The sequence below is a fragment of the Callithrix jacchus genome, chromosome 21, assembly GCF_049354715.1.
Source record: "Callithrix jacchus isolate 240 chromosome 21, calJac240_pri, whole genome shotgun sequence".
Lineage (NCBI taxonomy): Eukaryota > Metazoa > Chordata > Mammalia > Primates > Cebidae > Callithrix > Callithrix jacchus.
In genome coordinates, this window is record NC_133522.1 from 35,160,872 (window position 1) to 35,305,050 (window position 144,179).

The 144,179-nt window shown below is 40.4% G+C and overlaps 1 protein-coding gene and 1 pseudogene across 4 annotated transcripts; one reads left to right on the top strand and one right to left on the bottom strand.

The window, feature by feature from the left end:
* Nucleotides 1–35,656: 35,656 nt before the first annotated feature.
* On the top strand, nt 35,657–82,411 carry MAP3K7CL (MAP3K7 C-terminal like). 4 transcript variants are annotated; one of them, XM_078358432.1, is made up of 5 exons: nt 35,657–35,931; nt 38,316–38,424; nt 54,296–54,357; nt 65,833–65,948; nt 81,242–82,411. In XM_078358432.1, the coding sequence occupies exons 2-5, from the start codon at nt 38,355–38,357 to the stop codon at nt 81,420–81,422; spliced, it is 429 nt and encodes a 142-aa protein (XP_078214558.1). In that variant the 5' UTR covers nt 35,657–35,931; nt 38,316–38,354; the 3' UTR covers nt 81,423–82,411. The 4 variants fall into 4 exon arrangements, with proteins under 4 accessions (XP_078214558.1, XP_008984793.1, XP_017822716.1 ...); XM_008986545.5 differs by lacking the exon at nt 35,657–35,931 and adding an exon at nt 35,984–36,058; XM_017967227.5 differs by lacking the exons at nt 35,657–35,931; nt 38,316–38,424 and adding an exon at nt 65,347–65,434.
* Nucleotides 82,412–86,708: 4,297 nt separating this feature from the next.
* Nucleotides 86,709–86,967, bottom strand: LOC118150031 (small nucleolar RNA U3; annotated as a pseudogene).
* Nucleotides 86,968–144,179: the final 57,212 nt, after the last annotated feature.

Below are 144,179 nucleotides of genomic sequence, written 5' to 3' on the forward strand. Positions count from 1 at the left end.
TCCAACTAATAATAAGTAGGGAGAGGTTGATGATAGGGAAAGCACAAAGTGCACAAAGAGTTTATAGCAGGTGAATGACCTACATCTAAGAGTCAGGCAGGACCTCCTTAAGACAGTGATGTTTGAGCTGAGATCTGAAGGCAATGGCTCCAGGCCCAGTGATGAAAGACCATAGTGACCAGAGAGTGTTGGCTGAGCATGGAGAGTGAGGGAAAGCATGGCTGTGAGTTTGGAGAGGCCCTATATTCAACAGGACACATTTGGTTACGAATGGCAGAAGCCAACTCACAGAAGCTTATGTATAAAAGGGAAATTGTTGGTTTACTGAACTGGGCAGTCCATTGGGTGGAGCTGGCCTCAGGCAGAGAAATGAAATCACTGGATCTGTCCCTTTGTTTTCTTCCTCTCTTCTACTTCCCTCCATGTGCTGCTCTGATTCTTCCCCATTTCAGGAGAGCTTCCTTCATGTGGTTAGGAGATGACAGAGTATGATTACTGATAGCTCAAGGTTTACAGCATCTCAGTTTAGCAACTGAAAAGGTAAAGGAGGTCACCTTTCTTTCCGAATGTGTATAAAATCTCAGATAAGAACTCTGCTGGGAACTGGAAGAGTACCATGTTTAATCCCAGGCTAACGATTGTGGCTGGGGGATGAGAGGAGTATTATGATTGGCTGTCCCACCAAAATCACAACTAGGGGTAAGGAATACTACCTTAGGGGGAAAGGAATTGCAGTTATGAGGAAAAAGGGGACATGTGGGCAGGCAGAACCAAAAAAATACTCACTCAGAGTATCTAGTAGGAATTTGGAGGAAGTATGCATACTATGGTAAGCACGGTTTTTTCCTAAGTGCAGCACAGAGGGGAAGTTTAGTGTTGAAGACATTTTTGAAGTATCTCTAAACTATATGGGAGCAGATAGATATTAGAACTTATTGTCCAAAGGAAAATAAGAAGAGAGAGGGAAAAAAGGGAAAAGGGCTTTTATAAATGAAAAGTATTACTAATGTGCATAAAACGTAAGGAGGTAGAACAAATTAAAATTTATTTTCAATTTTATTATTGCCACTGCAATTCCCCTTATGTCAACCTTGATACGCCTTCTCAATATCTAAGGTGTAATGACTACTTCAGTTCTTAGGCTGCTAGAGAGTCAGATTTACAACATAATCTTCCTTATACTTTTTTTTTTAATTAGTTATTTCTGCTGTAGACATTATGGCCAAATAACACAATATGTAGTTACCATAGCAATTGATTTCACACAAATTAGGCTGAGGAGCAACATAATTAAAACATGCAAAGATATAATTTATATAATGTTTTCATTGGTTAAATGGCTTACTGATTAATATTATCATATTGGGATTTATAGAAGTAGAAAGAATGTTGATTTCTCCCCCCCAGATTTTAGCTCAATTAACATAAACTGGTTGAACAGTTAAGGTTGGACAACATCATAAAAATGTATGTGGGAGCAAACTGTATATTCTCTAAATTGTTGTGTCTGTCAAATTTGAAGGAATTACAGGGAAAAAAATCTAGGTTGTATATTACCTGGATTTGCATTGTCTAATAAGCTAGTTGAAAGCTTAGGATTTGGCTGTTTAATCATTCATTTATTTCTTCAAAGGGTTTGCCACTTACTAGCCAGGTGAACACAGGCAAGTTATTTGCTCTCTCTGAGTCTTAATTTCCACCTTTGTATAAAGGAATTATAATACCTCCCTTTTCCTTATCATTGTAAAGATTAAAGAAGATCACTTCTTTGAAAGAATGGTGCACAGTGGTGCAAATAATGGAAATTCAGAAAATACTGTGTCCTTCTTTCACATATATATAGCTATATAACTTTGAATTAATTACAATTAAATAAAATTAAAAATTTGGTTTCTTGGTCATACTAGCCATACTTCAAGTGCCAAGAGACACATGAGGCTCACGTCTACCAAACTGGACAACAGCTATGTAGGACATTTGTATTATCACAAAAAGTTCTGTTGGAGAAGACCAATCTACACAGCACCAATGAGTCAGTCCCCTTTCTTTGGAATGAAATAAGCTAAATAAAATTTTTAAGAGGGATTTTTTTTTCTCCATGTGCGCCACAGCAAGCACTGTCAACTCTATCTTTAAGATACATCCCAAATCTACCCACTTCTCTTTTTTGCTACTGTTACTCTCTGAGCTCTCTGAGCCTGAGGCATTTTTATCTCCCATCTGGACAACTTTAATAGTCTCCTGACTCACCTCTCTATTTCCATTCTTTCAATTTATATATGGTCTCCATGGAGCAGCTGGAATGATTTTTTAAAAACGTATACTTGTTTTACATTTCTTGAGAAAAAAAAGGAATGTGAAAGAAGGACACAGTATTTTCTGAATTTTCATTATTTACACCACTGTGCACCATTCTTTCAAAAGTGATCTTCTTTAATCTACAATGATAAGGAAAAAGGAGGTATTATAATTCCTTTATACAAAGGTGGAAATTAAGACTCAGAGAGAGCAAATAACTTGCCTGTGTTCACCTGGCTAGTAAGTGGCAAACCCTTTGAAGAAATGAATGAATGATTAAACAGCCAAGTCCTAAGCTTTCAACTAGACTACCTTGCCAAACATTATTAAGCACTGAAGGAGATTTGTTATTGGGTGTCTTTCTTTTGAGGAAGAGAGAAATTCTTTGCATCTTTCTCTACCTTACCTGCTCATTTATCTGGACTTCACATCTTCAGTTATGAGTATAGCAGTCCCCTCAGGGTGAAGTTGAAGGTCTCTGTTCTCAAAGATGCCAAAGTGGCAGGTAGAGTTTTGAGCCCACATGCAAAGGGTCTCCTCCTAACCAAGCTGGGCTTGCTATTCTGCAATTTATGGCAGTGATTCACTTATTTTTAGATCTGAGGCATAGTTTAAAATGCTTCTTTTCTTCTTTCTTTCTCTCTCTCTCTTTCCCTCCCTCCCTTTCTCTCTCTTTTTTCTTTCTTTTTTCTCTTGTTCTCTCTCTCTTTCTTCTTTCCTTCTTTTCTTTCTTTTCTCTCTTTCTTTCTTGACAGGGTCTCACTCTTTTGCCCAGGCTGGAGTACAGTGGTGTAATCATGGCTCACTGTGGCCTCAACTTTCTGGGCTCAAGCAGTCCTCCCACCTCAGCTTCCCAACTAGCTGGGACACTATATGTGTGCACCACTGTACCCAGTTCATTTACAAAAAATTTTTTTGGTCTGGCGCGGTGGCTCATGCCTGTAATCCCAGCACTTTGGGAAGCCGAGGCAGGCAGATCACCTGAGGTCGGGAGTTTGAGACCAGCCTGACCAACATGGCAAAACCCCATCTCTACTAAAAATACATAATTAGCTGGGCATGGTGGTACATGCCTGTAATCCCAGCTAATAGGGAGGCTGAGGCAGGAGAACCGCTCGAACCCAAGAGGCGGAGGTTGTGGTGAGCCGAGATCACACCATTGCACTCCAGCCTGGGCAACAAGAGCAAAACTTCATCATCTTGCCATGTTGCCCAGGTTGGTCCTGAACTTCTGGGTGCAAGCCATTTTCCTACCTTTGTCTCCCAAAGTGCTGAGATTATAGGCATGAGCTACTGTGCTCAGCTAAAATACTAGCTTTTGAAGGCATTTAAAGGAGTTAAAAGATTCAAAATGGCTCGCACACAAAAAGCCAGTAACAATAAAAACAACAAATCATAATAAAATAAAACATCTGAATATATATGAGTACAACCACAGTTATCATGGTTGTTATTAAGCCCTTTCCCTGCTTTGCTCCAGCATTCCATCTGCCTGGCCTCACTATTTCAGAGTCCGTGTACTGAGTTGCAGCCAAAGTAAGTTTTATTACTTTTATTACATTTATTGCAGCTGGAAGGATCTCTGTGAAGACATTTCAACATAACAGTTGGTCAGAGTAGATTAGAAGCCTCTTCTTCTTTTTCTTTTAAGAAACAAATCTCCATCTTCCTGTGACAGACTAATTCAACAAAAAGAAAGAAATGGATCTCCTCCTCCCACCTTTATGCTCTGAGTGGCAGCCCCAGGATGAATAGGAAGTTGTCAGCATCAGCCATGTATGCACTGGAGAGTCACGAGCCTCAGTGATTTTCCCCATGGCTGCATTTCTTCAGCTCAATTGAGTAATCTTCAAATCCTTGTTTCCCCCTCCATATTTCTTAGTGTAAATATCATTTCAATTTGCTTCTTGGGCTGTGGATAATGCAAAGGAGGGGTATGAAATTTTAGAAAAATAGAGATGTATACTTTGTTTCAGTCCCTAATTTTACTGATGAAGAAACTGACTACTAAAAGTTTACAGTAACTTGCCCAAGGTCATACAGCTAGTCAGAGTGTGGACTTCAGAGCCACACTGGATTTAACTTCCAGTGCTGTCATTTACTAGCTGTTTTGAATTTGGGAAAGTCATTTAAATACTCTGAGTTTCTGTTTTATCTGTAAAATGAAGATGATAATAGTTAGACCACAGAGTTGCTGGTTATTGCAATCTATTACGCATCACCTAGAAGAGTGTAGTAGTCATCTATTATGGAGATAACCCCAAAATTAGCCGCTTAAAACAGCAAACATTTTTTATCTCACGATTTCTGTGGGTCACGAATCTGGGTGTGGCTTAGCTGGATACCTCAGGCTCAGGATCTACTACAAAGCTGCCTGCAAAATGCCATTTACATGGGTGTGAAAAACAGGAGGCAGAATCACTGGGGACCATTTTCCAGGCTGCCTAGCACAGATTATCTGCTCCATAATGATTGATTTGGCATTAGATGCTGAGACAAGTGGTAATGTCACCCACACAGATTACTGGATCAGTGTTCACCTGAAGGGTCTGTTCTCAGCCTGGTCTCATTTAACATTTTTATCAGTGACTTAAATGATGATATAAAACAATAGTCTCTCATCGTTCTTGATTATGTGTCAGTAAAAACTTCTAAGTGTTCACTTCAAATATATATATATTTATTTATAAGTTAACACACAAGCCAGTGTTAATGTATTAGCTAATAGCAAGGCTTACTTTCATTCATGCTTTAGATTTAAACAGTTACAAATAGAAGTTCCATTATTTTTTAATCTAAATACTAAAGGATTATTATGTACTCTCTGGATGTGCAAAACCCACCAACAGAGAAGGTGACTGAGAGATGGAGAATGTGATGGATGTCACAGTCAGGATCTAAAGAATATACTGAGACTGGGGCTAAGTCATGTAAACAATCAACATCCCAGGGGCATTGCTGGCACATGCCATTGTGGAAATCCTTGCAGAGGTGCCCTCTCTGGGCAGAAGAAAGACAAAGATTATCTCCTTCTTTTGGTAACAAAGTGTGGTGAACTGAGTGCAGGCTGAATTTCAGCCACTTCTCTCCTCATCTGTGCTTCTTCTTGTACACGGCACAAAAAGTATAATACATAGCAGAGCTGTGACTTCCCATTAACAAGAGGCTGTTTTTGGAATTTCAAGTCAGTTGACTTAACTGAAGCTCAAGAAATCGAAAATTAATATATGGTGAAAACGAGCCTCAAAAATAAGGCTAAATCTTGGTTTTTTAAGAAATAGAAATATACATTTGGCCAAGACAACAAGGTTGACTTGATTCTCTCTCTCTCTCTCTCTCTCTCTCTCTCTCTCTCTCTCTCTCTCTAAGAGACAGGTTTTCGCTATGTTGCCCAGGCTGGTCTGGAACTCCTAGCTCAAGAGGTCTCCTATCCTCAGCCTCTCAAAGTACTGGGATTACAGGCATGAGCTACCACACCTGCTGAAATTGACTTGATTCTATTACCTTCTTGTTTTTATCTTTTTACCCCCCAATGCGGGGAACCTAGTCCCCTTTTTAAAAGTATGGACTGGATAAATGACTCAATTCTGAAGAATAGAATATGGCAGAATATGTATGAATAGGTTACAAAATGTCTCATGGATTCTTTCTTATTCTCTCTTGGATTATGCACTCTTGGGGAAGCTGCCATGTGGTGAGGGCACTCAAGCAGCCCTATGGAGGGGTCCGTGTGATGAGGAACTGAGGTCTCTTGCTAACAGCCATATAAGTGAGTCATTTTGGAAGCAGGTCCTCCAGCCTTGATCAAGCCTTCAGACGACTCCTGCCCCAGCTAACAGACTGATTGCAACTGCAGCACAGACTCTGAGCCAGAACCACCTAGCTAAGCTGCTCCCAGATTCTTGACCCACAGAAACTGAGAGGTAATAGTTATTTGTTATTTTAAGCAGGGGTTGGCAAAATACTGCTCCAAGACCAAATCCAGACTGCACCCTGTCTTTGTAAATAACATTTTATTGGAACAAAGCCATATCTGCTGGTTTATATATTGTCTATGGCTCCTTTCCCATTACAACAGCACAGTTGAGTAATTGTGATAGCAGCCACATGACCCACAAAGCTGAAGATGTTTACCATTTGGCCGTATGTTACAGAAGGAAAGTTCGTGACTAGGCATGGGGGGGCTCATGTCTGTAATCCCAGCACTTTGGGAGGCTGAGGCAGGTGGATCACTGGAGCCCAGAAGTTCCAGACCAGCCTGGGTAACATGTTAAGACCCATCTCTACAAAAAAATTAAAAATTACGGTCAGGTGCATTGGCTCATCCCTGTAATCCCAGCACTCTGGGAGGTCAAAGCGAGTGGATCACTTGAGGTCAGGAGTTTGAGACAAGCCTGGCCAACATAGTGAAACACCTCATTTCTACTAAAAGTACAAGAAAATTAGCTGGGCATGGTGGCATTCGCCTGTAGTTCCAGCTAGTTGGGAGGCTGAAGCAGGAGAGTTGCTTGAACCTGGGAAGTGGAGGTGGCAGTGAGCTGGATCGTGCCACTGCACTCCAGCCTGGGCAACAGAGTGAGACTTTGTCTCAAAAAAAAAAAAAAAAATTAAAAATTAGCCAGGGATGGAGGTATGTACCTGTAGTCCCTGCTACTCAGGGAGGCTGAGGTGGGAGAATCACTTGAGCCTAGTGATTGGCTGAGGCTGCAGTGAGCCGAGCTGTGATTGCTCCCCTGTACTCCAGCCTGGGTGACAGAGTGAGACTCTGTCTCAGAAGTAAACTAAGACAAAAGTTTGGCAATTCCTGTTTTAAGCTTTTGGAGTAATTTTTTTTTCTTGAACAGCAGTAGATATCTCATGGAGAAACCTGACAATAGTTTCATTTGTGTTGAGAGCACCCATCAACACAAACTCTTGCCAGAATGTTGTTTACATTTTTCCCCTACTTGATACACATTTGTTTTGTTGTTGTTTGTGTGTTTATTGTTTGTTTATTTTTTTGCCAAATAGTCTCAGGCCTTGTGTCCTCTGAGCCCCTGATGCTCAAAGGGTGGTCCTTGGACCCGACAGCACCAGCACCAGCACAGACAACACTTTAAAAACACCAGATGGCCGGGCGCGGTGGCTCACGCCTGTAATCCCAGCACTTTGGGAGGCCGAGACGGGTGGATCACAAGGTCAAGAGATCAAGACCATCCTGGTCAACGTGGTGAAACCCCGTCTCTACTAAAAATACAAAAAATTAGCTGGGCATGGTGGCGCGTGCCTGTAATCCCAGCTACCCGGGAGGCTGAGGCAGGAGAATTGCCTGAGCCCAGGAGGCGGAGGTTGCGGTGAGCCGAGATTGCGCCATTGCACTCCAGCCTGGGTAACAAGAGCAAAACTCCGTCTCAAAAAAAAAAAAAAAAAAAAAAAAAAAAAAAAAAAAAAACACCAGATGGCCAGGCACAGTGGTGCACACCTGTAATCCTAGCATTTTGGGATGCCAAGGCAGGCATATCACAAGGTCAGGAGTTCGAGACCAGTCTGACCAACACGCCCAAACCCCATCTCTACTAAAAATACCCGGCTCTGACGACTTGTAATACAGTCGGCACTGGCAATTTTTGACAGTCTCTACAGAGACTGATTAAAAAAAAAAAACTAGCCAGGCGTAGTGGTGGGCACCTGTAATCCCAGCTACTCAGGAAGCTGAGGCAGGAGAATCACTTGAACCCAGGAGGCTGAGGTTGCTGTGAGCCGGGATTGTGCCACTGCACTCACCCTGGGCCACAAGAGAGAAACTCCATTTCAGAAAAAATAAAAATAAAAAACAGACTTTTTTTCTTGGGGTTCTTTCTGTTCTCATTTCAAAACTATTCTCCATTTCTCCTCTTAGCAAGAGCTGTGGTTTACATGTGGACTCCTGCTGTCTCTGCGGAAGAAAGCCACTTTCCCTGCCTTTAAATGAGTTGACTTCTCATCCCATTGTGCATGGCCTGCATAGGTGATGCCTGCAGAATTCATTTCATTCGCAGTTGCATGGTGGACAGAACAATAAGCAAATCCTCCACGTGGAGGCAAGCTTTTCTATTCTGCACTAACCAGCCTTGAGCACATGCCGTGAATTTGAGAACCTCCTTTGCTGAAGCCGGGAAAGCTTGTCTGGATTAAAAAAGTCCTCCATAGAAACCTGACACTGTCCTGAGCTGGAGTATTTGGAATCACCCACAGGAAAGGCTGGGTATTTGTTGACCTGCCTGAATGGCAGAATGTGTGTGGTTGTCTCCAGTTACAGCACTCCAGGAAGCATCACCCCAAAAGTGCGCTTGCTATGAACCACAGTATGTCCTCTGGCTAATCCTCATTAGCTGAAGTGAAGATTCTCTTTCTACATGTACCCTCTTTTCGAAATGGTATCCTTCCTGCAGTCTTTTCATGCCTTGGCCTAAGACTCTGGGTACACAGGCCTAGCTTTGCCACCACCAGATCAATTCGATGGTTTTTCATGAATCACCAGCTCTCCTGGACAAACTCAGGGTTCTATCTATTGAAGAGCCATGCATAAGGGACTGGAGATAAGCCATGGGTAAGACTTCCTCACGTATTTCTAAGAAGGTGAGAAGGTCTCATTGGAAGCCCTATAAAGTTCAAATGGCAGGAGCGATCTGATTTCCACCCAAGAATCCAGCTCTGGGTCGGTGGTGGGACCTATCACCCATCAGTCTCTGGGCAATTCCTCATCTTTTGCTTTCCATCTACAATGACCCCATCACTGGAAGTGGAGCTTGCCCTAGGGAATTTTATATTTAAGAAAGGCCTTGCTCTCTGATCTTTCTCAGTCCTCTTGCAAGTGATCATTCATTCTCTTCCTCCCCTCTCCTGTGCCATGCTGATGATTAACCTTCAACAGATCTGATTCTGCCCTGCCTTCCTCCTGTTGCTCCTTCCACTGAGCCTCTTGAGCTCTGAGCTGAAAACCAAGATAATAAGGATGAGGTCTTTGACCTTGAGGAGGAGCTTCCTGCTTAATTATCTGGTTATATCTATAAATAAATAATCCCAGTACCGTGTGATTTATGATCTAAAGGACATTCAAGAGCTATGGGATCCTTGAGGAAGGAGGTGTAATTATTTATCTGGAGAAGTGCGATGCGGCAGGAGATTCCAGGCAGTGAGAAAAAACATACCGGATAGAGGCACAGGGCCATGAAACCACATGGAGAAGAGCTTATAAGCAGTTCCTTCAGAGAAATAGTCTTTGCATAGATCTCATCCTAGAAGCTCTGCGTGGAAGGGCCAGTGGGGTAATAGGGGCAGTGACATTCAAGAGTGTGTTAAATCACCTACCCACATTGTGGGCCGGGCGCGGTGGCTCACGCCTGTAATCCCAGCACTTTGGGAGGCTGAGGCAGGTGGATCAAGAGGTCAAGAGATCGAGACCATCCTGGTCAACATGGTGAAACCCCATCTCTACTAAAAGTAAAATAAATTAGCTGGGCATGGTGGTGCATGCCTGTAATCCCAGCTACTCAGGAGGCTGAGGCAGGAGAATTGCCTGAACCCAGGAGGCGGAGGTTGCAGTGAGCCGAGATCGCGCCATTGCCCTCCAGCCTGGATAACAAGAGCGAAACTCCATCTCAAAAAAAATAAAAAAATAAAATAAAATAAAAAATCACCTCCCCACGTTGCATGTGTCTAAGGTGAGTCTTGTCTGGAGTTGCTGCTTGGATAGAAAAAACGCATATGGCTCTGTACTCTGACTGCTGAAAGAGGGCTACATAGAGGGAGACAGAAAAAAAATTCTTCTTATGAATTATTTTTCTTAAAATGTTGCTGAAGGTAGCTCTGCAAAATTGGGCCCTGGCCAGGTCTTACATGGTTCCAGGCCTTCTCTTTGCAAACTGAGACCCCATGAACCTCCCTATCTTCTCATCTATAGGCTCACACTAGTCCCCTAAGATCAAGCCAGACTGGGGTATAGATAATCCATATGAAATTTTCACACAAATCAGGAAAAGGTATCTTCTTCTGTGTGGTTCAGGGAGTGGCAAGGATAAGGCTCCTTTGAGTGTACTAATTTTTTTCTTTTGTGCTGTCGCCCAGGCTGGAGTACCATGGCACGATTTCAGCTCACCACAACCTCCACCTTCTGGGTTCAAGCTATTCTCCTGCCTCAGCCTCCCAAGTAGCTGGGCCTACAGGAGTGCAACCACCACACCCAGCTAATTTTATATTCTTAGTAGAGATGGGATTTCACGTGTTGGCCGGGCTGGTCTCAAACTCCTGACCTCAGGTTATCCATCTGAAAAATGCATTACTTCTGAAGAAAAAGGCACCTACTTCTTTAGGAAGATGGAATCCAATAATGGGGTTAGGGCTTGGAGAGCATTGCTAACCTGGGTTTTATCCTCACCCGCTTCTCTCATTCTGGGGCCCTTGCACTGATCACAATCTGTACGGCCACGTGTGGCAGCCTGGGAACATGACCTCTGGCCAGACAGTTTTAAGGATCAGGCATGACTTTAGTATTGTAAGGCTTAGAATCGAGTAACTGCTGCCATTTGTCCCTCTCTGGCCTGATGTCCCAGCTCTGAGCAGTGGGTTTTGTCTCTGTGTCTCAGACTAGTTCTTGCCTTGTGGTTCTGAGCACAGAGCCTCACGTGGCCAAGCTGTTGAGCAGGCCTCTGCCTTACTCTTGGCCCCTGAGCCCAGTCATGAAAACTAGTCTATTCTGACAGTCCTTTAAGCACAGGATCTTGCTCTTTCTAATAGCTTTATCCAATTCTGCCCAAGCTGTGACTTGTTGGGGAAGAAAGAGGGCAGGCCTATGTAGGGCTTCAGCACTGACTGCTAAGACAAGGAAGATGGCTGGCATTCAAAGTCTGGGGTGTATTAAAGTCTGACTTATAAAGAGAATTGGTCTGAGATGGAAGATGAAATCTCAGGAGCAGAAAGTAACAGTGTAGAGACTGCCGGCAGCCCACCCAAGAGTGATTTCCCTTTTGTGTTCCTGCTTTGTTTCGTTAGGAAAAGTGGTGTAAGTAAATCATGATAATCCTGTTTCTTTCTGCAGTGATTTAGGGTAGGCCTGTGCCCTAGTTTTGGGAAAGTCTAATGAGAGCTTCTGGAAAAGATTTTCTTCCCTTGCCACCCCTATCTGCCTTGGGGACTTGTCACATGGGGATGCAGTATCTTGAGCTGCAGCAGCCATCTTGAGACCATGAGCAAATAAAGTTATGAAAAGAATAGGGACACTAAAATCGAGTGTTGACTTTATTGAACTGCTAAATTAACCAGTCCTGTGTCTGGACTTCCTGTTATGTGAGAGGATACATGTCCATTGATTAAACTATTTTTGTTGGGTATTCTATTAATGGTTAGTGAAAATAACTGATATGGAAATTATTGTTTGCTAGGCATTGTGCTCCAACTTCATTATATATGTAACAACTCTATGCAATATATATTGCTGTTATCTCTCTTTTTGTATATGAGTAAACTGAAGTTCAGAAATGTATTTTTCCCAACATTTTGAGGAACATACTTATTTACATATATTTTGAGAAATGGGATTATTTTCTTGAGTAAATTTCTTTTTTTTTTTTTTTTTTTTTTTTTTTTAATTTTTTATTGGATTATAGGTTTTGGGGTACATGAGCAGAGCATGCAAGACAGTTGCGTAGGTACACACATGGCAGTGTGCTTTGCTTTTCTTCTCCCCTTCATCTTGAGTAAATTTCTTAGGAGAGAAACTATGAGCTTAAAGAATATACATATTGCTATTTATTTATTTATTTATTTTGAGACAAAGTTTCACTCTGTTGCCTAAGCTGCAGTGCAATGGCAAGATCTCAGCTCACTGCAGCCTCTGCCCCCGGGGTTCAGGCGATTCTCCTGCCTCAGCCTCCTGAGTAGCTGGGATTACAGGTGCCTGCTACTGTGCCTGGCCAATTTTTGCATTTTTAGTAGAGACAAGGTTTCACCATTTTGGCCAGGCTGGTCTTGAACTTCTGACCTTGTGATCCACCCGCCTCGGCCTCTCAAACTGCTAGGATTACAAGAGTGAGTCACTGCACCCCGCCACATATTGTTACTGATTAAATGTCTGTGTCTCGCCAGAATTCATATGTTGAAGCTCTTACCCCCATTGTGACTGTATTTGGAGACAGGGTCTTTAGGGCCTAATTAAATGAGGTCACAAGAGTGGGGCCCTGATCAGATAGGATTAGTGTCCTTATAAGAAGAGATACCAGATAGTCCCCTCTCTCCATGCACACACAAAAAGAGGTCATGTGAGGATACAGCAAGAAGGTGGTTGTCGGCAAGCTATGAAGAGAGCCCTCACCAGGAATGGAATCGGCTAGTATCTCGATCTTTGACTTCCCTGCTTAGAACTGTGAGAAATAAGTTCCTGTGAAGCCCTCTAATCTATAATATTTTCTCGTGACAGCCCAAGCTGATTAAAAGGCTTTTGACACCTACTGCCAAATTGTCCTCTGGAAACATTATACCAGTAGGCACTCCCACCAGTGCATATAAAAAACACATATGCCCCTGTACTTATAACAGGGGGAATGTAACCCGAGAAGAACTGAATTTAAATTGCAGTATACCTTACAGCACCTGGGTATGACTGGACAAACCACTCCCCTCTCTGAGTCCTAGCATCCTCATTTGTCAAATTAACATCATCGTCATCCCTGTCTTGTTGGCGCCATCTCACAGCACTGTTGGGAGTTCCAATGAGACATATGAGAGGATGTTTTGCAAACTGAGGAGGAAAACATGTGTTGTTGGCGACATTATTCATCTTACTGCCTCAGTAGAACAAACTAGAACGTTTAGGAGGTCGCATGAAACAGCCAGAAATAATTTTGCAGTGTTCAGTCAACTCCAATTGTGTGAAAATTAGTCAAAATGAGAAATGCATGAATGCTTTGGTTACAGTCTTGAAGGTCAACTTGAATCTGAATTCGGTGTAAGCTGGGCCCAAATAATTTTCTGATTCTAGAAAGGTAGCTCCGAAGAGTCTATGCATTTCCCTTTCCTTATTGCAGAATCATATTCCTTTGTTGCTACTTTGTATCTTCCTACTAGGTTGACATTCTTAACCTTCCTGGATCCTATCAGAGAAACCACATTCATCATCTCATTTCCAAGTGATGAAGAGCATCGGGGCTTGAGTGATGATGCTTGTTTCTTCCTCTTCCCTAACACCCTTTCCACCAGTGTGGACTGCAGGTATGGACAGAGGGAAGGGCGGGTAAGTATTAAGTGCTGTGAGCTGCAAGGGAGAAGAAATTCCATATGTACAACCAGATAGTGCATTTGTGTAATGCTTATTTTATGCCCACTTAATTAGTGCCATGATCACTATTGCTTTTAGTAATTTAATTAGTAATAGAAAAATAGACCAACTCCTTGAAATCAGAGAGAGCTTTAAAAAATGCTTAGCCAGAAGGTGTTCAGTATTTCATCCAGTGTGAGACGTCTGGCAAACCCCCCATCTCAGCATTCAGTTGTTCTCTTTGTTAAAAGTTGTTGACATAGATACAAGAATAGATTTTGACCAGCAGTTCTATAAGTATTTTACTCTACTGAAATCCATTTCTTGATTTATAAACTGCATATTTAATGTAAATAGCACCCTATTCCCCCATCACAGAGTTGGTATAGTAATGATGAATGTCTATAAGTGATAATCACTCTGCATTTAGGGATATACTGTAATTTATACAAATAGTTATATCTTGAGCTGGCCCTAGTCAAAACTGTAAAATGGTCTAATAAATTATCTTTGACATATACCTTATGTTCTACTGCTTTTATTTTTTTTATAGTGTAGACTCCCAGGAGTGGGATTTCTAGGTCAAAAGTTATGTCAATTTGTCTTCTGTTATTGTCAGATTGCTCTCCAAGAAGATGTTAATCTAGCAATGTGTAGTACGTTTCTCCCAAGAACCTTCCGACAAGAGATGCTATCTATTCTTAGAAGGTTGTGAGTACAGTGTTGTATAAAGTGATATGATACTGTGTACTTACTTGCATTTCTTTGACTATTACTAAACTTGAGCATATTTTTACTTGTCTTCAAGCGTTGTATAGCTTTTTTTTTTTTTTTAGACAGAGTTTTGCTCTTGTTACCCAGGCTGGAGTGCAATGGTGCGATCTCAGCTCACCACAACCTCTGCCTCCTGGGTTCAGGCAATTCTCCTGCCTCAGCCTCCCAAGTAGCTGGGATTACAGGCACGCACCACCATGCCCAGATAATTTTTTGTATTTTTAGTAGAGATGGGGTTTCACCATGTTGACCAGGATAGTCTCGATCTCTTGACCTCGTGATCCACCCGCCTCGGCCTCCCAAAGTGCTGGGATTACAAGCATGAGCCACTGCGCCCAGCCAAGCCTTGTATAGCTTTTAACCATTCAAGTTTTTCTGTTACTATCTTCCATTACATCTTTTTTTAAAATTTTATTTATTTTTTTAAATTGCATTTTAGGTTTTGGGGTACATGTGCAGAACATGCAAGATAGTTGCATAGGTACACACGTGGCAGTGTGTTTTGCTGCTTTCCTCCCCTTCACCCACATTTGGCATGTCTCCCCATGCTATCCCTCCCCAGCTCCCCCCCCACTGTCCTTCCCCTAATCCCCCCAATAGACCCCAGTGTGTAGTGCTCCATTCCCTGTGTCCATGTGTTCTCATTGTTCAGCACCCGCCTATGAGTGAGAATATGCAGTATTTCATTTTCTGTTCTTGTGTCAGTTTGCTGAAAATGATGTTCTCCAGATTCATCCATGTCCCTACAAATGACACGAACTCATCATTTTTGATTGCTGCATAATATTCCATGGTGTATATCTGCCACATTTTCCCAGTCCAGTCTATCATCGATGGGCATTTGGGTTGGTTCCAGGTCTTTGCTATTGTAAACAGTGCTGCAATGAACATTCGTGTGCATGTGTCCTTATAGTAGAAAGATTTATAGTCCTTTGGATATATACCCAGTAATGGGATTGCTGGGTCAAATGGAATTTCTATTTCTAGGTCCTTGAGGAATCGCCACACTGTCTTCCACAATGGTTGAACTAATTTACACTCCCACCAGCAGTGTAAAAGTGTTCCTCTTTCTCCACATCCTCTCCAGCATCTGTTGTCTCCAGATTTTTTAATGATTGCCATTCTAACTGGCATGAGATGGTATCTCAATGTAGTTTTGATTTGCATCTCTCTGATGACCAGTGACGATGAGCATTTTTTCATATGTTTGTTGGCCTCATATATGTCCTCTTTTGTAAAGTGTCTGTTCATATCCTTTGCCCATTTTTGAATGGGCTTGTTTGTTTTTTTTCTTGTAAATCTGTTTGAGTTCTTTGTAAATTCTGGATATCAGCCCTTTGTCAGATGGGTAAACAGCAAACATTTTTTCCCATTCTGTTGGTTGCTGATTCACTCTAGTGACTATTTCTTTTGCTGTGCAGAAGCTGTGGAGTTTGATTAGGTCCCATTTGTCTATTTTGGCTTTTGTTGCCAATGCTTTTGGTGTTTTAGTCATGAAGTCCTTGCCTACTCCTATGTGCTGAATGGTTTTGCCTAGATTTTCTTCTAGGGTTTTTATCGTGCCAGGTCTTATGTTTAAGTCTTTAATCCATCTGGAGTTAATTTTAGTGTAAGGTGTCAGGAAGGGGTCCAGTTTCTGCTTTCTGCACATGGCTAGCCAGTTTTCCCAATACCATTTGTTAAACAGGGAGTCCTTTCCCCATTGCTTGTTTTTTTCAGGTTTATCAAAGCTTGTATGGTTGTAGATATGTTGTGTTGCCTCCAATGCCTCTGTTTTGTGCCATTGTTCTATATCTCTGTTTTGGTATCAGTACCATGTTGTTTTGATTACTGTAGCCTTGTAGCATAGTTTGAAGTCCAGTAGTGTGATGCCTCCTGCTGTGTTCTTTTTGCTTAGAATTGACTTGGGTATGCGGGCTCTCTTTTGGTTCCATATGAAGTTCAAGGTGGTTTTTTCCAGTTCTGTGAAGAAAGTCAATGGTAGCTTGATGGGGATAGCGTTGAGTCTGTAAATTACTTTGGGCAGTATGGCCATTTTCATGATATTGATTCTTCCTAACCCTATTACATCTTAGAGAACCAGCCGTTTTACTTTAAACACAGAATTCATCTATTTTCCATAAATAAAAAAACACATCCACTATCAGAACATATATTCATATTTCTTTTCTACTATATTCCTCCATCAAGCACATCAATTACAATTTTGACTAAAGTCATTAATTTTAAGGTACATCTACTTTTTCACTTTCTGGAATTTCTGTATTCAGTTGCCTGGGGGGGCTAATGCCTAACGTTCTTATCGTCCTAAGAGACTGCATTAAAGAAACTTCCTGGGGTAGGCTGGGGGCTTTGTTTCAAGCTCAGAACTTCTCCAGTTTTCTTGCCTCTGGCCCTCCAGGGTCCTTTGTTTCCACTTTCCCACCTCTGGTAGGCTAGGTAAGGGCTTTGTCTCTAATTTCCCGCCTCCGGCTCTTAAAGGTGGAGGCTCTGTGACTCAGGGTTGTAAAACAGCCAATCTGGTAAAGAATTCAAAAATCAATTAATCCAAAAAAAGTTTAAAAATAACCCTTCACATTAAATAAAAGCATAAATAAAAGGGAATAACTCAGGGGTAAAAGCTCTAGCTGCCCCAGCGTAGGGTGGCACCCTCTCTGGGTCCCCTTCCACAGCCGCGTGGAAGCTGTCCTTTCGCTCTGCCTAATAAATTGCACTATCGCACACTCCTTGGGTCCACAAGTTCTATTTAAGCTGTAACACTGACCGCAACACCAAGGCCCCTTTCCCCACTCCTCAGAGTTAAAAGACTGAAAGGCTAAGCTCCAGCAGCAGCTGCTTGCTTCTGTGGTGGCCTAATGGTTAAAATTCCTGGTTTTCATCCAGGCAGCCCGGGTTCAACTCCTGGTGTAGAAACCAATAAATTTGGCTGCAGCTACTTCAGTTACAATCCTGTTGCTCCATTTTTTTATCTCTTTTTTTTTTTTCTGAGACAGGGTTTCTCTCTGTTGCCCAGGCTGTAGTACAGTGGCATGATCTTGGCTCACTGCAACCTCCACCTCCCTGTTTCAAGCATCTTCTTGCTTCAGTCTTCCAAGTAGCTGGGATTACAGGTGCATGCCACCAGGTCCAGCTAATTCTTGTATTTTTAGTACAGGTGGGATTTCACCATGTTGGCCAGACTGCTCTCAAACTCCTAACCTCAAATGCTCTGCTCTCTTCATCTTCCCAAAGTGCTGGGGATTACAGGTGTGAGCCACCAGGCTCAGCCATCTCTCTGCCTTTTTGTTCAATTTGCTGGTAGCTCCTAAACTTCATGTCCCACCCCTTCTATTGAATTTTTCATTTTTGCTTTCGTGTTCTTAATTTTGAAGAACTTCTTTTTGTTCTCTGAATGATTCTTTTAAAAATGCTATTTTATTAAACATTCCTTGGATGTCTCATCATCCTTAGTTGTCTACTCTTATTTAAGAGTGGGGAGCTAAGAGGCTGGCTGGTAGTTCTGGGTATGTCAGAGGAGCTTGTGGAATGTAAAGTGGCCCCACTGTTCGGATTCGTGAGGAGCTCCATTCCCTACCCCTCCACTGTCCCCCTTCCCACCACACCACATCAACATATTTAAATCGATCTTCTTGTCCAAGTCTCCTGAGAAGAATCTTCAGTCTCTTGCCTGGAGGGTAAGAGCTTGACTGTTAGCATTGTGGATGTTGAGAAAAACTGGAAGTCTTCGTGCTTTGACTTAATCCCCCTTCAGTCCAGGTTGGTATAAGGAGGCAGCCTTTCTTCCCCATTCTGCAGAGAATAAAGCCTGACTCTGAGGTAAGGAAAGGAGTGTGGAGTAAAAAAGGGATTGAAGAGTCTGACTGTGTCTTAAACAGATTTCAACCCATCCTCGTTTCAGTTTCTCACTTTGCCCCCACTTCCAGAAGTACCTAGTGCCTCCCATTACCGAGCCTTTGGAAAATACTGTGTTGTAAATCAAGTTGATTCTTCACCTTTCCCAAAGACGACTTAAACCCTCTGATGTGCTCAGCCCTCCCGTTCTTATGTCTCCTTTCCAAACCCAGACTTCATGTCGCCTCCTCTCCAATTCTCCATGTCCTTAAGGCTCTGTCTTCTTTCATTACAAAGCCTTTTTTTATAGTTTTTGAAAGGATTAAAATTAGATGCACTCTTCAATCCATATAGCAGCAAATTTTTCTTTATCACTTTGTTTTTTGTGTCTTCCTTGTAATTAGTATTAATCTAGGATTTTTCAAAAACCCAGTCTCTGCTTTGTAGTTTAGTGATTGATGTATTAGATTTTATCTCATAAATCTGACTTTATATTTGTTACTTATTTTATACATATTTTATAGGTTATTTTCTTTTTTCCTTTCTTTGGTAGGTTTGATCAAGTTGCAATTTGTTTCCTTTCCCTTGATAATGACTATATTTTTCCCTTCTGTGTTCCCTTCTTGTCTCTCATAATTACATAGACATTTCTTTATGATTTTTGAAAACAAGGTACCAATTATTTCCCTAACCCAGGTGTCCTTTAAACTTCACGCCTTCTTCCACCATCAGATACCTTTCCTCATTTTTCTGCCTTTCCTCCCAGCAAATGAGACCTCTGTATGCTACATCTTTCTTATCCCCTACGTTTGACTCTCATGTCCAACACCTCAACAAAAATAGTTGAAAACATATGATTCTGTGCTACCATTAGAAGTTCTTTTTCTGGCATGCTACTTCTTTCAGGGTTCCTATTTGAAAATAATCCTTGGATAGAGTGTTTAGAAACCCTGTTTCTGGAGCCACCCTGCTTGGATTTGAATCATGGCTCAGCCATTTCCTGATTTTGTGACTATGGATCATTTTTTAATCACGTCATGCCTCAGTTTCCACCTCGGTGAAATGGAGTTAACAGTAGTACCAGCCTCATAATTTTTTGTTGTGGTTGTTACAGGGTCTCACTTTGTCACCCAGGCTGGGAGTGCAGGCTGGAGTGCAGTGGTACAGGTCTCACTCTGTCAGCCAGGCTGGACTGCAGAGGTCACTGCAGCCTCAATCTCCCAGGCTCAGGTAATCGTCCCACTTCAGCCTCCGGAGTAGCTGGGACTACAGGTACACACCCACACCCAGATAATTTTTATAGAGACAGGGTTTTATTTACCATGTTTCCCAGGCTTATCTCAAACTCCTGTGCTCAAGTAATCTGCCTGCCTTGGCCTCCCAAAGTGCTGGCATTACAGGTGTAAGCCACTGCACCTGGCTCTTGACAGGAATTTTGTGAGAGTTAAATTAGTTACTTCATGAAAAGTACTTAATACAGTACTTGATTCACAGTTCAAAAAATGTTAACTTATTAACATTTTAAGACATTCATAAATTTATATCATTATTCTATAATCTATTATATTTATGTATCTGTGTGTGTGAATATATATTATCTATCGATGTATCTATTTATATCTTATTTCCTTTTCCTCTTCTTCTGTGCCTGGGAATTTCATTTTGATTTAGACTGGCAGGTGGTTTAGATACAGGATTTTTGGATTGTGACCATTTTCTCTCAAAATTCTTTTCCTTCATAATTACCATCTGTGTATATTTTTGTTTCGTGCTTTAAGAGATTTATTCTATGAAATATTTTATGCCACTATTTGGACCTCAACGTGGCCTTCCTTTCTTCCCACTCATGGAATATAAGTTGGGCAATTGTAATTTTTAGCTTAGACTATTTTCAAACTTGAATTTGGACTTCCTTCATTGTTCCCCATAGGCCTTCTCCCCCATCTCTACTTCTCTTGGCATGTGTAAATCTGAACAATCTACCTGGTTACTTGCTCTCTGCTCACTACTGAGTCTCCTTATATGTGTGTCTCTTTTTCCACTCACTATGGTATAGTTCTTGATTTGTTTGTTTTTGAGACGGAGTCTTGCTCTGTCACCCGGGTTGGAGTACAGTGGGTCAATCTTGGTTTACTGCAACCTCCACCTTCCGGGTTCAAACAATTTTTCTGCCTTAGCCTCCTGAGTAGCTGGGACTACAGGTACATACCACCATGCCCAACTGATTTTTGTAGTTTTAGTAGAGACAGGGTTTCACTATATTGGCTAGGCTGGTCTCAAACTCCTGTCCTCGTGTTCTGCTTGCCTTGGCCTCCCAAAGTGGTGGGATTACAAGCATGAGCCCCCATGCCTGGTCAAGTTTTTTTTTTTTTTTTTGAGATGGAGTCTTGCTCTGTCACCCAGGCTGAAGTGCAGTGGCATGATCTCAGCTCACTGCAACCTCTGCCTCCCGGGCTCAAGCAATTCTCATTCCTCAGCCACCTGAGTAGCTGGGATTATAGGCAAGTGCCACCACACTTGGCTAATTTTTATATTTTTAGTATAGACAGGGTTTCATTATGTTGACCAGGCTGGTCTCGAACTCCTGGCTTCAAGTGATCCACCTGCCTCGACCTCCCAAAGTACTGGGATTACGTGAGCCACTGCGCCTGGCTGTTTTTCTGATTATGGGGATCTCCAAATGGTGGCATCTAAATCTCATGGGAAGGCAGAAGAGACACAGGCAGGCTACCAATGCATTGCTGAAACTGGAAAAAAGTTCCTGTTCTTTTCTCTTAGGCTTTCCCAGCCTCAAGGTCAGGGAGGGCTTGGTTCACCTCTCCCAACAGGCAGGGAAACCATTTCCCTGGGGGTCTATACATCACTGCAGGCCAAGTTGAGTTCTTCAGTGCTGCTCCTCAGGTCCTCTCTCAACTCAGGAGAAAGTCTTGCACCAGTCCTCCGCAGCTTTCACAGAGCCCAAGGCTTTCTTTGGATCTAGTTGCTTTTTGCTTTGCATTTCTGTGATCAAAGGAGAAAAATGGGCTAGAGTTAATAGAGGTGAAGGAAGTACTGATTGCTGATTCCCTGAGAAGACGCCCCACATTTCAAAAACATTGTTAAAGCAAAGCAATCTTGGTAGCTTCTTGAGGGCAGCAGGGCAAAGGTGGCATGTTTATGGCGTCTGGTTTAAGGAAGGTCTTTCAATGTTGATTGGAGTTGGGCAAAGCCTGTTACAGGATTGGCGGATAGTGAGAGCTGTGAAACCAGTCTTGAAGCATAAACAATCATTGAATGAGCCTAGATAGAGATCGATTGTCCTGAGAAGGGAGTATTTACTCTAATGAGGACTAACGAGTCTAGTGTTTGGATAGATAAATCTGGGAATAATTTCCTGCAAGGGCATCTCCCTGATCAAGAGTTTCCTGGAATAGTAACATGATGCTAATACAAACAGTAGCTTTGTGGTTTCAATGTTCAGAAGTCAAGGTGAGACCAAATCCTTCCATGCTCCCTGGGGCCGACCATGGCCTTCATAAGGCATCTTCTACTTTGTTTTTTTTTTTTTTTTTGAGACAGAGTCTCGCTCTGTCACCCAGACTGGTGTGCAGTGGTGTGATCTCGACTCACCGCAACCTCCGCCTCCTGGGTTCAAGCAATTCTCCTGCTTCAGCCTCCCCATTAGCTGGGATTACAGGCACCTGCCATCATGTCCAGCTAATTTTTGTATTTTTAGTAGAGACGGCGTTTCACCTTGTTGACATTTATTTTCATATAATGCCTACTTAAGCGTCCATTGCTGGTCTGTTCGGTTCTGGTCTGCCCTGGGCAAGGGTGTTTGGCAATGAGGAAGGAGTGTGCTTGGTTTAGAACAGCAGCTTCTGTGGTTCTTTTTGGAGGCATCAGTTCTGCCCAAATCTGGGGCGCCTTTTCATTGATCTATATTTGGGAGTTAAATAAAAGGAGAGTTTTATTCTAATTAATTTAATTTATTTATTTAGTTTTGAGACAGAGTCGTGCTCTGTTGCCCAGGCTGGAGTGCAGTGGCATGATCTCAGTTCGCTGCAACCTCTGCCTCCTGGGTTCAAGAGATTCTTATCTCAGCCTCCCAAGTAGCTGGGACTACATGCATGCACCATCATGCCTGTTTAAATTTTGTATTTTTTGTAGAGATGGGGTTTTGCCATGTTGGCCAGGCTGGTCTCAAACTCTTGGTTAAAATTGATCAGCCCACCTCATCCTCCCATAGTGCTGGGTTTACAGGTGTGAGCCACCACGCCAGGCTTTATTTGTTTTTATATTTATTTATTTATTTATTTATTTTTTGAGACATGGTCTTGTTCTGCCACCCAGGCTGGAGGGCAGAGGTGCAATCACAGCTCATTGCAACCTCAACCTCCCAAGCTCAATTGATCCTCCCACCTCAGCCTCTCAGGTAGCTGGATCTACAGGTGTGAGCCACCACACCTGGCTGGCTAAGCTTTGTATTTTTTGTAGAGACAAGTTCTTCCTATGTTGCCTAGGCTGGTCTCAAACTCCTGGGCTCATAAAGATCCATGTGCCTTGGCTTCCCAAAATGCTGGGATTACAGGCATGAGCCACTGCACTCGGCTATGATTTTTAAAAATCAAAAGCAGAGAGTAGATGGAAACTTAAATGACAGCAAATAATAATAATAATAATAAACTCCCAGAGACTGTATGGTATAGACCAGGCCCTGGATTAATGGGAATGTTTGCATTCCATCCCCTTGAGCTCAAATATTCTAGTTAAAGTGAATCACCCAAGGTTACCTTCAATAGAAGGTGGGTGTGGAAAGACTTGGACTGGAAATTTAGGAGCCACAGGAGGCCAGCTGCTTTTCTCCACAGGAGACTTGACCTTTGACACAGAGCCCTGAGGAAATCTTGACTGTTTTCATTAGTATTTGATCCTCAGCTGATGCAAACCATTTATTTATGTTTGCCCATTGGACAGCAGGGGGATTGGGCTGTTTTCACGTCTATAAAAGGCAGTGAAGAGTGCTTCCTTTGATGTGTCCCGCCTCTGCTGTGGCCTCACCATGCCAGGCTAACTTGGTCTTCCCATGTAGGGCTCTGGATCCCACTCCTAAAAACTCTAATTTGAGGATCAGAGTCTGAAATAGCCCAAAAGGTATCCTGTTTAGCTTGTCATTTAAATAGCTAAGCCCCTGCCATGACCATTTAAAACCGGCTCACCTTTCATTTAGCTAAGCAGTTCTTTTTCAAATTTGGCTTGTTTGTGTTTTTCTTTATTCACTGCAATTCTGCATCTATAAAAAGCATTGATGGAAGGAGGAAAGAGTGAAATCAACATTCTTTTTAGTAGAGGGCCTTGGAATTGCAGAAATATCAGGGAACTTGGCAATAAAGGCCTCCAGTGTTATCCCTGAGTGCAGGGGACCATAGTGGTCACAGTCATGGCCTGGATGTGAAACTTGACTTCAAAGATGACTAGCTTTCTGCTGGCACAGTGGCTCACCCCTGTAATCCCTGCACTTTGGGAGGCCAAGGTAGGTGGATCACAAGGTCAGGAGTTCGAGACCATCCTAGCCAATATGGTGAAACCCTGTGTCCACCCAAAAAAATTACATAAATTATCTGGGCCTGGTGGCACATGCCAGTAGTCACAGCTAGTTGGGAGGCTGAGGCAGGAGAATTGCTTGAACTGGGAGACTGAGGTTGCAATGAGCAGAGATTGCACCACTGCACTCCAGCCTGGCGACAGAGTGAGACTCCATCTCAAAACAAAACAAAACTAAACTTAGCTGGGATGGTGGCATTTGCCTGTAGTACCAGCTACTCAGGAGGCTGAGGTAGGAGAATTGTTTTAACCCAGGAGGCAGAGGTTGCAGTCAGCTGAGATGGCCCCACTGCACTCCAGCCTGGTGACAGAGCGAGGCTTTGTCTCAAAAAAAAAAAGACTAGCTTTTTGACCTTAGGCAGGTTATTTGACCTCGCTTTACCTCCATTTCCCCATCTGAAAAACTAGGGTGATAATAGTTCTTACCTCCTAGGTAGGACTGGTTGCCTGGCTTGCAAGAGCCTCTTGTTCAAATTTTGATGAAATCAAAATGCTGGACCCCTTGTTCACCTTGCCAGCTGGTAGCAGCATAACATGAAACTAAGTGTGGGACCCCATCTGAGCATGGGCCCTGTGACACTTGCCAGGAAGCTGGCCCTGCTCACAGGATCATTGTGAGAACGAAATTAATCATTGTATTTAAAGCCCTTAATGTAGTGCCTGGCACATATGCAATCTATGTAAACATTAATTAAATCTAAAAAATGACAGAGGAGTAGTCTGGGAACCAGAGAGATTGTAACTAGCTCAGAGTAACACCATGAACTGGTGATAAAGTGAGCCTTGGATTCTATCTGTTCTGTGGCTTTCTGGGTGGTTTATTTATATATACTGTAGTGGTTTCTTCAGTGAAGCTCTTTCATTCAATCAGCATTTTTGAATGCTTTTCTATATCCTGTGTGCAGCAGTAAACAAGTGGCAACATGCAGTTCATGAGTTTTGTTTTTCTTTCTTTCTATTTCCAGTGCTATAGCAGGCTAGAATAAATCTTAAGCTATACTAACTCTGTCACTAAACAGGCCATGAGATTCTTACCTTATTAAGTCACATGAATTTAGACGAGTCAAGTAAATAATGATATCCGGGATCTTGGTATCAACACATGAAGAAAACTTGTAAGTACAGATGTTTAAAAAATATAAATGTGAATATAAATGATGGATGAGTTTTCTCATGCGTAAAATCAGAGGATGATTTAGATGATCCGAAAGAAATCTTCCAGCTCTAACATTAGTAACAGAATCACATGGGCCTCAATTCTTTCCTACTGCCCCTGTAGCCACAAATGGAAAGATCTTGCTAAAATGAGTACTTTTTTTGTTGTTGTTCCTAGCGTGCCCTTAAAGAAAATTATTAAAAATATCTGAGGTCAATGGCAGATAAAATTTTCCTAGTCTTTCTTTACAAAATCCAAAGGGAGGACAAAATAGTATTCAGTCTGTATTCCGATTCACCTTCATTTGCTGTTTCTTGGTAAACAGGGAATGTCATTCTTGTTCATTGTGAATTTCAGAATCTAAATTTGGAAAAAGAATCCTAAAAGCATGCTAATGAGGCTCTTCAAAGAGTTCTTTAAAAATTTGAATACATAAATAATTTTATCATTCAGGGTGTGAATCAGCTATAGTTAGTCCAAACGGCTTTTTAAAGCAATAGACTTTTTCATGTTCAGGAACGATTTCCTGATATATAAATAACTTCCATTTTCATGGTACTCAGGCCATAAAGGGCCCTGAAGAACACACTCGTCTAATTTGAATTGTTTAGATTAATTCGGCAACCTGTGTAACCTCACTTTGATTCTAATTATTGTCATAGCCCGCCTGAGTAAGGCGTTTTGTGGTTTAATAATGCATCCTCTAATTTCAAACACAAAAGTGTCTGTAAAGTCTGTCTTAATTGTCAATATGTTTCTTCTATTTGACATAATTTAATTTAATATAATTAATATAAATTGTAAGATCCTAAAATCCCAAAAGAAGATAATCTCCTGTTCTTCACTAGAATTTTTCTGTTCCAGGAAAATGTCATTTTCTATTTGTGGACTCTTCTAGGAAATCTTCATTCCCATTTAGCTGGAGTGGTGATGGAAAGCTATTCCTTCTCTGATGGACTTAACAATGCTATTTCTGTATCTCATTTGTGAGGCTGGGCAGCCATTCATTCGTGGTTAATACTGTAATTCTTAAAATGTATTTTCAAGAACTGGACAGAAATATCTGATCCTCCATTTTAGTTTGAATGCTATCACTGCTGAAGCCCACACAAAACTGTCAGCAAAATGCTGTTTGTATTGGGCAACTCTTGTGAATTGAAAGTAGCTAAGCTAAAAAAAGGAAAATTGACAGGTGTCTTATTAGGCGTCAGCGATTAGTCATTTTTGTATCTGCACAGTAATTGACACTTACTTCTAAACAAGGATTGTGCATTTGCATGCTTTCAGGAAGAAGTCCTGCTGGGTGATTGTAATCTACTATTTTAGGATGTGATGGCTTAATTTGAAAAATGGTTTTATGAACAAAACACGATCTCTTTCTTGTCACTTTTCTGAACGTCCTCAGGTTTCACAGTGTAATCAGGGACTGAATGGATTTTACTTCAGTACAAAATATCTGATGACTAAATGGGTTTGGCAGTAAAATTGAGGTTTGTGTTGGTAACTACCTTCCACAGGAAGCAGAGATTATCTTTATTCTGTTCTTTTCCTGATGACTGCTGTAAAATGTATTTTTGGTTTGTTACAAACCAGTTGTACCTTTCAGAATCAAAACCAGAGAAGAAATTCTGTGGATAATTCTTCTTTTATTCAGGGGCTGGTTCCATGTCCTAAAATTAAGGAATTTAGAATTGTAAGAAACTTTAGAGAATATTAATTTAATTTTAAATTATAATTTTTTCTTTTGAGACGTAGTCTTGTTCTGTTGCCCACACTGGAGTGCAGTGGTGTGATCTCAGCTCACTGCAACCTCCACCTCCTGGTTCAAGCAATTCTCCTGCCTCAGCCTCCTGAGTAGCCGGGACTACAGGCGTGTGCCACCATGCCTGGCTAATTTTTGTATTTTTAGTAGAGACCAAGTTTCTCCATATTTTTGTGAATCCCTCAAATTTGAGACAGGTCTCAGTTAATTTAGCAAGTTTATTTTGCCAAGGTTGAGGATGAACCAGTGACACAGCCTCAGGAAGTCCTAATAACAGGTTCCCAAGGTGGTTGGGGCACAGCTTAGTTTTATACATTTTAGGGAGACATGAGACATCAGTCAATATATGTAAGAAGTATGTTGGTTCGGTCTGGAAATGCGGGACAACTTGAAACAAAGGCAGGAAAACTGGAAGCAGGGAGGAGGCTTCCATGTCACAGATGAGTGAGAGACTAGGCTTGTATTCCTTTGAGTTCCTGATTATCCTTCCAAGGGAGGCAATCAGATATGCATCTATCTGAGTGAGCAGAGGGGTGACTTTGAATAGAATGGGAGGCAGGTTTGCCCTAAGCAGTTCCCAGCTTGACTTTTCCCTTTAGCTCAGTGATTTAGGGAACCTAAGAATTATTTTCCTTTCACTTGGTAAGCAGGTCTTGAACTCCTGACCTCAGGTGATCCACCAGCCTCTCAAAGGGCTGGGATTACAGGCGTGAGCCACCAGGCCCAGCCAGAGAGTATTAATTTTAAATCTCTTCCTTCCAGATGAGGAAATTAAGGCTCAGAGACATTATGTGACAATTTCATTGTGGCCAGAGGAGTTGAGACAAAACAAGATGAAAGGATTTGAAAACTTAGATCGTTTTTTTGGATTTGTCCCTGTGACAATTAATGTTTGATGCCATTCATGAAGCTAGAGTCCTCTTTCTTATGTTTGTGTGTTAATGACTTTTTCCACTACAAGGCAAATTGCTTAAGTGTTCCCCACCCTCACCCCACCTCTATGTCATTTTACTTTTGACCCAACCTCTGAAAACATTGATATATCTAAATAGATAATCAAAAGGAAAAGTTTTACTTGGTGATTTTATTAAGAAAATACTGCCAGCTGGGCACAGTGGCTCACACCTGTAATTCCAGCACTTGGGGAGGCTGAGATGGGCAGATCACCCGAGGTGAGGCGTTTGAGACCAGCCTGACCAACATGGAGAAACCCTGTCTCTATGAAAAATACAAAATTATTCGGGTGTAGTGGCGCATGCCTGTAATCCCAGCAACTGGGGAGGCTGAGGCAGGAGAATTGCTTGAACCTGGGAGGCAGAGGTTGCGGTGAGCCGAGATTGCGCCATTGCACTCAAGCCTGGGCAGTAAGAGCAAAACGCCGTTTCAAAAAAAAAAAAAAAAAAAAAAAAACTGCCACCATGAACAGCAAAATGTTTCCATAACAGCAGCCTCTCATTTTGATGATTGCTGCAACTCCCCATGTCTTTGGAGCTTTGTGTTTGAAAAAAGGGTATGCATTATTAAACAACAAAAAGCCTTATTCAAGGTGAGCATGACCACAGTAAGGTTGGAGTGACATCTTTGTGACACTGTGCAGGGACAGTCATACCCCAGATGGACTGCACCCTTTGGATAGCCTATGTTGTCACCCGGAACCAACTTTGAGTTCAGCCTCACTGCCTCTTTACGTCTCCAGAATACAGAACTCCAGAAGCATGGGGAATAATGTGGATTTTACTGGATGTTTCACAGAACTATAGGAAGGATGATTTCATCACAGGGAAGCTGCGATTTTTTTTTTTGGACCTCTTCCTGTGACAATTAATGTTTTTCTATTCTTCCATCCCTGTCCCTTTTCTCTCCTTTTTTCCCCTCACACTGCTTTTAAAAGCCCCTTTATTTTTTGTAGCCACTCACCTCTGGCCTGAAGTATATATGTCCTCTCACCTCTCACCAGCAAAACAACAGTCTGTGGTAAACTATGAACATGTTTGTTCTTACATGCCTTTTGAGGGGCTTCAGTTCACTTGGCCATACCTGTGGGTGTTGGGATATTGATTCTTCACAAAAACAGATCTAAAGTTAAAAGGTTAACTTGGACCTGAGTCTGGCAGTAGACAAAACTAGATATATTGGCAACCGAGATCTTTTTAACTTTTATTTGAGATGGAGTCTTGCTCTGTTGCCAGGCTGGAGTGTAGTGGTGTGATCTCAGCTCACTGCAACCTCCACCTCCCAGATTCAAGCACTTCTCCTGCCTCATTCTCCTGAGTAGCTGGGATTACAGGTTTGTGCCACCACACCTGGCTAATCTTTTGTATTTTTAGTAGAGATGGGGTTTCACCATGTTGGCTAGACTGGTCTCAAACTCCTGACCTCAGGTGATCTGCCCATCTCGGCCTCACAAAGAGTCTTAACTTTTCTTCATGTGTTCCTGACTTTTATGGGTACCTTTCCTGTTAGGCACTTGCATCCTAGGTTCAATTTAGTTCCAGAAATATTTGTTGAGCCCCTGCTAAGGGCAAGGCACTGACCATGTGTCTTTGGTTGAATTGGGGGTGACAGTGGGGTGGTAAACCTGCAAAAAATGGAAGTAATGTGGTGTGTAAATTTTCAGTGCTGCAAAAGAAGTAGCACTGGAATATAAATTTCCTCAGCAAGGCAATTTACTTCTGTAGAAGGGTGTGGCTCACAGATGGAACAATGGTGAGCACACACATGGACAAGGGAGGGGAAGGGATTCTTATTCCTGATGGAGGTCACCCCTACTGCTGTGTCATTCCCCTACTGGACAGGGTTAGACCACACAGTCTAAGCTAATTTCAATTGGCTATTTTAAAGAGAGCAGAGGTACGAGCCTGAGTGGAGGGGTGGGTAGTTTGGTGAGAAGGACAGTTATAGGATAGGTCAGAGGAGGTAACCAGGGGTGACTCAGGTCAAAGCAGGTGACCAGATCAGGTGACTGGGATGAGTCAGGACAGAGCAGGGGACTGGGGGAACAGATGTAAACTACTGATTAGAACTGGTGGAAAAGGTTGTTTACTGAAACTATAAGGAAGATAAACTTAAAAATGGAGAGTTAAAGAATAAGAGAGCTGAACACACTGACACACTGATTCTTTGAAGAGAAACTTAGAATTTATTATATCTAACAGCAACACAATGTGCTGCTCAGTGCATTACCAGGAGAATAAACAAAGGGTTTTGGGAGGACCAGGATTGAAATGGCAACACAGAGAAGGTGACAAGAGTGAGGGACTTGGTCTGTGAAGGCACACAGTTGACAATAAGGCCATAGTATCTGAAAACATTGAGAGAAGTTCAGTGTGACCCCATTGTAGGGAGAGGTGAGGGGGGTCTGAGATGGGTATGGAGGAAAGGAGAACAATTATGAGGGCTTTGGATGCCAAACTAAAGACATGATCCTTTATGCAAGAGGGAGCCAACAAGAGTGAGTTAATGGATCTTTAAACATTTTAATTTTTGTTTAAGTTTTGCATGCACATATGTTAAACAGTCAAATAGTTCTGAAAGATTTATTACAAAAAGCCCAAGAGGGCTCAGCCCTCCTCTTTCCCATTTTCCCCATTCCAGAGGTAACCACTGTCGAGATAATGGTGCTGGTCTTTACCTCCCACTTCTGTGAGATGTGTTTGCATGTCTATTTCTTGCTTTTACCAGTCTGGGCTGTTATCTATTGGCTTCCCCCATGGAGGATGAGGATTTGGCTCTCTCCCTGCATCCCCACATGGTCCCACACACAAACACCCTTTCTCTGCCACCTCCTTTACACGGTGTAATTTTTGTTAGATCAACATTCACTATTTACAATATTAGTCTCATGTAAATGTATTCACAGCTGAGGCAAATAGTCAACTATGGTCATTTTTACTTTACAGTAGAGTTTGAGCCCTGTCCCTGGAGGGCAGGCTAAATTTTTTGTGTTTGCATGCTTTTTTATTCCATGTACTCATTACTGATTCAACCCTAATGGTCTTTGCCTTTCTGCCAATTGTCTAAATGTCTTCTCAATATGGCATCAATCAAATAGTCTAACCATTCCTAATGGAGCCATTCCTGTGGCTTTCAGACCTGCTTCTGTGGGGTCTGGCACACAGGGTCACTTTGTGACTTCCTTTTATCATCATCCTGAAGGACCATTTTACCCTGTGTGGCTTTGGGCCTTTCTGTTTCCTGTGTTCCAGGCTTCCTCTTTCCTGGAAAGAGGAAGCTTTTTCCAGTAGCTTTTTGACAAAAGCACATGAGATACAAAAATGTTGTTGAAGACCTTAATCCTAAACTTTTTTTTTTTTTGAGATGGAATTTTTTTTTTGAGATGGAGTTTTGCTCTTGTTGCCCAGACTGGAGTGTAGTGACGTGATCTTGGCTCACTGCAACCTCTGCCTCCTAGGTTCAAGTTTTTCTCCTGCCTCAGCATCCTAAGTAGCTGGGATTACAGGCACCTGCAACCATGCCTGGCTAATTTTTTTGTATTTTTATTAGAGATGGGGTTTCATCATGTTGGCCATGCTGGTCTTGAACTTCTGACCTTAAGTGATCCACTTGTCTCAGCCTCCCAGAGTGCTGGGATTACCGGCATGAGCCACCATGCCTGGCCTTTAATCCTAAAACTTGATTGATAGTTTGGTCAGATATGGAACTCTAGGTTGGAAACCTTTTTATTTTCTTTAGAATATTGAAGGTTAGTTTCATTTCCTACTGGTTTCCAGCATTGTTACTGAGAAATGTGAAAACATTTCTGGTTACTGATTGTTTTTATGAGATCTTATTTTTTTCCTCCCTGGAAGGCTGATCTTTTGTTTCCAGTTTGGGGAATTTTTAATGCTGCGCTTTGATGTTGTGGAGGCCAAAACAATGCCCAGGATGAAGGTTTCAGATGCAAACGTTTTTCTCTGCCTTTCTCCTGTCCTTCTGTCTCTCAGTCCCATTCCCCCATGAGGCTAGCCATTGGAAACTAGAATCTTTCTTCCCCAAGGCAAGTAGAAACGAGGAGCCTTTTCCCACAAAGCTAGCCATAACACCTAAAAATATTACCCTAACTTTCTCTTCTCTTTTCTGTGTAAAAACTGTCCATAAAGAAATTATCTGACCTACCTTGTTTGACTGTAGGTCATAAAACACCCATTCCAAAGAAAGCCTTGCCTCACACCTTGAAGGAAGAAATGCATGTTCAGAGAGGCCAGGAAGAATTTAGACAGATATACTGTGCTGGGTTAGTGTTAGATCACACCCTTTTTGTACAATCATATTTCTACATGGCTGTCCATACTTTGTTGAACCTATGCTTTGTGAAAGGAAAATAAATCTTGGGGCCCCAAAGTCACTAAGCTAAAGGGAAAAGTCAGGCTGGGAGCTGCTTAGGCCAAACCTGCCTCCCATTCTATTCAAAGTTGCCCCTCTTTGAATACATGGAGATAAATGTATATCTGATTGCCTCATTTGGAGAGGCAGAAACTCAAAAGAATGCAACTGTTTGTCTCTTATCTACCTAAGAGCTGGAAGCCCCCCCCCACTTTAAGTTGCCCCACCTTTGCCTAGAACTGTCCCACCTTTCCAAACTGAACCAATGTACTAGTTATAAGTATTGATTGATGTCTCATGTCTCCCTAAAATCTGTAAAACCAGCTGCGTCCCGGCCAGCCACCTTGGCCACATGTTGTCAGGACCTCCTGAGGCTGTGTCATGGGAAATAGAGTTTTTAAATTAAGAGGAAAAGCTCCTTGAATATTATTGAAAATAACTTTCCAAATAACAGTAAAACACATTTGTTGCTGAAAAGAATAAAGTAAAAATTATACATTATGGCCAACACCAAGAAACATACTGTTTTTTTTTTTTTTGCCAATCAGTTTGAGCTTATAAGGTTGCTCAGGTTAGCCTTGAACTCATGACCTCGCCTTCGCAAGCGCCACGACCTCCGGCGGGAGCCACTTTGGACCCCCTGAAACATACTGTTAATGTGTGTATATCTTGATGCACAAACACATCCTTCCTGGATTGAATTTATATAATTCTATTAAATTCTTAAAATACCATGTAGTTATTTTGGGATTCAGTTGTGGGAAGGGATTTCAGATTTGTTACTCTCTTGAAAATGTTTGGATAAAGAGCCAAGAAATACATCGTTGCTTGTATGTGAACAGAAGAGCTGGTAAATACTAATTGTGACTGTGAAAACCTTGAATTTATGTTATCAGATTCAGAAAGAGAACATTTAGACAACTTAGACATTCTGTTTGTTCCTTTCTCATTGTTGTCAAATTATCCTTTAATGAAATCTTTTCCTTTGTAGCTCTTTACCAACTGGGCATCCACCATACCTCTTTTGATGTCATTTTTGGTGTCACGAGGATGTAGCTATCAACGCTGCAGCCCACACAGTGGTCAGTCCCCAGGTTTACTTTAATGATTCCAGAGAGTTATATGGATAAAGATCTATGCTATGTTGCTCAGAAGCTGCCGACAGTATCATAGAAGGCAATATTTCCATTGTGTTTAATATGTAACTGTCTCGTTCTGTCTCTGTATGGTTCCTTGAGAGCCTGATGGTCAGTGCAGAAAAGGAAGGTGCTCCGTCATCCCAGTTCTGTCCATTCTGAACTGTCAATTTCACTAGAATTCAGCCACTTCCAGTCACCGATTGCCTCAATGTCACTGCCAGCTTTTCTGAAGGCAGACCCAGGGGGCCAGTTTGAGAGACAGCACAGATGTGGTATCTGCTTTCCCACTGGCACACATAAGATGCAGACTTTGATTTTCTTGGTGTCAGAAAATTTTCTTTGAACTTGGGTGTCATGATAAAGATGGCTATCGTCAGAGGAACCTGGATGCTGGACCACTGAAGAAAGTGACACTTTTGTCTCCTCCCAACAAAAGCTGAGAGTCAGACTTATTTTTAACTTAAACTTTCAATTAAATCTTTGATACAGGGTACATCCTGGTGTAGTGGAAGTAGCATGAACTAATAATTAGAAAACCTGGATCCTATCTGGGTTCTTAATTCTATTATGGTCATTCGTTCTAAAGCCTGTTATTTGAATTGTCTGTCCCTCAGTTTGCTCACCTGTCAAATCGAGATGGCAATACTGATCATAACTATTCTATAGGATCTTCTGGAAGGTTAAATTGAGATGGTGAATAAGAAATTCACTTTGATAAGTTATAATGCATTAGTAAGTTATATTATAACCATAAAATAATATTAAAACAGTAATATTAATTCCTGAAAAGAGTAAGCTTATATGTGAATGTTTTAATTGTCTGAATCTGTACAACTTTATTGTTGTGTATATCATAACAAATTAGCCTTCTGTTCATTAGATTAAGAAAATCTATGCTGAGTCCTTTTACTTATATATTTAATATTTTTTGAGCAGTTTTAGATTTACAGGAAAAAAATGGAGTGAAATGTACAGAATTCCCATATATTTCCTCATCCCTTCAACTCTGAATTAACATCTTTGCTACAGTTAATGAAGCAATATTGATACATTATTATTCATTATTAGTTCCAAGTTTACATTAGGGTTCACTCTATTGTACATTCTATGGGTTTTGACAATTGTGTAATGACATGTATCTACCATTGTAGTCTCATACAGAATAGTTTCACTGCCCTAAAAATCCTTTGAGCTCCACCTATTCGTCCTTTCTTTTTCTCTTCCTGAATCCCTGGCAACCACTAATCTTTTTTACAGTATAGCTGTAGTTTTGCCTTTTCAGAAGGTCATGTTGCTGGAATTGAACAGCAGGTAGCCTTTACGATTTGCTTCTTTCATTTAACAATATGCACTTAAGATACTTCAATATCTTTTTGTGGCTCGTTTTCTTTTTATCCCTGAATGATATTCCATTGTCAGGATATACTGCAGCTTATTTACCTGTTGAAGGACAATTTGGTTGCTTCTAAGTTTTGGCAATTATGGATAAACCTGGTATAAACATCTGTGTGTGGCTTTTGTGGAAATAACAAGGATGTGTGATTTCTGGGTCATGTGGTAAAGTTATGTTTGCTTTTCTAAGAAACTGCCCAACCATATACTAAAGTACTATTATGTTTTCATTCCCTCCAGCACAGAATGAAAGTTCCTGTTGCTCCACAGCCTCACCAACATTTGATGTTGTCAGTATTTTGAATTTTGGTTATTCTAATAGGTGTATAGTGGTATTTCATTGTTATCTTAGTCTGCAATTCCCTAATGACATATGTTAATCATCTTTTCATATGCTTACTTGCCATCTGTATATTTTCTATAGTGAGATACCTGTTCAGATCTTTTGCCCAGCCCATTTTTTTGATTGGGTTCTTTGTTTTTCTGTTGTTGAGTTTTAAGAGTTCATTGTATATTTTGGATGCCAGTTCTTCATCTGATATGTGTTTTGCAAAGATTTTCTTCCAGTCTGTGGCTTATCTTTGCCTTCTCCTAATATTTATTTTACTTATTTAATCTCAAAATTACAATTCAATTATTTTTAAGTACCAATGACATCCAAGTTTACAGTTTTTAAGAAGGTTGACTGATCCTAATGCTCCATTTCTATTTACCATTGATTCCTTTTGTGGTTGGTTGCATTTGAAGAATGAATCAAGTCATCAAGCCCAACATGGGCTCAACCTCAAACCTCACATTCTTAACCAGGATCATCGCACTATCATCTGAGAGTTGGCCTGTGGCCTGTCCAAGTTGGCTGGGTCTGGCTAAGCTGATTGGAGCGACCGACATTTTTGCTGACTGGAGTCATGCTATCTTTGCCAGTTTGCTGGAATAGACACAGACACCGATTGGGTCACGCTGAAGACATTCCTGTCTTGTGAAGCAAGTCTGTTTGTATTTTAGGTTTGCCAGGACTAATGAATTAAAACATTTGGACTCTCCACAATTTGCTGTTTATCAATGCCTCTGACAGGAGGAGGGTTTTCTTTTGCTCTTGCTTTTTCTAGAAACATGACAACATCCTGGCTGTTAGAGAGGCAAGGAAAGGAGAGAGGGGTTGTGGAGGGAAGCAGAAGGGAAGGGAAGGGAAGGGAAGGGAGGTCCCATGGGACGCTGGGGTCTGGGGCAGAGCAGGTAGCAGTGTGCTGCCCTGACAGCTGTCTCCGCTCCTCAGATTGTCAGTGGCTGCTATGCAGCAGGTGCAGGCTGGTCTCTCACTGAGTCTCTACTCCACAAAGGCAACGACTGGCCAAGGCAGTGGCTGGCTCTGGGTTACACAAGTGCAGACACTCTACTAAGTGAGGTAAGCCAACAGGTGTGAAAACTGAACTAAATGCTCGGATCACCAGCAACTTAACCAAAGCTCTGTTACAGCTTGTAGCCGAGAGAAGGAACCTGTGATTCGTTTCCCCAGACGGTGTGATGAAAAGGCAAGTTGGTCTAGGGGCTCTTGTCAATGTGGTGTGGAGCTCAAAGTCCACTCAGTCTCGCCGCCATCCTTTCACAGGCAGACAGATGTTCTCCATTGAGTGGAGGGGAGGGACTCTAATTAGCTGTGTTTATTAATTCCATTTCCTGTAGCTGGAAACCATACCAGAGGACTATTTATTTACAAGATCCATGAGGCAAATTTCTACCTCTTGTGCTTGCTTTCTTGGTGTGGGCAAGTGTTGGGAGATTTAGCAAAAGAGGAGTGCAGCTTTCCATCCTTAGATGTTTATGCTAAAGGGGTTTGGTGATTGTACAGTACATAACAGTAAAACTTTTCTTTTTAGCTAAAACTTTTAGGAAATTTTAATGGTTTGGTCTGTTGAATTTGAGACAATCTGTGCCATTCCCTAGGAACAGATGCTAATAAAATGCTTGATTCTAAGCAGACAAGATTGGACAAAAGAGTGGTCGAGTTAAGAAAAAACAAATCCTGAATCAAATAACAGATATATTATTCTTTTTAAAAATTAAATGTTTCGTGTTACTATTTCTTTCTAACTTAGAATTACAGGATATGGACAGTGGAGAGGTTTTTGGTGCATTGCTACTTGTTGTGCTAAATAAATGGGCCAAATTATGATTCTAACTGGGTGATACACAGTTGCTGGTTTTTCTCCAGAGCTATAGTAGGGTTTTAATATAAGCCTTATCTTTTTTCATATGCTGGGTAAGATGATTCCATATGTATGTATGTCTAAATATACATGTATATATATGCATTGGCTTTGGCTCTATAAATACTTTTAAAAACAAAATTCAGTGTTCTGGACACTATTTTTAGATAGAGAAAAGTTATGGGAAAAAGTCAGAAACCATGCTGTGAGAAAATGTCCAGCTAAAGCATTTCCCAGAGTCTCTTTAAGGATGGCTAAAGAGATTATTTATACTTTGCCATTTTTAGAGACATTTCTCTTAAAATATCATTCAGGTTTTTTGGTTTACTGTCTACATGAGAAGGAAAGTAGAGGGTTTAGGGGAGGAGGGACTAAAAATAGAAAAGTTAAATATATGTTTGTAAATAACAAAGATATTATGTGTTTATATCTATCTTATCCTAGTTCCCTATAGACATCAAATTATCAAATATCTTGGTTAAAATATATTTGGGCTAAATTCTCTGATTATAACACAGAAATATTCATGTGTTTTTGCCCATTCTATTTTATCTGCAGGATGTTTTTTCCATTAATTAATTAATTAAATGATGATTTAAGAGATGGAGTAGAATATCTATAGGATGTTTTTGAGTTTTGTCTTTTGCTTTTATCATAGATTGTTAAGATGTGCAACCTTAGAAATGTTTGATAGATTTACAGGTAGTTAATCAGATATTTAAGCACATGATATTCATAATATAACTGAGATATTTTAAAGTGATTTTTGGTATTCTTCATTTGCTTACTTATTTTTTTAGACGGAGTCTTACTTTGCCATCTGGAGGCTGAAGAGCAGTGGCGTGATCTCTGTTCACTGCAACCTCCGCCTCCCGGGTCCAAGCAATTCTTTTGGCTTAGCCTCCCAAGTAGCTGGGATTACAGGTGCCTGCCGCCATGCCCCACTAATTTTTATATTTTTAGTAGTGACAGGGTTTCCTCATGTTGGCCATGCTGGTCTCGAACTCCTGACTTCAGTTGATCCGCCCATCTCAGCCTCCCAGAGTGTTGGGATTATTGGCATGAGCCACCACACCCAGGAATTTTTGGTATTCTTTGAATGATTCTATGAAACTCATTCTTTACCACTCTCAGATTAATAATTCAGATTTAATTTAGGATTTTGAGCGTGAAATGCTAGTCTAATCTCAAGCCATCTGATACCTTATTAAGACTATATCTCTTTTTATTCTCCTGAATTGAAAATAAAATACTTTATATGACCTTAAAGGGCCAGGATTGAACTGGTCAGTGTGAAAGGATACTGAGCAAGTAAGGCAGGTAGAGATATTTCCCATATTTCATTAATTCTAGATGTATATTGCAAAAGCAATTTTTTTCTTGAGCAAAGAAAAAAAGATTTAAATGAGGCAGGTGAATACTTCTGACACAGAAAAAGAAAGCTCCAAACTAGGAGTATCTTTAGAATAAGCAGGTAATGCTTACTAAACTTAATAACTTTACCTCTAATTTCCAAGGGCCTCTGAGTATTCAGGAGGATGACACTGGGTAAAGTGACAATGGCTCTCTCTTGCTCTCACAGCTGGAAGACCCAGGAGAAGGCGGAGGCTCAGGTGCCCACATGATCAGCACAGCCAGGGTACCTGCCGACAAGCCTGTACGCATCGCCTTTAGCCTCAATGACGCCTCAGGTATAGTCTGCTTTGGAAGAAGGGTTGTCTCCCTCATGCCCCACCTTTTTAGCATCTTTTCTAATGCTACATCTCTGTGGAAAATTTAAAGTTGCATGTTTGCATGACTTGATGATGAGAAATGTGATATTTCATCATGCGTTGTTAGATGGTGGCTTCCAGAAATGCCTCTAATGATGTTTTCCTCTACCTTGAATCCTTGGGCCATTTTAACTCATTTTTTTCTCCTCCCTCTCCATTCTAGCTTTCTTTTAGAATAAAATTCATTGAGCTATAACAATGTCTGACAATAGCAAAGTGTGTTATTGTTAAAACTGCACCAGGAAACATTTATTAGGAGCTGACAGTTGGTTAGGCAATATGAAAATATCACTGTTCCAGTTCCAGCAATATTTGCTGAAGCCTAAGTTTGAAATGCTGGTTTCTCACTGGTGCTCCCACCCTTCTGGCTAAAGCAACAGATTTAAGCAGGAATAATGAATGGGACAGGTGAGGAGGAGCCTCTTGAAATAGTAAGGTCTAAGGTGAAGCTGCCATACTTAGAGCTTTTCATCATGGGTCCCCTCAGTGACCTCTTAACATACATATTGAATTGCACCACTTTGAACAACGGACCTTGTGTGGCCGGAGGAAAGGAAGGCTTGGCTCTCTTCCACTGGCATCTGCCATTGCTCTTAGTTTAATATCATCTGTTAAAGTCACATGCTTAAACAACATTACCGTTTAAACCTTGGGTCTTTTGAGGACTGTCTGTCTGACCCTACAATGCTTATGTAGGGATACTGCTTTAAAAGTTATGATTGGCTGGGCATGGTGACTCATGCCTGTTATTCTAGCACTTTGGGAGGCAAAGGCAGGAGGATCCCTTGAGCCCAGGAGTTTGGAGACCAACCCAGGCAACATAGGGAGACATCATGTCTATTTTTTATAAAAGTAAAAATTGAAAAGGGACAGGATAATTCCAAAATAATGCAAAGTAAGTAGCTCTGTGAAATCTGATGTCACACAACCATTGCAGGCTTGGGGTTACTATGCCAGGTGACACATTTATCCTGGAGTTTCATAGACTGTGTTGTCTCCAGTGGAGGATGTATTCCATAGTAGGAAGCGGTGAAGGCTCAACTCTTCATAATCTATTTTTCCAAACCTCTTCCCATGACCTGATGTTGCACTATGTCCTCACTCAGGGTCACTCTGCAAGACAGCGGTGAGAAGAAATCCTCCCAACAGGCAAATCAATCCACCCCACGTAGAAATGGCAACTGTCATTAACTGTACTTCTCTATCATATTAAGTATCGACTGTATTATCTCTGATCCTTAAAACAACCATGCAACGTAGGCATTAGTATTCCTTATGCACAGAGACAGAGATTGCCACACAGCAACCGCACCATTTGTAAGTAACAGAGTTATGTTCTGAAATCAGGGCCCTAGGCTTGATGTCTGGACTTTCTCCATTTTACAATGCTGTTTCTCTAAAAGGAAAAATGAAGGCCCCTTCCGTTTTTATGCATTTCGTAAATGCAAGATTTCAAGAGATAATGCTTTTCATGGCATCTTGAGTGGTTAGCTCTGAAGACACACACATGCAAACCCAAAATCCAGAGGGAAAGAAAATGTATAATTTCCTTTCTATTTTGCTCATGCTGCATGTGAGCAGAACATGCTCTGTTACAATCAACAGCCTTACAAAGGAAATTTCAGTACAGAAAGCTTATTTATCTCAAGCAATATTATCACATTATACTTCTGGCCCAAATAAATGTACTGTTCCCCTGTCAACAGTTTAACAGAATTTAATTTACGTACAGAAAAGAGCCATGGAGAGGTGAATCTCCATCTTTGGTTTGCATGAATAGCCTCTTTCTTGAAGTACAAGATGTACAACTTCCAATTAATTTCTCACCATTCTTTGAACTTTCTTGGTCCCTGACTAGGAGTTCACAGATGTTTTTCATCTATCAATTTAGATTGGTTTGTTCCAGTCTCTTTCTCTTCCTTTTGAATGACTCTAGAATGTCCACTTTCAAAATTCATGGTTTTTAATAGATAGCCTTAAAAAGGGATTATAATTTGTTTTAAATAATTCCTACCCTCTAGCCCTACCAAAAGATACTTATGAAAAAAAACTCCCAAAAGTAATTACTTTAATCTTATCATCAATGTGTCCCCATATCTCTAGAAAGGGCACCTACCTAGAGAACATCAGGCAGGAGCTGAGGTTCAGTGTTTGTCAACTTTTCCTGATTAAAATAATCACCTGAGAGCACTCATCAAAAGCATGTGTTCTAAGGGCGCACTCTTATATATTCTGATTCAGGAGACCCATTACTGTTGTAAGAAGAAACAGAAACGTCCCTCCTGTGTTTTATGCATTTCACAAATGCAAGATTTCAAAGAATAGCCAGGGCCCAGGACTCTGTATTTTTGCACATACATGTGACTGTGAGTGAACAAAAAGCTGCTTTGCAGATACTTGGGACACTCCCTTTGAATTCTTGAGTAAGGAACATGTGGAGTGTCACCCAGGAAAACACTTGCCATCAAGCAAGCTGCGCATGCCTTTTGAATTCCAGTGCATGTAGCCTGCAGACCACACATTTAGGGGGAAACAAAAGAAAACACCCTAGACTTTCATAGTAAAGGAAGGCACTAGGTTGTCTTTTTGGGAGTAATTTTATGTTGTTGAATTTATTGTTGATGAATAAGCAGAGTCCATGAGAAAAGGAGGCATCTTTGCTTGTGAATGTTGACGTGTTCATTTCTTTCTTTCTTTCTTTTTCTTCTTTGAAACAGAGTCTCTCTGTCACCCAGGCTGGAGTGCAGTTGTGCTATATTGGCTCACTGCAACCTCTACCTCCCTGAGGCGATTCTCCTGCCTCAACCTCCTAAGTAGCTAGGATTACAGTCATATGCCACCACACCTGGCTAATTTTTTTGTTTTTAGTAGAGATGGGGTTTTACCATGTTGACCAGGCTGGTCTCGAAGTACTAACCTCAGGTGAGCTGCCTGCTTCGGCCTCCCAAAGTGCTGGGATTACAGGCCACTGTGCCTGGCCTGCTATGTTCATTTCTAATAAGCCTAGTCTAGTGCTCATTTCATCCAGTCATTTCAGGACTATATATTGCTGAGATGATTTAGTGTAGGGATTAAGGACATAGGCTTTAGAGCCAGAGAGGCATGATTTCTAGACCTACCTCCAACACTATTTGTATTATCATTCCACCTTGCTGAAATTCCGTTTCCTATCAGATGCATATAGTAGTAATTCACAGGGTTGTAATAAGCAGGCAATGATACCTTATAGGTAAAGTATTTAGCAGAGTGCTTGATACAAATTAAGCATTCAACTAATCCCTGAAATGATGATAATTGATTGTGGAGTATCAAGGGAAATGTAAACCACTAAGCAGTTGTGTGTCTCACCCCCATCTCACATTCTACTTGATGTCAAGGTAAATTTTATTGCAAGTTATTTAGGGATGGTTATGCAGTTAGTAGACTGTTTCTCCTCTCATCCATTAGCTGAATTTATTTGGTTTCAGTGTTTCCAGCACTCTGCCAAAGGTGGGTGGGATGTGCGGAAGAGAACAGCATGACCTCCCGTGGGCTTTATAAAGCAAAGATATTTGGAGAAAAGTCTGTGTCACCCAGAGCCATTAGTAATAGCTTCTTGGCAGAGGTGATAGTCAAAGTGAGCTTGAGGGCAGGTAGAGTATAGAGGGGCAGCACACGAAAGGTGTCATTCCTGGGTACTAGACACAAAAAAGGGGGTTACATACCTTTAACTAGTTTTCTCTTTTCACTCTAAACAGAAAGCAGGAGCAAAACTTAAGAGTCAGGAAGAACATGGTCTCTTCAGAAAAGACTAAAACTAGTCGATTGCAGCAAAGGTGTGAACTGTGAAAGAGTAGCACGTGGTCTGCCGAGCCCTACTGAGCCAGCCATTGTTTTGGACACTTACATAGGGCACCTGTTTAGACAACAATAGACCAGGGTTGCCAAGTCAGTTTTCAAAGTTCAGCAAAAGGGTTCGGACTTGATCAAAAGCAATAAAGAGTCAAAAGTCCTTAGAAAAGAGAATAATATGATGAAAATGGTCAAAATGTGGTAGAACAGTCTGGAATGTGGAGAGATGAGAGAATAGAAGAGGCTTTTTATAATGGTACAAAGTTATGAGAGCCTGCATTAGATAATGTGATGGGATGACTGAATTCAGAGTCTATTTTGAAAGAAGGGTTGAAAGGACTTGGTGACAGACTGGCCCTGGGAGATGAGGGGTTGGTCATTGTTCAGTGATAGCAGAATGAGCCATAAGACCTTGAATAGAACATGGACCTCCAGGGATCCTTAAATAAAGGAAGCAAGGTTTTGGAGAACACAAATATGTGTATGTGTGTGTGTGTGTGTATACACACATATATTGTTATTTCTCTAAAATACAGTCAGTATTTCTAGCCTATCATCAGAATGCTTTGAAAGGTAATACTTAGCTAATGTTAATTCCTAGAGACAGTAATGCCTATCTTTGATAAGCTAATGATATAATCAGTATTATTTCTAAACTGGGAATTTCAAAGAGTTAAAACTTCCTAAACTGGAAACTTCATGGAATTAGTTTTCTTAATAGAAAAAGTACAGAAGAAAAATATGAACCCCACTTCTTGGGTTATTCGAGAATCACAGGCCCTTCTCTGGTTAGAGGGAATTTAGAGTTGGACAGACATTAGGATTTCATATTAATTATTTGAGACTTTTCTTCATCTTTAGCTAAGCTAAAATCTGGCACACTCCTTGTAAATTTAGACCTTGGCTTTGGAATTCTGTCTTTTGCATTTTTTAGCATAGTTTTTTTGTTTTATTTAGAAAGAGTCAAGAATACTGGTATCGGCCAGGCGTGGTGGCTCAAGCCTGTAATCCCAGCACTTTGGGAGGCCGAGGCGAGTGGATCACGAGGTCAACAGATCGAGACCATCCTGGTCAACATGATGAAACCCCGTCTCTACTAAAAATACAAAAAATTAGCTGGGCACAGTGGCGCGTGCCTGTAATCCCAGCTACTCAGGAGGCTGAGGCAGGAGAACTGCCTGAACCCAGGAGGCGGAGGTTGTGGTGAGCCGAGATTACGCCATTGCACTCCAGCCTGGGTAACAAGAGCAAAACTCCATCTCAAAAAAAAAAAAAGAATACTGGTATCAGCTCAAGCTGGTAGCTTTTAACATTTGAAAAAATTCTTTCAGGCCAGGCATGGTGGCTCATACCTATAACCCCAGCGCTTTGGGAAGCTGAGCCAGGAGGATCACTTGAGGCCAGGCAAGACCAGCCTGGGCAACATAATGAGACCTGTTGCTATAAAAAACAAAAAACAATTAGCTGGGCATGGTGGTGCATGTTTGCAGTCCCAGCTGCTGGGGAACTTGAATGAGTCTGAGGTATTGAGGCTGCAATGAACCATGATCTCCACTGCACTCCAGCCTGGGTAACAGAACAAGACCATATCTCAAAAAAATTCTTTCAAGCTATTAGAAATTTTTTATATCTGGATATTGATTGTATGACACTTAAGTTTTTTTTTTAATCCAGAACGCATACCATTGGTGACTCTTTTAAATAATACTATTTTCTCCTCAAATATCGCAATGTTTTGTGTTGGAGGGAGAGTTACAGGGAGTAGTTGCAATAGCTAGCTTCTAATCTAATGCAACAAGTTGGGTATTATGTGAAGTCTTTTCGTGTGCATTTGTGAAACTGGCTCTCAGCAAAATTGTGGTGCAGGTAAAGGGGCTTTTTGTTTATTATTTTTTTAAAGGTTAGTCAAGTGAAGCACTGGAGCAGAGAAGGAACAAATGACTCTGTAACTGGTTGTGATCAGTTAGTTGTAAACACCATTGCACTTGGACCAGCCGCAGTGTGTTTTGTCACTGTCCTCTTCCTTCAACTTTTTCTGCCTTCAGTATTATTCTCTCCAGCCTCCTGAGGATCTGAAGGGTTTCTAGTAATCTATTCTCTCCATACTTTTAATCCTTGTTCTCTCGAATGACTCTGCAAAGCCTCATTCACACTAAGCTGTAAATGAATATTGACTTTACCTCTTTTATATCTCTTCTTTTTTTTTTTTTTTTTTTTTTTTGAGATGGAGTGTCACTCTGTCACCCAGGCTGGAATGCAGTGGTGAATCTTGGCTCACTGCAACCTCCACCTCCTGGGTTCAAGCGATTCTCCTGCCTCAGCCTCCCAAGTAGCTGGAATTATAGGCACATGCCACCAGGCCTGGCTAATGTTTATATTTTTAGTAGAGATGGGATTTCCCCATGTTGACCAGTCTGATCTCAAATTCCTGACCTCAGGTGAGCTGCCTGCCTTGGCCTCCCAAAGTGCTGGGATTACAGGCTTGAGCCACTGCACCCAATCCCCGTCTCTGGCTTTTTCTTTTTTGGGAGGAGGGTATATTAACAGGGAACTCCGTAGGAAGTCAAGGGATAAAGTTCCCACTGGGGTTTTAAACACAGGAACAAGGCATTTGGGAGAAACCGAGGCTCAGACACTCATTATGAACTCTCTCAAATCACCTTCTGTCCCATCATGAGCTTACATTTAAAGTTGTCTCAGCATGCAGTGACAACATTCAGTCAAAAGTGCCTTAAGGGCAGAGTGGAAGGTGAGTGTCTCCTACATTTACATTTCTGATGGAGCACAGAGTTGAGAACTATAGTAGAAAATGAATTATCAAATACTTATAAAATCAGCAAGGCACTATGGTTAACCACTTGGGGTTATTATCCTGGTGTCAAATGAAGAGTCTGAGATACCATAGGATTTATTGGTTGGGATGTATTAAAGTTGTGAAGAAAGGCTAGAAAGGAGGTGTTTATTGAGTACTTAGGAGTAGTGCTTTGTTATTTGTTTTGTTTTGATTTTTTGAGATGGAGTCTCGTTCTGTTGCCCCGGCTGGAGTGCAGTGGTACGATCTTGATTCACTGCAACCTCCTCCTCCTGGGATTAAGCAATTCTCTGCCTCAGCCTTCCAAGCAGCTGGGATTACAGGCCCATGCCACCACACCTGGCTAATTTTTGTATTTTTAGTAGAGATGGGGTTTCACCATGTTGGTCAGGCTGGTCTTGAACTCCTGACCTTGTGATCCACTCGCCTCCCAAAGTGCTGGGATTGCAGGCGTGAGCCACCTTGCTTGGCCTAGTAGTACTTTTACTCCCATCTTCTCATCAATTTAATGTTGGTTGCCACCCCACAGGAAGGTGTTATTCCACTCATTTTCACAGAAGTGGAAATAAATGTTTGCTAAGTGAGGTGAAGTGGCTTGCTTCCAATCATGCAATTAATAAACAGAAGGAAAGTTTCAAAGCCAGGTCCTCAGGACTGTTGTCACTTCATTACCCATTTGGAGGCAGAGTCCATGTTATAAGTGAAAGCTCAAAGCTTCCTGATAACAAATATCTTCCCAAGGGCCATGGGGTTGATGGAGGAAGGTTACCTCTGGTATGTTGTGGTAGGAAAGAAGAGAAAAAGGGGTCAATTTTATTTGGTGGTATGCCGAAGAATAAATATACTTCCAATAGGGTCTTTTTAAAAAAAATTTCTTTATTTAGACAGGGTCTCACTCTGTCACCCAGGCTGAAGTGCAGTAGTGTAATCTTGGCTTACTGCAGCCTCAACCTCCTGGGCTCAAATAGTCCTCCAACCTCAGCCTCCTGAGTAGCTAGGACTAAAGGCATGTACCACTATGGCCAGCTTTTTGTTTATTTTATTTTATTTATTCTTTTGAGACAGTCTCACTCCGTCACCAGGTTGGAGTGCAATGGCACAATCTTGGCTCACCGCATACCCCACCTCCTGGGTTCAAGTGATTCTCCTGCCTCAGCCTCCCGAGTAGCTAGGACTACAGGTGTGAACCACCATGCCCAGCTAATTTTTGTATTTTTAGTAGAGATGGGGTTTCACCATGTCGGCCAGGTTGGTCTCGATTTCTCGATCTCATGATCCAGCCGCTTTGGCCTCCCAAAGTGCTGGGATTACAGACATGAGCCACCATGCCCAGCCTTGTTTATTTTTTGTTGAGACAGCATCTCACTATGTTGCTCAGGCTGGGCTCGGACTCCTGGGTTCAAGCAATCCACTCATATCAGCCTCCCAAAGTGCTGAGATTATAGGCATAAGCCACTGTACCTGGCCCCAATAAGCTCTTTTTCAGGCAGGTGTTTTTTGGACAGTGAGTATGTTACAACCTAAGTCAGTCAAAATATTCTAACAACAGGATACATTGACGACATTCACAAAATGATAGCTACAATAATAGTGAATAGCTTAGTGTTTTCAAGAAACATAAAATTTGTCCTTGACCAGGCACAGTGGCTCCTGCCTCTAATCCCAGTACTTTGGGAGGCCGAGGCGAACAGATCATGAGGTCAGGAGATTAAGACCACCCTGGCTAATTTGGTGTAGCCCTATCTCTACTAAAAATACAAAAATTTAGCCGGATGTGGTGGCAGGCACCTGTAGTCCCAGCTACTTGGGAGGCTGAGGCAGGAGAATTGCTTGAACCTGGGAGGCAGATTTCACAGTGAGCCGAAATCATACTACTGCACTCCAGCCTGGGCGACAGAGCGAGACTCTTAAAAAAAAAAAAAAGTTTGTCTTTAACTAAATCAAGTCTCTTTTTGCAGAGCAAAACCAATCTATTGAGACATGATCTTGTTAGCCTGACAATTTTAGATGCTGATTCAAGATAACATCATGTTTATTAATTTATAAATAATTGAAAATCTGTGGGGTCATACCAAATCTCCACGTTTTTCCATATCTGTATTAATATTCACATTCATCTCTATAACTATACTTGTTATGGGCCCTGAAAATTCAGTGTGTATTTAAGAATTCACATCTCTAATGTTTAATAATCAGGAAGCAAAGTTTTAGAAAGACTTTGCTGTGTCTTAAAACTATATGATACTCTAATAGGGACTTAGGTATCTAGAAATTAAATTTTTTTTGATATGTTAGGAATGTGCATTGGCCACCTTTTATCACGTATTTTATTCCTAAAAATAAAATGTTAATTTCAATTTAGATTTAAAATAGAAGTACTTAAAACCTTTCATGCATAAGTTAATTTTTTTTTTTCACAATCTTTCATATGAAAAGTGTTTGGAAGTAAATTCTTTTTGAGACAAGGTCTCACTGTCACTCAGGCTTGAGTGTAGTAGCGTGATCTCTGCTCACCACACCCTTGACCTCCCATTCTCAAGCAATCCTTCTGCCTCATCCTTGCAAGTGTCTGGGACTTCAGGTGTGCACCACCATGCCTGGCTAGTTTTTTTGTATTTTTTTAGAGACAGGGCTTTGTCATGTTATCCAGGCTGTCCTCAAACTGAATTAAAGCAATCCTCTCACCTCAGCCTCCTAAAGTGCTGGAATTACAGGTGCGAGCCACTGCGCCCAGACAGAAGATTCTTAAATTCAGATTTAAATGAAGAGACTAAATCCACAAGACCTGAGGTTATGGCTGCATCAGAGAAATCTTCCTTAAGTAGCAGAGGGAGAACTCAGTAATGTGTCAGTGGCCTTAACCCTGTGTATTGCCTTTGTATATTTCAGATGATGAAGAATAATTCTCCACCTCCTGCCACTACTGATATATATACACATACAGTTACCTTGTCTCCACATTGCCCATTTGGTTGGGTTTATGGTGAAAAGGAATGAAAAGTAAACTTAACTATATTAAACATTCATTATTATTACTGGTTATTTCCTAGGTGCTGGGGTTTAGGCTATTGATTTACATATACATTCCTTTATCAATAGCAAGTGTCTTCTCATTTTGCAGAGGAGAAAACTGAGTCTCAAGAAGATTATGTCAGTTGTTCACATTCACCAATTAAAAAGTGGCCAACCTGAGATTCAAATGCAAGTCTGTGTCCTACTGAACATTGTACTGATCCACCGTGTTCTGAGTGGTTAGGAGCCTTCATAGGCTAACAGTTGCCAGGAAAGTTTTTGTATAAGCCTCAGCACTGAAGCCACTGCCCAGATTCACTTGCCTTGTAAGTGTCAGTCTGTCCCTGCTGACCTGCAGGACAATTTACAGGACACCAGCACTCAGAGGTCATACTACAGATAGAATCAATTACACAATTTGCAGGGTATGGTGCAAAATGAAAATGTAGGGTTCCTTATTCAAAAATTATTTAAAAATTCAAGGGCTGGGCGTGGTGGCTCATGCCTGTAATCTCAGCACTTTGGGAGGCTGAGTGGGGCGGATCACCTAAGGTCAGGAGTTCAAGAGCAGCCTTACAAACATAGAGAAACCCTGTCTCTACTAAAAATACGAAATTAGCTGGGCGTGGTGGTGCACACTTGTAATCCCAGCTACTCCGGAGGCTGAGGCAGGAGAATAACTTGAACCCGGGAGGCAGAAATTGCAGTGAGCTGAGATTGCACCATTGCACTCCAGCCTGGGCAACAAGAGTGAAACCCTGTTTCAAAAAAAGAAACAAAGAAAAGAAATTCAAGACACTATAGCAGAGCATGAAATTAAGCGTGGGGCCCATCTGGAAGAAGCACTCTGTGTGATCACGTAGGTTGACTGCCCAAGAAGCCAGCTGTAACTGCAGGAAATGTAGACAAATGTAGTGGATCCTGGGCAAGGCTGCCTCTTGTGTTCTGCTTGGGGAGTGGAGTCGGCTTGGGAATGTCCCCCGGGTATGGCTTTTCCCTCTCCTGAGGACTTCTAAACACTTTTTAACTAGGATATAGGGCTTCTAAACCTACACCCCAGTTAATGTCTACGATGATGAGCACAGTGAGAGGGGGAGATGATTGATTCCAAAACCCAGTGAAGATGTTGCTTAGAACACTATTGTGGCTTTGATGAAGTTTTCACGCCTCTGATATAAAGAAAGAAAGAAGCGTATGACAGTGAGGTGTTTTTGTTTTTGTCTATAAAGTTAAATTTATCTAATATCATGGCTACTCCTTTGCCCTATGATTGCCTTATGATTTTGGTGTTGAAATTTTCTCTTTATCATAAAGGGATACTTATGCTATTTTTAATTCTCAATATTTTAGGGAATTCTTTTTTCGAGACAGAGTCTAGCTCTGTCACCCAGGCTGGAGTGCAGGGGCTTGATCTTGGCTCACTGCAATCTCCGGATCTCACAGCAACCTCCTAGGTTCAAGCGATTCTCCTGTCTCAGCCTCCTGAGTACTTGGGATATAGAAGTGCACCACCACGCCCAGCTAATTTTTGTATTTTTAGTAAAGATGGGGCTTCACCATGTTGGCCAGGCTGGTCTCAAACTCCTGACTTCAAGGGATTCTCCTGCCTTGGTCTCCCAAAGTGCTAGGATTACAAATATGAGCCACTGCACCCAGTCAGAATATTTTAGGAAAAATTTTACTGGTTCTTGAAATATGAGTCTGAGAACCTATTTACTAGTAAGTGAAGAAGAGCAGAGTGGTATGGTGGAAAGAGCCCAGGGCTGGGGGACACACCTTAGTCTTATATGGCCACGGTGGCTTCTTTTTTTTTTTTTAGATGGAGTTTTGCTCTTGTTACCCAGGCTGGAGTGCAATGGCGAGATCTCGGCTCATTGCAACCTCTGACTCCTGGGTTCAGGCAATTCTCCTGCCTCAGCCTCCCGAGTAGCCGGGATTATAGGCACGCGCCACCATGCCCAGTTAATTTTTGTATTTTTAGTAGAGACGGGGTTTCACCATGTTGCCCAGGATGTTTTTGATCTCTTGACCTCGTGATCCACCCGCCTTGGCCTCCCAAAGTGCTGGGATTACAGGCTTGAGCCACCGCACCCGGCCGGCCACGGTGGCTTCTTCCCTTTTTGGGGTCCTCATCTTTAGCTCTACTCTGAGGGAGTTGGACCAGATGGTTGCCTAGTCCTTTCCAGCTTCAATATTCTCAGCTAACTGATTGCTAACTCTCATTGCTAAATAACAGGGAGGATTTGGATTACAGACCCAATGTCTCCATTTATTCAAGTTATGGAGAAACACAGAGAAGACAATTGAAGAGAATCTACATACAAAATAATCATGAAACCAACCCAACAGCTCAATAGATGTTGAAAGGAGCCCATCATCAAATGTACTGTGGTACATCGCAATGGTTGGGATACCAATAAGAAAGTCTATCTTATTGGCTTAGTCACATCGCATTTGCCAAACAGGCAGTGAACATCTGTTCATATAAAAAATTTTCCTCTTCTTTCCTTTATATTTCATCATTTAAAATTTTCCTTAGGATACATTTTGCTTGGTCTGGTAAGTCTACAGTGCCGTTTTGAAGAGGAAGCCTTCAAACTACTTCCTTAATGTGCATTAAAAAATATGATAAAGTGATTTGCCAATTTGCATGAGTCTCAGTCCCAGCCTTGTACATACTAGGCATCCAATAAATATTTGGTAAATAGATTTTAATAAAAATATACTTGCACTGTGATTTTGTCCCATTATAAACATATCTAGCAACTTTTTTTTTTTTCCAGAAAAAGCTAAGTTTGTTAGAGGGTCTCTTGTGCAGCTACTGTACAGTCTACTTTGAGCTTCTGGAATTGTCAAAACAAACTTAACTGCTGTCAGGAACTCTGATCCAGTATCACTGTCAAAATGTTTTACAACGATTCAGCCAAATGTTTTTGGAACAGCTGTGCTACTAGTCTGCCTGAGTCATTTTCCTTCTTTCCTTTTGGCCCAATCCAGTGATTCATCATCCTGCTTTTAGAATATCTGCCTATTTTTAAAACCCGTCAAAGAAGGCAGCCACTGTTTAAAAGTAAACACACCACACATCAACTTGGGGCAGCTTTGTAAGCAGCTTCGCAAGCCCTGAAATTTCTGGCTGGTAGGGATGCCAGCTAAACCAGATGGCATCAAGCGGTGAAATACAGCCTGGCTTTTGGACTTGGTGGGCTTCGTACATCTGTCTTCAGTTTTCTTGTTTTTGCTGCTATTTCCTGCTTGGATTAATCCAACCTGATCCAAAAATTTCAACAAAAATCTGACATTTTATTTTGTTGGACTCTCTAAAACATCCATTGTATGTTGATTTCTATGTTAATGAATTAGACTCTTATTTCAACTCAAAGAGTCCAATCTGAAGCTACTTTATTTATCTATAAAATTATCAGTGTGGTCACATATGTGCGACTGGACATGGTGTGATTGTAAATAAGGATATAGATTTCCACAATGAGCCTCATTAAGTCTGTTGATACCAGGTGTTTGCTATTTACATTACTGTAGTAAAGTAAATGGATAACTTTTTTTTTCTTCTTTATAATTAAGCAGGAAGGAGTGTGACTTCATAGGGGACAAGGTGGATTAAATCTCAGGAAGCCTTGAGGTTCATTCCTGGGTGTCTTTTAGAATTCTAGAATGTCTTAGCTGCTCTTATACTTTACAGAAGTGGTGTCTCCTTCCAACAAGTGCCTGCTTGTCTATGATTATTAGGGTTGGGATGCACTAGTATAATATGTTCCCATTTACCTTTGCCAAATTATTTTGTTTTGGATCCAATGAGCTAAAATGATTGTGCTATCTAGGTTATTAAACTTGTACTGCAGTGAACGTAAATGCACTTAGGACCAAAATCGGTTTCACAAAGCAAAGGTTTTATAATGAAGCCTACCTCTAAAGGGTCAGTGGTGACAAGTGCATTATTTCTGCCTTTTCTCCAATTCTTTGCAAATGTTGGGATGGATTTAACAAGGCACAGTAATTGACAGAATTTGTTACTTCTAGTCTAAGTGGGAACAGAGCATTCAAAGGGCCTGAGTATTGAATCTCAATTCCTCTGAGAGTTGTCCTCTAACCTGCAGTAAGAGGATCAGGAAATTTCTCAGTTTCTACTTTTTCTGTGAGCCGAAGTTAAGTGGTAGCAGTGCATCTGTGGACAGCCATTGTCTAGCATAGGTTCGGTACAAAACAGATTCAGATTTGATGATGCATTGTCATTATTTTAACCACTTTTAAATGGAAGTACTGTTACGCTACACTCGACTAAAGTATGCCAGAGACTATTAAGTGATATGACCCTTGAGGGGTTTGGTCAAAGTGAATGCCATGCTGGTTTCAATGATCTTCGGTGCCTTCAATGCCTTAGATGCCAGAAACGCCTGTGTGCTGCATGTTTTTCTGGACTGTACATCAGTGCATTGGGAGAGGATACTTAGTTCTACATATCACTTCCTCTACTTCAAAAGGAACATCAATCTGTTTTTAATCAAGAAATTTGGTGATGACTATGAAAACACAGAAACTGTATTTTCTTGCTTTATTATACATTATAATAGCTTTGATTTTTAAATTATTTTTTACGTTATATTTTGCATACATACTGTATATATGTACTATATATGTATATGTATGTATACTGTATATATGTATGTGCACTGCATATGTACATATGTCAATGTATATGTACTATCTATGTACTGTATAGGTATGAGTACTACACATATAAGTATACTATATATGTAGTATATGCACTGTATTTGTACTGTATATATATGTGCACTGTATATATGTACTGTATATATATGTACTGCATATGTATATGTACTATACTGTATGTATGTGCACATGTACTGTATATGTATTTTGTAGGTACTGTAACTGTATATGTACTGTATATATATCTGTACTGTATCTGTACTATATATGTATGTGTGTATTGTATATGTGTATGTTGTATTGTGTACTGTATATGTATGTATATGTGTACTGTATATATATCTCTACTATATCTCTTGTATATGCATGTTTATGGGTACTGTATATGTATGTGTATGCATACTGTATATGTATCTGTACTGTATCTATTATATATATATGTATGTTGTATATATGTACTACATATGTATGTATACTGTATATGTACTGTATATATATGTGTACTGTATGTGTATCTATACTGTATGTATATGGGTACTGTATATGTGCTGAGGGAGGGAATGGAAATGACTGTCCAGTGGATCCTTAGAGCCGGAGAGTACCTAGAGATAATGGAGGTTCTGCTTTCTAGCACCAAGGCTGGGTCAGCACTATGTTCTTGAAGAGATCTGGGGGGGACCTGAATATTTTGACCCATATTTTGGCCAGGTTTCCGCAAATGCTTCTTAGAAGTGAATCTTTCGATCCAGCAACAGCTGCCTATTGCCAACCAGTCAATGTAAGCACATGTCAGGAGGTCTTTCTGGACTCTGGGCTCTGGAGCTCCCTAACAAAGCTGTGAATTCTGCTGCAGGGTAGGAGTGCTGCCTGGTGTATTGGAAAGAAACGCCCCATTTGGGTTGCTGCCTGTTTCTGTAACCCAGAACGAGTTTCTGGTTAACTGCCTGTTCGTGGGGTTTGTGGTAGGAGCAGACAGCATTACCATCACAGCTTGCAGTGCTTGCAGTCATTCAGAGCAGAATGAATGCCTCTACTTTTCACGAACATGTTCTCTGTCCCATTGAGGTCCTTCTGGCCACCTCATTAGCACCTTGTTAAAGCATCTTCCTGCATATCATATTTTTTGGTTTTGGCCGATGTAGGAGTACTGAAAGACAAGCAGTCCTTCTTAATTGAAGCACTACCAGCCTGGACATTTGAGGATTCTGATATTTGCTTGTAAAATTTTGTTCAGGCCAACTAAGCTCTCCATGCATCTGTTTGTACAGAAAACGAGAAAAATTGTCCTTTACATTCTGTCTGCCCCCAACTGAAGTTATGAAAATGACTGACACAGTAGATAATATTGGGGGATACTATGGGGGAGTCCAAGGACGGTTTCAGCAGGGCACCTCTCATACAAGGAAGAGCTCTATAGTGAAGAATCATTTTATTTTCATGTTTTAGATGATACACCCCCTGAAGACACCATTCCTTCGGTCTTTCCAGAATTAGACCAGCAGCTACAGGTAAGGATTTTTCTAAAGTCTCTCTTCTTTCCTCCTCAGTATCATAAAGTGTAGTGAGCTGGGTGGAGAGTGGCTTGACTTGGGGGACTGACTTGGACACAGAATGTGGGGCTTTGAAGTCATCAAGGATTCCATTTCTAGAGCTCCGAAGTCAGGCTGAAGCCCTCATGGACTATTTGGCTGTGGCACGAGGACATCAAGTGCTTATAGTATAAACTGGCTCCTATTTTTAAGGCGTTCTGGAGCCTGGGCAAAGGACGGGTCCCTGCTCTACTTTGGTATGGCTGTCACCAGACCATTGCAATTTTGGCTGTGTTTGGAGTTAGTGATTTAGTGATAAACTCCGCAAAGAAAACTTACCATGTTTGCCAAGACTTTGGAATAAGCTTCCTTTCTGTATTCCCTGCCCTTTCCCCAGTTCTCTGACAACTTTTAATGGAATATAATTAAGTTAAACCTTCTGAAAACTGTCTTGTTGGACCCATGAAAAAATATTTTATAAACGTAGTTTCTGGATTATCTGTCGAAAGATATTTTAATACACCAGAATTATTTGAAAGGAGCTCAGTTATGACATTTTAATTTTCTTTAGATTAATTATGGTGATTCCAGGCAAAAATGGCTTTCAGAAGAGGTTCTGTGAAAAATACCTGGATACTGACCTTGGCCAGCCATTCACTTGAATACTTAACCTTGTAGTCACATTTAGACAAGTCTAATTAGGGGTCTTGAATCCTTTGCACAGACATTTTGCTTGGCCACCACTTTTTTTCTCTGATACATTGATTTTGAAAGTCTTTAGGAGGGGTTTGTAACCTCCAGTTCCCAACAGGCCCTGACATACCCTATTGTCATATACACAGCAGCTTTTCCCATTTGTGGGTGTGCCTTGTGTCCTAAGGTCATTTGAGTTTGGGATTCTTATTCCTGGACAGCCCCCAACAGAGGTAGAAGAAGAACCAAGAATGAGCCATTCTACAAGCCAAGATAATGTTCCCTTTTGTTTGCTTCTGTTCTTACCTCAGTGTGCAGTGCACTGTGTTAAAAACCTGGGAGCAACCAGGTCAGCTTTGAAGAGCTGGTGTTCTACTGCCAGGGCGGTCTGTAAAAACCAACTGAGAGCAATTTAGGTGTGACCTGGCCACTTGGAGGAATCCTCATTCTCACCTTTGTAGCAGTCCAGGGCATTGTCTTAGCTTTCCAACAGAAAGCTGTTCAACAGAGCACTATCCATTATGTAGGTATTACTGAAAATTGTATAGGGGGTTGGAGGGTTACCCTAATCACCATACAAGTGTCAAAAGAGCTCTGTCATCCCCTAAACATTCCTCTTGAGCCATCAGCCATCGTGTCTCCTTCTTTTTCTATCCTCCATGCAGAGTCCTCAATCCAACTCTCCTGGTTTCTGATATCTAACCATAGTCTCTCCCTCCCCTACCGCCACCAATATCTCTTCTTTTCAGCATGAAAGCATGAAGTACAATTCAGCTCTCCCTCTGCCTGCTTTTCTCTTTCTCTCTCTCTCCCTTCCTTCCTTTCTGTCCTTCCTTTCCTTTCTCTCTCTCTTTCCTTCCCTCCTTCTTTCCCTTCTTCCCTCCCTCCCTCCTTTCCTTCCTTCCCTCCTTCCTTCCTTTTCTTTCTTTTCTTTTAACAGAGTCTCCCTCTGTTACCCAGGCTGGAATACTATGGTGCGATCTTGGCTCACTGCAAACTCCACCTTCCAGGTTCAAGTGATTCTCTTGTCTCAGCCTCCCAAGTAGCTGGGATTACAGGTGTGTGCCATCACACCTGGCTAATTTTTGTAGTTTTAGTAGAGACGGGGTTTCGCCATGTTGGCCAGACTGGTTTCAAACTCCTGACCTCAAGTGACCCACCTGCCTTGGCCTCCCAAAATGCTAGGATTGCAGGTCTGAACCACTGTGCCCGGCCTGCATTTCCTTCTGGTCTGCTCACACTGCAAATGATGGTTCTTGCTTAGGTTCTGTTCTCACAGAAAGGCTATGTGCTGCTGGTGGTGTAATTGGGATTACCATTGAAAGTAATGCCACTGGCCAAGTGTTGTGGCTTATGCCTGGAATCCCAGAACTTTGGGAGACTGAGGTGGACAGGTAAGACCAGCCTTGTCAATATAGTGAAACCCTGTATCTACTAAAAATACAAACATTAGCCAGGTATCTTGGTACATGGCTGCAGTCCCAGCTACTCAGGAGGCTGAGGCAGAAGAATCACTTGAACCCGGAAGGCAGAGGTTGCAGTGAGCTGAGATCACACCACTGCACTCCAGCCTGGGCAACAGAGCAAGACTGTCTCAATCGATCAATCAATGAAAGAAAGTAATGGCTGAAACTCACTTCTTTTACACCAACCCAATAGTTATTTCTTACCCTAGTCACATGTTTTCCTCTTTATTCTATGGTCATGTCAAAGCTCTTATGGAAATCAGGTGAAAATGAGTAAACATGTTTTGAAAATAAAACAGTAAAAGCATATTCAGGTTCTTGTTCACTCCTCAAATTATGGATCATTAATTCTACTTTTTTGTATTGGAGCAAAATTTTTTCCTATGGGAACTTTAATGGTCTTCTCTGGCTCGTGGATCATTCTCCACAAGACTCACAGTAGCTCTGGCAATTATCCAGATCATCTTTCTGTTAAAGCATTGCCAGGTCCATTTGAATTTTATAGCTTTAATTCCACTTGACATATATTAAAAATTAAGTCTATTTAATTATTTTACTCCAATGAAACTATTTCATCTTCACTGATCTTTAATGAATTAAGCAGTTGAGAGGGTGGTTTCTGGCTTGGGGTTTTGAAATTTTTTTCCCTCTTAAAGTATGGTATTGCTTTATCTCTTTGTGAATGGAGAGAATGTTACCAGCAATACAACACATTTCAGTAAGTGCTTGTTTGTTGAGTGAAGCGTAGAAGTGAGTGTTGCAAACATTTACCAGTTGTCAAGGCATTTGGGTAGGGTTGCCTCTGTCTAGAGCTGTTGCCTGTCATCTTTATTCTGTACTCCAGGGCACGAGTGGCTGACTAAAGAGCAAGACAGTGATGGTTGGGAGGAGAAATCTAACAGAAAATGACATCTAAAAGCAGATTTTTATTTCTATGCTTAGCATAAGCATATACATTTAAGCCTTCTGTAGCAGGAAGTCTCTGTATTGAAAGCAATGAAAATGCTTTATGTATAAAAGGAACAATCTATTACACGGAGCAGGCCATCTTTATAGTCAGTCCCGTGGGCTTTCATCACACCGTAATGGCTCTTGGAATTTTATTGACTATCATAATCCACTGTGGAAGAGTAAAAGTTTAGTTCAAAAGCATGTGAAGTGCCTTGTGGTTGCAACTACTTGCTTGAACTGAGTCTTGATTACCTCTATCAGAATCTAAAACATTTTATTGGTGAAAAATGAATGATGCCAGGTATTACCAGCCCCATTCTCTGCAAAACCTCAGATTTAAATCCCACCGAAGCACAATGAGGACCTATTAGGCAAGAGCTGTTTCCCTACATATGATCTCATTTGATCCTTGCAATAATTAATAAGTTTATGTCTCCACTTTACAGATGAGAAACTTGAGGCCAAATTTTGGTCAAAATACATTTACTATTCCTCTGTTTCCCTTACGCTTTTTAAGGAACATACAGGCTGCTTAAATTACTTTGATAAGTGGCAATTTTTTATTTGTTTCCAGTTTGCACGGTTGCCATAATGAAGTTATAACATAACCTTGTAAAATCTGTTCTGACTTTCTGACACCCATTACACATGCTTTGGTAGTTTATAAAATGCTGCTATAAAATAGCTATTTGGTAGATACTCTATCACCAATTTGACCCCCAGGATTTTTCTGTTGTTTTGCCAAGAATGTGGACAAGTTTGAGCATGTAATTCATGGTGCTTCTATTTTCACAGAAGCCAAAAAAAGCCTTGTGCAAGAATAGCAGTGGCAAACATTTCTGTTGATGTCTCTATTAATGCAAAATATTGAGCAAGAGACCTCAGGGGAAGGTAGGTGTTAAAATGAACATCTCTTTATAATGTTCATTTCTGGGGCTTGAGCCTCTGTCCAGGGGTAGGTGGAAGGTCAATTCTATTTGTGCAGATTCCTTTCTTGGGACTAGGTTTCTAAATTTCCCGTGTCCATCAGGGACACTATTTGAGCAGAGCTAGTATAGATGACATAGTTAGAAGAAAGGAGGTCCAATTAATTCTATGTCCATTTCTAAGAATGAATGAAAAATCACTACTCTCTTTCTTTTTAATTTTTTTTAGACAAAACCTTGCTCTTTCACTCAGGCAGGAGTGCAGTGGCATGACCATGGCTCACTGCAGCCTCGAAATCCCTGGGCTCAGGTCATACTCTCACCCCAGCCTCTTGAGTAGCTGGGACCACAGGTACATGCCACTGTACCTGGCTAATTTTTGTATATTTTACAGAGATGGAGTTTTGCCATGTTGCCCAGATTGATCTCAAACTCCTGGGCTCAAGGGATCTGCCCTCCTCAGGCTACCAAAGTGCTGAGATTACAGGTGTGAGTCACCGTGCCCAGCCATTACTTTTCTTCAGATCTTAGCGTCTTTCTGGTTGATCTCTCTCTGTTCTAAAAGATAGTGGAATCCTTTCATAGTCCCAGGGTTTGGGTCAAGACCAAGCCTGTCTTACTGCTTAAGCATGTTTTGACTTACACATGATCCAAAACTATGCTATAATGTGGTCTTCACTACACTGGAATGAGAAATACGTTTCATTGTCAGGTAGAGGGCATGGTAACTAGGATTGTAATAAACATCCTAATGAGAATGACAATGACCAAAGCATGGGCATTAGCAATGGGTTGGCTGGATTTGGATCTCAGCTAAATTCGTCATTTCCAGCATGTTACTTACTCTCTCAAAAGCTCACTTTTCTCAACTGCAAAGTGGAGACAATATCAATCTCACATTGTTGTTGTGGGAATTAAATATGGTAATGAGTAGATCTAGCACAGTCCTTGACAAAATAATTGCTCAATTAATGTAAATTTCCTTCTCTGGTGAAATTATTTATTGAATGAAATACTTAAAAGTAGGTAATTTATTTTTATTCATGTAAAATGAAATGAAAGCATCTCCTTGGATTTTCAAGTTAGGGACAGAAGTCCTGATGCCCTCTTCTTTTCATTAAGCCAAGATGCTTCAAAAACAATATGCCTTTTTTTTTTTTAAACAGAATGAGCGATAGCTTCAATCCCTCCTAAAGTCCTCCCATCTCATCTTAGATGACAGTGACAGGTGCCTCTGTGGTACACACTGAACTAAAGAGTTTGATAAGTCCAGAAACTGATGTCACCTCCACAAATAAACAATTTCGTAGCCACAGTTTGTACCATAATATCTCATTATCCGAGCAGCCTCTCCAGAAGCTTCTTTTAGGTTTTGCATCAATATATCACTTGACATCTAAGAAATGAAAATGGTAGAAAATGAAGAGGTCTAGCATTCCAGGATTCTGCTACTTTGTCTTTAGCATCCATCTGGAAATGTGGTTAAGATATATTCTCCCAGAGAGCACCGGACGTAGCTGACATTTTCTCTTATACACACATTGCAAAGTATCTTATACTATAGTTTTTCCTTGACTGCTATGTCCACACAGAAAACATATATAGATACTTTGGAGCTTTTCAATAATGCCTTGAATTTTTTGTCTGTTTTTGAGAAGCTCAGTCATCATTTGGGCATGGCTCGTTCAAAAAGTTTGCTATTCTTGTATTCTTTCTCCTTTTCATATTGCTTATGTCAACAGAGATGACTTAAATAGCCTTTACTCCAATGTAATATGATGTGTAAGTTCTGTAGTATAATTGCTAGTGCTTAACTTGTACTATAATGTAGATACTATATAAATGTCAGTTCTTAAAATATTTACAATTCTAAGATAATAGAGTTTTTAAATATTGAAATCAGCCTGGACTGTGTTTTCCTCTCAGTTTTAACAAACGATACTTGCTAATTTTAAGACATTGAAATGTAATGTAAATTTAAGTCAGACACTCCCATCTTTCTCCAAAGTAGGTATTCAGAGAGCTTCCTTTTTTTTTTTTTTTTTTTTTTAAATATATATAGAGATAGGGTTACTCCATGTTGGTCAGGCTGGTCTTGAACTCCTGACCTCAGGTGATATGCCCACCTCGGCCTCCCAAAATGCTGGGATTATAGGCATGAGCCACCGCACCCGGCCTTCTCCAAAGTAGGTAACCCTGAGAATCAGGGAATAAATACAAAGACTGCTCTGGGAGTGCAGAATGTTTAACTTCCTAAATATATCTCCTGTGTGGGAAGCTTGGATAGGAAAATTAAATTCTTACATTTTTGAAGAGGATGGGGCCAGTAGTACACGCAGGAGCCAAGTAGAAAACGGAAACGCCTAAGCTGGCTTTGCTCCTAGCCGAGGGTTGCTTGGCTGGGTCCTTCCCCGTGGGGCCTTTTCCAGGGAGTGGAATCCACTTCGGGAGGAGCTTGCTATGACCCGACGGCTCAGGCAGAGAGCAAAATAGCACCGTGTGGCTCAAGCCGGCATTCTTGGAACGGGACCCTGCGGTTTCTCTCTTATTTCATCTTGTTAAATCGGTCCTGATAATTGGGGCGGATACCAGAGATAGTAGCAGCTCCTTCGCTCTGCACTGCCATGAAATATAAAGCCCTCGCAAGCTCCATCCTCAGGCGGCTGCGGGAGGAGGCAGAGATGGAGGAAAAGGGGGTGAAGAGGAAGTGTCTATCTCCTGGGCTGTGACCTCATCCAAGCCCCGATCTGTGCCTTAGAGACATGTGTTTCAAAGTTGACTTGAGGCACTGTTGGGAGAATGTCTTAATTTCACCTCCTTAGAACTGGCTGTGTTGAATAGTAGACCAGATAGGATGGCATTGAGTGCATCTGAAAAGCAGCTGCTGTGACCACACAGTATCTGTGCTCTAGGACATTAGCAGTAACTTTATCTTCAGTGTTTCAACTCAACTATCGTTGGGGGCCGGGCGCGGTGGCTCAAGCCTGTAATCCCAGCACTTTGGGAGGCCGAGGCGGGTTGATCACGAGGTCAACAGATCGAGACCATCCTGGTCAACATGGTGAAACCCCGTCTCTACTAAAAATTACAAAAAATTAGCTGGGCATGGTGGCGCGTGCCTGTAATCCCAGCTACTCAGGAGGCTGAGGCAGGAGAATTGCCTGAACCCAGGGGGCGGAGGTTGCGGTGAGCCGAGATCGCGCCATTGCACACCAGCTTGGGTAACAAGAGCGAAACTCCATCTCAAAAAAAAAAAAAAACTATCGTTGGATTCCTTTTCTTTGGAATGCAATATTTCCTTCTTAAGCATGAAGGTGGGATAAGTGCATCCAAAGTATGGGAGGATGTAGCATCATTACGGAGAAAATAAAGGATTTTTTTCCTCCTGATGTGAAAAAAATTGACTCTCAACATTAAGAGTTTATTTATGCTACATCTGTTCCCAGCATGGGCTTATAACTATGAAAATCTCTCTGACAAGAATAGTTAAAATCAAGCAATGAGAATTGAAATAGTGTTACTTTTATTCCAAGATGCTAACAGATTTTTTAAAATCTAGTTACCCACAGGTATTCTTTTAAGTTATTTTTCAGTTTTTAATTTGAGAATGTGTTACATAAACCCATATACAGCCAATTAATTCATGAGTGCCAGTGTTTTACATGTCATGTTACTTAAGTGTACTGGTACTCCATTTTTACATTGGAAGCCTGATTCTTGAATTCTAGGAATCGATTTCTTCAGGCATAAGCTTATGTTTGATTAATACTGTTGGCCACATATTGTCTCTTATTTTGAGGGATTACCCTTCAAAAGGTAAGGTAAGAGAGGATCACCTTCAGTCAGGACCTGATGATGCAACACACATACACACATTGTATCACAAAGCAATGAAAGTTATTCTGTCCCACAAAGAACAACACATCACATTAGTCTACAGTGCCGCTTTTTTTTTTTTGAGATGGAGTTTCGCTCTTGTTACCCAGGCTGGAGTACAATGGCGGGATCTTGGCTCACCGCAACTTCCGCCTCCTGGGTTCAGGCAATTCTCCTGCCACAGCTTCCTGAGTAGCTGGGATTACAGGCATGCGCCACCACGCCAAGCTAATTTTTTGTATTTTTAGTAGAGACGGGGTTTCACCATGTTGACCAGGTTGGTCTCGATCCCTCGACCTCGTGATCCACCCGCCTCGGCCTCCCAAAGTAGCTGGGATTAGAGGCTTGAGCCACCGCGCCCGGCCTACAGTGCCGCTTTTTATATTAGGTATAAAACCTGAATGTCTTAGTACTTGTACTCACCAGAATTCCTGCTGGGACGAGAACCAGGTATATTTAAGCAAATTCTTTGGTCAGTTTCGTGGGCTGGTGTAAATGGCCAGTGATGTCAACTGCCTTCTAAGAACAGTGGATTCTGCGGACCCAGAGGCATTTTGATTTGCCCAACAATGTTTGGGGTTACCAGTAAAGGGCTCGAGATTATAAAGGAGTGAGAAACTTGAAGTTTTCTGGGCAGAAATTATTTGGGAAAGAGAGAAAGATTGGTTTCAAAAGGAGTGAGCCTCTCCTAGGGAACCCTGGTAGCACTGCTTAGAAAATGGCCTAGAGACAGCAGAAAGGTAAAAAAATGCATATGATAAAATGTACCATCTTAACTGTTTCGGAGTGTACGGTTTGGTAGTGTTAAGTATATTTACATTGTTGTGCAACCAATCTCGAACTTTTTCATCTTGCAAAATAGAAACTCAACCCATGAAACAACAACTCCTTATTTCCCTCTTCCTCTGGCAACTAGTGAGATAATTTTACAGTGTTTTGGTTAAGTTATGCAATATAACCTTCCTCTTTGCTTAAAAAAGTGAATCTGTATTGCTCTTTCATGGTTCCATACAAACTGGGGGAATTGGATGTGGTTCTGAGTTCTATGTCAAGTTGAAGGCTCAGTTTTCAGGATCCAAAGGACGAAATGGCACCTGGAATCTTTGTACTCCTTGAAAACTGGATATGAAGTATTTGGGGCTTATTCTTTTCTGATTGTCCCTTCCTTATGATGGGAAGTATTGAAAACATTATTACATATACATAGCACGGTCATGCTGCTGAAAGCATATGCGGATGTCTTGAAACATGTGCTCCCTATCATTGTGTACTCTTAGTGGCACAATTATACTGCCTGTATAAAATAACATCTTTGAATTTCCTACAATTAAGAGGTGCCAATAATAAAAAAAGAACAAATGACAACATTTCCCACTTAGTAAAAAGCATTACAGGTGGCAAGCTGGGGGTGAGCCGGGGAAGGCCTCTCTCTTCCCAAGAAAGTTATTAGTGTACTTTTGCTTTTAAATTCTAGCAGCAAAAGACATATCTCCCTTTACATGGCCGCTCTCTGTGTTCTCTTAAAGCTGTGAATCCTTTCTTCAGAGTTCTAGAACTTTTTGGCTGTCATGTAGTTAACAACGCTGAATTCATGGTTCAGGTACCTACGTGCACTGAGTTCTTGTTTCAACTGAGTATAGTCGGTCTGGTGTTTGTAAGAACAGGATATGATGTGTAGAGTCTTAGGGCCTTCCAGGAGACAAATCCTTTAACAGGGCACAGATGATTTAACAGCTTGGCTATGGTGCCCAGAATAAATTGCTTTCATTCTCCTTACTGTTATACCTGGTAAGTTGCCAGTGTAACAGGTGAAAATTGATGAGTGGGTAGCAATTTCTGGGGCACAGACTGGAGGAGCCAGGAACTCTGAATTCCTTTGGCAACAGCTTTGCCTCATGGGGCAAATCATATTGTAGTACTACTGTGCTTTATTTTTCAATTTAATCCTGTATAGAAAGGGATAATGGTTCCAACAGGCTGAATTTATGCTGTGAATGTGTTTACAGGGCAGTAGAGAAAGATGCTACCTAATATGATTATTATTAGATTTTCCATGGACAGGGACATAACAGATGTTCCACGTGAAGGTAAATTTGATCAAAATCTATTTAGAATTTTATTTCCTTTAAGCATCTCTACTCAGAGGCCTCATGATAAGTAGGAAAGGTCATCTTATCTATCAAGCAGACAGTAAACTTTACTGAATTTCTGTTGCATCCTGGGAGGCATCACTAAATATGACACCCACAGAAATCTATGTCCTTGAAGAATATAATGAGAGGAACAAATACTAAAAAATTCATTAGTTCTCAATTTCCTAATATAAAATTAGTGACAATATGACTTTGTCAGACACATAGTTTATATATATATATATATATATATGTATGCCATTGTTAAGAAAGGATAAGATTGAAGAGTCTATTTCTTAATAAACTGATATTTTTCAGATTTTATATACTTTTTTCTATAAATAATTTAGGGTGATTAAAAAAATTCATAACTAGTATTGCTAAAAGTAGTAGATATATATATTTTTTGAGATGGACTCTTGCTCTGTCACCTAGGCTGGAGTGCAGTGGCATGATCTTGGCTTACTGCAACCTCCACCTTCTGGGTTCAAGTGATTCTTCTGCCTAAGCCTCCCAAGTAGCTGGGACTACAGGTGTGTGCCACCATGCCTGGCTAATTTTTGTATCTTTAGTAGAGACAGGGTTTCATCATGTTGGCCAGACTGATCTCGAACACCTGGCCTCAAGTGATCTACCCGGCCTAAAAGTAGTACTTTTAATTACAATTTACTAAACAAGAAATCAGAGTAATAAACTTGGGGAAAACTAGTTCTTTAAAAATAATTCCTAGAAGCAGGGTTTTCAGAACAGTTTGCACTGCTGACCTTTGTTTCTTTCATGGATGGGAGAAAAAGAGGGACATGAATCTTACATCTTACAAGGATGCTTTTTTTTTTTTTTTTTTTAGGGGGAGGGAGATCTGGCCTTTCTTACAGGTTTATTAATCCTTGCAAGCCTTGTCTCTGGCTCGGCATCTTTCTTTAGGTCAGATGCATTTCTCAGAAGAGAGCCTTTCTTCTCTACTCTGCAAGATGAGATTTTGCCTCCTGGCTACAGAAACAGAAAGCAAAGGGTAATTGAAACAGACAACTGAACTATTTTCCTACCACTGCTCTTCTCCAAAGCAGAGTCCAAGATTTCTGGGGAGTGTTGCAGAATCCTTGGGAGACTTATTTTTACTCCATCACATGGCAGGTAACTGACATGTAATGGATTTCGGGGTTGTGGCTCAGACCTGAGATGCCCATGAATGACACTGGGAGATGAATGTGGGGAATATCTGTCCACCTCTCTATTTCAGTCAAATAGAATCAGCTAAACTCTGTTGCACGTTGACTGACAATGTTGTTCTCACGTGAACAAAAGAGAGAGAGAGAAAGCCTTCCTTTAAAGAACATCAGCAGAGCAAAATGGTTGGTAATTTAACCTTACACAAAGAAATGAACTAATTTCTTCTTGTTGTTTGTGAAGCCCCTGCCACCTTGTCATGACTCTGCGGAATCCATGGAGGTGTTCAAACAGCACTGCCAAATAGCAGAAGAATACCATGAGGTCAAAAAGGAAATCGCCCTGCTTGAGCAAAGGAAGTAAGTACCTACCCTCCAGCGCTCTACATCTGAGCACTGCCTACTGGGCAAGGACCAGGGGCAGTGGGCAGGGGACAGGCTGAGTGTGAGGGTGAGAGGAAGGCAAGGGGGTTATAGCAATGATTCAGTGGTGCTTTGGAGATTAAGTGCTTTACTTTATGGAGTAGCAAACGGAATATCAGGAATTCTTCCCAATCAAAACTTAATTTTTTAAATTAGAAATTTTAGTTCAGGAAATTAAAAATGCCAAAATGCCACCCAAAACCACACTACATTTTCTGTAAATATGCCCAGGGGCCACAGAGCACTGTGGTTCGGTGTGAATTTTAATTACTGCTTAAATGATGGCATTCCCACATCACATGAAGAAGCCACTGGGATAGCTCTTTGAAATAACATAAATGGATTAGTTGACTGACTACATTTTATAGTCTGGGGAAGTTTTTATCTTGATAGCTTCTATTACCATTACAGTTCTGCTGTAGGGAATTATACCATTCTATTAATTAAAGCACTCTAATTTTACTCACTCATAACTTTGTTTCAGAATCCTTCTTTTTAATTGCACTTGATTCTGCCAATGCCTACCCCAGTGAATCCCATTCTTTTAAACTTGTGAAGCCTCAGAGCACCTTTCCTTCATAGTATGGCCAATTTGGATTTCCTGTTTATTAAAGAGATATTTTGATTAATATGATCTTTTGATTACATATCCTTTTGATTACATCTCCTACGAGGTGGTAAGTGCCATAAAATCGCAGGTAGTCAGGTGTTGTCACCATCAGATTCCTGGAGCCTGGTATGGTAGGTGGCACCTAGAGGCTGAGTAAATTGTTGAATGTGTGAAACAGAACACAAACATATTGTGATTCTTTATGTCTTATATATCACGTGTCACTACAATAAAAGGAAGGAGAGAAGAAATAAACATGCTACCATGCTCAGCTAATTAAAAAATATTTTGTGGGGGCTGGCTGCAGTGGCTCACACGTGTATTCCCAGCACTTTGGGAGGCTGAGGTGAATTGAGACCAGGTCAGGAATATGAGACCAGCCTGGCCAATAGAGTGAAACCCTGTCTCTACTAAAAATACAAAAATTAGCTGGGTGTGGTGGTGGGTACCTGTAATCATAGCTACTTGGGAGGCTGAGGCAAAAAAAAAAAATTTTTTTTTGTAGAGATGGGATCTTGTTATCTTGACCAAGCTTATGTCAAACTTCTGGCTTCAAGGAGTCCTCCCACCTTGGCCTCTCAAAGTGCTGATATTGCAGAGTCAGTATCAGCAATAAAGGGCTGCTAAGACGAATTGTTAAATTGGGAAATATGGTTATATCTTATATTTATAAATACGTGAGCTTGGCTTTCCAAGGGTTATCAGTGATTATTATTTTCATTTATATATATATATATATAGTTTCAGAAAGGAATTGAAGATTATTAATAATGTGACAAGTATTGAAGTCAAAGGAATATTCATATAATTAATAGTCTGTAAATTAATGTATCTTCTGGTGTGTGCGTGTGAAGTGTGGTGGTATTAAAAAATATATATATATAGACCGGGCGTGGTGGCTCATGCCTGTAATCCCAGCACTCTGGGAGGCCGAGACAGGTGGATCACGAGGTCAAGAGATCAAGACCTTCCTGGCCAACATGGTGAAACCCCGTTTCTACTAAAAATACAAAAAATAGCTGGGCATGGTGGCATGTGCCTGTGGTCCCAGCTACTCGGGAGGCTGAGGTGGAAGAATGGCTTGAATCCAGGAGGCGGAGGTTGCAGTGAGCCAAGATTGGGCCACTGCACTCCAGTCTGGCGATAGAGCAAGACTCCGTCTCAAAAAAAAAAAAAAAAAAAAAAAAATATATATATATATATATATATACATACATACACACACAATTTAATTTTTACATAAAAGCAAATAAAATACATTTTGTTTTGAGGAGTTTGTGAAATCCTTAGAATTGTTTTGAGACTCTCAGAATGGTGGTGGACAGTATGGATTTGGGGGCCAGACTTCTGCAAGACCTCAGTTAGTGCTTCGTAAACCCTTTCTTCCTTCCTTGCTTTGCTGTGCTTCAAACATAAAATCGTGTCTAGACTTTCGGCTACAGGGGATTAAAAGATGTTTATTAGGAAGTCACAAATACAACTTTTCCCTCTGACGTCTGACCCTTCTTTTTGTTCTAAGAGTTTTGATAACGTTGCTTGGAATATTCAGATTGCGTGGTTATACACAGTTGAGTCCTGCAAAAAAATTTCATGAAGGAATTGAAGATTATTAATTATGTGACCAGTATTGAAGTCAAGGGAGATTTATATGATATATACAATAGCCTGTAAATGTATCTTCTGGTGTGTATGTGTGTGTGAAGTGTGGTGATATGATAGAAAAATCCCCAGTAATTATGTCTCTGTTTGTAAACTCTTCAGACTGAAGGTACTGGAGGACTTTGTTATATAAATTAACTTTATGTGTAGCCTTTTTTTGCTTTTTTCGGAAATGCAATACTCATCCCCTAAATTACACGTTCTATAATTTTTTTAAATGTTGCATTTGAAGAAATATGGTAGAGGCCAGGCATGGTGGCTCACGCCTGTAATCCCAGCACTTTGGGAGGCTGAGGTGGGCAGATCACCTGAGGTCAGGAGTTTGAGACCAGCCTGGCCAACATGATGAAACCCCATTTCTACTAAAAATACAAAAATTAGCCAGGCCTGAGTGTGGGTGCCTATAATCCCAGCTACTCAGGAGGCTGAGGAAGGAGAATCACTTGAGCCTCGGAGGCTGAAGTTGTAGTGAGCTGAGATCATGCTGTTGCACTCCAGCCTGGGCAACAAGAGCAAAACTCCATTTCAAAAAAAAGAAAAGAAAAAAAGATATACATAAATGGTAGGATAATTATGCGAGAGTGACTCCTATCTGATGTTTGAAACATATTCTTGCTGTTTGCATTGAGAACAATTATTATTCTGGGTACCACCACAATAATATTAAACTTTTTTTTTTTTAATTTTTTATTGGATTTTAGGTTTTGGGGTACATGAGCAGAGCATGCAAGACAGTTGTGTAGGAACACACATGGCAGTGTGCTTTTCTTTCCTTCTCCCCTTCACCCACATTTGGCATTTCTCCCCAGGCTATCCCTCCCCACCTCCCCCTCCCACTGGCCCTTCCCTTTTCCCCCCAATAGACCCCAATGTTTAGTACTCCCCTTTCTGTGTCCATGTGTTCTCATTTTTCATCACCCGCCTATGAGTGAGAATATGCGGTGTTTCATTTTCTGTTCTTGTGTCAGTTTGCTGAGGATGACGTTCTCCAGATTCATCCATGTCCCTACAAACGACACAAACTCATCATTTCTGATTGCTGCATAATATTCCATGGTGTATATGTGCCACATTTTTCCAATCCAGTCTATTATCAATGGGCATTTGGGTTGATTCCAGGTCTTTGCTATTGTAAACAGTGCTGCAATGAACATTCGTGTACATGTGTCCTTATAGTAGAATGATTTATAGTCTTTTGGATATATACCCAGTAATGGGATTGCTGGGTCAAATGGAATTTCTATTTCTAAGGCCTTGAGGAATCGTCACACTGTCTTCCACAATGGTTGAACTGATTTACACTCCCACCAACAGTGTAAAAGTGTTCCTTTTTCTCCACATCCTCTCCAGCATCTGTTGTCTCCAGATTTTTTAATGATCGCCATTCTAACTGGCGTGAGATGGTATCTCAATGTGGTTTTGATTTGCATCTCTCTGATGATCAGTGACGATGAGCATTTTTTCATAGGATTGTTGGCCTCATATATGTCTTCTTTCGTAAAGTGTCTGTTCAAATCCTTTGCCCACTTTTGAATGGGCTTGTTTTTTTTTTCCTGTAAATCCGTTTGAGTTCTTTGTAAATTCTGGATATCAGCCCTTTGTCAGATGGGTAAACTGCAAAAATTTTTTCCCATTCTGTTGGTTGTCGATCCACTCTAGTGACTGTTTCTTTTGCCATGCAGAAGCTGTGGAGTTTGATTAGGTCCCATTTGTCTATTTTGGCTTTTGTTGCCAATGCTTTTGGTGTTTTGTTCATGAAGTCCTTGCCTATTCCTATGTCCTGGATAGTTTTGCCTAGATTTCCTTCTAGGGTTTTTATCGTGCCAAGTCTTATGTTTAAGTCTTTAATCCATCTGGAGTTAATTTTAGTGTAAGGTGTCAGGAAGGGGTCCAGTTTCTGCTTTCTGCACATGGCTAGCCAGTTTTCCCAACACCATTTGTTAAACAGGGAATCCTTTCCCCCTTGCTTGTTTTTGTCAGGTTTATCAAAGATTGTATAGTTGTAGATATGTTGTGTTGCCTCTGATGCCTCTGTTTTGTTCCATTGGTCTATATCTCTGTTTTGGTACCAGTACCATGCTGTTTTGATTACTGTAGCCTTGTAGTATAGTTTGAAATCCGGTAGTGTGATGCCCCCCGCTGTGTTCTTTTTGCTTAGAATTGACTTGGCTATGCGGGCTCTCTTTTGGTTCCATATGAAGTTCATGGTGGTTTTTTCCAGTTCTGTGAAGAAAGTCAATGGTAGCTTGATGGGGATAGCGTTGATTCTGTAAATTACTTTGGGCAGTATAGCCATTTTCACGATGTTAATTCTTCCTAACCATGAACATGGAATGTTTCTCCATCTGTTTGTGTCCTCTCTGATTTCGTTGAGCAGCGGTTTGTAGTTCTCCTTTAAGAGGTCCCTTACGTTCCTTGTGAGTTGTATTCCAAGGTATTTTATTCTTTTTGTAGCAATGGCGAATGGCAGTTCGCTCTTGATTTGGCTTTCTTTAAGTCTGTTATTGGTGTAGACGAATGCTTGTGATTTTTGCACATTGATTTTATATCCTGAGACTTTGCTGAAGTTGCTTATCAGTTTCAGGAGTTTTTGGGCTGAGGTGATGGGGTCTTCTAGGTATACTATCATGTCGTCTGCAAATAGAGACAATTTGGCTTCCTCCTTTCTTATTTGAATACCCTTTATTTCTTTTTCTTGCCTGATTGCTCTGGCTAGAACTTCCAGAACTATATTGAATAGGAGTGGTGAAAGAGGGCATCCTTGTCTAATGCCAGATTTCAAAGGGAATGCTTCCAGTTTTTGCCCATTCAGTATGATATTGGCTGTTGGTTTGTCATAAATAGCTTTTATTACTTTGAGATACGTTCCATCGATACCGAGTTTATTGAGGGTTTTTAGCATAAAGGGCTGTTGAATTTTGTCAAATGCCTTCTCTGAGTCAATTGAGATAATCATGTGGTTTTTGTTTTTGGTTCTGTTTATGTGGTGAATTACATTTATAGACTTGCGTATGTTGAACCAGCCTTGCATCCCCGGGATGAATCCTACTTGATCATGGTGAATAAGTTTTTTGATTTGCTGTTGCATTCGGCTTGCCAATATTTTATTGAAGATTTTTGCATCTATGTTCATCATGGATATTGGCCTGAAGTTTTCTTTTCTTGTTGGGTCTCTGCCGGGTTTTGGTATCAGAATGATGTTGGTCTCATAAAATGATTTGGGAAGGATTCCCTCTTTTTGGATTGTTTGAAATAGTTTTAGAAGGAATGGTACCAGCTCCTCTTTGTGTGTCTGGTAGAATTCGGCTGTGAACCCGTCTGGACCTGGGCTTTTTTTGTGAGGTAGGCTCTTAATTGCTGCCTCGACTTCTGACCTTGTTATTGGTCTATTCATAGTTTCAGCTTCCTCCTGGTTTAGGCTTGGGAGGACGCAGGAGTCCAGGAATTTATCCATTTCTTCCAGGTTTACTAGTTTATGTGCATAGAGTTGTTTGTAATATTCTCTGATGATGGTTTGAATTTCTGTGGAATCTGTGGTGATTTCCCCTTTATCATTTTTTATTGCATCTATTTGGTTGTTCTCTCTTTTATTTTTAATCAATCTGGCTAGTGGTCTGTCTATTTTGTTGATCTTTTCAAAAAACCAGCTCTTGGATTTATTGATTTTTTGAAGGGTTTTTCGTGTCTCAATCTCCTTCAGTTCAGCTCTGATCTTAGTTATTTCTTGTCTTCTGCTGGGTTTTGAGTTTTTTTGATCTTGCTCCTCTAGCTCTTTCGATTTTGACGATAGGGTGTCAATTTTGGATCTCTCCATTCTCCTCATATGGGCACTTATTGCTATATACTTTCCTCTAGAGACTGCTTTAAATGTGTCCCAGAGGTTCTGGCATGTTGTGTCTTCATTCTCATTGGTTTCGAAGAACTTCTTTATTTCTGACTTCATTTCATTGTTTACCCAGTCCACATTCAAGAGCCAGTTGTTCAGTTTCCATGAAGCTGTGCGGTTCTGGGTCGGTTTCTGTATTCTGAGTTCTAACTTGATTGCACTATGGTCTGAGAGGCTGTTTGTTATGATTTCAGTTGTTTTGCATTTGTTGAGCAGTGCTTCCCTTCCAATTATGTGGTCAATTTTTGAGTAGGTGTGATGTGGTGCTGAGAAGAATGTATATTCTGTGGATTTGGGGTGGAGAGTTCTGTAAATGTCTGTCAGGTTTGCTTGCTCCAGGTCTGAGTTCAAGCCCTGGATATCCTTGTTGATTTTCTGTCTGGTTGATCTGTCTAATATTGACAGTGGAGTGTTAAAGTCTCCCACTATTATTGTGTGGGAGTCTAAGTCTCTTTGTAAGTCATTAAGAACTTGCCTTATGTATCTGGGTGCTCCTGCATTGGGTCCATATATGTTTAGGATCATTAGCTCTTCTTGTTTTATTGATCCTTTTACCATTATGTAATGGCCTTCTTTGTCTCTTTTGATCTTTGTTGCTTTAAAGTCTATTTTATCAGAGATGAGAATTGCAACTCCTGCTTTTTTTTGCTCTCCATTTGCTTGGTAAATCTTCCTCCATCCCTTTATTTTGAGCCTTTGTGTATCCTTGCATGTGAGATGGGTTTCCTGGATAGAGCACACTGATGGGTTTTGGATTTTTATCCAATTTGCCAGTCTGTGTCTTTTGATTGGTGCATTTAGTCCATTTACATTTAGGGTTAATATTGTTATGTGTGAATTTGATACTGCCATTTTGATGCTAAGTGGCTGTTTTGCCTGTTAGTTGTTGTAGATTCTTCATTATGTTGATGCTCTTTAGCATTTAGTGTGATTTTGGAATGGCTGGTACTGGTTGATCCTTTCTATGTGTAGTGCCTCTTTTAGGAGCTCTTGTAAAGCAGGCCTGGTGGTGACAAAATCTCTGAGTACTTGCTTGTTCACAAAGGATTTTATTTTTCCTTCACTTCTGAAGCTCAGTTTGGCTGGATATGAAATTCTGGGTTGAAAGTTCTTTTCTTTAAGAATGTTGAATATTGGCCCCCACTCTCTTCTGGCTTGCAGAGTTTCTGCCGAGAGATCTGCTGTGAGTCTGATGGGCTTTCCTTTGTGGGTGACCCGACCTTTCTCTCTGGCTGCCCTTAGTATTTTCTCCTTTATTTCAACCTTGTTGAATCTGACGATTATGTGCCTTGGGGTTGCTCTTCTTGCAGAATATCTTTGTGGTGTTCTCTGTATTTCCTGCATTTGAGTGTTGGCCTGTCTTGCTAGGTGGGGGAAGTTTTCCTGGATGATGTCCTGAAGAGTATTTTCCAGCTTGGATTCATTCTCTTCGTCCCCTTCTGGTACACCTATCAAACGTAGGTTAGGTCTTTTCACATAGTCCCACATTTCTTGGAGACTTTGTTCATTCCTTTTTGCCCTTTTTTCTCTAATCTTGGTTTCTCGTTTAATTTCATTGAGTTGGTCTTCGACTTCAGATATTCTTTCTTCTGCTTGGTCAATTCGGCTATTGAAACTTGTGCATGCTTCGCGAAGTTCTCGTATTGTGTTTTTCAGCTCCTTTAATTCATTCATATTCCTCTCTAAGTTATCCATTCTTGTTATTATTTCATCATATCTTTTTTTAAGTTCCTTAGTTTCTTTGCATTGATTTAATACATGTTCTTTTAGCTCACAAAAGTTTCTCATTATCCACCTTCTGAAATCTAATTCCGTCATTTCATCACAGTCATTCTCTGTCTAGCTTTGTTCCCTTGCTGGTGAGGAGTTTTGGTCCTTTCTAGGAGGCGAGGTGTTCTGGTTTCGGGTGTTTTCCTCCTTTTTTCACTGGTTTCTTCCCATTTTTGTGGGTTTATCCACTTGTCGTCTGCGTAGTTGCTGACTTTTCGATTGGGTCTCTGAGTGGACACCCAGATTGTTGATGATTAAGTATTTCTGTTACTTGGTTTTCCTTCTACCAGCCTAGCCCCTTCTCTGTACGACTGCTGAGGTCCATTCCAGGCCCTGCTTGTCTGGGGTGCACCTCTAGCAGCTGTGGTGCAGCGAGGGATGCTACCAGTTTCTTTTTCTGCTATCTTTGTCCCAGGATGATGCCTGCCAAATGTCAGTCTTTTGGATAAAGAGGGGTCAGGGAGCTGCTTGAGGAGACAGTCTGTTCTTTTTAGGAGCTGAATTTCTGAGCTGTGAGCTCTGTTGTTCATTCAGGGCTGTTAGGCTGCTATGTTTGATTCTGCTGCAACAGAGCTTATTAAAAAAACCCTTTTTTTTCTCAAATGCTCTGTGTTGGGGTGTTTGGGCTTTATTTTTCGATTTCCTTTGAGGTTTCCTGCCCAGCTAGGAGGCAGACTAGCCACTGTTTTGCTGCTGAGTCTCCACCCTGCTGTTGTGTGATTCGCCCTGTTCCTGCAGGCTCTGCTGTGGTCTCCGCCACGCCCTGCGGCGGAGTCTCTTCATTGTAGCGTGTTGCCTCGGCAACGGCAGGCTGCGTCAGCAGTGGTCGTGTATCTCAGTAGGGACGGGTTGTCTCGGCAACGGCTGGCTGCGTCAGCAGTGGGAGTGTATCTCAGTTGGGGCGGGTTGCCTCGGTAGTGGTGGACGCCCCTCCCCCACAGAGCGTCTCGGACCGTCTGCTCGGGATAGTTTGAAATCGCGGTTTTGTTCGTCCCACTGGGTATCCCGAACGCTCTGTCCCTGCAATCCCCTGGGCTGGCCTACTGTCCAAGTCTCGTTCAGTCTCAAGTCCAGCCCTCTCAAGTCTCAGGTTGCTGGTTCAACAGGGCACCCGGGCAAGCGCGCCCTGTGGGGATTGCTGGGTAGGGCCGGCCGCCGCCACGCCCCGGCTGCCGGCTTCGCCAGGCAGACTTACTGCCTGGCGTCCCGTGTCTTTTTTATACTTGGGAGTTTCCCCGTTCTGTGGGCAACAAAGATCAGTCTGGAAATGCAGCTCGGACTCACCTCTTTGCGGATTCAACGAGAGCTCCAATCCTGGGTTGTTCTCACAGCGCCATCTTGAGTCCTCCCCAGCAATAATATTAAACTTTAAAAAGGGGCCAGGTGCAGAAGCTCATGCCTGTAATCCCAGCATTTTGGGACTCCAGGGCAAGCAGGTCACCTGAGGTCAGGAGTTTGAGACCAGCCTGGCCAACATGATGAAACTCTGTCTCTACTAAAAATACAAAAAAAAAAAAAAAAAAAAAAAAAAAAAGTTAGTTGGGAGTGATAGGTAGCACATGCCTGCAATTGAAGCTATTCAGAAGGCTGAGTCACAAGAATCACTTGAACCCAGTAGGTAGAGGTTGGATTGAGCCAAGATCATGCCACGGCACTCCACCCTGGGTGATACAGTGGGACCCTGTCTCAAAAAAATAAAAATAAATAAAAAAAAGAAAAGTCAACTTCTAGAAATACCATGGCTAGCAGGCTAGTGGAGGTATTTTATACAACCATACAGACCGCACACAAGTGGGCCAGACCTTCTCCTTAATTACTCATATGCCTGTGTGTGTTTCTGCAGAACTCATCTTGTTTCCTTTCCCAAAATACTTGAAGTTTCTCCCTAAATAAATGGCTAGATGTAGGGTCAAGGCCAAATTCTTTCATTATAATTTTTTTTTCTTTTTAGTAAGGTCTCAAGTTACTTTTTCTTCATTCTCACTTCTACCATTTGGGCTTGTGACTTATTACTTGAGATCTGGGTTGATGCAATATTGTAACTGGTTTCCCTGCCTATGGGTTTCTTGTTGCTAGAAAATGACAGCCAGTCCTTGGCACAGATTTTAATACTGGCCGGGGATGCCTTGGTACCTCTGTAGAACTTCCAATCTCATCCCTCAACTTCAGCTACATTGGCCTCCTCACAGGAGGTTGGTCCTCTAGTCATTGAGTCCCTGTTCACATCAAGCTCTTGGTCTAACAGGCGCCTTTTTCCCCTGTTTTTTGAGACAAGGTCTTGATCTGTTACCCAAGCTGGAGTCCAGTTGTGCAATCATAGCTAGCTCACTGCAGCCTCAACCTCCTGAGCTCAAGCAACTCTCCCACCTGAGCCTCCTGAAAATCAGGGACCACAGGCATATGCCAGCATGCCCAGTTAATTTAAAAACATTTTTTTTTAGAGATGGAGTCTTGATATATTGCACAACCTGGTCTCAAACTCCTGACCTACAGTGCTCCTTCCACCTCAGCCGCCTAAAGTGCTGATATTACAGAGTCAATATCAGCAATAAGGGACTGCTAGGATGAATTGTTAAAATGGGAAATATGGTAATATCTTACATTTATAAATACACGAGCTTGGTTTTCCAAAGGTTATTAATGATTATTATTTTTATTAAGACTTTACTGAAGCAGAAATTCATTTTGCAACAGATCTTTTCCTAAACAGTCTTTATTTTCAAGCTAGATATATTGGGCCAAATGAACCTGACCCAAGTAGTTAGCTCTCCATTTTTTGATAATTCTGTTGAGAACTTCTTTCCCATAATTTCAAAAAGTGTAGCTGATTATGTTGCCTCTGATGTTTGGCTGGCATGAGCTAGATGCAAAGAGAGGCACTAACTCAGGTATTTTAAAAGAGAGCTTTTCTTTACTGGAGTCATTCAGGCATAGCTTAAGGTTTGAACTTCAAACTGAACTTCTCTCTCATCTCCAGAGGAGGTCTCCCTGGATCAAGTTTGGGAGAATTTGAAGAGAAGTGATAAGAGTTGCAGAAACAGTAATTTTAAATCATATCTGTTGGCTGGAGAAAGAGAGTGAGACATTTTCTAGGAATATAAACTCAGCACTGGCTGAATCCAATTTAAAAAATCACTTCTGGCTTATGACCAATGATATACAGAAGCTTGTTATATTTTTACTGAACTTTTTTTCCTGATATCATTTTTATCTAATTCTTTCTAGGCCTTTTGCATGTGAATAGACATTTTAATGTAATTGTGAACACGGTAACATGGCATGTGTAACATGATTTTTTTCCATAAATATTATAAGCATTTTTCTACAACATATATAGCTTTTTGTGTAGTGATATGAAACTCGTTGAAGTGAGATATAGACATTTTATGGCTTTTGAAATCTATCACCAAATTTAGAAAAAATTAAAAAATGACATCTATTACCAAATTGCTTGACAGGAATTTTAAAAAGTATATTATTAAACTACAATCAACTGTAAAGTTTGCTTTGTTCCAGGCAGAGCATTTTATCTTGTCCAGTAGAGAAGCCACTTATTTGTTTTTCTGGTATGAAAGATTGTGTTGGGTAATTTGATGTTTAGAAGATTAACTTAAATGTCAGAAAGAGATAGTCTCAGAAAAGTCAGATAGAATGTTTTATTTATTTACTTATTTTTATTCCAATAGGTTTTTGGGGCACAGGTGGTGTTTGGTCACACGAATACGTTCTTTAATGGTAATTTCTGAGATTTTGGTGCACCCATCACCTGAGCAGTGTACACTGTACCCAGCGTATAGTCTATTATCCCTCACCCCCCCATCATTTCCCCTGAGTCCCCAAAGTCCACTGTATCATTCTTATGTCTTTGCATCCTCATGTTGTATATTTTTTATAAACAGTTTTATTTTATTTTTCTGAGACAGAGTCTTGCCCAGTCGCCCAAGCTGGAGTGCAGTGGTGCAATCTTGGCTCACTGCAACCACTGCCTCCTGGGTTCAAGCGATCCTTTCACCTCAGCTCCCCAGGTAGCTGGGATTACAGTGTGTGCCACCACTCTGAGCTAATTTTTATATTTTTAGTAGAGACAGGGTTTCACCATGCTAGGCTGGTCTCAAACTCCTGGCCTCAAGTGATTGGCCTCCTAAAGTGCTGGGATTACAGGCGTGAGCCTGGTCAGTTTTGTTTTGTTTTTAATTGACGTGTAGTAATTGTACTTAATTATGGGATCTAGTGAAATGTTTTCATACATGGACACATTGCGTAATAATCAAATTGGTGTAATTAGCATATTATCACCTCAAACATTTGTCATTTCTTTGTAGTGAGAACGTTCAAAATCCTCTCTTTAGCTATTTTGAAGTGTACATTATTGTTAACTATAGTCACCCTACTGTGCAGGAAAATACGAGAGGTTATTCCTCTTGTCTAATTAGCTGTGTACCCACTGAACAGCCTCTCCCATACTTCTCTCCCTACCGCCCTCCCCAGCCTCTGGAAATCACTATTCTACTGTCTACATCAATGAGAGCAGCTGTTTTAGATACCACATATAAGCGAGATGATGTGGTATTTGTCCTTCTTTGCCTGGCTTATTTCATTTAACATAATGTCCTCCAGGTTCATCCATGTTGTTGCAAATGACAGGATTTCATTTTTTTTTTGAGATGCAGTCTCGCTGTGTAGCCAGGCTGGAGTGCTGTGGCATGATCTTGGCTCACTGCAACCTCCACCTCCTGGTTTCAAGTGATTCTGCTGCCTCAGCCTCCCAAGTAGCTGGGCAGGTGCCTGCCACCACACCCAGCTAACTTTTTTTGTATTTTTAGTAGAAACAGGGTTTCATCATATTGGCCAAGATGATCTTGATCTCTTGACCTTGTGATCCACCTGGTTTGGCCTCCCAAAGTGCTGGGATTATAGGCGTGCACCACCGAGCCCGGCCCAGGATTTCATTTTTTAAAATGGCTGAATTCTATTCCATTGTATAGACACACCACATGAAAAAAACCTATTTTTTTGTTGATGAACACTGGACACTTAGGTTTATCCTATATCCTGGCTTTTCCAGTTCGGTGGTTTTCAGCATGTTCACGGAGTTGTACAACCGTCACTAACTTTACAATGTTTACTTCACTCCAGAAAGAAATCTTTGGTAGTTACACTCCGTTGACCCCTGACTTCTGGACTTTGGCAACCAACAATCTACTTTCTGCCTTTATGAATTTGCCTATTCTGGACATTTTGTAGAAATGGAATCATATAGTATGTAATATTTTGTGATTGGCTTTTTTCACTTAGTATAATGATTTTAAAGTTCACTCACTTTGTATCATGCGTCAGTACTTTTTATTGCTGAATAATATTTCATTGTATGAATATGCAATGTTTTATCCTTTCATAGGTTAATGAACATGTAATGGGTTGTTTGCACTTCTTGGCTGTTGTGGATAACGCTGCTATAAACATTTGTATAAAAGTTTTGGGGTAGATGTATGTTTTCAGTTCTCTTGAGTAGGTTCCTAACAGTAGAATTGTTGGCTCATGTGACAACTGAATGTGTAACCTTTTGAGGAGCTGCCAGACTGTTTCCAAAAGAGTTGACATTTTATATTCTTGCCAGCAGTGTATCAAGGTTCCAAATTTTCCACACCTTTGCCAACACTTCCTGTGTCTTTTAGATTCTAGTCATCCCTCCTGGGCGTGAAGCAATGTGTCTTTGTGGTTTTGATTTACAGTTGTCTGATGGCTAATGATGTTGCGGGGGTTCTTGTGTGCTTTATTGGCCATTTCTATGTCTTCTTGGAGAAATATCTCTAAAGAGCTTTTTTTTGCCCATTTTAATTTGGTTGTCTTTTTGTTTCTGAGGTGAAAAATGTTATGTAATTTTAATGTGTTCAGGCAAAACATTAAAAAGGGGTTTTCATATAAGGCTATAAAAATCAATGTGACCTGTATTCTCATGTCTTTTAAAAATGTAAAAGTGATGATTGGGGGCTGGGCAGAGTGGTTCACACCTGTAATAACAGCACTTTGGGAAGCTGAGGTTGGCGGGTCATGATGTTAGGCGTTCGAGACCAGCCTGGCCAACATGATGAAAGCCTGTCTCTGCCAAAAATATAAAAAATTAGCCAGGTATCCTGCCATACACCTGTAATCTCAGCTACTCAGGAGGCTGAGGCAGAAGAATTGCTTGAACCTGGGAGGTGGAGGTTGCAGTGAGTTGAGATCATGCCACTGCACTCCAGCCTGCGCAACAGAGCAACTCTGTCTCAAAAAAAAAAAAAAAAGAAAGATGATTGGGGAAGCAACAGCCTATCAGGATGGGGCAAAAGGGTGCGTATGTAATTTGCAAAGGCATAAGCTAAAATTAGTGCATTTTCAATTTGTTTTTAGTCATGATATTTATTCCGAGATTTCTTATAAGGGGAGATTTTAATAATTTTCATGTTTAACCAGAAGAATTTAATTATTTAGGATTTTCCCAAAGGCAGAGGCTTTTAAACTGTGTACAGAGGAGTCTCTCACAGATTGGGGAGGGAGAGGGTGTGAGGCACAGGACTGTACCAAGATCAACCAGAGAAGGTCCACTTTTGTCTGTTTTATTTGCGTCCCTTCAGGGTATGATTTTCTTTGAAAAAGGATTCCACAGCAAGATAACACTGAGTTTCTTTAGTGTTGTCATTATAATTTTCCTACAGTGCCTTCAGCCTGCTTCCTCAATTCTAGAGTCAGGCCAGCATCAAATGTGGACACATTGTTTTGTTAATTTGGGCTGCAATGTATATGTAAGGATTAGGGAAAGGCATAGGAGGTAATGTCTACAAGGACAGAGTTGGGATTCTGTAGCTGAAAGAAGTCTATTGAAATTTGTTCAACTCAGGTATGGGAAACAAAGGAAGATAACAACTGAATTTGGGGGACAAAGTCTCAGCCAAGAGAAAACAATAGTTGTCCTCCCTAAAAGACAATAGACAGCATCTTAAATTATGAAAAATTATATACAGAATTTTTTTCTAAATTATTATTTTTATAATTTTTTGTATTCTTAAAATGATCATGTTTTTGACTGTTAAAGAACCTATGTGACTTTTTGTGCATGGTTAGTATTTTAGATGTGTCTAGTAGAGATGCTAGAATAAAGAGATATAAAACTTGTAAAGCTGGACAAATAAAAGTCATTGGAGGCAAGTAGAGATGGGTAAACATTCAGAAGCGCAGAATGAATCTTTCTACTTCCATCATGCTAATAATTTTATTTGTTTGCATTGAATTCTGTGCTTCTTCCTGCCCTGTACCCCGAACCTTCAGGAAAGAGCTCATTGCCAAGTTGGATCAGGCAGAAAAGGAGAAGGTGGATGCTGCTGAGCTGGTTCGGGAATTTGAGGCTCTGACAGAGGAGAATCGGACGTTGAAGTTGGCCCAGTCTCAATGTGTGGAACAACTGGAGAAACTTAGAATACAGTATCAGAAGAGGCAGGGCTCATCCTAACTGTCGGTTTCTCACTGTGAGCATACGAGGTGGTTGATGGCTGCTCGGTGCTGGCCATAAGATTTTTAGTTTAAAAGAATAGTGAGTCAGATCTATTGCTTCTCTGTATTAACCCCATGGCAACTGTCTATGAGTTTACTGCTTGCCAGCTTCTAGCTTGAGAGAAGAGGTATTTCAAATGAGATCATTAACGTGAAACTATTACTAGTATATGTTTTTGGAGATCAGAATTCTTTTCCAAAAATATGTATATTTTTCTTTTTTAGGAAGATTTGATCATGCCATACAACAGGGTAGAAAATGATAAAAACAGGCTATTGACTGACCCCGCTAAGAATCATGGGCTGAGCAGAGTTAAGCCACGCCACAAACCTGTAACATGTTCACTGTAGTTCCACATATGCGTACTTTTAAATTTCATGCCTTTAATATTTCGAATATGCTCAAATTGAAACTGACAGAAACTTCTCTGCATGTATTTATATTCCCCAGAGTATAATACTCTGATTTGTATCCTTCAGTGATTGATTGTATTAAGAATAAATGGTCACATATCCTAAAAGCTTCTTGGTGACATTATTAGCAGAAATCACATTTGTAACCACAGCCCATTTGCCAATGCTAACTTGCTGTTGTAATAATGAACAGATAAGGCTGCATTTGCTTCATGGGACGTGACCCCACGGTAAACATCTCTGCCTTTGCCTGTGTGTGTTCTGGGGGAAGGGAGGACATGGAACAATGTTGTTTGGACATTACTTGGGTGAGTGCCCATGAAAACATCTGTGAACTTATAACTATTGTTTTGTTTTGGATTTAAGGAGATATTTTAGATCAATAACAGCTAATAGGAATATGTGGGTACATTCAGAATAAAAACAGTTTCTCCTTGTTCCACCTATCACCATATTTTCTCAAATTGATCTCTTTGTTATATGTCCATTTCTATTCATGTAACTTTTTTTTCATTAAACATGGATCAAAACTGATGGTTTCTATTTTGCTCTTTTCTTAATCTCCTTTGTACCAGAAGTTGAGATGACCTAACCCTGGTCCAAAACTGGTTCTTAGCTGTATTTGCACGTGCCAAAAAAAAAGTGAAGTTCCACTTTTTTTCTTTTTTTTATTTTTATTTTATTTATTTTTTTAAATTACTTTTTTATTGCTTTTAGGTTTTGGGGTACATGTGCAGAACATGCAAGATATTTGCATATGTACACACGTGGCAATGTGTTTTGCTGCCTTCCTCCCCTTCACCCACATTTGGCATTTCTCCCCATGCTATCCCTTCCCAGCTCCCCCCCCCCACTGTCCCTCCCCTATTCCCCCCAATAGACCCCAGTGTGTAGTGCTTTCTTCCCTGTGTCCATGTGTTCTCATTGTTCATCACCCGCCCCATTTTTTTTCTTTTTCTTTTTCTTTTTTTTTTTTTTTGAGACTTTGTCTCTGTTGCCCAGGCTGGAGTGCAGTGGTGAGATCTCAGCTCACTGCAACCTCTACCTCTCAGGTTCAAGTGATTCTCCTGCCTCAGCCTCCCAATTAGCTGGGATTACAGGCACCTGCCACCATGCCTGGATAATTTTTGTATTTTTAGTAGAGATGGGGTGTCATCATGTTGGCCAGGCTGGTCTTGAACTCTTGATCTCTGGTGACCTGCCCACCTTGACCTCCCCAAGTGCTGGGACTACAGGTGTGAGCCACTGTGCCTGGCCTAAAGTTTCATTTCTTAGAAAGACTGTGATTTCTCATATAAACAAGTCAGAGCTTCAATACTGAATGTGATTCATTTGTATCTTCAGGTATTTGTCCAAAAAACAGAAAAAAAGGAATAGTTCATTAAAACAAAATGACTTCAGATAAACCAGTGGTTTTGAAACAGGGGTGATTTTGCCCCCAGGGGACATTTGACAATGTATGGAGATAGTTTTTGTTGGCACAGCTGCATGAAGGTACCTAGAGGACCAAGTCCAGGATACTGCTAACCATCCTGCAGAACAGCACCTGCAACAGAGAGTTGTCCACCTCAGTGTGACAGTAGTGCTGAGATTGATATGCCCTGGGATAGACAAGTCTCTGGACAGTTTGGGCAAATGTTACGGGAGGCACGGTGCAGGGCCACAGGTTGTTTGCCACATGGGGCAGAGCTGGGAGGCCCTTATGCACATCAATCTTCAATTTCCTCATTTGTGAAATGGAGCTTTTAAATAGACCTCAAAGTTTTTATGTTATGTGAACCTATTCACCCTTAAGCTGCTTTAACATTTGACCAAAGGTGAAGGTCTCTACTTTGCCTGGAAGAAACTTCTGTTTCAGTAACTCGCCTGCTCTTTTTAGTATGAGCCTAGTAGACACAAATATAAGGGAGGAGTTGTTCACTAGGTTAATACAAATCCCAAGTCAGCAGAATGGGAGGAAGAAAGGTAAGTTACTCATCTTTAAATGTAAAGATTAGTTTTTGGACGCTGCTCATCTGAAGACAGTTGCATATATTTACAGAATTCAAGCAGTCATAGTCCCTTCTGGAAAATGGGAAGGCGGGAAATATAGTTCCAAAATCTCTTTGCTTTACCAGAATAAAAATAATTTAACTGAGTAAAAATATTTGAACACAACTATTATTACATTAAGGAGTCACTGTAAGTTTTCTTATCTTTGCTGGTGTTGGCTTGAATTTTTACTGTTTCCCAAAGGTATATAATTGTCATTCAAAAGCAAGCATTTCCCTAGGTGTATATGTTTTAAGCAGATTTTTATTCATTAGAACATGAAAATATCATCTTGTTTTCTAGCATGTCAGAGAAATGTCAGAAGATGGAATTTCTTACATTATCTGTATCATTTTTTTTGTTAATTTGACAAATTTCCACCCATCGTTTTTTTTAACCACTGCATATTATCTACATAATGCAGACCATTTAAGAATTTTCTGTCTTCAATTATGTTTGCAATATTCTTGCTATTAGGAATAATGACAATATTATAGAGCATAAAAATGAGCACAGAAGTATTACAGTGTTATTAGAACTGTAGTATTTGGGCGAAGGTACTTGCTTTAGAGATAGAATTAAAAGAAAATGTAACATTATAGTCTGTAATTGCTCTACTAAAGAATTTGCTATTTATGGACAATTTGTCTTGTATAGACATGAAAAGAATGTGGTTACACGTAGCTAGAGAATTTATAACCATTGGTATGGGCAGGGCATGTCTCTCTAGCTCATCGTGGTACCTGGGTTTGAGTGTATGATTAACTCAGTACAAGTACGGAACTGAAAGAGATCTAGAACCGAAATTCAAGTCAACAAAATGTATTATACACTTAGCTAGTGCAGGGTAGAGCAACAGCAATAGAAGATGCAAAAACGACAAAGATAAATGTGGTCCTAGCACATTTAGGGATGGATTCCACCAGACAGAGAATAGAGGCACAGGGAATGGTTAGAAAAGTGTGTGCAAGGCGAGTCTAAGAGTGGCAGCAGCTGAAAGGGAGTAGCAGACTAAGAGGGATGGGAAAGACATAATGAGAAGTAGACTCCGTGGGGCTTCGGATGGATTGCATGTGTGACTGAGGAAAGGAAGAAGAACAGAAAGAACATTCAATGACCTCCTTTTGTGCCAGAGTATACTAGGTGCTTTGTATAGGCTGTATTATTTTAACAACCTGAGAGGCAGCTGTGATGATTCCCTTTCTCCAAAACCAGAAACTAATGTTGTGTAATTTGTAGAAAGTTCTCAGAGCTGGGATGCAAGTGCAAAGTTTCATTCATCCGTTAATTCATATAGTCAGTTTTTATTGAATGTCCATGCTCTGCCAGGCATCCTGGAAGATACCAGGGACACCAAAGTGAACCATAGAAACAGGAGTTCTATTGGGTTCTCAAGGAAGCCTTAGTCTAGTAAGGGAAGTAGACATTTATCTTAATACACAAGTGAGATAGTTTTAAAACATATCACAACATTTCCGTAAGAGGTAGAGCCTAATTTCTCTACCCTTTAGTGTGAGTTGGACTTAAAGACATGTTTTTAACAGAGTCAAGCAGAAGTGACAACATGTGAGTGACTTCTAAGTCTACGTCATGAAAGACATTGGAGCTTCCTTCTCACCTGCTCTCTTCGATCACTTGCCCTGGGGTGAGCCAGCTGCCAGAGAAGCCCACAGGGTAAGAAACTGACACTTTCGGCCAACAGCCACCTACGTGATCTTAGAAGCAGACCTGCCAGTCCCAGGCAAGACTTCGAATGGCTGCAGTCTGGCTGGTATCTGGAGTGCTGCCTCAGGAAAGTCTCTGAGTCAGAACCACCTCGCTGAACTGCCCCTGGTTCCCGATTCTCAGGAACTTTGAGGCAATAATACTGGTTTTAAGCTGCTAAGTTTGGGGTGATTTGTTACGCAGTAATAGGTAATGAAGACAACCACTTAAATGAGATAAGTGACAAAATATAGTTGATGAATGCACCTTAAAAACGGAATCTTACTGAGATGAGGGAGTCTGGGATGAGATGACTTCTTAGTGTAGTGTCTACTGAGCTAAGAGGCAAAAAAGGCAAGTGGAGGAGGCCAACCTAAACCAAGGGAAAACACGTGTAAAGGGCCTGTGGCATACTGAAAGACCTGAAGGAAGGCCAGGATGACTGAGCATGAAGGGGTCGGGAGAATATAGTATAAGGTAAGGTTGGAGAAAAGGGAAAGATCACGAAGATCATATTAAGAATGTTGGCCTAAAAGCGAAGAGAAGCCATTGGAGAATGTAAAGCATATTACGGGTGTAACATGTTTTTTGCTGGGAAAGCAGATTTTAAGAGTTTTCTGGCTTGAGTGCAGCAGCTCACACCTGTAATCCTAGCACTTTGGGAGGTGGAGGGGAGTGGTGAGTGGATCACTTGAGGTCGGGAGTTCGAAACCAGCCTGGCCAATATGGTGAAACTTCATCTCTACAAAAAAAAAAAAAAAAAAAAAAAATTAGCCAGGCATGGTGGTGCAGGCCTGTAATCTCAATTACTTGGGAAACTGAGGCAAGCGAATCTCTTGAACCCAGGAGGCAGAGGTTGCAGTAAGCCAAGATCACACCACTGCACTCCAGCCTGGGGGTGACAGAATGAGACTCAGTATCAAAAAAAAAAAGAGTTTTTTAAGTTACCTAATTTAAGTTGCTTTATACTATACTTATTTAGATCTATAGGATAGTAGAAAGATGATAGGGTTATTTAGATGGGGTAGTTATACACATTTTACTTGCCATGTCCCCTATGGTTCTTATTATTTTGTATTACAAGAAGGGAAAATCCTCAGACTGCATCCTCTCTCTCTTACTTTCCCAGAGGAAAAGCAGAACAGTTCCCAATGGCAAATGGAAGTTGCAGTGAAGCAACACCCAGAGCCAGAGTCAGGGTCCAGATAGAACGCTGCACCGCGGCCTGTGGTTTCCCAGATCTTAGGCAAAAAAACAAAACCAAACAAAAACCACACACAAAAAAAACCCAGCAAGACACAAGAGAAACTTCTCTAGTACCGAGCTATAGAAATGATCCCTGAAATCATAGTCTTTGTGAGGTCATTTTAATGACTATTTTTTTCCTCAGGAAATAGGTAAGCCCTCAGCAGTATCAAATAGCCTGGCAGAATAAAAGGCAGATTGAGTCAGCCTCCGCTGTGGCCATTAACATATTGAATTTGGTGACACCAAACAATCCTGCCTTTATGAAAATGTCTACAATCCATCTTGGTATTTCACCACTTTAGAGCTGACGAACTCAACGTGGCAACAGAGTAGTCTTCTTTTTTTTTTTTTTTCTGAGATGCAGTCGCGATCTGTCCCCAGGCTAGAGTCCAGTGGCACGATCTTGGCTCACTGCAACCTCTGCCTCCCGGTTCAAATGATTCTTCTGCCTCAGCCTCTTGAACAGCCGGGACTACAGGTGCGTGCCACTGTGCCCAGCTAATTTTTGTATTTTTAGTAGAGATGTGATTTCACCATGTTGGCCAGGATGGTCTTGATCTCCAGACCTCATGATCCACCCACTTCGGCCTCCCAAAGTGTTGTTATTACAGATGTTAGCCACTGTGCCTGGCCGAATACTCTGGGAGCAGAGTATTCTGAAACAGAACACTTAAGACCATATTTTTCACCTCTCTTATCTATCATCTATCTATCTATCTATCTATCTATCTATCTATCTATCTATCATCTATCATCTATCGATTGATTGAGACAGGGTCTTGCTCTGTCACCAGGCTGGAGTGCAGTGGTGTGATCATGGTTCTCTGCAGCCTTGACCTCCTGGGCTCTAGCTATCCTCCCACGTAGCTCAGATTACAGATGTGCATCACCAGGCCCAGCTATTTTTAAAAATATTTTGTAGAGACAAGGGTCTCACTTTGTTGGACCAGGATGGTCTCGAACTCCTTGGCTCAAGAAATCCTCCCTCCTTAGCCTTCCAAAGTGCTGGAATTATAGCCATGAGCCACCACACCTGGCCTGTTATTTTTAAAGAATGAGAATGATGTGAGCTGGGAATGCAGCTCACATCAAACATGAACATAAAAAGGGAAATGCACAAAGTAAGAAACGAAATCACTCACAAAGCTGATAGCACGAACTTCTAGATTCCAGTTCTACTAACAGCCTATGTTTTAATTCACTGGGAATATATTCTTTAATTTCTCATAATTACAAACCAATCCTCCTTGGAAGAAAAATTTATGCTTAAGAGAGTATTCCCAGTTACCATGTTAAAATCATATCCTTTCATTTTTCTCTGAAACTCTTCGAAAATGTCCCTGTTCAGATGTTTGTGTGTACTTCTCAGGCAGTGCTGAAGGGAGAGAGATAAAAAGAGGAGTTGCTTACAACTGTAGATGATTGCATCTATGACAATGATCATGAGCTGATGGCCTGAGTCACACAAGCTGGAAAACAAAATTTTTCCCTAAGGAGTTGGACTCTGAAAAACTTTTTATTGGCTGTTTTTGGAATAAGGCATTTAGGACCAGCATTATGGGCAGAAGGATTCAGTGTGTATGAAGGAGAAACGAAGTTTTTCTACAGCAAAAGAGGAGGAATTTGCATTTGCAAAATGTTGTGCTCTGTTTTATCTGTCACTGAACATGTCTGGGCAGTGGCTGTTCTGTCAAGTCTGAGTCCTGAAAAGGGAAAGAGAGATTTAGGACAAGGTAAAATGATACAGAAAACCAGCATTTCCCCCAGCTTCTTGTCTGCTTACTTCTCATAAATGGAGTAAATGCTGAACAAGCTGACTTTTTCCCATCATTCCTGTGAATAAGGATATGACTCACAGTCTCTGCAATCTCTAAAATGCCGTAGATACTACAGTGATTTGATTATTTAAAAATAGCTGGGGAATAAAACAGCAAGAAATTGGTCCTGGGTAAGTTAGGATGGATTCTTTTTTTGTTTGTTTTTTTTTCTTGTTTATCATTTAAATTGTTACTGTATCTCACCCTAAGTATTCTAACAACCTCTAGTTTGCCAGACAAATCTTAGGAATTTATGAGTTCTGGAAACTAACAATATGAACACACTGGTCAGATCTCAGATTCCAGGCCCTCCCCTCTTCCCCCACAAAAAAACCCAACAAGACACAAGGCTCACCATGGAGTCACTGTTATTTTTCCGCAAATATGGATTTGGTTATATGATCTCCTTTTCTATAAAGTACAGAGAGATGAGCGTTGACACCACTTAAATACACTTACCCCCACCTCCAAATAACACGAGTGCCGGTAATAAAAGTAATTTCTATTAAGCCTACTGAATGGCTTTTGTTGATCTTTAACCTAACTAGAAATGGGAAACAAATGACCTCTTTGTAATCAGTCAACTGCTAAAACCCCCCGAGTAGTCATATTCAGCAAAACTAGGTGTGAGTTTGAGATTCAGGATTAAGGTTCAAATAGGAAATCTCCATTGACCCTGCATCTCAGTCTTACACTGTATCAGTCGGGGGCTTGGGAGGAAAGAGGAGAACACTTAAGAAGGGGTGAAAATCTACAAAGGACTAAACAAATGTACAAGAAAAAAATAACCCCATCAAAAAGTGGGTGAAGGATATGAACAGACACTTTTCAAAAGAAGACATTTATGTGGCCAACAAACATGAAAAAATGCTCATCATCACTGGTCATTAGAGAAATGCAAATCAAAACCACATTGAGATACCATCTCATGCCAGTTAGAATGGCGATCATTAAAAAATCTGGAGACAACAGATGCTGGAGAGGATGTGGAAAAATAGGAACACTTTTACACTGTGGGTGGGAGTGTAAATTAGTGCAACCACTGTGGAAGACAGCGTGGCGATTCCTCAAGGATCTAGAAATAGAAATACCATTTGGCCTATCGATCCCATTACTGGGTATATACCCAAAGGATTATAAATCATTCTGTTATAATAACACATGCACACTTCTGTTCACTGCAGCACTGTTTACAATAGCAAAGACTTGGAACCAACCCAAATGCCCATCAAAGATAGACTGGATAAAGAAAATGTGGCACATATACATCATGGACTACTATGCAGCCATAAAAAAGGATGAGTTCATGTCCTTTGAAGGAATGTGGATGAATCTGGAAACCATCATTCTCAGCAAACTGACACAAGAACAGAAAACCAAACACAGCATGTTCTCACTCATAAGTGGGTATCGAACAATGAGAACACATGGACACAGGGAGGGGAATGTCACACACTGGGGTCTGTTGGGGGATGGGGGGCTAGGGAAGGGGTAGTAGGGGATGGGGAGATTGGGGAGGGATAACATTAGGAGAAATACCTAATGTAGGTGACAGGGGGATAGAGGCAGCAAACCACCATGGCATGTGTATACCTATGTAACAATGCTGCACGATCTGTGCATGTACCCCAGAACTTAAAGTATAATAATAATAATATTTTTAATAAGAACTAAAAAAAAGGAAATTATAAAAAGAAAGGGTGAAAAAAGAAAACTTAATGAAGGGATTATTTATACAGTTAGAGGAAGAGTTAAGGGAAATAAGAAGGGTCGATGAGGCTGTTGGGGTGGTGACTTCAGGAAAGTCTTCCCTAGGCTTTCAAGGGCAAGCCAAGGACCACTGACATTCCTCACAAAGTTGCATTTTGGTGTAGGAGCCAGGCCACAGTCAACCTAGGGCTTAACAGAAAATCTCTTTCTCCTTCTGTCCTTCCATCCTCTCCTGGTGGCTCCCACTGGCCAAGCCCAACTAGAAACCAGAGGAAAAGGGAGCCTGGTTGCGGGGGTCCATACAGCCAGTCTCCCAGGATACAGAGCGGGATGAAGGGCTAGCGAGTGGAACTGCAGGGGAATATGGACAGTGTCGGGCACAGACCGCTGACAAACTAAAGAGATGAACATGCTTCAGAAAAGAAAGCAGGACGCCCAGGCCTGTGATTTTAATCATGGGACCTTGCCTAGTGGTAAAGCCCTATTAAATGTCTGAAAATCCGAATCAGAAGGACCAGCTCTTCCCTAGGAATGGATCAAAGGTAGGTCCTATGGATATGGTCTGTTTGTCCCCACCAAAACTCATGTTGAAATTTGATCACTAATATGGTGGTGGTAAGAGGTGGGGCCTAGTGGGTGGTGTTTGGGCCAGAGACATGGCCTTATGAATAATGCAGATTTTTAGGTAGTGAGTTCTTGCTTTTGTGAGACTGCGTTCGTTCTTGTTGGAATGGATCAGTTCCCTTGAGTGTGAGTTATTATAAAGCAAGGTTTCTGTTCTCCTCTCACTTGTCTGCTTCCCCTTTGACCTTCTCTGCCCTGCCACATTATGACACAGAAGAAAGCCCTCACCAGAAGCCATGGCCATAGTTTTGAACTTCCCAGCCTGCAGAACCATAGACTAAATACACTTCTTTCCTTTGTAAATTACCCAGTCTCATGTATTCTGTTATAGCAAGGCAAAATGTACTAAGACAGTAGGGTTGCTAGGGAAAATACAGGCACCCAGTTAAAATTGAATTTCAGAAATTAGATAAACAATACTTTTTTCTTTTAGTATAAGTATATCCCAAATATTGCAGGGGATATACTTATACTTAAAGAGTTGTTGTTCATTTGAAATTCAATTTCAACTGGGTGTCCAGTATTTTTATAAATTCAGGTGTTTCTAAGGGCAATTCCTTCCCACTAAACATACTAGAATTAGAATTTGAATATAGTATAGTATTTATGAAACCTTGTTTTTTCAACACCAATGTTTGAAAAGTTAAGTATTCCCAAACTAAGTAATTAAGAAACTAACTAACTGCATTAGTTAGGATTAGAATGACTTGTGAAGGACACTGTTTCATAGTCAACGAAGTTAGAAAAACACTGGGCTAAAAAAAAGTTAAATAGTTCTCACAGCTTTAGGATTTCTCCTGGGACTTAATACTAACATGCATCGTGACAACAATAGTAGTGTTTCCTTGCTTTATTTAAAAACCATCACAACAAAGAACAGGCCCAATATTCTTCTGTTCTCTTCTGACCATAGGTTTACACTGAAATGTGGTTTAAACTTTACAAAGTCATTTTGATGTCTACCATGTTAAAGCAAAATGTTACTATTAGATCATAATCTTGCTTTGAAACTAAATTTATATTTATCAAGATGTTTTAAAGCTCTCTATAAATGCCTGCAAAGTGATAGCATTGTATTTAATAAGCTATTAAATTATTTACTTGGTATTAGTTTTGCTTAGCTTAAATAAAGAATCAATTAAAACCAAATCACCATCTAAGCAGGGGCAATCATAGATTATTCAAAGAGAAAAATGAAAATGAAAACATCAGTCCTCTCTGCTTCTTAAGATTATTTTTGGAAAGAAATGAAGTAATATTGTGAAAGGCTGAGCAAATATTACTGTGAGGATACAACTTACCCTCTCTGTAGAGTTGGTGGGCTTTTCACAATCTTCTCCCTTTCTGGTCATTTTTTATCTAATTTGTTGTCCAGTCTGTAATTCCATCCTGTTGTGTGCAGTGGGAGGGAACGGGAGGTACATCAGTTAGGATTAGAATTACTTGTGAAGGACAGAAAACTGCCAAATAACAGTGGCTTAAACAAGGTGGAAGTTTCCTTTTCTCAAGGTTCTTCTCCATAAAATCTCCAGGGCCTCAAACTTCTCTGCCATTATCAAGCAATGTTCCTCAGTCTCATGGTTCAAGATGGCAACTTACATGTTCCAGGCAGTCAGAGGAGGAAGGAGCAAAGAAGGGGCTGAGACAGTTGGTTGGCTGGCTGTCCTGGGAGCTGACACAAGATGCTTTCAGTTACATGCTTGAAATGATTAATGTTATGTATCAACTTGACTGGGCCACAGGGTGCCCAAATACTTGGTCAAATAATGTTCTTCATTTATCTGTGAGAGTATTGTTGGATGAGATTAACAATTGAATTGGCAGACTGAGTACAGCATATTTTCCATCCTAATATGGGTGGGCCTCATCCAATCTACTGAACACCTGAAGAGAACAAAAGGTTGACCCTCCTATGTATTCTTCAGAGTATCCTATGAGTAAGAAAGAACTCCTCTTGCCTGACTGCCTTGACCATGGGACATGAGCTCTTTCTTGCCTTCAGTCTCAAACTAAAATACTGATCTCTTCCTGGGTCTTGAGCCTGCCAGTCTTGGGATTGGAACTACACCATGGCTCTTCTGGGTCTCCTGCTTGCTGGCTGATGATTTTGGTACTTGTCAGCCTTCATAATCTCATGAGTCAATTTCTTATAATATATCAATATCTACCTATCAATCATTGATCACTTCTCTATCTGTTGGTTTTGTTTCTCTGGAAAATACTGACTAATAAATACTATTGTCTGGAACTTAGTATGGAAGAGGGAAAGTATATGGGGTCAAATGTATAGGAGTGCAGCTAAAAGACTGCTGCAGGAGAGGAGTTGATGTCTTTGAGGGCAGTTGTGAGTCAGCAATGATGTTGATGCAGCATTTCATTTCAGGAGCTGATCAAGAGTATTGTCATTTTGGCGGTTTGGGTCCTTCACTTATCACATTGAATATAGTGCCTTCCTCTGTCCTACCAGATGAAAGTTTATGCAAGATACTAATTATTTCCAAATTCCTTCATTTTCACTGTCTATGCAGATTATTTTAAATACAGTATCTATAAATAGCACTTTGTCCATTGATATGTTTGTGTTTATATGATTTTTGTGTGTGCGCGCGTGTGTGTGTGTGCACATGCGTGCAAAACTGGAAATAGGATCTTTGGTCTACCTTGATCCCTGGAACGAAAGTAATGGTGATTACTTTTGTACAGCAAGTAATAAACTCCAAATCATTGGTATTTCCTTTTTCTTGTACTAGACAGAGTCAAGGGTAAAGGATGATAAAGAAAAGTTTTGACCATAGTGCCCAATTACCTTCCTCAGTTCCTAGATTGGGGATTTTCAAGCCTTTCACTGGCTAGGAGTAGATGTTGCTATAAGATCAGCAGTCTAGTCCTTGAATTCAGAAGCAGCTATCTATGCTCTTATAATAACTGATGATAGGAACTTGCATCTCTTCTCAAGTTCTGCACGAGAACCACTTGTCCAGAGCTCTTGATGGTTATCGCTCAGCTGTTTCTTGCCTGCTGTTCTTTCCATTGCAGGGAGAGCATGGGAACATGGAACCTCAGTTTGGTTTGCTATTGTTAGGACATCAAACTAATCATTAGGAGGAAAGTTGAATAAACATTTACTTTTGACTTTTAATTGGTTACTAAACTTAAGAGAGTTTTACAGCAGCAAGACCAACTACATAATTTGCAGGGCCCAGTGCAATGTGAAAAATTTGAGTCCCTTGTTTCAAAAATATTAAGACTCTCCAAATAGTGATAGACCTTTAGGGCCAATTCAGGGTCCCCCTGAGTGCAGGACTCTGTGTAACTGCACAGGTAGCACAGATAGGAGGCAGACGCTGCTCAACATTATACATTTAGTATTTAATGTCTTTGAAATCCTTACAAAACTCTTACTTCCTCTCCTCCCCACCCAAGTTCCCAACTCTTCTGCTTTTTTTTCCTCCAAAACTTTACTTGTGTACGATACTATGAAAGGTAACAGGGTCTGATGAGAAAGTATTAATTGGCTTTAACCTAGGGGTTTTTTTTTCATTTTTATATCTGAATATCAGCACTCATAGCCCTTTTTCTTGTTTTCTGACTTGCCCCATTACACCTCTGTATCTTACAAAGCTTCCTAGTCCTGTATACCCATGTGGTGAACACTTGTGTGGCTATTTGCAGGCGATGGATCAATATCAATAAATTGGGAGTATTCTTCAAAGGTCCTTGACATTGAATATGAAGAAATGATCTGTAAGAATTAAGTCATCCACATGTAGCAGAGATGAACCAAGAGAGATGGCATATATCTGGATTATAAAAGACTTATAAGGCAAATTAAAGGTGTGCATTATAATCAAAGTACTTTCTGATTGCTTTATTTCCTTAAATACTCTATTATCAGTGTCAGGGTTCTCCAGAGAAATAGAATCAATAGAATATATATGTGTGTATGTGTGGATTTCCTATATGAAATATGGGTTGGTTATGTAGGAAATGCAGAAGGATGAGTGAGTGGAATTACCTGTGAGAAACTGCCTTCCATGATTACGAAAGCAGGCAAGTTCAAAGATCTGCAGGTGAGTCAGCAAGCTTGGCTAGAGACCCAGACTGGCAGGCTCAAGACCTAGGAGGAGCTGATGTCCCAGTTTGAAGGTAGCCAGGCAGCAAGGATACTTAGGGGACAGTCGTTTTTTGTTTTATTCAGGCCTTCAAATGATTGGATGAGGCCTGCCTGCACTGGAAAGGACAATCTGCTTTATTCAGTCTGTTTAAATGCCAATCTCACTCAACAATACCCCAAAGAAACACCCAGAATAATGTTTGACTGAATACCTGGGGACCCCCATAGCCCAGTCAAGTTGACACATGAAATTAAGGTATCACAGATATCCTGTTGTCACAAACACAGTATAGCACTTACAATTTCTGGTTTCACACTTGGTACAGAAAGTTAGCTACTGGTCATCATTTGTTTAATTCTACACCTGGCCATAACTTAAGATTAATTAGAATGAAATTTATTTAGAAAGATTTAATTCTATATAAATTCTTTGCATCAACAGTTCACTGAGTTAGGACTGCAAAGATGACTACAAATGGCTGATTACTGCAAAGGATATTGTAGTCATTTTAGTTTTACTTTTTAGTTTTTGAGATGGAGTTTCACTCTTGTTGCCCCAGCTGCAGTGCAATGGTGTGATCTTGGCTCACTGTAACCTTCGCCTCCCAGGTTTAAGCGATTCTTCTGCCTCAGCTTCTCGAGTAGCTGGGATTCCAGGTGCCTGCCACCATGCCCAGCTATTATTTTATATTTTTAGTAGAGACGGGGTTTCACCGTATTAGTCTGGCTGGTCTTGAACTCCTGACCTCAGGTGGTCCACCCCCCCGGCCTCCCAAAGTGCTGACATTACAGGAATGAGCCACCTCACCTGGCAGGACACTGGTTTAGAAGCAACTTTATTAAGTGGATTTTGCCTGATAATTTCTTCCTATACTTTAAGTCCCTCTTGTCAGAGATGTGATTTATTTTCTCATGTGATTGCACTTTTAAAGTTGGAATCCTATGAATGCCATCAGCACTACGATGTGGAATATGGTTTGGTTATGTAGGAAATGCAGAAGGCTGAGTGAGTAGAATTACCCAAAAGGAATCAGAAAGCAGCTATGGTCATAGACATTAGCCTCAGTGAGGCAACAAGAGTTGGAAGGAGTAAACTGAGGGAAAAAAAATCAGAAGAATACTGGATGAAATAGACAGAGTGAGACTGAGAGAGAGAGAAGGGTGAGGTGGGCCAAGACAGCTGGTCACATTCAGCTCTAAATTCTTGTAGTAGTTTAGACTACACCAAGGAAGAGGGGGAAAACCAGCTTAGAGCTCAGAGAAGGTGGGTGTGTCAAAAGGGAAATAAGAACTGTCATTGCTGAATTCCTTGAGAAAAAACTGTGAAGAGGCTTGAGGCCTCAAGGGCATTGCATACATGAGTCAGAACAAGCTTGAACTCAAAAAAAGATTTGATTAATGAATCAAATATTAATGCCACATTTTTTCTTATTTCACGTGTTTTTTTCCAACTATTTTTCTGTGTGAAATGTCTTCACTCTCTACCATCGCCTTATTATTAATAACTCCTGTTAATGCTTAGGTCTCAGCCTTGCTGTTACTTCCTCCCCAGAAGCCTCCTTTAATCCCTAAAGACTGGGCTTGGTGCTTTTCCCCTGTGTTCTCATGTCACCCTACTCTAGAACTCATGACACTGACTGAAATTCTTTCCAACATGTCTGCTTTCCTGAATAAGCTGGGAGCTCCTTGATGACAATAGCTGTGTCTTGTTTGAAGTCATAGCCCCAGAAATGACAAACTTGGTAGATACTTGCTACATGAAAGAAGGAATGAATGAATGAATGAGGACTTGATTCCTGTCCTCTCAACATTTAAGGCACTGTGCTGGGTATTCAGTAAGGGGGCAGTAGGAAGGGTGAGATAGAGGTGTGGTGAAACCAAGAAATTGAACACTGTTCCTGGCCTCAGAGAACCTGTAGTCTAGTAACACTTGTAAATAATGGTGTAATACAAGACATGTGACATAATGCAGTACTGTCACGCAAGACAAGAATAGGATAGCCAGATTTAGTACATAAAAATACAGGATGCCCAGTGAAATTTGATTTCAGATCAACAACAAATAGTACATATATGTCTCATGGAATATTTGGGAGATACTAAGAGTAAAAATTATTCATTGCTTATTAAAATTTAAATTTGATTATATATCCTATATTACATTAACCCTAAATGAGAAGCACCAGGGCTGCAAGAAATTGCTTCTGCTTATTTCTATTTATTTATTTATTTTTCTTTCAGGGATGGAATGGAGCTACTGGAGAAAGGTAAATGATTTGGGAAATATTTTCTGGAAAAGATAGGAACTGAGTTGAGTTGCAAAGATCACCAGACAAAACCTGAAGAGATGCATCTCTGGTAGGAGAAATCTCAAATGAAAAGGTGAGATTGGGCTGGGCGCGGTGGCTCAAGCCTGTAATCCCAGCACTTTGGGAGGCCGAGGTGGGTGGATCATGAGGTCAAGAGATCGAGACCATCCTAGTCAAAATGGTGAAATCCCGTCTCTACTAAAAATACAAAAAATTAGCTGGGCATGGTGGCGTGTGCCTGTAGTCCCAGCTACTCAGGAGGCTGAGGGAGGAGAATTGCCTGAACCCAGGAGGCGGAGGTTGTGGTGAGCCAAGATTGTGCTATTGCACTCCAGTCTGGGTAACAAGAGCGAAACTCCATCTCAAAAAAAAAAAAAAAAAGAAAGAAAGAAAAAGAAAAGGTGAGATAGTGGCAGGATCAGAGACTGGCTGGCATCCGGTTTGGCCAGAGTGTGAAAGGGTGGTGAGAAACTCAACTAGAAGGTTGGGCAAGGCCTGGTGACTCCATATGTTCCAAAGCCTCAGTCTCCTGGGCACCCTGCCCCCTACACCTTGGCCACGCTTTGTGAACAAGCCGAACTAGATCTTTCTGCCTGAGCAAACGTTTCATCCTTACCTAGTTAATTAGGCTTGAACATTAGTCTCTCTCTCTGGAAATAGTGAAGAAGAAACACCAGGAACATTTTGCAAGGGTCATACATTGCTCAATGTTTGCATTGTTTCAAACACTGGTGTCAAAACAGCGTGTCTAGCAAAGTTGAGGGAAAAGTGAAAACTAACGATGACTTATCAAAACAAGATGTGATGGTATGGGAAATATTGTTAACGTCTACGGTATTTGTGATTTTTGTCTTTCTGTTCTGTTATAACATAAGTTTAGCATTATATAGTAAATATAGAATAAAACAGATACAAATAGCTTATTTGTAATCTAAGAAGAGGGGGACATATTTATATAATAAAATTGGGCACCTGCTGTGTGCCAGGTGGCAACATATGTTATTCCTCTTAATCTTCATAACGATACTATAATGCTGTGGTATGTACTACGATGACTTTAATATGCACCTCACTGAATTTCACAATGTTTATTTGCTCATCTTTGATCACTCAACTAGCAATTGGTTATTTTGAAATTCAAATCTGGTTTCACTTCAACATCTATATTGTTTCCATTTACCACACCTGTAGATAGGTACTCACAGATGAACAACAATTATGGTGCACTTATGGCAGGCACACTGTGGGAACAGACAGGAGGGAACAACTAATTCCGTCTTGTGGCTATCAAGGGTGGCTTTGGAAGGCGATGACGCTTGAGTGATGATTGACGAAAATGATCTCATTTTCTAATAAGGTTCATAACAGGTAATGCATGAAACAGATTCACAAGTAAAAGAAATATGAATAGTTTTCAAAACACATGTATTTCATCCTAATAAGCTCTCATTAGGTTTCTGTACTCTTTGATTAAATGTTCCACATTGATCACATTAATGACAAACACGAATTCTTTTTGTTTTGAGATGGAGTTTCACTCTTGTTGTCCAGACTAGAGGGCAATGGTGGGATCTCGACTCACCGCAACCTCTGCCTCCCATGTTCAAGTGATTCTCCTGCCTCAACCTCCCGAGTAGCTGGGATTACAGGTGTGCGCCACCACACCCTGCTAATTTTGTATTTTTAGTAGAGATGGGGTTTCTCCATGTTTGTCAGGCTGGTTTCAAGCTTCCGAAACCCGGTGATCTGCCTGCCTCAGCCTCCTAAAGTGCGGGAATTACAGGTGTGAGCCACTGCACCCGACCAACAAACACAAATTCTTATACTTGGTACCACTAACATCATTAGTCATATTTATTAGATGATCATTATTTATTAAGTTAAATTAAATAATTAAGTCTTATTAAATAATTAAAACCTTCTGCTACTTACATGATTATAATTTGGTGCTGTTTTTGCAAAAACACTTCACATTCACATAGAAATGTGTTTAAAACTTTTTTATAATTCTATAAATTACATGAATGGTTATACAGTTGAGTTGACTAAATTCCTCCCACATATTTATTTCAATTACATAAAATGTTACATAACTAAAAATGTATTATAGCTATAAAATACTCAAGTCTGTAATTACATAAGATTAAATTCAGTAAAAAGAAAGGCCTAAAATTTTAACATACTCTCTAGAGAAAAGTTGCTGAACTGTTGTGTTCCTATGTTTTTAAAATACAATTATAAAACTAAAAACTAAAAATAAAACATTTTTCAATATTTTGCTTTCTCAAAAGACATTAGCCAAATTTTAATAAAAATATTGAAGAGTTTGTCTTGCAAACACTCTGATGAAGTGAGCTTATATTACCATCCTCTTTTAAATGAAATCTTGCCTCACAAATCTTCTCTCCAAGAAGCCCTCCTTTTGGTTAATGCTTACCTATGATCTGTTAGCAACTTATTTCTATTGTTACAGGTAGTTAGATAGGCATGAGCTGGGCAGGAGAAGTCTCTGTCCCCTACCCACTAGGAATGTCCAGTGATGGTTTGACAATTATCACACTGCCTCTCTAGCGATGATAATTTAGCAGCCAGTGCCAGGGAGAGACAATCTCCTGATGATCCACAGCTGTTAACATTAAAGTGTTAATTGAATGAAGATGCCAAGGGGAAGCAGCTCCTGGGCATGTGTACTGAGAGACTCGTTGGCAGAGTATGATCTTGTGGGGACACTCCGCCAGAAAAAAAGGGAAGGAAGGATCAGAGGGGCATCTGTACAACGTCTTAAACTCACTGTGAGCTCAATTCCCAGACGTAGGGAGGGCACTGCGCATGCGGGAAGCCCACCCTAAGAGAAGAATTACGGGAACGAGGCCAGCCTGCAAAGCCCTGGGATCAAGGTTAAACACTCTCTTTTTGACCTTCAGACACCCTCTTGGTTTTCTTCCAAGTGAACTTTCTTTCCTGTTTTCAAGTTGAAATAAACTTCCACTCTGGTGCTGAAACTTACCTTGGTCTTTTTTTCTGCTTTATGCCCCTCAGTCGAATTCTTTTTTCTGGGGAGGCAAGAATTGAGTTGCTGCAGGAACCTGTGGATTCACCACCAGTAAATCGGAGTAGCTCCTGGAGCGATACGTTGCTTTAGAAGCGTTGCAGGCTGTTTTTGTTTTTTGCTTGTTTGTTTGGGACGAGGTCTCATTTTGTTGCCCAGGCTGGAGTACAGTGGTGCATTCTTAGCTCACTGCAACCTCAGCCTCCCGGGTTCAAGTGATCCTTCCACCTCAGCCTCCTGAGTACCTGGGACTACAGGCGTGCACCACCACACCCAGCTAATTTTTATTTTGTATTTTTGGTAGAGGCGGGGTTTCACCGTGTTCCCCAGCTGGTCTTGAACTCCTGAGCTGAAGCAATCCGCCTACCTCAGCCTCCCAAATTCTGAGATTACAGTAAGCAAAGGTAAAGTTTGTTACACAGATCTAAGTTGGTACCTTCTCTACTGAGTCTCTGATGATAGTCATCCTTCTCTTCCTGGTACAGAGAGGAAACTTACAAATGGAGATTTCCTTTACAGGTATAAATTTTCCTTACAAAAGGATAACTTTCACTCTGTTTTCTGAGCTTCTCTTGTGTCTGCAGTTTCTCAAAACAATGAGCTCAAAATAATCCTTATGCCAAAGAGGTACATTTTGGGGTGGCATATTTTCATCTCCTACAGGTCACAGATATTCACATTCAGGAGTTTGGGAATGAAATTCATTTTGGATAATAACATAAAAATAAAGCTTCTTTTGAGGGCATGGTGTCAACTAATTTGACACAAAAATGAAACGTCAATCTATTTTCTGTACGTGGTCCATGAAATAGAGTATAAGCATTTGGAATGATTTGCGTCAGTTGTCCAAGTACCAGCAATCTCCTTATAACTCTCAGATTCCCGCTATAATAATCACAATGATAATAACAGCAATAATAATAAAAGCTGTGACACCTGAGTCTTATCGATCCCTTAACAGGTGCCAGGCACTGTGCTAGGTGTTTTTTCTATAATTTCTGAAATTTAATTTTCATAATACCATACACAGTGGATATGCACAATAGCAGTTCATGCCTTCCTTACTCTCAACCCCTCTTTTCAATAAAGGAAAAAATTTAAGCAAACGAGTTTCATTGAATGATTTCAATTATAGTATTTCAAAAGCGTGATTCAGGGAACTAAACAACAGTCCTTCTTTGGCTACAGTTTCCTCAATAACTTGGCTTCTTTCCCCTCACTTTGAAAAGTTATATATCATTCTAGATAATCACTGATGTTTAATTTCTGTGAAATGCTTTAAAAGGCTCGCAAGGTATAAAACTCTCATTTATTCCCCTTTTTATAAGTGGAAAGACTTGAAGAGGACTTGAGTGCTTTGCTTTTGCAGAGTTAAGGTCTAGAACTTTTGACTTCTAGCCTTTCAGAGAGAAAACATCTGAAGGAGTCAAGCAATGAAATCACAAAGCAAACATTGTTTGGGGAACGGAGATAGTATCTGGACTACCCACACTGAAACGCTAATTCATGTTCACATTTATTTTCCTCTTTGCACTCCTCTCTCTCCTTTCTTCTTCTTCGTCTCTGTTTTCTTTATCCACTTCATATGCTGCAAGGGTCATTTAGTACCTGACTACACAAAAAAGAAATGTGCTGAGTTTGACTTTCTTTTTTGCATATTCTAGGGAACTAATTTTAGTGTATGTTGCATTCTTTTATAGATGACTTTTTTTTGGCTGCCTTGTAGTTAGGGTTCTAAACTCTTGCTATCTTGCTGTGTTTTTATTTCCCTGCTTTGAATTGTGGCAAAAAGAAAACAAAAAGCCATCACTACGCTAGGAGCACCCTCTAAATAAAGACGGCTTTCCCCAGGTCTGACTGTGACTTTCCCCCATCCCACTAATGGAAATGGTTAGAACAAGGAAGTAGCATGAGTCATTGCTGTTGCCACACCCTCAGGAAAACCCCGGCTCCATCTTCCTCTTGTGCTATGGTGACTCTTTCTAGCCAAAGTCCCTGGTCACAGGAGCAAAGTTTTCAAAACATATTCGTGGATTTCTGGAGGAATGCAGCATCGATTTGATTGACAACAAGAATACAAGGTTAGATACCAAAAAAATAAAAATAAAAAACTTTGAGTGAAAAACAGAAGAATAGGCCTGATCCAAACATTCATTTATGAGCTGGTTGTTTGAAAGTGGGAATGTAGTTTTCATTTTTTATGTATATATCCTGGATGGTTGTTAGGACTGCTAGACTATCCTACACCTAAATGGCTGAGGTGTGTATAATACTGTTTTGGGGGGAAGGTTCATTGGCTTTCCTGTTTGGTGAACAGGGACATATTTTCCCATCCTTCTCCATGGTTTTAACAGCTGGTGGGTGATGTTCCTTTAGCTATTTGGCCAGGCAATGAGAATAGGACTTCTGGAGACAAAAATACTTGCCGCAGAGATCAGTCTGGAAAGGAGGAGGAGAAAACCCTGATTTCTGTTGTGGAGGAGAGAAGGCGATTTTGATATGGACAGAAGATAGGGAAGTAGTGGGTAGAAGAGGTGGTTCCCTGGTAAAGTTCCCACTCTCAAGCCTGGAGACTCATGGCCCTAAGTGGGAACAGGCATTTCTGTTTTCATGCCCCAAAAGTTGCCTTTTGGCTCACCATGCATCTCCCCATCCTATACCCTCATAAACCCTGAACCCTGGGCTTCAGAAGCAGATGAGCAGATAGGAGACAAGCAGATATACAGCACAGCAGAGAAAGAGAGAAGAGAAGGAAAATCTGAATGCCAAGAGGAGTTCGGCTGGAGGTAGTTTGGCTGCTGGATGACCAAACTCCAAGGGAAGATCATCTTCCCACTCTATCCCCCTCCCAGCTCCCCACCTGTCCTGCTGAGAGCCACCTCCATCACTCAATAAAACCCTGCATTCATCCTTCAGGCCTATGTGTGACCTGATTCTTCTGGGATGCTGGGCAAGAGTTTGGGGTACAGAAAGCTGTCACACTGGGTCTCTGCCCTTGCAAAAAGACAAAGGGTCCATTGAGCTGGTTAACACTTATGCCATCTGTGGATGACAAGGCTAAAAGAACATTGCAACTCTGGGGCTGCAGGCACCCACCCTTAGACACTACCATGGGGCTGGAGCCCAAAGCTCTTGCCCTGACTCCTGCACCTGCTGGTCTGTGTGTCCCTTTTCCCACCAGGGGTTTGAGCAGTGGTGGCAACTGAACAGGTGAGCCACATCCCTGTTGCATGTCCTATGAGGGGAATCAGGAAACTCTCCCGTTTCAATTTGGGTCAACTGCCTGGGTCATTTCTATCATTAGGGATGGGAAAATAGAGGAAAGGCAGGGGAAAATGTAGGGCACTGGGAAGTGATGGCCTTGGTGAGGAATAGAGTGAAAAGTCATACCTTTTAGGAGAATGAGAACTGGCTTGCTGTTCTCCCTTGTGGGTGTCAAGGGGTATCACATTGTGATTTTTATTTGTATTTCCCTAATGACTAATGATGAGCATTTTTTAATGTACTCATTGGCCATTTGGAAATATTTGAAGAAATATCTGTTAAATTGTTTATTTCTTAATTGAGTTGTCTTTTTATTGTTGATCTCTAAGAGTTCTTTATATATTCTGCATTGTATATTCAGTCTTTTATCACATATATGATTTGCAAATATATTTTTCCCATTCTTTGGGTTGTCTTTTTGTTTTCTTGGTTGTCTCCTTAGAAATGGGGTTTTTAATTTCTATGAAATCCAATTTATCTGCTTTGTCTTTTGTTGCTTGTACATTTGGTGTTATATATGTGTATTTGTCCTTTCTCATGCCACTGATAAAGACATACCCATAGACTGGCATGGTGGCTTGCACCTGTAATCACAGCACTTTGGGGGGCCAAGGTGTGTGAATTACTTGAGGTCAGGATTTCAAGACCAGCCTGGCCTACACAGTGAAACCCTGTCTCTACTAAAAATACACACACACACACACACACACACACACACACAAATTAACTGGGCATGGTGGTGCATGCCTGTAATCCCAGTTACTTGGGAGGCTGAGGCAGGAGAATAGCTTGAACCCAGGAGGAAAAGGTTGCAGTGAGCCAAGATCATGGCACTGCACTCCAGCCTGAGTGACAGAGCTAGACTCTGTATGGAAAAAAAGAGAGAGAGAGAGAAATAGCTGAGACTGGACAATTTACAATAGGAAGAGGTTTATGGGACTCACAGTTCCATGTGGCTAGAGAGGCCTTACAATCTTGGCAAAAGGTGAAAGTCACATCTCACCTGGCAGCAGACAAGAGGAGTGAGAACCAAGTGAAAGGGGTTTTCCCTAATAGAACCATCAGATCTTGTGAGACTTACTCACTACCATGAGAACAATATGGGGGAAATCACCCCCATGATTCAGTTATCTCTCACTGGGTCCTTCTCACAACACAACAGAATTATGGGAGCTACTATTCAAGATGAGATTTGACTAGGGACACAGCCAAACCATATCAATCTCTAAACCAAAAATAAAGTTTTAAGCCCTTCAACCATCCAAACAAACCCCTGCTCTGACCAAGGGCATTCCAAAGTTAACCTGAAAAACTGGTTCAGGCCATGATGGGAAGGGAGAGTCTGACATGCCTCATTAGATCCTCTTCCCCTTTGGAATTCAGAAAAAGCATTTCAGCATTAACATCAACACAGACCTTAAGTCTTATAAGAAACATTTACAATCTATTCTCTCTGAAGTCTTCTACCTGGAGGTTTTGTCTACCTGATGAAACTTTGGTCTTCACAGCCTCTTATCTTAACCCAGACACTCCATTCTATTGATTTCAGGTCTTTAGATAATAACTTAACCCTTTTAACCAATTGCCAATCAGGAAATCTTTAAATCTACCTGTGACCTGGAAGCCACGCTTCAAGTTGTCCTGCCTTTCTAGATCAAAACAATGTATATCCTACATGTATTGATTGATGTACTATGTCTCCCTAAAATGTAAAAAGCAACCTGTACCTGACCACCTTGAGCACATGCCATCAGGACCTCCTGAGGCTGTGTCACGGGTACATCCTTAACCTTTGCAAAATACACTTTCTAAATTGATTAAGACTTGTCTCAAATACTTTTGGGTTCACAAATCTAAGAAACCATTGCCTAACTCAATGTCATGAAGGTTTCCTCTTATGCTTTCTTCTAAGACTTTTATAGTTTTATCCCTTATATTTAGGACTATGGTTGATCTTTATAGTTTTGCTCCTATATTTAGGTCTATGAATTTTTGTATATGATATGAAGTGGGGCCTCAAATGTATTCTTTTGCATATGGATATTTAGTTGTCCCAGCACCATTTGTTGAAAAAACTACTGTTTCTTCATTAAATTTTCTTGACATCTTTGCTGAAAAATCATTTGACCTATACATGTAAGAGTTTATTTCTGAATCCATTCTGTTTTGTTGATCTCTATGTCTATGCTTATGCCAGTACTACATAGTCTTAATCATTGTGGTTTTGTAATAAGTTTTGAAACAGATAAGCCTAAGTCCTACACTTTTGTTCATCTTTTTCAAGGTTGTTTTGGTTATTGTGGTTCCTTTGAGTTCTCATATAAATTTTAGGATTCGCTTGTCAACTTCTGAAAAATGTAGCTGAGATTCTGAGAAGGATTGAGTTGAACATGTGTTTTAATTTGTAAAATATTGCCATCTTAACACAAGTAAGTCGTCTGATTCATGAACATGAGATGCCTTCCCATTTGTTTAGGTCTTCCTTAATTTCTTTCAATGATCTTTTATAGATTTTCGGTGTACAAGTCTTCTACTTTATAAAATTTTATTTCTGAGGGTTTCTTTTATGCTTTTGCAAACAGTTATTTTCTTGATTGTATTTTTGATTGTTAATTGCTTTTTTATAGAAATAAAATTCATTTTCATATATTGATCTTGTATTCTGCAACCTTACTCTTCTTGTTTATTAGATTCTCATAGTTTTTTTAAATAGATTTTCCTTGGGATTATATATATATGAGATTATATCATCTGCAAATGGAAATAATTTTACTTCTTCCTTTGTAATCTGTCAAGTCTGTATTCTTTTTTATGTGCAGCCATTGAAGTCTCTGCCTGGTCTGATTAGCAGTCACCTGATATTACACAGAGATTTTCTTAAATGCTTTGAACCACTGAGCTTCCCAGTCTTTGCTGATGGGATATATGTATATGTTTATTTCTTTCTGCTTAGCTGCTCTGGCTAGAACCTTCAATACAATGTTAATTAGAAGTGGTGAGAGTAGACATCCTTGTCTTGTTCCTGAACTTTCTTTCACCATTAAGCATGATGTTAGCTAGAGGTTTTTTATAGATGACCTTTATTGGGTCAAGAAAATTCTCTTCTATGCTTAGTTTGTTGTGGGGCTGAAGGTGATTTCATCAATTGCTTTAAGAAAATCTATTGAGATGATTATGTGGGTTTATCGTTAATTCTACTAATATGGTATATTACATTGATAGGTTTCTTATGTTGAGCCAACCTTGCATTCCTAGTATAATCTCACTTACTCATGGTGTATAATCCATTTTATAATTTGGCTTGCTATACTTTTGCTGAGAATTTTTGTATCTATATTCATAAGATATATTAGTCTGTTTTTTTTCTCTTTTGATGTCTGATTATGGTATTATGGTGATATGGCCTCCATAGAATTAGTTGGGAAATGTTCCTTTCTCTTCTACTTTTTCAGAAAAGTTTATGAGTGATCTTAAGTCTTTTAAAATACTCAGTAGAATTCATCATTGAAGTCACTTGAGCATGGGCTTTATGTGAGAAGTTTTTGGATTACTAATTCAATCTCTTTATTTGTTATAGCTCTATTTGGATATTCAGTTTCTTCTTGAGTCAGTTTTGGTAGTTTGTATCTTTCTAGGAATTTGGCTACCTCACCTAGGTTATTTAATTTGTTAGTACACAATTGTTTGTAGTATTTTCTTATAATCTTTTTATATCTTTAAACATCCTAATGATGTCCTTTATCATTTCTGATTTTAGTAATTGGAGTGATTTGTATTTCTTATATGGCATGTCTGCTAGTGAATTATTTTAGTTTTTGTTTATCTGGGAATATCTTACTTTCTCCTTCATTTTTGAAAGATAACTTTTGCTTAATATTCTTGGTTAACAATTTTTTTTTTTTTTTTTTTTTTTTGTAAGACAGAATCTCACTCTGTCACTGAGGCTGGAGTGCAGTGGTGCAATCTTGGCTCACTGCAATCTCCACCTCCTGGCTTCAAGTGATTCTTCAGCCTCAGCCTCCCAAATAGCTGGGATTACAGGTGCATGCCACCATGCCCAGCTTTTTTTGTGTGTGTATTTTTAGTAGAGACAGGGTTTCACCATATCGGCCAGGCTGGTCTTGAACTCCTGACCTTGTGATCCACTGCCTCAGCCTCCCAAAGTGCTGGGATTACAGGTGTGAGCCACCATACCTGGCAACAATCTTTTTCTTTCAGCACTTTGAATATATTAATTCCTGTTTCCTTCTAATCTCAATGGTTTCTGATGAAAAGCCAACAGTTAATCTTACTAAGAATCCTTTGTATATGGTAAGCCATTTCTCTCTTGCTGCTTTTAAGATTTTGGCTTTGTCTTTGCATTTTGATAGATTACGATGTAACTCACTGTGGATCTTTTTGAGTTTATTCTACTTGAATTTATTTAGATGCTTGACTATATAATGTGTTTGACCAAATCTGGAAAATTTTTGGCCATTAGTTTTTCAAATGTTATTTCTGTGTTTTTATCAATCTTTTCTCCTCTTGGACTCCCATATGTCAGTATGCTTGATAGTGTCCCACAGGTTTCTGAAGCTCGTTATTTATTTATTTATTTTTAATATTTTTTTTCTTTTTGGTCCTGGATAATCACAATTGGGCTATCTTCAAGTTCACTGATTCTTTCTTCTATGACTTGAAATTGTTGTTAATCCCATCTAGTGAATTTTAATTTCAGTTATACTTTTCAACTTCAGAATTTATATTCTTTTAAAACAATAATTTCTAACTTTTAATAGATATTTTTGTTTGATGAGACATTATTCTCACACTTTCCTTTTTTAGATGTGTTCATTATATGATTAAAAGTCTTTCTTTATTGAGTACTTATGGACATAAATATGGCAATAATAAATACTGGGGACTATTAGAGAGGGAAGGGAGGGAGGGGAACAAGGGTTAAATACACAGCTATTGGGTGCTATGCTCACTACCTGCATCACAGGATCATTTATACCCAAATCCTCAGTATCATACCCATTCAACGAATGTGCACACGTACCCCTTGAATCTAAAATAAAGCATCAAATTATTAAACAAAAAGCAAAACAAAGTCTTTGTTTGGTAAATCCAAAGTCTGGACTTTGTCAAGGAGAATTTACTTCTGGTTTTCTTTTGCATGGGACATTCTGTTTTTGTGTGTGCATCTCTCTGTTTTTATTGAAAACTGGACATTTTAAATAATATGTCTACTCTGGAAGATGTTCTCTTCTCCACAAAATTTGTTGTAATTGTTGCTATTTTTTCTTACTACTATTATTGTTTATTCATTTTTTAGTGACTTTCCTGCACTAATTCTGTAAAGTCTATATTCTTTTATATGCAGCCATTGAAGTCTCTGCTTGGTTAGAATGGTAGTCAGCTAATGATTAGACAGAGATTTCCATAAATTCCTTGAACCAGTAAGTTTCCCAGTTTTTGGTGATGGTGGGTTGGGGGTATATCTTTAATGTTCCTACAGGCAATTTACAACTTTGCCTTTGCCTTAACCTTTCTTTCTGCTTGTGTGGAATCTTAAGGTAAGCCACAGGTGAGGAATTAGGATCTTCTCAGGTCTTTTCTGTGCATGTACAAAGCCCTACACACGTGAGCCGCCTTCTGTATTTGCAGGAATATGTGTTTGCTTTCCAAGGTTGCTTATGGACATCTTATTCGTTGGTTGTTGTGTTTTGGCCCGCCTCCTGTTAGCTCCAACGAGTCACATTGTCTCAGACAGCTGCAATGTGAAATAATTGCCATCTTAACAAAAAACAACAACAACAACAACAAAAAAAAACAAAGCAAAACAATACAAAAAAAATGTCCTAGGGATAGGGCTGTTGGCACAGAGCAAATTGTGGGATAGGTTAAAGAAAGGAAAGCCCCGAGAATGGATATTTTCAGTGAACTGCCACACAGGCCAAGCCTTAACAATTATGAGATTTTGGGGAAGTTTTATATCCATTCGACCCTCTACAGTGGCTGCCAGGCTGCTGGTTTTCATAGCTACCGTGGTTGCAAGGCTGTTGGTTTTCTTTCTTTCTTTTTTTTTTTTTTTGAGACGGAGTTTCCCTCTTGTTACCCAGGCTGGAGTGCAATGGCGCGATCTCGGCTCACCGCAACCTCCGCCTCCTGGGTTCAGGCAATTCTCCTCCCTCAGCCCCCTGAGTAGCTGGGATTACAGGCACACACCACCCTGCCCAGCTAATTTTTTGAATTTTTAGTAGAGACGGGGTTTCACCATGTTGACCAGGATGATCTCGATCTCTTGACCTCATGATTCACCCACCTCGGCCTCCCAAAGTGCTGGGCTTACAGGCGTGAGCCACCGCGCCCGGCCAAGGCTGTTGGTTTTCAATGTTACCATGGCGCTGGGGTAGGGGAGCGGGAGTAGGTCAAGTTAAAATGCCACAAAATAACCCACTGGTCTTACCAAGATTCAACTTTTTTTTTTTTTCTGACTAAACACTCCTTGACATTTTGCAATCTTTTAGCTAATTTCCAGAATTCTGAAAAAGTTGATTTTGACTATTTTTGCTACTGCTCTCATTGCTTTTATGGATAAGCAGATTTTTTTGATGGTCCTTAGTCTACCATTAAATAAGTACTTTCTTTTTTAGGATATTAAAATATAACTTTTTAAAAAAACATAAATCATGAAACAAAAATTATATAAATATTATATGAACATATGCCAAAGACTTTAAATCTTTATTTATTGTGGAGCATATTAAGATATTATACAGTTAAAAGAGAATTAAATACACATACACACAGAGGGAATTGAGAATGCTGAAATCATTTTACAAGCATATTGGGCAAATACCTACATTTCAATAATCAGCTGTATTTCACAGGGCCCAATTATCTTTCATTTCTTCAGGCAAGCATCATTAGAGTTATTATCAGTTTTTGACCAAGATACACTTAAAGGATAGACAGGATCCTGGCAATCATTTTTTTCACAGCAAAGTTTTCACAGCTTTTCCTGATAAGGGAATGGAGAGGAGAGTATAGGGAGAAGCAGTAAAACATTTTGAGACAGTGGACATGTGACTGAAACAGTGGAAAAGGACAGAGCAGAGTGCAGGGGTATTTGAGGTAGCTGTTGCTGGCCTCAGCTTCAGTGATAAATTCCTCTCTGTGCCCTGGCTTCCTCATCTGTAAGGTAAATAATATGGATCAGCTGATGGCTAAGGCTCATTCCATCCCAGCTGTATTCAAATGTGGCCCCCAGACCTGCAGCATCCGTATCACCTGAGAACTTATTAGAAATACAGAGCCTTAGGCCCCATCCCAGTTTTACTGAATCAGAAACTCCAGGGTAGAGCCAATCAAGCTCTCTAGATGATTTTGACACAGTTAAATTTTGAGAACCATTGCATGTCAATTTTCCATGAGATAGAACTTTGATATTGATATGGTTGGCTGCGTCCCCACCCAAATCTCACTTTGAATTGTAATAATTGCTATGGGTCAAGGGTGGGCCCAGCTGGAGATAATTGAATCATAGGGCTAGTTTCCCCCTAACAGTACTTGTGATCTGATGGTTTTTTTTTTTTCCACGACCAAGTCTTGCTCTGTTACCCAGGCTGGAGTGCAGTGGTGTGATCTTGGCTCACTGCAATCTCTGCCTCTCAGGTTCAAGTGATTCTCCTGCCTCAGCCTCCCAAGTAGCTGGGACTACAGGTGTGTGCCACCACACCCAGCTAATTTTTTGTGTTTTTAGTAGAGACGGGGTTTCACTGTGTTAGCCAGGATGGTCTTCATCTCCTGACCTCGTGATCCACCTGCCTCAACCTCCCAAAGTGCTGGAATTACAGGTGTGAGCTACCATGCCTTGCCTTGATCTGATGGTTTTATAAATGGGAGTTTCCCTGGACAAGCTCTCTTGCCTGCTGCCATGTAAGGTGACTGCTCCTCACTGGCCTTCCACCATCATTGTGAGGCCTACCTAGCCAAGTGGAACTGTGAGTTAATTAAACCTAGTTCCTTTATAAATAACCCAATGTCATGCACATGTTTATTAGCATTGTGAGAATAAATACAGATATCAAGGAAATTCATTAGCTATCGTGACACCATATTTAGAATTTTCTCCTAAACTTTGAAAGCATCAATTATTTCTCTGTGTAAAGGAGAAAGTCTGTTTGGTTAAAGCTCTTTTTACTTTTTATATAAAAATGGAGTTCATTTTCTGGTTACTCAGAATTCATTATAGCGAGTAGCCTACCACTGTTCTATGTCCATTTGTTGTAGGCAAAACCTCAATTCACAATTTATTTTAACATAACCAGTCCAAAGAAAGGTCAGAGAGGTTTTTGTTTTGTAGCTTTGAGTTTTATATATTTTATACAGTTAGAAACTTTTCTCCTAGTCATCATAGTGGGCAAGAGTGAGGTCAGACTTCCAAAGTCTTGTGCTGGAAAGTTTGTGGTCTTTCTTTCTCTTCACACACAAAGGCAGTTATTACAAGACATTATCAGTTGTACTTGGAAAGCTTCTGTATAAACCTCAGTCCTTGGGTTGGGTACTTCTCTGCTTACTTATGATGAGCTATTCTGTGTGTTTGGTGCACAGAAGACTGGTCCTGTTTGCCGCTATAATTTCCTTACAGTTTACAGCTGCGGTGCACCATTTGAAATGGTGGTTTTCAATATCCTAATTGTGTTATGTGTCCTTTGTACATTCTCAGCCTGATGCTCTCTCCAGCATTTTCTACATTAGATGGCATTGAGTTGTCTGCTCAATGCCATCTAATCGACTGGTGCAAAGGTGATCATTGTTTCTAACTGGATGCCCTAGCCAGCTTTGAAAACTGTTTTAGCAATGAGTTACATTTAAGCATAGGTCACTGATTACATTGGTCAAAGTAGTATCTACTGGTATTAAGGTAGCAGTCAAATATTAGTAGTCGAAACCTCACTGTTCATCATGTAGGGAAGCTTCTCCAGCAGGTGTTAATAGGTTTGCTACAAAGAAAGCATTATGTCTGTGGTCAAATCTCTCAAAGATATCTAATGTACATTTGTATCAAAAACTCTGAGGGTCTTACAGTAGAGAAACATCTAACTGTGTTTAACTCACATTTTCAAACTTATTTGAGCATGAAGCATTTTTATCACTGGCATATCTAATCACATCCAATTGGGAAAGGTAAGTGTAGATTTGAAATGATCTTTAGAACTTGTTAAAAGGAGCATTTGTTAAAATTCCAGGAGTGTGGTGTGATGCTGAGTCCTCAAAGCCTCCCTGTATTTCCATAACGTAGATAAAATAAGACTGGATAGTTCCCAGAATCCTGTTTCATTCATCCAGTGATCAACACAGCTAAGTTATGTGAGGGACAGTCCTGTGCAACAAAACATCAACATAAATGTGAGTTACTCAGTGATTATGGTAACTGGGTTGACTGCAGCTTTGTTACTCCAAATGTGGCCCGGGAAAGCACAGCATCGGGATTACCTGGGAGCCTGTTAGAAAAGAAGAGTCTCAGGCTCTAATCCAGACTTATTTTATCTAAAGCTGCATTACAGCTAAATGCATGATAAAGTCGAAAAAGCATTGATTACAGCCTTTTGCATTCTTTCTCTTACTGACATATTCTAGGTTCATTTCTTCTACCTCATTGCTCTTGCTCATACCCCATCTGGAATTCTTTGCAATACTTCTCTTCCTGGAAATTCACAATCTTTACCATTCATTTACATTGAAATATTGTTCCTCTTTTCCTTCTCTGAATTCTAATATTAAATGTGGTTTATTTCATGGCAATATTATGCCTGGCCCTGGGAAAATTCTCAGAAGACCACAGTAAACTTTAGAAAAAATCAAAAACTGTAAATTGTTCAACACTGTTGTTTTCTGCTGCTATAACAGAGTATCACAGACTGGACAATTTCTAAAGGAAAGTGGATTTAGATCATGGTTCCGGAGGTTAGGAAGTCCAAGAGCATAGCACTGCATCTGGCAAGTGGCATTCCACGGTGGAAAAGTGGTAGGTGGGATTGAGCCCATGAGACAGAGACAGAAATAGGGGCTGAACTTACGCGTTTCTCGAATCCCACTCTTGTGATAACTAACCCACTTCCAATATAATGGCATTAATCCATTCATGAGGGCAGAGCCCTTATATTTTCTTTTTTGTGTTAATTTCTTAAATAAAGGCTCCACCTTCCAATACTCTTACAATGGTAATTAAATTTCAACATGAGTTTTTATGGGGACATTCAAAACATAGCAACTGTCAATTCGTTTTTCAAAGTTGGTCTCTAAGTCTTTCTTTCGTTATAGGAAGAGACAGAGTATGGGGCTGGGTATGTTGATGATCCCTTTTCATTAAAAAAGATTGCTAAGAGTTAAAAATGTAAGTCCTGTCTATACAAAAACTGACATTCATTATCACAACAGTTTAATTTCAGATGAGCTCAGGCATGTGCAGAGTGGTGTGGCTGTAGACACACAATAGTTTCAGAAATCAGACTATATGTTGGAACCCTATAGTGATAGCCACAATTAGCACCAAAAAGTCCATGTATAGATTTCTCTAGCAAGGATGCTTCCTTAACGGTGCCAACTGCTCCAGAATGGGGTTGAGGTGCTGCTGAGAATTGGTAGCCTCGTTGCTTGTAAGGAGACTTTACTTGCTCCTTCTAGGCTTCCTGTGATAAAGTTTTAAGAATATCATAATGAGAATTTTTAGGTTACATATAGATTTTTCCACTGTAGGCAGATGAAATCACATATTCGAGTTAGACATTAGATAAAGCTTCTGAGATTTGAACATGTTTTCATTAGACAAATGAATATAATTTTTGATGATCTAATACTCTGCAAGTTTCCAGAGGAAGTGGTTAAAGACAAATTTAAATTCTGACAAAGATTTATTCAGCTTGTTCTTTGGTGGGAAAGGGAAGCTGAATGGTAAAATTTCAGCAATTCAAAACTCATAATTTTCTTTGTTCCAAGTAAATAATGAGTTTCTAGATAACAGAAATAAAAAAATTTCCCCTAAGTTTTCTCTTTTTCAATACTCTCACAAAATATCTGTGCATGCCAGTAAATAATGTAGCCTTAATACATTAAAATATGAATCATGTAAAGGGAAGTGAAAGTGACCAATATGGGAAAAAATGTGATACAAAGAAGTGTATTATGTGTTTAGTGGAGAAACTATGAAAAGTTCTGTGAAAAATCTAAGTGTATGAGGTTACTAATTCAACATTTTAAATCCCTCAGTGCTGAATTTTCATGGTTTGCAAGTAGTCTGAAGGGCACTCAGGCTTCGAGGAAGAAGTTTTGCAACTTTAAATTTTTGCCTGTCTCTTGGCCTTAATAAAGCAAGTTGAAAATAAAGTATCAGGGGCACTTGGCCTGTCTCTAATTTGAGGAATAATATTCTGCCTTTATAAGCCTGTGAAATCATGTATCTTCTTACTTTAAAAAAGCTCAAATTCACTGAGCATTAAGATATTAAGAACCTAGTCACGCACAGAAAATACAAGTTGTTTTTCTCACTTTCCAAAGTGATTGGCTCTGAAATTCTAGAACAGTGTTGTCCAAAACAACTTTCTGTAATAGGCCTGGTGCGGTGGCTGATGCCTGTAATCCCAGCACTTTGGGAGGCCGAGGTGGGTGGATCACCTGAGGTCAGGAGTTCAAGACCAGCCTGGCCAACATGGTGTAACCGTGTCTCTACAAAAAATATAAAAATTAGCTGGGTTTGGTGGTGCATGTCTGTAGTTCCAACTACTCAGGAGGCTGAAGCAGGTGAATTGCTTGAACTCCAGAGGCAGAGGTTGCAGTGAGACAGGATTACACTGCTGTACTCTGGCCTGGGCAACAGAGTGAGATACTGTCTCCAAAAAAAAAACAACTTTCTGTTTCCTCTTCCTGTTTATCCCCTAACTCTTCTATACCGTGTACTCCATTTCAGTCTTCCAGTACAGTTTGTCATGCTCTGGATCTACCTTGTCTTGCAAAATTTACTTTCTACTTACTGCCAAGAAAGAGTAATTCCCGATAGTGTACTTGGTGGGAGGAAAAAAAGACCTTCATATGTGATATCTCTCAGGCACCAAATGTACACCTGACAGGCAAATGGCCTTTGGAAATTTACTGTGGGAATCCACAAGATTGCCTCTGATGACCAGAGAAGTGGTACTTAGGGAATATCAGGACCTTCTTTTCCCTCTTCAGTTCATACCATGTATGAACTTACAAGCTTACAAAGAATTCCTTCTAGAAGGTTATTTGACATTTATTGAATTTGTTCTGGGGGCTCAGCCAAAAACAAGATAATGGAAAAATTTTATTTCATACCCTATTACGTAGTAGATATTGTCCAGATTTAATATATGATGTTTCTATTCTTTGCAACTAGAACTATTTATCAGTAAATAAATAGCTGAGTAGCTTTTTAAAAATGACTAGAGTTTCATGGAGACTAAAGCTTTCACAAAAGTTTAATTTGAAAGCTTTTCATTATCTCCTTTGTCTTCATTAGTCTTTAAGCAGCAAGTTCTCATTATAAACTAAACTATGCAAAGCATGTAATACATAAGACACTCCCCCCACCCCCTTGCAGCTGGAGGCATCCGTGAACTTTAAGTAAAGATTGTTACAGCAGAAATGCAAAAAGAAAGAGTCAATTTTTGGCTTTTGGCTGCAAAAAAAGGCCCTCGAATCCTCCCAATTTTCATTCAGCACTTTCATTGGCTAACTTCTACTCATTAAAAAAAAAAAAAATCACTTAATTGAGGGAAGATCGCTATACAAAAAGCCATACATAATTAATGTGTATAACTTAATGAGTTTGGAGATTAGTGTACACCCATGAAATCATCACCACAATCTATGGCACAAACCTATTCATCACCTCCAAAAGTTTCCATCTACCCTCTTCGTTTATTATTCTTATATTTTTGGAGATAAGAATCCTTAATATGAAATCTCCTCCTGGCAGGTGTGTAAGTATACAACACAATATTGTTAGGTTATGCAAAATAAAAAGTACTACTCATTCTTTATCACTTGGCTCTGTTCTCTTCTCTTCATAATACCTTTGCCAGCTTCTGGAGAGTTCTCCTATTTTGACTTGATAGTATCAATGCATACCCTTATCTCAGTACTTCATATGCACCTTGAAATTATCTGTGTTACCTCTTTCTCAGCCCTTACAATGTTCTTGGAAGGAACCATGTCTTAGTCATCTTTATTACCCGCTTCCAAAGTGCCTCTCACATAGAAGGTGCTCAATAAATGTTTTATTGAATAGAGAGAAATAGGTAAGATTAGGATCTATTTCTGATCACATTTTACAGGTGAGAAAACGATCACTATCCAGGAATGGGCAAAGTATTTCAGTAAAGGCCATGGAGTAAATATTTTTTGCTTTGTTGGCTATCTGATCTCTTTCACAAGTACTTTACTCTGCTGTTGTATCAGGACAGCAGCCATAGACAATCTGTGAATGATGGTGTGGCTGTGTTCCAGTGAAACTTTATTTACAAAAACAGATGGCACATAGATTTCTTCTAGGGCTCTAGTTTGCAGCTTCTCCTGGACTAAACTAAGACTGGTTTACTGACTTAGTTCCACATCTCGAATATATTTGTGTATGGCAGAACTCAAAGTCTATTTACATATTTGAATGATAGTAAATTGTGGTGGAATAGTAATTTTCTCAGTAGTTTGCTAGTGGTCTAAAGATCTGATGTTCAATCAAAGATGTGTAATTTATGACTAAGAGAAAGCAAGTTAAGCCTCAATAATTCTAATGTACTTATGAGTAGGAAGATATAATGAATATCAGCTGTTCAACAAAATAGTACATGCGTAAGGACAATCTGCTCCCCTGTGCTCTCCTAGGTCATCAAGAGAATGGACTCTTTAATGGATGAGAATTATGTACTCAATAAAACAGTAATACTCACTCTGCCTGTCAAAGGAAGTGTTCATTATTCACAGATATATATTTATCAGTGTCCTCCTGAGTTGATGTCTGTTTCCCCACCATTTCTTGGCATTAACTACTTCCTCTGGTAGGTGTATCTCCCCACAGGACTCCATGTGGTCCGGGCTGGATTTTTGCATTTATGGCTCTTCCCATCAGGATATGGGGGTGTTAGAAGATAGATTCCAAGATCTCTAAGGTCCCAAGCAATCGTCAAATTTATTAGCTTTTATCTCTTTTCAAATGTTCTTTTCCATACAAGCCCCCTCCGGCTTGGAACATTTTCTAAATTTAAATTAGCTGTTTCTTCTCTGACCTCAAGTTGCTACAGCACATATGGCAGGATTATCTTTGCTATCAATCTGATCTCTGTGTAATTCCCTTTCCCTTACCTTCAGTGAACCCAGGGGCACACGTAGACTCTAATCACACATTGATCTAAGCATTTCAGATGCTTGCTTGGAAAAACTAGCTGAACCTGGGGCTGAGACCATGAGAAGATGGAAAAGGGATTATTGGGATATGAGGGATAAGTGTGAAGGCAACAGATTTTTCCAAGTAAAACCAGGAAGTAGAAGGAGAACCAGAAAGTAGAAGGAGGACCAGCAAGTAGAAGGAGGGCCAGAAGTGGAAGGAGTCCCTGTGCCACACTGTGCTTGAGATCAACTTGCCCTCAGTGACCCAATACCCATGGACAACACACTATCTAAGTGTTGGGCCCTTGTTTGTCCTCTGAACAGAAGGTGGACTTCTTGGTTACCTTGTCAGGGCAGAAAGCATGAAAGGCAAACATGGTGTCCTGGCCTTCATGCAACTGATCGGAACAGCTGGGAGTTTCCCTGTGAGATGGAAAACTCTGTACCTACCACCACTGTTGCACACACTGCTTTGCCTCTAACAGTTGTATTTCTCGTGGGTTAGTCTTGTTTTTATTTACTATTTTATGAATAAATTTATTCCTCTCAAGGTGGATAGAATAAGGTCAACCTCACAGAGTTATTGTGGGGATAAAATAAAAAGATGTGTGGGCTGGGTGCAGTGGCTCATGCCTGTAATCCCAAAACTTTGGGAGGCTGAAGCAGGCGGATCACTTGAGGTCAGGTGTTCGAGACCAGCCTGGCCAACATGGTGAAACCTCGTCTCTACTAAAAATACAAAAATTAGCTGGGCATGGTGGTGCACGCCAGTAATCCCAGCTATTCGGAGGGCTAAGGCAGTGGAATCACTTACCTAGGAGTTAGAGGCTACAGCAAGCAAGATTGAACCACTGCACTCTAGTCTGGGTGACAGAGTAAGACTCTGTCTCAAAAAAAAAAAAAAAAAAAAAAAAGCATGCATGGAATGCTTCTAAAATTATGATATTCCAAAATAAAGAATTGTTATATCTTAAAAGCTCTATGAGGATCAAGTTTTATCTTTCTCTCATCTCACATAATGACTCAGATGACAGCATATCATCAAGATATGGTTTATGAAATTTTCCTGAAATTACATCATGTTGATGTCACAGTTATGTGCCTTTGCAATTACAGAATTCCTCCTACGTTGTATGTTGTTATGCTTCCTTCATGATTCAGTGCAAATGCTTTCTTCTCTGTAATGCCTTTGTCAACATCCCACTTCCTTCAGTTTCCCCAGCGTTCTGCCCATAATTCTCTTATCCACATCACATTGTGTAATGATTGTTTATTTACACATCTGATTATCCTGCTCGTTTGTGAGCACTTGGGGAAAAGAAAACATATAGCCCATGTTTTATTCATATCTGTATGCCCAATGTGCATAGCAGCTGACAGCATAAATGCTCCATGCGTATTCAATATTTCCTAACTGTAAAGTTGAGAGTAGTCCTTCCACTTTGGGGTTTTGCTGATATTCTCAGTGAAACCCAAGTTTGGAACTCTAATAAGTGTATTTGAGTATTTCTCAGGCCTCTAAATGCAGCTTGGAACTAAAGACATCTGGTTTACTATAAAAATATTCTTAATGGTCTCTATTCCTCTGTTCATATTTCCTTTCTATCATTCTCCAATTCCTGCCAGAGAGAATATTCTAAAACAAATCTGTTTATTACTTTCTTAATTAAAACTCTCCAAAGTCTTCCCCTTGCTAAGGGATACTTTTTTTTAGGATGGCATCCAAGACATCACATAACTTGATCCTCTGCCCTCCATGACTTATCTTTTGATGCGTCTTCTCCATTCTCCCCTAAGTCCCCCATCAATACACGCAACTACCCCACACTCCTGCACCTTCCACCCCACTACCCACTTTATAGATGCTGAATGACAAGTAATTATCTAAATGGACCACACTGCAGGAACTTCTGTAGCCATTTTTCATCATCGTCTTGTTCTTTCATTGTTGTCTCTATTTCTTCTTTTATCCCCCTGATTATGTAAACCATATTTTATAGTCAGGTGAATTCCCCACTTATTACATTTACTGACTCTCATGGTGGTGCTGGTGGATTTTTTCCCATTATGCCTGTGTGTGGGTGAGTTTCGTTTTATAGCTTATTTTATTGTGAGATCAGTTTCAGCAGGAGTTGATTCTCTTCCCACTCCCGGGTAGTAGAAGTACCAGCTTTGCCAGTTTCCTGGTGGCATTATGGGTCCTAGACTAGCTCTATGTTAATGTCCCAGCTTGGGATTTTGATAGCTTGGGGACAATATAAATTGGACCCATGCATGCTTGTGTTCCTCAGGCCTGTGTACTTTAGGCTCATTTTTTCCCCACTGAGTCGCAGGCAGATGGCAAGCTTCCTTGCTACTTCTCTAGGCCTTTGGGTGGAGTGTTTCTAGTTTCCTTTTCACGAATGGGCCTGGCTAAATGTAGAGGTCTCAGCTCTGGTGCTCCACTTCACATCTCATACGGGTCAGTGCCCTTATCCTCTTCCTGCCTGGACATTAAGACTCAGCTGTATTGCTAAGGAGGTCTGACGCTCCCCTGAGAGGCTGCAGCATCAGCTCCATTTACTAGCCTGTATTTAATTTCCCTCTTCCCTGCTTAAATCTGTGGGTTTGTTTTCTTTTTCTTTTTTCAAGCTTGACCATTTTCCTTACACTGTTTTTCTAGCACGTGGAGAATTGGTGTCAGTGTAGTCCAAGAGGTTGTTGGAGGGCCTCTGTGTTACCTGCTGTGGTTATACCCATGCCCTCATTTACATGGAACACTCTGTCATCAAACCAACCCAGACTTCAGGCAAACCTTGCTCATCTTCCATACTCAGCTGAGCATCCCCTTCTCAGCTGAGCTTTTTAAACCCTTTCTCCAGATTAGCATTAGTCTCTCCCTCACTGGTACTCCCACCATACACTGCTCAGTTTTAAACCATAGGACCTGTGACACTGGTGTGCTTACAGTGTGTTCATGAGTCCTTTTTCCTTCTTGATGATTATATTTTATAATCCACAAGTATAGGGTGGATTATAGGGTCCTGCACTTTACAGGGTCCCTAACAGGTGTTTAATACAAGCCAGATAATGAATGAATAAGTGAATACATAAAATGGGTGGATAATAAGAAATAACAGAATAGTAGCAATAATAGAATTTTATAGTTCCCTGGTTCAGGGATGGTGGTGTGCACCTGTAGTCCTGAGGCTGAGGCAGGAGGATCATGTGAGCCCAGGAGTGCCAGGCTGGAATAAGATATGATTATACCATTGCACTCCAGCCTGATGACCGAGTAAGTCCTCACACTCAAAATAGAGAGAGAGAAAAGTTCTTCTCTGTGTGTCTTTATGCCATGTTTCTAGGCCACATCTGTAAAGAAATTAAGAAAGTCAAATTTAAACAAATTATCTTATCCTGATAAGAAGTGAAATGTAAGATGTTTATTGAAACTAGCAGCAATCACATCTAGTGCCCCCCATGTGCCAAGCACATTAAATTCACACATCTACTTTTTACAATGACCTTTTGACAAAGGTGCTATGATTATTCTTTTTACACACGAGGGAATTGAGTCACTGAAAGGTTGAATCACTTGACCAAACTCAAAAATGGCAGAGCTAGGATTTGAGCTCAGGTAGTCTGGCTCTGGAGTCTGTATTTGTAATTAGATAACCTATCAATACTAATGAATGAAACAGATGGAAGTTTCTGGGTCCATTTTTTTTAAAGCAATTATTTGTGAGTTTAAAGTAAATCATTATTTTCTAATGAATACTCAGGCTTTTCTTAGAACCCTGCCATCTGGGAAAATAAAAGCCTCACTCAGTAAAATACCTCTAAATTTAACTGATAGGTCTGAAAATCCTTCTGGAATTGAACCTAGATCTCAGATATTGCTATTTAAACACTTGCCTTTCTTTCTGTTTTCCTTCTTTATTCACAGTAAAAAAAAAAAAAATAATAAAAAGAACAAATACAACCACGTCCTTCTTGTCTTTCTAGAAACATAAGTTGAAGCTTTATTAGAAATCATTTGGTATACATCCCTTTTCCTTACATTCCAGAAAGCACCACCAATATTTCAAATTTATTTTATTTTATTTTTGTTCTTGAGATGGAATCTCACTCTGTTACCTGGGCTGGAGTACAGTGGCACAATCTTGGCTCACTGCTACCTCCGCCTCCCGGGTTCAAGTGATTCTCCCACCTCAGCCTCCCAAGTAGTTGGGACTACAGGCACCTGCCACCACACCCAGCTAATTTTTTTATTTTTAATAGGGGCAGGGTTTCACCATGTTGGCCAGGGTGGTCTTGAACTCCTGACCTCAAGTGATGTGCATGCCTGGGCTTCCCAAAGTGCTGGTACTACAGGCTTGAACCACTGGGCCAGGTCATTTTGGATATACTGATAAAAAGTCACCTTGCTTATCATTCTCCTTGTCACCGACCAAGAAGTAAGGATCAAGACATACTGGTTGGAGCAAAGGGACAGGCTCTGTCTGTCCAGCCATTTTGACTGTCGTACCTCCTGTGAGTGGTAACCACAATGCTTATACTTGTGGATGCAGATGCCTGATACTTCCTGCACTGCTAATTTGATCTCATCTCTCATCTAAGCTCCTTTAATGGAATTTTGTGGAGAAGTGATAACCTTCCCTGAATGTAAGAGTGGGCTAAAGAATCTCAAACCACAAGACTCATTGACCATGAGCAAAATGGGAATGTTTTTGGAGCAGCAGAAGCTTTTTACTTAGGACTATTAAAGAAAATGCTAAAGAAAGATAAGCAACTTGAGCAGTTACTAAATATACCAAGCAGGCATGGGGCTGAGATATGCGGGGTTATGTGCAGCTGAACAAACAAAACGACTATTTCTGTAGGGATCCTGAGTGTGTGGTACTTTGGGTTTGATGACGCACCTCACTATTTCAGGAATGCTGGAGAATTATCCTATCTGAAGTCCAGAATAGATTTTTCTCTTCAAGAGAAAATTTGTTTTTCAATGTTTGAATGGACTTTAAGTAAAATATGTCTGTTATGAAAATATCTAATAATTTACCATGCCACCAAGACGGCTTAAGAGCCATGCTGAGATCAGAAGAAAAGTGATATAATTGGTAGAGTACAATGGGCTTCGTTATTTTTTTCCTTTTTGGCAATAAAATGGCTCCATTACCATGTTAGTGAGTTTCAAAAAATGGATGGTAATTGACCTGAGATTACTTGTGAAGCATAATGTAGATCATTCAGGAGAAAAATATGTTTTTTTAATTAAAGCCTAAAGTACTATATTTAGACCAATATTTAAGCACATGATAGAAGTGTTTACTTTTATTAAAAGTAGTAAAATTGAAATGTTTGTCCTTTAATGAATGATTGACAACCTTGCTTAAGATATCTTAGCCACATATAGGATCATAAGCAAGATCCTTAAGGTACTTTAAAGAAAGTTAGGCTCGCTGCTCCTCCGGTTTGATAGCCACGCTTCTTGTGCCGTGTCGGCCATGTCCCTGAGACACCATGGTGGAGGTACAGGTCAGAGTAAATGGATTTGGCCATGTTGAGCACCTGACCACCAAGACTTCTCACTTTGGGAAAGTAGACATTGTCGTCATCGGGGACCCTTCCACCGACCTCAACTACATACTCTGCATATTCCACTATGATTCCTTGGCATTGTCAAGGCTGAGAATGGGAAACTTCTCGTCAATGGAAATGCTATCACCATGTCACAGGAGCAAGATCCCGTCAAATGGGATGATGCCAGTGCTGATCATGTTATGAAGCCCACTGGCATCTTCACTCCCACTCCCATGGAGAAGGCTAGGGCTTACTGAGAGGAAGGCGTCAAAATGGTCATCATCTCTGCCCTCTCTACTGACGACCCCACGTTCATGATGGATGTGAACCATGAGAAGTTCAAAAACAGCCTCAAGAGCATCAGCAATGCCTCCTATACCACCAACTTCTTCGTCTTCCTGGCCAAGGTCATCCAGGCCAACTTTGGCATCATGGAGGGACTCATGACTGCAGTCCATGCCATCACTGCCACCTATAAGCCTGGGGAATGGCCCCTCTGGAAAACAGCGGTGTGACAGCCATGGGGCTCTCCAGAACATCATCTGTGCATCTAGTGGTGCTACATCTACTAAACTGAACAGGAAGCTCACATTCTGTGTCCCCACAACCAATGTGTTGGTCAGAGTAAATGGATTTATGTAAATGGACCAGACCCGCCATCTGGAGAAACCTGCCAATATGATGACATCAAGAAGGTGACATCATCAAGGCAGACATTAGAGGGCCCCTTCAGGGGCATCTTGGTCTATACTGAGCACCAGGCTGTCTCCTCCGACTTTAACAGTGACACTCTCACTTTCCATGCTGGGGCAGCATTGCCCGCAACAACCACTTTGTCAAACTCATATCCGGGTATGACAATGAATTTGGCTATAGCGACAGGTGATAGGCCTCAAAGGAATAAGGTCCCCAGACCACCAGCCCCACCAACAAAGGCATGAGAGGGAAATGAGTGGCCCTCAGCTGCTGGGGAGTCCCTGTCACACTCAGTCACCCACCAAAGTGAGACTCTTCCATCCTCACTGGTTCCATGACAGACACCCTGAAGCGGGAGGGGCCTAGGGAGCCCCACCTTGTTGTGTACTATCAATAAAGTCTCCTGTAATAAAAAAAGGAAAATAAAAAAATTATATTGAAAGATAGTATTTAATAAAGAGATCAGATGGTTTGTGTTTGTGAATCAGTATCAAGCAATGGATTTATCATTTTGGAAATTAAACTCCCTTGTAAAAAATATCTGAGTTGTTTATGAGTTCCTGGCACTTTCTTATAAAGCTTCTGTTGTTGCTTTTCTCAGAGAACTGGGAAGCCCCTTTCAATTTTGGTTGTGTTCTGTGGACAGCTCTCCATCCCAAAGACTGGAAAATTTCTTTTCTAACCGTAGGAGAAAAACTGAGGCAGAAACAGCGAGAAACACAGGTACTTTGACAAAAGGATTTTCCCGCCCCAGTGCTTTCTTACTGCCTGAAATTCTAGTAGTTGTAATTCTTCAAGAGTCAGACACTTATTAAAATGTGATATGGTTTGGATTTGTGTTGCCACCAAAATCTTATCTTGACATAATCTGAATTGTAATACCTACATGTTGAAGGAGGGAGCTAGTGAGAGGTGATTGGATTATTGGGGCAATTTCTACCATGCTGTCCTCATGATAGTGAGTGACTTCTCATGAGATCTGATGGTTATTTAAGTGGCAGTTTGTCCTGTGTGCTCCTCTCTTTCCAGTGGCTGTGTAATAGATACCTTGCTTCCCTTTCCCCTCAGCCATAAGTTTCCTGAGGCCTCCCTGGCCATGGGGAACTGTGACTCAATTCAATCTCTTTTGTTTATAAATTACCCAGTCTCAGGTAGTATCTTTGTAGCAATGTGAGAATGGACTAATATACAATGACTCGGAAAGAAAAACACATCCTTTGACTTTGGAGGGATATATTTTTAGGGTGAGATGATATAAATGGGGATCTCACAGTATCAAGGTGGTTGACCTCAGTTGACCAAAGAGCCTAAACTGAAAACAAAAATAGTACCTTACTTTTTAAAATAGCTAATGCTGTAGAGGAAAGCAGTAGGTAACTTGGAGAAAACACAGAAAGCGCGAACAAAGTCAAAATCTGGCGAAGCTCAAACCTCACATGGCAGATCATAATTATAACACAATTGCTTATTTTATACCCTGAAAATTTCAGTTCCAAGTGAAAGCTTGCTGGGTATTTTTCAATGACTATTTTAAAGAAAAGCAATCTTGCCTGTTTTGTGTTATATGGTTATAAAAGGGTTAAAGAGGAACAGTTAATTCATTGTTAATACTGTGGCATAGAAAATAATCTATTCATGTCCTTTGCCCATTTCTAAATTGGATTAATTTTACTACTATATTTTATTTAACCAAATATATCTAAATGCTTCATCATATGATCAATATAAAATGTTAATGAGATTTTTATCTTTTTATTCATAATGTCTTCAAAATTCAGGATGTATTTTACACTCAGAACGAATCTCCGTCTGAACTGGTCACATTTCAAGTGCTCAAAAGCACAGATGTAGCTGTCATGTTGAACAGCACACTGCAGATAGTTCCCATTTGTAGTTGGGAATTTGGCTTTGCAGAAGTCTGAGGTCTGTATGGTTTTCTTTTCTCCTTTTAGGTGATTAGCTTTCTGATACCTGAGTAATTGTTTTTTCATTCTTAGAATTCAATAGCTTAACAAAGATATGTATCAATGTAAAGAGTTCCAAACTTAATTTTCACATTCATTCATTGTGCCAATTGAGTTCTCATTTCAGGACCATAATTTATTTTGTGATATATCTTTGTAATACTTTTCTTTCTCCACAGTTGAGTTATTTTTTCTTGTGGGACACCAATTAACATTTGCTGGGCTCCCTATTTTTGTCCTCCATACCTAGTAGTTTCTCTATGATTCTTTAAGCACCTCTTGTTTATTTTCATTACTGTAATTATCACAATCTTTTTCTAAATGTAAGTAACTTGATTTTGTTTTGTGCTCTTTTGATCTTACCTGTTTTTAACTTGTTGTTTTTAGGTTGCTTGGTTTTAATGACATTATTTTGATTCTTATTTTGTGTTCTAAGGACAGTGTTTTCCTGTTTCATACTACAGCATTCTTTATATTCTGATCTTTTTGCTCTCATTTGGTCAAATTCAGTTGGCTATTTAAACTCGTCCTATTACTCAAAGTTCTTTTGAAAATGTTCCTTCTTACTGAAGTTGAGTCATATGAAAGAATAAACAACAAAAATATAAAAGAGAATTTTAAAAAAAGAAGACTAAAAGAAATGTTTCTTCTGTTCCCTGTTTGCTTTGCTTTTTTCCTCTTAAGGTTAGGTTGTCTGTTTGGTATCTAGCCTACTGTTGGTCTTGTAAAATAAAGTAGGAAGTGTTTCCTCCTCTTCTAAGGAAGAGCTTATGTGGAATTTGCACTATTTCTTTTTTTAAATGTTTGGTAGAATTGATTGGTGAAATAATTTGTCCAGGAGATATCTTTTTCAGATGTTTTAAACTATCAATTCAATTTTTAAAATAGTTTTAGGACTAGCCAGTTTATCTATTTCATGTTCAATAAGCTTTGGTATTTATTGATTTTGAAGAAATTGGTCCATTTTATCTCAATTTTCAAATATATGTGTATAGAGTTATTTGTAGCCTCTACATATTATCTACTTTTTGAAATCCATGGGGTTTGTAGTGATATATTCTCTTTCATTCCTGATCTTGGTAAATCAAGTCAGTTCCAAATAACGGAAATTTTCAGTTGATAGAATTCCAAGAAAATTAGATTTTATCTCAAAGTGAAACAAAATAAGACTTCTAGATCTTGAAATAGATGTATCACAAATTAATATTTTCAAAATGAATTTCATGATCTGTGAATGAAATTAACAACGCCCCAACTGGTGCCTTGGTTTTGAAATTTTGCCTTTTTTTTTTTTTTCTGAGAGAGAGTTTAGCTCTTGTTGCCCAGGCTGGAGTGCAATGACATGGTCTTGGCTCACTGCAACCTCTGCCTCCCAGGTTCAAGCGATTCTCCTGCCTCAGCCTCCCAAGTAGCTGGGATTACAGGCATGTGCCACCACACCTGGCTAATTTTGCATTTTTAGTAGAGATGGGGTTTTTCCATGCTGGCCAGGCTGGTTTCAAACTCCTGACTGCAGGTGATCCACCCGCCTCAGCCTCCAAAAGTGATGGGATTACAGGTATGAGGCACTGCACCCAGCCAAAATTTTGCCTTTTTAATATCTCTAGGAAGTATTCCATTTTCTCTAGTCTATCTGCACTGCATTTGTTCAGATTCCCTTTACTTCTGTCCAGGATTATTTCAGAAGTCTCTAAATGATTTTTCTGCCTTTCACTTTAGCTTCCTTATAAACTATTCTCTATGTTGTAGCCAAGCCATAGGTTTTAAGTATGAATCTAGGAATATTATCTTTCCTTCACTCTCATCAAAGTCCTTTAGGGTTTGTCTTGTCTTTCAGGCTGCTAAAACAAAAATGCATAAACTGGGTGGCTTATAAACAGCAAACATTTGTTTCACACAGTTCTGGAGCTTGAAAAGTTCACAATAAGATGACGACACATTCAATGTCTGGTGAAGGTCCATTTCTGGTTCATAGAAGACGCCCTGTAGCTTTGTCCTCACATGGTGGAAGGCTCAAGTTAGCTCTCTGGAGCCTCTTTTACAGGGGCAGTCATCCCATTAATGAAGTGTCTACCCTCATGACCTAATCACTCCACAAAAGGCCATACTTCCTAATACCATCAAGTAGGGGGTTAGGATTTCACCATATGAATTTGGGGAACACAAACAGAACACAGCAGAGGTCCTCTGCAGTAGTTGAGATTGAGAATAAACTCTCAGGCACATTTGCTGTTTCTGTTTTGTTTGTTTGTTTTTTTGTGATCAGACCCTTGCCAGTGTCCATTTTCACATCTTGCCATTCTCTTGCTTTTGTAATCAAACCATACTGACCCATTGTGTTGATTTCACTAAGCCTTTATTCGTCTCTGTGCCTTTGCACGAATTGTTGTTTATGTTCAGGGTACTCTCCCTTGTCACAGCTCCTCTCCTGGCCAAGACATGCTTAAAAGATTCAAGAGTAAGCTCCTTTGGTGGCCTTTCTGACCTTCCTCATTTCAGTCTCCTGTGTACTCTCAAAATATCCTGTGTACACTGCTTGGCACTTCTTATATTTTACTTGTCTAAGCCTGTTCCAGGCTGAGACTGTATCCTTTTCATGCTTGCATGTACAATACTTATCTTGGTACATAGTAAGTACTCAATAATTATTGAATGAAGGTGAAATCTTCTGCATTAAGGGATATGATACTGCAACCGGAAAAGTTAACAATTGTAATGTGAGAATAATAATATCTTCAATAAATTTTGTTTGCTTGCATATTTTTATTTTGTCTTTATAGTAACTCTGTGAATTAACAGGAACCCCCAGTTTAATAAAGAAACAAAATGAGGCTTGGGAGGGTTGGCAATTTGCCCAAAGTAACTCAGCTAATAAGTGGAGAACCAGCGGTCTGGTATGTGGTTGTCTGAATTTAAAGCTGTTTCTTCCCACTTAATATCACGCCCTGGATTGGAGAATAAAAAGTAAGAGAACCTCAGGACATTTTAAATGTGCTCATAACCCCAGTATTAGGTAAGTTACCTTTCAGGGTATAAAGGTCTTCTGGATGTGTTGTCAGAGACAGTGGATAACTGCAAAGATGGAAGAAGCCTGGCAATGTGCAAATATTTAATAAATGTATCTGAGAAATTCTTTTCTCAGATTGTTTTTATTAGATCATTGTTGAGCATTTGGAATAGAAGATGACAATTAATCAGGACTGACATACGTTTCCTTCAAATAGGCCAGGTAAAGTAAACTCCGATTTTCTTTCTATTCTAAGTTTCTTAGACTGTATGATCATAATAAAATAGCAGACAAAGTGTTCACTTATTTGTTCTGGGAATCCCCACCCCAGTTGTCAAAATTGGGCCAAAATCCACAAAATCCAACAAAATCAAATGAAAACTAACTTTAGCAAGGACAAGTGTCAAGACTAACTACAAAAAGAATAATCAGATCTCAACTCTAAGTCCTCAAAGGCTCCGTCTTCCATAACCCAAGCAGGCATCCTCTATCTTTATTATCATTGTGCAGTATCTACTGCATCCTATAATATACTTATCCTTTCATGCACCCTAAACATTTCCACAATATCCTAGCAGAGTCAAGAGGCATATTGCCTAGAAATGTGGGAGTTTTTGAAGGGATAAGGATTTCTTCATTTTCATGATCTTTCGAACACGATGTGGTGGTTTGTCTCACTATCTGGGTTTTGTGGTTTCTTTACAGACAGCTTCTGCTGTTGTTTTGGGGGTTGGTTCCTCCTTTGGCCTTCTTATCAGTTAGATATCTGTGCAGTTCTTCATTTTCTTCTTTCCATAAGAATAACAATAAACAGCACAAATATGTTATAGTATTGTACCAGAATAAGGCCTATTTTAATAATTTTATGTACAAGATAAAAGCATGAGGGATGGCTACAACTGATGTTACAGATGACTTCTTAAGTAGTTGGACAATTGCACAAAAAGGGTATAAACCAAGGGAGGTTGAACTGAAAAGAAGTTTCTTTACTTCTTTGTTCATGGACTTCTGTGAAAAATGTTATTGGAGACTTGAATATAAACATAAAAGCCACATTTATCAAATTTAAAAATTTACAATTCAAAAGACTGCCAGCTCAGCCAAAATAACTCTGTTTTTTTTTTTTTTTCTGCTAAAGATGAAAAGTTCTAAGTAGTCTCACCAGGTTGGACAACTAGCTATAAAATGACATGAAATATGTTGGTTACTATTGTCAGCTTTAAAAGAGCAATTCTACAGTGAAAAGACATAAGATCTGGAAATCTTTGTGGCAGCGGCTTTTGCAAAAACAAAAATAAGACATAAGCAAATCAATTAATTCTGAGTTTGCTGTGAGACCAAAATACCACATGGCCCCCAAAAACTGAGACAGTCACTGCAGAATTGAAGTTCTGCATTCTGAACTACATGTTTTATCCCCAAGTTTCAGCCCAATGTATTGTGCTTGGTAGTTTTTATTATTTGTTCAGTAACAACTATAATGATCAGGTCTTGGCAGGAATATTAAATTAAACTTTGTCTGTTGCATTTTAATGGTCAGTTGTTAACCTGGAGTGCACACAAATAATGATAGATCAGCAGGGAGAATCTAAAAACCACATACTAGGAAGTCCAATGGAAAAATTAGGCATGTACAGAAGGGAAGATTAATAAGAGACAGACTATTTTGTCTCATTCTTTCCTAAGGGAAGAATTCCAGTTGATGTTCTAGGGAGGCAGGTTTAAACTAGATATTAAGAAGAATTCTCTAAAATTAATAAAAGGCAGTGATATGGACTTTTATTAGTTTGTTTTCACACGGCTATAAAGAGCTACCTGCAACTGGGTAGTTTATAAAGAAAGGAGTTCTAATTGACTTATAATTCCACATAGCCGGGGAGGCCCCAGGAAACTTATAATCATGGCAGAAGGTAAAGGAGAAGCAAGCACCTTCTTCACAAGGCAGCAGGAGAGAGAGAGAACTAGGGCGGAAGTGCCACACTTTTAAACCATCAGATCTTGTGAGAACTCACTATCATGAGGATAGCAGAGGGAAATCCGCCCCCATGATCCAACCACCTCCCACCAGGTTCCTTCTCTGACACATGGTGACTACAATTTGAGATGAGATTTGGGTGGGGACACAGAGCCAAAGCTTATTAGGACTATTGCAAGACCATTTGTTAGGCACATTGTAGAGAAAATTTCTGTCTAAATATTTGGTGTAGTAATTTAGCTTGGATGGTCTTTCCAACTCAAAGATTGTATATTGGGTATTCAGAGTTAGTCTAATTTTTAAAAAATGATAATGTACTTTTTCATTATTGACACCACACCAAAATACCTTTTCACAGATTAAGCCAAACAATGGGATTTCTACTTCTTTCTTGCTATATTACAGTTCTGTTATTTACAGTGTGTTACAGAACACTAGACAGTTACATTACTAATATCCATTATTTTGTCAATATGTAGCTATCTCTGTTGGTTTTTAAAATGTTTGAATATTTTTTGAATTTAAGAAGTGATTTTAACAGTATTCTTGAATATTCAAATCATTATGATTATTTGCAAAGCCAATCATATGTATCTGTTTCTGTGTATTTTACAATTTTTTTCCATATATAAGTGAACACTGAGAATTAAGAAGTTTTTTGGAAAATGCTAATTCTTATCAGACAGTGCCCAGAATATCTCAATAATGAAAAGTTGAGTATGTTGTCGTTAAACCAATCGCCTGCCCTCAGTGCAGCGCTGATTTCATTTTGCTGACAGCCCTAGTCAGCAGTTTGCTATTCTGAGTATTTACTACCACATCCCTGGAATATTTTACCCTGGAATCCCAGGACTCTGTTTTCTGGTTATGCTCGGCCTCTCTGGCTTCTTCACAGCTGCCTCCCTCATTCTCATCTTAATTGTGGCCACACCCAAAGGAAGCATTTGTAATTCTCTTCGCAATTTTCTGCTTAGAGGTCTCTTCTGCTTCCATGCCTTAAATGGAGAAGCCCCAGTTCCTCACTTGTGGCCCTGCCATGAATCTCCCAGCTCTGTGTGAAGGCTCTTCACTGAAGTTAACAGGTCTAACGTCCACCTCATCATCTTTCTCCTCAAAACAAGACTTTGGGATCTTCTCTGTTTCTGCCAGTGATTCAACCTTTCTCACAGTCACTAAAGCTCAGATACATAACTGCCCAATATCACCTTGCCTGCTGCCTAGTCAGAGCTGATTTATCAAGATGGAAATTTCAATAGAGAAAGAGTAATTCACACAGGGCTGGCTGTTTTGGAGAGAAGAGTTTTATTATTACTCAAATCAGTCTCCTTGAGCATTTGGGGATGAGAGTTTTTTTCGTTTGTTTGTTTTAATTGTACTTTAGGTTCTGGGGTACATGTGAAGAACGTGCAGGATTGTTGCATAGGTACATACATGGCAATGTGGTTTGCTGTCTCCATCCCCCGTCACCTATATCTTCCCTTGTTATCCCTCCCCAACCTCCCTACTCCCTGCTGTTCCTCTCCTAGTCCCCTACAACAGACCCCAGTGTGTGATGCTCCCCTCCCTATGTCCATGTGTTCTCATTGTTCAACACCCGCCTATGAGTGAGAAGATGTGGTGTTTGATTTTCTGTTCTTGTGTCAGTTTGCTGAGAATGATGGTTTCCAGATTCATCCAGGTCCCTACAAAGGACACGAACTCATCGATTTTTATGGCTGCATAGTATTCCATGGTGTATATGTGCCACATTTTCCTTGTCCAGTCTATCATTGATGGGCATGTGGGTTGGTTCCAGGTCTTTGGTATTGTAAATAGTGCTGCAATGAACATATGTGTGCATGTGTCTTTATAATAGAACAATTTATAATCCTTTGGATATATACCCAGTAATGGGACTGCTGGGTCAATTTGACCTGGGGATCAGAGTTTTTAAGGATAACTTGGTGGGTGGGGGAAGGCTAGTGAGCTGAGGGTGCTGATTGGTTGGGTCAGAGATGAAATCACAGCAAGCTGAAGCTGTCTTCTTGTGCTGAGTCAATTCCTGGGTGGGGGCCACAAAATCAGATGAGTGAGTTTATCAATCTGGGTGGTACCAGCTGATCCATCAAAATATCTGCAAAATATCTCAAGCACTAATCTTAGGAGCAGTTTAGGGAGGGTCAGAATCTTGTAGCCTCCAGCTGCATAATTCCTAAAACATAATTTCTAATCTTGTGTCTAATTTTTTGGTCCTTCAATAGCAGTCTAGTCCCCAGGCAAGAAGGAGGTTTGTTTTGGGAAAAGGTTTCAAACTATAAACAATAAACTAAGTTCCTCCCAAAATTAGTTCAGCCTATGCCCAGGAAGGAACAAGGATAGCTTAAAAGTTAGAAGCAAGATGAAATTGGTTAGGTCAGGTGTCTTTCACTGTTTCAGTTTTAATTTTGCAAAGGCAGTTTCAATATCACAGTTCCTCTCCTCCCTGCTTGGGGAGGCAGTGTCCCATCATCGTTAAGAGCACACTCTCTGACTCAAGTCGTCAAGGTTCAAATCCTAGCCCTTCCCTTCACCAGCTGCCCAAGTGGAACACATTGTTCAGCCTCTTTAAGCTCCATTTTTCGTATCTGTAAGATGGAGATTGTAACAAAATGTAAATGTCAACGAGGTCCACAGAGTTGGACAAGTGTTATGAATCTGACAGCCCAAACCTCCAGGCTGGTTGTGCCATTATTTCAGTTATTCTGACCTGGATCTGATGCAATGTGGATTTAAAAAAGCAATAAAAGTGAGAGACAGATTATTAAACAAGTTACGCCTAATAAAAGTTATTAAGCAACTCCCTAGGGGTGGATTCTTTAATATGCACTTAAATGTAGAAAAGTTAATATACTGTATTAGTTCACTAGGGCTGCCATAATAAAGTGCCAGAAGGATGCTAGGTTACTCAGACCACAAAAATTTGTTTTCTCACAGTTCTGGAGGCTATGAATTTAAGATCAAGCTGTCAGCAGGTTGACTTCTGAGGCCCCTCTCCCCGGCTTATAGGTCTGTGACTTCACATTGTCCTCCCTCTGTGTGTCTGTGTCCTCATCATATAAGGATGCCAGTCAGATTACATTAGGACCCATGCCAATGACCTCATTTTACCTTAATGACCTCTTTAAAGGCTTTATGTCTGTTAAAGCAAACTAAATACAGGACTACCTACTTCTATATTTGAGTCCTTGTGGATGAAACTTAACCTGGCTTAATAGGCAGAACAAATTGAAAAAATGACTTAGCAGTATGCACTTGTAGCAATAGCTAAGTCTTGGCCAATCTCAGCGGCCATACTTCAGCCATTCATACACTGCTAAGTACTCAAACTGCATTCAGATAAGGCACACACCAAGTTGTAACCAAGCTGTTCTGTACCTCACTTCCAATTTCTGTACATCATTTCTCTTTTCTTTGTCTGTACATCTTCTTCTACCACATGGCTGTGCTGGAGTCTTTGTGAATCCGCTGTGATTCTGGGAGCTGCCTGATTTGCCAACCGTTCATTGTTCAATTAAACTCCTTTAAATTTAATTCAGGTGAAGATTTTTTAAAAAAAATCATGTCCCAAAACAGGAACGTTCTGAGGTGCTAGAGGTTCAGAGTTCAACATATACATTTGGGGGAGATTGCAGGAAGACAGTTTGGCCCACAGCCTCTACCTACCCGAGATCTTAACTGTTAAACAAACAAAAGAACCAACCTAGTTATAGTTTTAAATTTGTCTTCTGTGTTATTTCCCATGAGGTAATCTAAAAGAACCTGGGGAATTCAGGTGCTTTTCACAGCAGTCCATGTGTGATGTTTCATCATTACCTCTCAGGTGGAGGGAAATGAAAGTCAGATGTGCCCATTTGGCTTCTCTAATACTAGCTTTGCTTATGCTTCTTGGGGAGGGTAATTTTGAAACTACAGGCTAGAAAAGACTTTTGGATAATGTGTGAGCTGTGCTCTCTCTCTGGGACTCCTACTATGCTTCATGATTGTGAAAATAAGTGATTTAAAATCTAAGCTGTTGGAACTCTAAATTATTTTGAGCCATAGGAAATGTGAATTATGGGGCCTGAGTCACAAGACAGGCAGCTGTGAACTTTTTGTAACTTTTTTGTTTGTCTGAATTGTCTTTTCCCTTACCTACATTATTTTGTAAAATGTTGTAAATGGTTGTAGGACATGCGACTGGGTGTGGCTTGCCTGCCTGGTTGTCCTGAAGCTCAGACACGTAGCGGGAGCATGCCAACAGGCAGGCACAGAGGCCAGCACAAGTGCTTTTGGGCTCCTGCCCCCTGCAGAGTCTAGTGGTGGTTATCTGTGACTCCCAAAGCCTACATGGTCACGTGTTACAAAGCTCTTTCAGATTTGTTGTCTGCAGACGGCTTGTGTGTCAATCGGCTCAATGGATCCTCTGCCTTATCATAAGGGCAGGGGGCCAGTGTGAAGGCCTTCTGAATCCTGAGCTCTTGTCCAGTGTCCTGAAAGAATCAGATCACACATGGGCTCAAAGGATAAGTGCAAGGTTTATTGAGTGGTGGAGGTGGCTCTCAGTGAGATGGATGGGGAGCCAGAAGAGGGGATGGAGTGGGAAGGTGGTCTTTTCCTGAAGTTGGGCATTCAGCAGCCCAACCCTTCTCCAGCCACCCGCTTATCCAGCCTCTTCCCTAGGAGTCCAGACATCCTTACTTTTCTCTCTTACTCTGCTGCATTGTTCCACCATCGCTGGTCTGTTGGTCCACCGGTCTGCTGGTCTTGACATTCAGCTGCTTGTGTGTATGCCGGATAGGGTCTTGGGATTATATGGGGACAGGATGGTGGGTGTGTGGCAGGCCAAAAGGCCACTTTTTGGCCGTGAAAACAGAAATGCCTGTCCTTATTTAGGGCTGTGGGTCTTCAGGCTTGAGAGTTGGGCCTTTGCTGGGGAACCGTCCTCTTCTATCCAATATTTCCCTGTCTCCTGTCCATATCAGTGAAGAACGCCAGGGAGACCCCTTCCCTCTTACTGTTGACTTGCATTATAGATTAACCTCTTTCTTCTCACATAAAAACATTATGGCCATCTCAATGCCTCAAGATGGAATATTAAGTTCACTCTTTTAAAATGAAAAGGAAATGAAAATGAGCAATAAAGAAAGGAAAACAAGCTGCATGGAAAAGAATGCAAACTGTAACTGATTAATTTGTTGTAACTCATAAACCAGCCATAAATTGAAAATGTTGTAATCTTGTTAAATTTCTTAGCTTTTTCCAATATCAGAGATAATTTAGCTTTTAACTTCAAGCACTACACCCATTTTCTCTGGGATGGAGCATCCAGAAATGGCCATTCCCAGATTTTGCTTGAATAAATTCTCTAAAATTGGAATCTGACCCTTTTGATTATTTCAGGTTGACAGGATCAGGAGTTGGCTATAAAGTCACTGCTCTGGCAAAGATTGAATTTCTGTCCTAATATGAATCTCAATACCAATGTTGCCTTGATACATAATGCATTATTGTGGAAGGTTTAAAATCAATCTACTTAGTATTTTTCCTTTTGTCGAAGTAGGTTTTAACTACTTCAAGTATCAGGTTTATGGTCTGGGCTGGAGCCTCCAGGGATGTGGGGAGGGTGGTGTCACAAGGAATTTTCCTCCAAAATGAGTGTGAGCTCAACTCCTCTCTTCTGTCTGCTTTGCCTTACTTTGCTGAGAAAGAACCCAAGTTACATGGAATGGTACTTCCTATCTAGCTTCTCATTCTCTCTTAATTTTCAAACTTGTTTTCATCCCTATTAATAGCCAGGTCATAGAATCATTTTCAGAAGCATTTCAGGTACTTCAGGATTTTTGAAACTCTTTAGCTCACACGGTTTGAGTGCGTCACAGGTTAGTAAACCCTCAAAGGTACGGTTATTGTGCGGCTTATGCCAAGAGAAGCTGGTCATAGTCTGCCTCAAGTAGCAAGAGCAGGGACCCTGGGGGCAGTCAGGAGGGGGCAGTCAGGAGAAGTGAATAAATGACTCCAACAAGTGCTGGAGAAGCATTTCCTCTTGAGAAGTTCACAATTTTGTGACACCCAAATGTAACCAAATAAAAGGAGAAAGAACATCTCCCACTGGGGTTTGACAATATTTGTAGAATTAAGTGAAATTTTGTTTTTGGTGTTTGAAAATGTCTGTTTTTGATTTCATGTATACTATTTTGCTGAATAGGCACTTAGGATCTGATTTGGGAGGAAATGAAAGTATGGCCACTGGCAAGGGTCAGAGAGAGCCGCAGGCATTGGCATTTTCTGTCTATTTCTAAGATCTTTATGTCAATCCAGTGTTTGGAAACAACTTTCAGCCTACCTGCAGGCATTTTAAATGGGTCCTTTACCTTGTTTCTCATAGGAAAACTTAATTTAGCTGCATCCACCCAGGCAGGTTGTTTTCACTATTTGTCAGTGTTTTTCTTAATCACTTCCCTCATCTTCCTTCCTCTCTGAGCCCCTCCTTTTCAACTCCTCCAGTTCCCCACCCCCAGCCCCTGATGGAGTGTGATGTATTATACTTACGCTTTATGGAATTCTCATTAGGGAGGATCCTGTCCACTGACAATGGTTGACTTGCAGAATTCTCAAATATGAAGTTTCAATGATTTGTACCTCACATGGTTGTAGTCACACCTACTCTCTGACTTTAGAAGCTCCTACAATGTCCTCTTACTTATTTCAGAATAGGCTAGTATGTAGAGACCTAAGGAAGAGCTCCCAGCATCAGTCAGGAGTTCATCAGTCAGGCCCTGAGCCCTGCCTCTGCCATGCTTTTCTTGACTTTGGCCTTAGGTGGGTCATTTTGTGTCTCTGGGCTCAGTTTCCCCATCCTTATAAGAAGAAGACTGGCCTGTCACAAGTTCTAACATCCTTGTGATAGGTCATCGTTGTTGGAAAATCCTTGGTTTGTTCCCATTAAGCTTTGTTTGCCAGTGAGTTCCTTCTTGTCCTTTTGTAAGTTATACAGAGCCCAGAGGGTGAATCTAGCCAAAGAGTGAATCATGCTGGGCTAGGCAAAGAGTGAATCCTCTTTGCTGCTAATCTTCTGAAGAATAACTCACTCCAGAGGCAGGAGGAACCATATCCGATTGAGCCAATGAGCCTGTGGCTGGCTGTCCTGTGAGCCCCAGGCCCCACCATCAGAGCTAAGCTTGCCAAGGAATGGGGTGTTGCTCCCATAGCTCTGCTCCAGAGCTGCTTCCCAGCTCTGCCTGTCCTTCCTGGATTAGGCAGCAGCATTCTAGGAACAAATCCCCTCTGCTCAGCCATGCATCGCTGCCTTCCAACTCATTTTCTGAATCTCACAGTGTTGTCCCCTCCCTGCTGGTCCTGGCAAGACTGAATTTGTCAGACCCTGTTGAGTTCCTGTGGCCTAATGCAGGTGGTGAGGACCTGGGTTGCTCTTGGCTTCTCTACCCATTTTTAAGTACTTTCAACTGATTGGAAAAACATGCTAACTTTGAGTTTTCAAGTATTTGTAATTATACCCCAAGGTCACTGACTTAGCAGTAGGGTTGTCAAAGAGCCATTAACAAGCAAATTAAAAGGAAGAGGTGGAGCCATAAAAGCAGTTGCACAACTAGAAGCCAAAAGAAGCACTTTCTGTTTAGTGACTCTAATAGCCACTACACACTTGGTTTGCAGGAACCAAGACAGGACAAAACATCTCCGTCAGGGAGACGTGGTCACGATCTCATTAGTCAGGATTGCTTTGCGCTGATGCCACATTCCAACTGTGTGTTCCTGGCCCTGTCTACTGCAAACAATTCATTCTTGCAAATAAATACTAATATATTTATGAAAAAAAAGCCACACATATATGTGGCTATTCCCTGGACTCCTGAGACAGAGGAGAAGTGAACTTACTATGTGTTCACTTAGTAATGCACACAGTGGGGTAAATATAAAGAAATGGTTGCAGTGGGGTAGATATAAACCTGTGCTGTACCCACTCCTTCAAGGCTGATCTATTTCCTGGTCACTTCCAGAATTGTGGAACAGGTGACTTCCAGGAGAACTATGGCTTATCTTACAGCAACATAATTCATTTAGGATGGAAAATTGTACCTTTCTCCCTGGAACCTTCTGACTACAGATGACATAGTGCTTGAAGCAATCCTATCTAATCTCTTTAAGCTCATTTTTAGAATAAAAGCCAAGTCTCTCATGGAATGGGATGTCCTTAGAGATGGAATGCTTATTTCAATGCAGTTGTGTTACTGCTTCATGGTGTCATATATATTAGTCAGTTTCTCTGCAATAACATATAGTCTCCAAATCTCAGGGGCTAATGCCAACCAATTTTTATATCCTACTTGCATTATATAATATGGTTGTGCAATGATTGCTACAATTCTGCTCCCGGTGTCTTCTCTTTCCTGTTGGGACCTGCAATTTTTGTTTCCTAACTATACTTTTGCACCCAGTAACTGTCTACACTTCTCCTCCTTCCCTGTTCTCTTTCCAGCCTCTAGTAACCATCGTTTTACTCTTTACCTCCATGAGTTCAATTGTTTTGATTCTTAGGTCTGACAGGTGAGTAAGAACCTGCCACATTTTTCTTTCTGTCCCAGGCTTTGGGACCGCTGTTTTCGTGCAGAGAGAAAAACAGAGAGTCGGCTGGAAAATGCTGTGCTTCGAAGGCTTTGCTTGAACTGGCACCCTGTCACCTCTTTTTACATTTTGTTGGCCCAGACACATCATGTGTCCAAGCCTGAAAACATGGCAGAGAAATATTCTCCACCTATGGAGAGGCATCACAAGTCATTCGGAGGTAGGTTGGATGTATAATCACTTACAGGAAAGGAAGCCAATATGGGGAATAACAGTCCCATTGATCACCAAGTTCACATGCTAGACATGTAACTTCATGAGAAAGGCTGTGCTCTGGACACAAGCCTCTGACTCATAAATCTATCTTTCCTGTCCTTGAGTGCTGTCATATGAGGAAGACAGGGAAGAATAGCTCTTCGATTTTTATATTTGGGAAGGCCTGTGCCAAGATTCCTTTTATGAGCTGGGATCTGGTTCTGTTCTAACTCCCTTGAGGTTCACTTATTCCTGCCTTAGTTTCCTCTTCTGCAAACTGCTCAATTTGTTTGGCTTCATTTTTTGACTGCAGTTGATGGCTCTGGCATTAATAAATGTTTTGCTCTTCTTTCAGCTGACTCTCAAATGTGCTCTTGCAGATGCAAAATCACTGTGGTTTGGCACTAGGCCAGAAGATGTAGGAATTGGTATCAGCAGAGATCTGGGCTTCTTGGTCCCAGGCAGATTCGAGAAGTAGAAGATTACAGAAGAGCTAGACATAGAAATAAATGCATCTATTTCCTTCTTTTTAGAAGGACTATAAAAGTTGACATTTTTTCTTTACTTTCTGCAGGTGAATTTTTTGGGAACATTTTGCTGTTTTAGCAGTGTCTTTATCACAGAACATATAGCTTCAACAGTGAAATTATTTTTCTTGACTTTTAGACTTTCTGAAAAGTCTCAGAGGATGGGTTTCTGATCTGTGATAATAATACGTTTTTTATAATAATTTGAAATAGGAAAAATATCTGATTGCAGTATAGAAGAGTTAGAAAATTTTCTCCTCTTTGCAGAAATCAAAATTACATCTAGCATATGTAAAACAATCTTTGCTAATAAAGTAATTCAAACCCTCTGGTAATTATTTCTTTCTATTGGCTTGTTTGTAAAAGAATAAATATTTATAATGCGTAATGTCATGAACAAGTTTTTCCATATCTACATGCTTATTGGCACCCAAACCAGTGGTCTTTTATTGAAAAAAGAATTGCATGGGAACATCTGCTTTCACCCCTTCTCTTCCCATCAGGTGTTGCATTTGTCAGTTTCCTTGTCTGATCTTCTACAGGGACTTGAGATTTGAGAGAGGTTCAATTTCTAGCCAGTTCAATTTCTGTTCCCTCCCTCCACATTTTGCACAATGCCTTTTGTGGCATTTTTTGTTTTTTGTTTTTTTTTTTGAGATGGAGTCTCCCTCTGTTGCCCAGGCTGGAGTGCAGTGGTGCTATCTTGGTTCACTGCAACCTCTGCCTCCTGGGTTCAAGTGATTCTCCTGCCTCAGCCTCTCAAGTAGGGGTGATTACAGACACCTGTCATGACTCCTGGTTAATTTTTGTATTTTTAGTAGAGACGAAGTTTTGCCATGTAGGCCAGGCTGATCTCAAACTTCTGACCTCAAGTGATCTGCTTGCCTTAGCCTTCCAAAGTGCTGGGATTATAGGCATAAGACTTTAGTGGCATTTGTATTGAATGGAATAAATAACTAAGCCAATTAATGAGCAAAATACACAGTCTTGTTCTGGAAAAGAAAAGAACAACAAATGCAGACCAGGCAATAGATATGGGAATGCCTGCCCCAGGTTCCCAACCTTCTTTCCTTGGCTTTTCTTCCTTCCATGCTGAGTTACCTCACAGACCTCTAGCTACTGTGGCAGGATTCCTTGTGTTTGCTGATCTCTTCCCACTCCAAGCAATGACAATATCACGTGTTTTACTCCATGTTAGCACTCTTAGAACCCAATACTTAAAAAATTGACTAAGATTCTAAGAGAAAATGTAAAAAGAAAAAAAAATTACAACTCTCATTCAAAAGATGAAAAATAACAACCTACCACTTATTGACATTTTCCTGTATACTGGACATTGTGCAAAGATTTCTACAGACATGGGAAGAGGGATTATTCTCCCCATTTTGGAAGTGTGGAGCTGATATGGTTTGGCTGTGCCTCCACCCAAATCTCAACTTGAAATGTAGCTTTCAAATTTCCCACATGTTATAGGAGGGACCCGGTGGGAGTTAACTGAATTGTGGGGGTATACTATATGTTCCCCTATACTGTTCTCATGGTAGTGAATAAGTCTCACAAGATCTGATGGTTTTATAAGGGGAAACCACTTTATTTTGGCTCTCATTCTTTCTTGCCTGCCACCATGTAAGACGTGCCTGTTTCCTTCTGCCATGATTGTGAGTGAGGCCTCTCCAGCCATGTAGAACTGTGAGTCCATTAAACCTTTTTTTTTTTTTAATAAATTAACCAGTCTTAGGTATGTCTTTATCAGCAGGATGAAAACGAACTACTACAGGAGCTGAGGCCTGGAAAGAGTTTTCCTTGTCCTGTGTCCCATAGCTGGTCAGTGGTGAATCTTGGGATGAGAACAATGATTATTTCATTCTACAACCCATACTTTGAAAAGCAGGCATTGCTAAGTAAAATAATTCTAGTTTATGCAGTGAAAAGATTGACAGCGTAAAATTCCCTCTTTTGAAGACTCAGAGAACTGCCTTGCAGCCTTGCTGAGTAGGCTTCACAGTCAAGTTGCTGAGGTTTTCTGCCCATGCCTAGGGCAGTAGCTCTTCTCCCATCTATACACCACTTGCTTTCAAAACAAACACAGGCTTTCTTTATGAGTTTTTTTCTGGTGTTCAGTCCTCTCAGCCCCTATGCCCCTCTCCAACCTAGGCTCTTCCAAAAGGTACGTCAGGCAGGTGGAGTTTACACCTGTAACTTCAGAGAAGTGGTTATTGGTACCATAAAAACCCAAAGCTTGGCCAGGTGCAGTGGCCCATGCCTGTAATCCCAGCACTTTGGGAAGTTGGGGTGGGTAAATCACCTGAGGTCAGGAGTTCAAGACTAGCCTGGAAAACATGGTGAAACCCTGTCTCTACTAAAAATACAAAAATTAGCCGGGTGTGGTGCTGGGCACTTGTAATCCCAGCTACTCTGGAGGCTGAGACAGGAGAATCACTTGAACCCGAGAGGTGGAGGTTGCAGTGAACCAAGATCGTGCCACTGCACTCCAGCCTGGGCGACAAGAGTGAAGCTCTGTCTCCAAACAACCAACCAACACAAAGCTTGGCTGGTCTGCCTCTCTTAATTCCCAGTAATTTACACTTAGTTTCCCTATGAATCTCTTAGATCCTTCAGTGTCTTACTTCTACCCTACCAACAAAAGGAGTAATGTCTTAGAATTAGAGTTTTACAATATAAATATACTTTTACAGTAACATATTTATACTGAGGATGTTTTTCTCTAAAAGGAACTATTCTAACATACTTTATATAATCACTATGAATTTATTTTTCACTGCCTATATCTTCTTAAAGAAATACACTGGACATGAGAAGACCTATCCAAAAGCAAGAAAATCTTGTTTTAAGCATGGCAATTATGTCAGTTATGTCATGAAATTATAAATGGTGGCTTTCTGTCAAGATGTGCTGTATTTCCTTAGACATAAGGAAGATGATGTATTCTCAAGATAACTCACTGATGTGTCTTTGTTAAGCTGACATATTTGGAGGAATTCCCAAATAATTTTAATGGTCAGAGAGATGCTCATTAGGCAAGCCACCCCTGAGCAAGAGGGACTGGGGATGTTGCCCAACTAGTAATATTCAGGTGAGTTGCTGATTGTTTAAGTAGCTAAATCAAGTTAATCCTCTTTCCATGTGTGGCAGCATTTATTGAAAATTATGTATTAAATTCTTTCTATGTGCCAGGTCCGTTTCTAAGTGCTGGAAATTCCTGGTGAACAAATCCTACACACACTACTACCCTAGGGAGCTTACACTCTGGCACTAGGCATCAAAACAGCACATTCTCACAAATGAGGCTGGTAATTTTGAAGGATTAAATAGTTGAGAATTTTCAGAGTGTTAGCCAGGCACGGTGGTTCATGCCTATAATTCCAGCACTTTGAGAGGCCGAGGTGGGTGGATCACCTGAGGTCTGGAGTTTGAGATAAGCCTGGCCAACATGGTGAAACCCGCTCTCTACTAAAAACAC

Excerpts from the sequence above, each read along its gene's own strand:
- MAP3K7CL (XM_078358432.1), top strand. The coding sequence starts at position 38,355 with ATGATCAGCACAGCCAGGGTACCTGCCGACAAGCCTGTACGCATCGCC. Across the intron at positions 54,358-65,832 it reads AATTAGACCAGCAGCTACAG|CCCCTGCCACCTTGTCATGA; the intron begins GTAAGGATTTTT and ends TTGTTTGTGAAG. Across the intron at positions 65,949-81,241 it reads GCCCTGCTTGAGCAAAGGAA|GAAAGAGCTCATTGCCAAGT; the intron begins GTAAGTACCTAC and ends CCGAACCTTCAG.